We start from the raw sequence: 141538 nt of genomic DNA, 5'->3' as shown, positions 1-141538 counted from the left end.
AGCTGGAATCTGGAATGTTCTGAGAAGGTCTCCCCTGCTCCGTGCAGCTCAGCACAGCTGGAGTCACCTCAGAACAAGGCAGTGATGAGCATGGAGAGAAAAGCAATGTAACCGTTCATAGAAGACGCCCTGGACTCTCCCTTTCTCCAGAAGAGAACTGTTGTTCTTGGTCCCCTTGGCTCTTGAGAACTGGTGGGTCCACCTGAATTGGTCTGAGTTTGGTTTTATGCTTTGTTGGGTGGGGTCTGAAAAACGTCACAGGGGCCTCCCAAGTCTCTGAACCTGAGCGGGTCTCCACGTCCAGCCTCCGTCTTTCCTGTGGCTCCTGCCAGGGCTCGCCTTTAGGCGTGGCCAGGGTCTAGGTAGACCTTACTTGAGGGCGTCCTCCTCACTTCTCAGTTGTGGCCTTTCTAGTTTCTCCACTAGATGCCCAGGGGATCTCAGAGGGACTTGGGGGCTCTTTCCATGCTGGCCCGGCCAGAGCTCCGTGTCCCCAGCACCCTCCACTTCTTGTCTGCTCCCCCCTCAGCCCAAGGCAGCTTTTCTGTCTGTTGCCATGTGCTCCCTTTGGGCAAATACAGCAGCACCCAGCTGAGGCCTTGAGGCCCCATGGATTTTAGGCCCTGCCTCTGTGCACTCCTGCTCCTGTCTCCAGCTCCTAGGCTCAGTGGCCCTGCCAGGCTCTGCCTGGAGTCTAGCCTCTGTGCCTTGGAAGAAATTGCCCTGGGAAGGGAGCTGTGGCACCTGCAGCGTGCCCTTCCGCCCGGATCACAGCCTTCACCCACCCGCGCCTGTCGACAGGTGCCTGTGCGTTCCATCCAGTGTTTGACTGTTTAGGACAGACGTGCTCGTCCAGGACTAGCCCCCATCCTAGTCAGTGGCAGAACCCTGAGGGAATTCACACCTTTATTTTGTATTGATTCCCTTGTTAAGGCCAATATGTGTCACTCTTTAAATTTGAAAATCATGAAGTAGTGATGGGAATGTTGGTAAAATCTGTGGTCTGCCTTTTGCAGGCACAACTCTGCCCGACTGCTCAGGCCGACCGTTCTCGCTTAGCACTCTGGGGGCAGGAGTGGGCGCAGCCAAATCTTCTGCGTTTTCTCCTGAAGTCTGCTGCAGGGAGAGAGTGAGGGCTGCGCACCTCCAGGGAGGGGATGCAGACATAAATTCAGTTTTGTTTGACGCCTGCTCGCCACCCTTTAAAGAGTGTTTAGAGCTTACATGATGTTCATTTTGGCTTTGGCCATCGGGCGTCAGAGCCCATACTTGGCGTTTGGTGGCCGGGTTTGGAGATTCCGACAGACCTTGGCTAAGGCCCATCCAAACAAGCAGGAAAGGCCAGAAGCCCCATCTCGGAGAGGCCGCTGCTCATCAGTGTCGGTGCCCTGGGCTGGCCACTGGGGGATGTCAGTGGGCTCTATGCAAAGACACCATCCGCTACCATGAGGGCAAGTTCCCATGAGGGCAAGTTCCCATGAGGGCAAGTCCCCCTGGGCGGGGCATGGTCATCTGGCAACACCGCTGGCCTGGTGTCCACAGGGGAGAAAAGGGGCCACAGGGCAGCAGGGGCCGCTCAGCTCCAGGCTCTTTCTGGGTTGCGGATCACAGAGTGCCGGCAGGAGGGCATAGCAGGGTTTGCTGTGTGCCCGACCGGAGCCCTCTGTAGGGGTGGATCAGTCCCTCGCTTCCATGGCTGTGGGAGCTGGAGAAGCCTACCAGCCACTGTCAGCCAAAGTGGCCAGCTGATTGGAGGGGGGTGGCCCCGAGGCGGGGCTTCAACCTCAGTGGGCTCAGGGAAGGCCGGAGCCTCAGCAGAGGGAGCCAGGTCAGGGTGGGGAGGGCTCAGGGCAGTAGCTCGTTCTAGAATTAGGGTGGAGCTTTGGAGCTTAGGGAGAGGCAGGGGCTCCTGAGCTGGCCTGGTGGGACTGGGCCTGGGGATGGGATGTGAGGGAGGCGTGGCACGGCTCTGGTGGGCCCTGCAGCCCGGGATCCAGACTGACCTTCGGGAACGTTCACTTGTGCTGTTGTGTGGGAAAGGATGGAGTCCAGGAAGGAGGAGGCTGCAGAGGAAGCCCAGGGGCCAGCTGGTGACAGTGAGGAGGGGCCGCCCCAGGTATCACAATGGGCCCCACATTTATGAGGGACCACAAAGGCACACAGCTCCAGGGGAGGAGGAGGGGCTGCAGGACCTGAGGGCAGACAGGCTCTGCATGCACACACGTGTGCACCACGAATGCCCAGGGCACCAGCGTGCAAGCCCCGGACAGGTGACGCCTGATGTTCCTCCACCTGGGCTCGTCCCACGCCTGGGGCACCTGCCATGGGGCAGATACCTCCAGCCTGTGTTGCCCCGGGTGACTGGCGGCAGGCCCATGAGACAGCGTGCACTTGCCTGCACTCAGTGTGTGTGGACCGCCTCTGGTATTACCATGTACCCTCTAGACAATGATTACAAAGTAATTAACCTACATTTAGCTTGTTTGTCATAAATAAATTAGGCACTTGAATCATCTGATTTGCCCGCCTTGGCTACCAGGTGAGCGTCCCTGCAGGGGGAGCTGGGGTCCCTGCAGCCCCTACATCAGGCTGCTGCTGGTGTATCCACCTGCAGGTGATAGAGGAGGTCGCGGGTGGGTGCCGGCTCACACCCCAGGTGGGCCTTGGTGGCTAAGGGTGTCACTCGTTGTGCCTGGAGCTCCACACTGGCAGAGAGTGCAGCCTGAGGGTTTTGCCTCAGACACTGGCCTCTTCCACCAACCCCTGAGGGCTGAGTGGGTGGCATTGGGGGGAGCCCCTGCAGGCCAGGGAGGTGGTACCTGCTGGCTGCAGGACCATCTGGGCCTCAGGAACTGGCCCTGGGGGTTTGTGGACCACATGGGGCTGCTCTGGCCACTCGTGGCAAATAACCTGTGGCCTGCGTATGGTTTTGTGGGGTCCCGGATGGGGATGTGTTTCTGTTAGTCAGAGTGGGCCTGGCTTATGCTGCAGAAGCAAATGGTCCCCAAACCTTAGGGCTTGAGGTAAGTTTGCTTCTCACACTCATTACCAACCAGTCTAGTGAGTTCTTTTTCACCCAGCCTTGTGCTGGTTTTCAGCGTTCAGGGACTTTGGGGTTCTGCCTCCACACCTCTCGTGACCCGCCATCCCCACCCCCAGCTCTCTACTGTGCAGTCTCCCCCTTGGGAGCCCCTCCTCAGTGGCCTCTTCCACCTGGGCCCTGTGGGATTCCACCTGGGCCTCTGCTTTCCAGCACTCAGCTCCCTCCACAGTCTCCTCATGGTTTCCTCGAAAACGTCAGTGCACGCCCTCTCTACCATCCCTGTCCCAAACCGTCTGAGTGGTCCGGTCATTGTGGCTGGTGCTCCAGTCACCACCCCCAGCTGCCCCTTCAGGTCCCGGGGTCCCCGTGTCTTCCCCGTCAGGCCCTGCCTGAACACATGGCCTCGTGTCCTGGTAATTCTCGAAACTACCCCACCTGCATTCTAGGTTGTTCTCTCTCACCTGGACTGTAGCAGTGGCCTCTCCTTAAATAGACAAAACACTGAAAAAAACCTTTTAATTTTCAATGAAAAATCAATTTATGATCATTTTGGAAAAATCAGAAAAGGAAGGTTAGCAAAAAGCTGGAACTAAAATATATCCATAGTCTGGATCAGCACTGATGATAATTGCTTCTTGGTGCCCTGGTCTTGTGCCCTGTCTTTGGACACATGTTCTATTTTAATACCCGGCACAGTGCTCTGTACCAGGATGCTGGGAGTGGCAGAGGTGGTGGCGGGAGGTGGGGGCCTGGTCAGAAGCAGGTGGGCGCCTTTTCATCCTGCCTGCCTGTGGTGTCCCCGGGGCCGAGATGGGGCCCAGATGGACAATAGTGACCGGCTACAGGGCACAGGCGGCATTCAGCCTTGCACGTCTCCTGAGCCCAGACTCACAGCCTTTCTCAGCCTCTACACACATTCCCTCCCATTGGCATTCAGGTTTCTGAGAGGCCCTCCGCTTCAGAGCCACCTCAGAGGCCCCATCAGTCTTCCCTGTGGCAGTCAGGTCTTTGCTACCATGAAAACCATTGCAGACACTGTCATTGTTCGTATTCTTGGCTGTGTCCTTCAGATGGCTGGACAGCTGTTGAGGGGAGCAGGGAAGCAGAGGCCCCATCGCATGCTAAGGCTAGACAAGTGTTGCAGGCCGAAAGCGCAAGGGTCGTGATCAACTCAGTATACCACTGAGGCTGTGTGAGTAAACAGCAAACTGTTCTCATAAATGCAGAATGTTGGCAAACTGACAACCTGCGTCTGTGGCCCGGAAGGAATGCTGAGGGCAGTCACGCCTCAAGCCCAGTGTTTGTTGTGATGAGGCACATCTGAAGCCTGTGAGCAATAATGTGAACCTGTGATTAATAGAACAGCCGGCCAGTTGTTACCCCCTCCTCCCTGCCCTTTCTACCTAATGCACACGAAGGGCTGTAGAAGCTCAGGGCGGCGGCCCTTGCTCACTAGAAGCAAGGAACCCTCTTCTTCTTCCTCGGAACCCTTCTTTAAAACAGTTTCTTTTAAGTTTTCATTTCTGCGTTTGTCCTCCTTCGTTCAGTCCCGTGGTAACTGTAATAACTGTGGCAAACTGCGGCAGGTGACTCTCAGGAGAAACGTTTGTCCACAGGGTTCGATGTGGGGTCTGGCGGCCCTGCAAAGCAGATCTGGGGCCCTCTGGGTCATGCCTGGTGTCCATACCTCCCTGCTCCTCCAGCATGCTTTGGTGCTGTAGCCATTGGCCTTCTAGAACCTTCCCACATTCCTGAACTTCAGTAGGAGTACCCTCCCTCTTCTCCATCACTCCAGTTCTGTTCATTCTTAAATTGTGTATGTGTGTGTGTGTGTGAGACAAGGTCTCACTGTCTTGTCCAGGCTGGAGTGTGGTGGCATAATCATGACTCACCTCAGCCTCAGTCTCCCAGGCTCAGGCAGTCCTCCCTTCTCAACCTCCCAAATAGGTGGGACTACAGGCATGCACCACCACACCTGGCCAATTTTTCTATTTTTTGTAGAGATGGGGTCTTGCTATGTTGCCCAGGCTGGTCTCAAGCTCTTGGGCTGAAGCGGTCCTCCTGCGTCAGCCTCCCAAAGTGCTGGGATGACAGGCGTGAGCCATTGTGCCCAGCCCTTAAATAAATTTTGCAAATTAACACGTAATTTGAATTTTTACTGGGAGGTGGTCTCAAAGGGTCTCAAAGAAATTATTACAAAGAGGGTCAAGATGGTTTTGTTTTTTTTTTTTTTTTTGAGACAGAGCCTTGCTCTGTCACCCAGAGGACATTTAACCCATTACACAGAACAGTCCCCCTATAAATGTTTGGAGAATGAGTGGTGCCCCCAGGTGGCAGGATACTGAAGTTTCTATTTTACCAACCCAGCTGCCGTACAAAGAATGGAGGAGAATGGAGGTCGCATCTGCATGGTGGGGGATTGTAGGTTGGGAGAGGACCGGAAATGCCACCTCACTGTCTCCCGGCTTCCACGGCCACTGTGCGGCTTCCTGTGGCTCCTCGGAAGGAAATCTGCAGTTTTCTTCGGCTGCTTTAATGCTTTGACTTTAGTTTTCTGTAGTTTCACGATGATGAGACTAGCTGTGTGTTTCTTTGTATCTATCCAGCTTGGATTTCTCTTGGTCTCTCACATCTGCAGATTGATGCATTTTATCAGTTTTGGAAAACTGCCAGCTAGTATCTGTTCAAATGTTCCTTTCTCCCCATTTTCTCTCCCCTTTCCTTCTGGGATTGGAGTTAAAAATATGTTGGAATAGTCCAGGGAGACTCATTTTGATCTTCCGACCTCCAGAACTGTATGAGAATAAATTATGTTATTTTAAGCCTCTAAGTTTGTGGCAGTTTGTCGTGTTTCAAACATGCAGATTCCACTTTTCGTAATTTCTAGTTTCCTGCCAGAATTTCCAAGCTTGCCCAGATGTTTCCATCTGTATCCAGGCTGGAGTCTTTGAGGGTCTATTTTCTGTCGTTTTGGCTTTTGTTCACGTGGTTGTGTATCCTTGTATGTTTGGTCATCTTTATATTCTGGGCATTTTTTCTGAAAACTTACTCATAAAAAATAGTTTGAGGCCTGGGATAGTGTTATTTTCTTCCAGATAGGATTTTAAAAATTGCTTCTGCTAGGTGCCTGGCATCACTATTTGGAGATTGCCTTAACATCATTTCTGGGCTTGATGTTTTCCTGGCCTGAATGCGTAGAAGCCAGGCTGCAGGCTGTGCAAGGGCTGACTTGTATTCCGCTCACCCTGGTCCTAGAGTGCAACCCTTCTGGGTCCTAGCATGAGGCAGAGGTGCTTCCCAGGGCACCCACCTTCTTTTTTTGAGACGGAGTCTCGCTCTGTCGCCCAGGCTGGAGTCCACTGGCGTAATCTCAGCTCACTGCAAGCTCCGCCTCCTGGGTTCACACCATTCTCGGGCCTCAGCCTCCCGAGTAGCTGGGACTACAGGAACCCGCCACCACGCCTGGCTAATTTTTTGTATATTTAGTAGAGACGGGGTTTCACCATGTTAGCCAGGATGGTCTCGATCTCCTGACCTCGTGCTCTGCCCACCTCAGCCTCCCAAAGTGCTGGGATTACAGGCGTGAGCCACTGCGCCCGGCCTGGGGCACCCACTTTTGTTGGGCAGACCCCAGTTCCTGTTCTCCAGGTCATGGGCAACTCAGCTCAGCTGCTTAGCTGCCTCCTGCAGGTGTCAAATGCCTCCAGAGCAAAGCGGTTCCAAACCCTGGGCCCATCTCTTAGCTTTCTGTCCTCTCTTGGGTCTTGGCCCAGGAGTGCTCACTGGCTTGTTACCTCTTTGATGGTATTCACGAGATTTTAGAAATGTTTCTTGAGCTCTGGAAAGGTCTTCAGCATGAGGAGGGCACAGACGGCCTGGGTGCTGCTGCACACTCAGGTGGGTCTCTTCACATCACCTTCTGGTTTATGGGCTGCTGCACTAAGTCCGGAGCTTAGTTTTTCATAGCAGAGCCGTATGTAGACACTCTTTCCATGGTTCCCTCCCGTGTGGAGGATTCTCCAGGAAGCTGTTCTGCTCGTTGTGAACTGACTCCTCTGAGAAGCTGCAATGATGAGAAATCAAGGATTGACTGAAACTGATCCTGAGCCCGTGCATCCTGCAGCCAGAGCCACGGCCCCCTCTTCACTGAGGGCCTTGCACAGTGGCCTGGGGCTGGCAGAGAGCTGGGGCTCTGGCATCAGACCGTCCTGGAGCTGCGGCATGAGCTCTGCCATGTGGGAGCAGCCGCTGTGCTTGTGGACACAGCCTGGCAGGTGGCAGGTGCCCTGCAAACAGCCCTGTGTTGTCCTCTTCATCAGCACCATCTCTCCCATGCTGCTGGACCGAACCGGCCCTCCCCTAGGAGCCCCTGAGGGTAGGTGCTTTGACAGTGGATTCTACTACGAACACACGGCCCAGCCACAGACGCACAGAACAGGTAGCTGGGGCTCTGAGCAGCATGGACGGCGAAGATGTGTGATTTCTCTCAGGGTGCCGCACTTTCATCTTTTACAGGCACAGACGCACGTCGAGACCAGTTGCGGGCTGCCTCATTAGCAGTGGCACCCGACTGACATCTCCTCATGTTTTACACTTGAAAACCTGGAGTCACACTCGGACTGAGTCCAGCTTCCTCCCCTTCAGCCACCTGGAGATGCAATCGTTTCCTTTATCTGGCTAGATTCTATCTGCCTTATTCAAAGCCATGGGCCTTTCCCCAGTTTTAATTACCTGTGGCAGGAGGTGACTCACACAGCCTTGGAATTGAATGAGGCTATTGCTCTTGCTGGTTAGACAGCTACACTCACACACATGCACATACACTCACATGCACGTACACGTGCACACAGTGCACATGCACACGCTCACACGCATTCATGGACATACACACATGCACTCTTGCGTGCACACACAGCTTGTCGGCCTGGGCAGCGAGGCCATGTGCAATGGCAGAGGCTCAGCAGGTGAAGAAGCGCTGAGCATTTCCTGGCTCCTGTTGCCAAAATCACATCTTTATGCAATAAGTTGTCAACAAATTGTTAAATGTTAGAAGTTTAAAAATTCCCGTTTCCTTCCCCGCTCCTTCCCTTCGTCCCTCCCTCCCTTCCTTCCTCTCTCCCTCCCTCTCTTCCTCCTTCCTCTGTTTCTCCCTCCCTCACTTCCTCCTTCCTCTGTCTCTCCCTCTCTCCTTCTCTGTCTCTCTACACTTATTTACTACCCATCAGGTGCCCGGCATTGTGCTTGGTGCTGGGATAACAATGGAGAAAACACTCGGCAACTGTGGGCCTCGTGGATTTGGGGAGACGGACGACACACAAGTGAAAATGGACGAAGGGAACGTCCAGTGCTCGAGGCGGTGAGGAACGGCTCCGGGCGCACACCGTGAACCCAAAAAGCCCTGGGCGGGTGGGAGGGGGCTTCCTATCGGCAGTGGCCGTAAAGGGTCGCTCTGGGAGCTTCACAGGCAAAGGCTGGGCTGAGCAGAGGGCGAAGGGTCCAGGAGCCAGCGGGTCGGGGCGTCCTGCAGAGGCCTCCCGGGCGGAGCTGCTGGGGAGAGGTCTGGTGCCCTGGCCTCCATCGGGCAGCCTGGGGGTTTGGAGCTTATCCCTCCTGCAAGGAGAGGCTGGAGGAGGTTGAGGAGCCACACGCTGGGACCTGGGTCCTCAAAGGGTCCCTCTCGCTGGTGAGTCAGGTTGAGGGGGGAGGTGGCTGGGAGGCCAGAGGCTGAAGTGGGGCAGGGGCACCAGGGGGCGCTATGGAGACGGAGACAGCAGGTGCACTCAAGATGGATTCGGAGTGGAGTCCACAGGATGTGCTGATTAATCTGAGATGGATTCGGAGTGGAACCCACAGGATGGGCCAATGGCTGGGAGGGGACAGAGGGAGAAAGGGAGGACTATGGCTTGCCAGTGGGACACTGGGCAGGGGGTGGCTGGAGCCACGGGGAGGACCGAGGGGCCGGGAACAGGTTTGGAGCAATGGATGTGGGGCCCTGTTCTGGATGTGGGGCCTGTGAGATGCTGCGGGGACACGCTTGTGTATTCAGCCACAGCACCCATTCTCCCTGATTTGGGTGGCGCCCCCTCCCCCATTTCCTTTTGGGAATCACCTCTTCCCATAGCAGTTGCCCGGGACGTGGGGAGCGTGCGGCCGTTGCCACAGTCACTGGGGTCCCACCTCCTGGCCTGTGAGCTGAGGGTCCCAGGGGCAGAGCACGCCCAGAAGCCTGTGCTCCTCCTGGGAGGTACCGTGGGTGTGAAGAGGCTATGCCCCTGAGACACCGTTCTGCAGAGCCCGGCCTGGTGTTTTAGCCACGCTGTGACCCCAGAGCTGGTGGAGGGGATTCATCCGCCAAGGGCGGGTTTCGTTCTCGGCAGCACAGGGAGCCCGGCACCGGGCCTTTGAAGGTTCACCCTGCGGGGTGCAGGAGCAGGCACAGGAGCTCCAGCGGCCGCAGGGAAGAGGTGCAAGCCCCAGCCAGCAGAGCCTCTGGAAGGGGTTAGGTCGCTGCGGGCGAGGGCCTGGGCATAAATGCGGCATTCTCCGTTTTGATGCTCCCCTGTAACTGGCATCTGAAGTTTCCGGTGGATTCCAAGGGAGGCCTCCTGCCAGGCTTTGCTCCCTTGGGGAATGTTCTGTGTAAGAGCCGAGCCCATCACGGTCTCTGCCTGCCTCTGACAATTGTCACTCACTGACCTGTGCCTTGTGAGCTTGGTTCAGTTATCTGACACACACCTGGCATTTAATTCTACCTTTTACAAAACTCCACCCAACCACAGTGGATCAAGGAATTAAATTTGCTTTTAAAAAATACCAGGGTTATTGGAACAAGAAACCAGCTAGTGATGTGTGTGCGGCTCTGTAAGCAACAGTGTCTGGGTGACTCTCATCACCTGGGCAGATGGAGTGCAGCCTGGGGAGGAAGCATGACTTTAGGGCACAGCACATTCACGGGAGGAAGCGGGAATGGAGAGGCAGGGGGCCAGCATGGAGGGGTCAGGTGTTGTTGACCTCTGCCAACACACAGAGGGGCAGGGACACAGCCAGGCTGCTGCGAGGCCTCATGGGGTTGCAGGGAGCCCCACATCCATAGCAAGCAGGCCGTCCGCCCCGGCACTCACACGGCACACACACAGCACACACAGCAGGGACGTTTGTTGGTTGGTTGGCTCAGCGCACGGGCATCCGCTCAGCCTGCCAGGGCAGGGAGTAGCCGGGACTTGTCCAAGGGCTTCCGACCCCTGGGCAGAGACTGGGCTGTGTGCCCCATCCCTAGACACCACTGCCGAGGACACAGCGCCCAGCCTGAGGATGGTTTCATTCCCAGGGCAAGTGGACTCTGGGTGACTGGCGTTGTGGGGTGCTGGCACCAGTACGGGGAGGCCAGCGCATGGGGTGGGTGACTGGCGTTGTGGGGTGCTGGCACCAGTACGAGGAGGCCAGCGCATGGGGTGGGTGACTGGCGTTGTGGGGTGCTGGCACCAGTACGAGGAGGCCAGCGCATGGGGTGGGTGACTGGCGTTGCAGGGTTCTGGCACCAGTTCGGGGAGGCCAGCCGTGTGGGGTGGGTGACTGTAGTTGTGGGGTGCTGGTATCGGTGCAGGGAGGCCAGCCACGTGGGGTGGGTGACTGGCATGGTGGGGTGCTGGCACCGGTACGGGGAGGCCAGCCACATAGGGTGGGTGACTGGCGTTGCAGGGTGCTGGCACCAATACAGGGAGGCCAGCCGCGTAGGGTGGGTGACTGGCGTGGCGGGGTGCTGGCACCAGTACGGGGAGCCAGCATGAGATGGGTGACTGGCGTTGGGGTGCTGGCACGGTGCTGAGAGGAGCCAGCAGCGTAGGGTGGGTGACTGGCGTTGAAGTGCTAGCACCCGGTGCTTGGGAGAGCCAGCTGCGTAGGATGGGTGACTGGCGTTGCGGGGTGCTGGCACCCGGTGCGGAGGAGCCAGCCACATAGGGTGGGTGACTGGCGTTGCGGGGTGCTGGCACCCGGTCTTGGGGAGGCAGCAGCGTGGGAGTGGGTGACTGGCGTTGCGGGGTGCTGGCACGGTCTTGGGGAGGCCAGCAGCGTGGGATGGAGGTGACTGGCGTTGCTGAGGTGCTGGCACCCGGTCGCGGGAGGAGCCAGCCGCATTAGGGTTGGTGACTGTGGCGTTGTGGGGCTGCTGGCATGGTGCAGGAGGCCAGCGCATAGATGGTGACTGGTGCTGCGGGGTGCTGGCATGTCCCGGTGCTTGGGGGAGAAAAGCTGGCGCATGGGGTGGGTGACTGGCACTGCGGAAGTGCTGGCACTGGTGGGGAGGCCAGCCGCGTGGGATGGTGACTGTGGCGTTGCGGGGGTGCTGGCACCCGGTGCTTGGGGAGAGCCAGCAGCAGCGTGAGATGAGTGACTGGTGTTGTGGGGTGCTGGCACCGGTGCAGGGAGGCCAGCCACGTAGGGTGGGTGACTGGCATTGTGGGGTGCTGGCACCGGTGCGGGGAGGCCAGCCGTGTAGGGTGGGTGACTGGCGTTGTGGGGTGCTCGCATCAGTGCAGGGAGGCCAGCGCATGGGGTGGGTGACTGGCGCTGTGGGGTGCTGGCACCGGTGCAGAGGAGCCAGCTGTGTGGGTGCTGCCCTTGGGTGGCTGTGTTTCTCCTGGAAGCTCCTCACCAGTGGTGGATGGGCACAGTACATGCTGCTGGAGGGGCCACAGGTCCTGCCCCAAGCTGAGGTCTCCTGGACCAGCCCAGGAGGAGTGACATTTGAGTAACCGCAAGGAAAGGCCAAGAATTCCGCAGTCAGTTCACAGCCTTGGAAGTGGCCTACAGGAAGGAAGGTGGAGACCTCGCAGGCTTCAGAGGGTGTCAGGGACCAGGACCCTGGAATCGAAGGTTAGCAGGAAGCAAACAGCACCACTCCTCACACCCCACCTGGAGGCCTCGGTCGGCGCGGAGCTGGTGAACAGACATGCTCTCTGGGGCCCCTTCATCAAAGCCCGTGTCCATTGTCTGGAGACCCCCAGTGACGCTCTGCCCGGCGAAGGAATTCAGGGCCACCCCCATGAGGGGATCCGGCCTTCTCCTTGGGCTCCCTTGCCCCAGTTTTCTGGCCTTTCTCTCAACCTGCAGCTCACAGCCAGGTGAGGGCACAGAAATACTGCGAGGTCTGGAAAGAAGCCGAGTCCAGGGCTCCCCCGGCCTGCCTGGGCAACCATAGTGCTTGCAGCAGAAGCTCCCGAAAGCATTTCTGTTCACCCGCTCTGTGCCGGCGCCCTGGGCCCACTGAGGCCTCCAGGTGGGGTGTGAGCGGTCACGCTGCTTCCCTGCTCCCAACCTTTGCTTCCAGGGTCCTGGTCTCTGACCCCATGTGAAGCCTGAGAGGTTCTCCCCCTCACTGCCTGTGGGCCACGTCTAAGGCCGTGAACTGACAGCGGGATTCTTGGCCTTTCCTTGCAGTTGCTCAAATTTCACTCTTTCTCGTCAACCTGGGCTTCATTCCCCTGCCTGCCACTGCCCCTCCTCATCCACTGCCCCCACTTCCCAAATGCCTTACGGTGCTAGTCTCAGCGTGGCTGAGTTTCTCCCTGAAGCCCCAGCACTGGTTCCCAGTCCATAGAGAGAATCAGAGCCACTCCGAGGCTTGTTAAGACAAGGCTGGCCCCAGACCTGCCTGCTGACTCTGAAGGGCTGGGCGGGGCCTGAGAATTTGCATTTCGAATGCATTCCCAGGTGATAGCCCTGGGGCTGGTCTGGGAAAGCCTTTGAGAGGCTCTGCCCTGGAGCAGTGCTTCCCAGCCTTGGCGCCCGCCTGGTGAAGGCAGCTGGTGGCCTCTGAGAGGCTGACTCAGGCCTGGGCTGGGGCCCCCTGAGAGCTGCTGATGTCCTGCGGGGTCTAACAGAGGTGGCGGCACAGGGCTCAGTGGACTCAGACCCTGCTAAGCCAGACTTCCGCAAGGGCCAGGGAGAGTAAAAGGACCAAAGGCCGGAGAATACCGTGGAACGTGATCTGGTTTTCCAAAGACACAGAGGGTCCACTGCCTCGCTTCCTCACCGTCGTAAAAGAGGTGTTTCTATTCCAGAAAGTCTTTTGTTGCTCATCACACTTCCCTGCAACAAAAAATAGATGTGTTAATTGAAATTAGAGTTTAAAAATTCTATGAACATAAGGATCTAAGTGCTAAATTATTATTTTTTATTTTTTTCTCTGGATTTTCCCTTAATACAAAAATGTGTAGAACTGCCCTGTAAACTAAAAAGAATATTGGAAGCCCCCCACCAACCGAATGGACCTCCTCTTGGCCAAGGGGATCCAAGAAAAACCTGAAAAACATATTTCTCTCCTGGCACAAAAAGCCCTTGAGCCCAGGAGTTCCAGGATGCAGCGAGCCATAATCTCAAAACAATCCCCCAAAACTGACAAAAATATAAACAGGACCTAAGCTCATGCCAGACAAGGGTGAAGCCACACACCTCGTAGGTCACACTGACCCAGTGTATTGGTTCAAAGACTTCCTGATGTTAAACATTCTTTTCTGCCTGCTCCAAAGTTTTATACAAAGCTTTATTCCTTTAACCGATTGCAAATGAAATAATCTCTGAATCTACCTACAGCCTCTAAGCCCCCCATTCACAATATTCTGCCTGTGACCCCAAATATCTGAGACAGGTCTCACTCATTTTAGAAAGTTTATTTTGCCAAGGTTAAGGACACCTGCGCGTAATACAGCCTCGGGGTCCTGACATGTGTCCAAGGTGGTTGGAGCACAGCTTGATTTTAAACATTTCAGGGAGACATGAGACATCAAACAATATGTGTAAGATGAACATTGGTTTGGTCCAGAAAGGCAGGACAACTTGAAGCAAAGGTGGGGAGGGGGCTTACAGGTTATAGGTAGACAAATGGTTACATTCTTTTGAGTTTCTGGTGAGCCTTTCCAAAGGAAGCAATCAGATACGCGTCTCTCTCCGTGAGCAGAGGGATGACTTTGAATAGTGTTGGGAATAGGCCCCCAAATTCTGGCCATAAACTCGCCCTAAAACTGGCAATAAACAAAATCTCTGCAACACTGTGACATGTTCGTGATGGCCATGACGCCCACACCAGAAGGTTGTGGGTTTACCAGAATGAGGGTAAGGAACATCTGGCCCACTCAGGGTGGAAAACCGCTTAAAGGCATTCTTAAACCACAAACAATAGCATGAGCGATCTGTGCCTTAAGGACATGCTCCTGCTGCAGATAACTAGCCCAGCCCATCCCTTTATTTCAGCCCATCCCTTTATTTCCCATAAGGAATACTTTTAGTTAATCTATAATCTATAGAAACAATGCCAATCACTGGCTTGCTGTTAATAAATACATGAGTAAATCTCATCTCTGTTCGAGGTTCTTAGCTCTGAAGGCTGTGAGACCCTTGATTTCCCACTTCACACCTCTATATTAATGTGTGTGTGTCTTTAATTCCTCTAGCGCCACTGGGTTAGGGTCTCCCCGACTGAGCTGGTCTCGGCAGAATAGAATGGGAGGCAGCTTTAACCTAAGCAGTTCCCGGCTTGAATTTTCCCTTTAACTTGGGTTTTGGGGCCCCAAGATTTATTTTCCTTTCACATTCATTTTTGGGCTGAACCAATGTATACCTTCCATGTATTGATTTATGTCTTTGCCTATAACGCTTGTCTCCCTGAAACTTATAAAACCGAACCATAGGCTAGGGACGGTGGTTCGGGCCTGTAATCCCAGCAGTTTGGGAGGCCAAGGTGAACAGATCACCTGAGGTCAGGAGTTCGAGACCAGCCTGACCAACATGGTGAAACCCCATCTCTACTAAAAATACAAAAATTAGCTGGGTGTGGTGGTGCATGCCTGTAATCCCAGCTACTCGGGAGGCTGAGGCAGGAGAATTGCTGGAACCTGGGAGGCAGAGGTTGCAGTGAGCTGAGATCATGTGACTGCACTCCAGCCTAGGCGACAGAGAGACTCCGTCTCAAAAACCACACACACAAAAAACCCATAGCCCAACACGTCAGGCACACTTTCTCAGGCCTCATGAGACTGTGTTTCCGTGGGCCATCATCAGCCATGTTGGCTCAGAATATCTCTTTAAAATTTAATTTTAGAGAGTTTGGTTTTTCTGCTAACAGCACACACATAATTACAATATTTAATAAAATACTGAAAAGTGAAGTAGGTAATTGTTTGGAAAGTGCATCTCCTGCTTAGGTGGGATTTTCCCATTGTTCACATGTCTACACTCCATGTAGTATTCACGCAGTCCATGTGTCATTGATACAGTATTTCCCCTCCTCAGCTCAGCGAAAACCTGGGAGTCTTGTCCCACAACCAGGAAAAAGTTAGGCACGTGAACATGTTGAAAGGTGAGGAAAGCAGAATTAACTAAAAAAAACCTCTCAGCAAAAAAAGAGGTCCTGCCAACAGGCTCCCACCACACAGACTGAATTCCAGTTCACCATATGTGAGCTAGAGATGAGGCTCCTCTCCCTGCATAAGGCTCTAACTTCCCATGGCTCAACCACATCCTCCCAGTACGCAGGCGGGCCCCACTCCGTTGTGGGCATGCGCAGACAAAGCCCTGGAGAACTTCCCTCATCTGTCTTCTGCATCTGTCATTCCCCCTCTAAAGAAGTACATCTAATTGGCATTAGAATAAAGATAAGAATAAGGACGAAGTCTTTTTTTTTTTTTTTTTTTTGAGACGGAGTCTCGCTCTGTTGCCCAGGCTGGAGTGCAGTGGCCGGATCTCAGCTCATGCAAGCTCTGCCTCCCGGGTTTACACCATTCTCCTGCCTCAGCCTCCCGAGTAGCTGGGACTACAGGCACCCACTACCTCGCCCGGCTAGTTTTTTTGTACTTTTTAGCAGAGATGGGGTTTCACCGTGTTCGCCAGGATGGTCTCGATCTCCTGACCTCGTGATCCGCCCGTCTCGGCCTCCCAAAGTGCTGGGATTACAGGCTTGAGCCACCGCGCCTGGCCTTGGACAAAGTCTTAATTGCTTCCTATTGACAGGGGCACTGTTTTGGGGAAACGGCAGTCAGAACTCCCTCAGAGGCCTATTTAAGGGTTCCCAGCAGAAGGGGCCATCGTCTGAGGCTCCCGTTGCATGACCAATTGGAGTTTGATGGCCTGAAGGCGAGAGGAGACAAACTAGGTTATTAGAAAACATATATCAAAATGAAATAATGGGCGGGTAAGGACAATTCAAAAATCCTGAGGCCTTTTGCCAGTTTGTAGAAGGAGAGGGAGGCCAAAAACCCAACGGGTAAAAAAAAAAAAAACCTTGACCCTTTTGCCAGCATGTTGCGCTTCTGGGATTCCTTCCCCTGAGTTCAATCCTAAGCCAACCCGTTTAAGGTTTGGGAAATTAACTTTTCCCAGTTTGGAGGATGTATCTGAGGGGAGTGTCCTATTGTTCAGAGACACAATTACTTATCTATGAAGACAGGACAGGAGGAGAGAGGAAAAAAAGAAGGCTTTTTTATTTTTCAAAGGAGTTCCAGGGGGTCAGGATGCATTTGAAAGGGGTACAGTTGAAGATGGATGGCTACCCATCTAGAAACAGGGAGTTGAGGCATCCCAGGTTCCCTTCTCTTCCTAGAAAATACCTGGGGCATGTGAGGGAGAGAAAGTGAGGCAACCTTTCTTCCCTCCTCATATCCCTGGGTCCCAGTGACCACAACAGGGTGCCACCCATGGGTGTCAAATCAACTTTCACCCATGTTACCAGGGGGGCCTAGAGGGGAGAGTATCTGCTGTCACCCATGTACGTCCTATTTCTCCTGCTATCAGTAGCCTCCGAATTGCCTAGAACTCGCTTATGCCATGGATACTAGCATGACCTCTATCCATGAAATGGGAGGCTTGGCTTAACCTGCAGGAATCAGTCACCTGTGCTGTGCCTTTTCACTTCCATTGTCATCTGCCTCTGCGTCCCTCAGATCCAATTTTCTTTCCTAGGGCTTTGACCTGAAGCTTGGAATTTAGTTTGGGACAAGAATGTGTCTTGAGGAGGTTGCATGGACTCCTTGTCATAGGCCAAATGGTAAGATAAAGCTGTGGAATTGAGTCCTCCTCCAACAAGGGAGAGAAAAGGATGTCCTGTGACATGCCCTGATAACTGGTGGATATAGTTAAGATTGCTAAGATTTGGGTGCATGGGGCTTGGCCTTGGTTAGCTCCCTTGGTCTTACTTTCACAAAAAGGAAACCTCCAGGTGATGGGATATTTATTCCCATCACCTGGCAGGATTTGCAGGATAATTGCTCAGAATTAATTATTGATTCAGATTTTTACATTACCCAGCCCCTTTTGTTCCTTCTGAGCCACAGTTGGAGATCGCTGGTTGGTTCACAGGAATAAGCAGGGTTAGTCTAAAATGTAGGCAAAAACTTAAAAACAACAAATGAGTCTAGAATTTAATGACAAATGTATGATAAGTTTTGAAAGATAGTGTCTCTCTCTCCAGTCCTCATTTTTGTTAAATCATGATGGGATTGAGTTGTTTGCAAAATAGACTTTAGTCTTATACTTGGCCTGATTATTATTATTATTATTATTATTATTACTTTTTTGAGACGGAGTCTCACTCTGTCGCCCAGGCTGGAGTGCAGTGGGCGGATCTCAGCTCACTGCAAGCTCCGCCTCCCAGGTTCACGCCATTCTCCTGCCTCAGCCTCCTGAGTAGCTGGGACTACAGGCACCTGCCACCTCGCCTGGCTAGTTTTTTTTATTTTTCAGTAGAGACGGGGTTTCACCGTGTTAGCCAGGATGGTCTCGATCTCCTGGCCTCAAGTGATCCACCGGCCTCGGCCTCCCAAAGTGCTGGGATTACAGGCTTGAGCCACCGTGCCCGGCCATACTTGGCCTGATTATTTGCATAAAGAGCAGCAAGCATAATTATTTTTACATGGGCCTTTTAGATTGGCTTTGATGGAACTCTGTTTCACAAGGAATCTCAGATAGGACTTTCTAAAGCTGAGCCCCGGCATGGGTTTTTACCCTCAAATACCTGTGAGCTGGGTAAACTCCTATCTTCTTGAGGTCCCAATAACATGGGGTTCCTGCACCAGTTAGAAAGTGACATTCTTTACTCACTGCAGGTTAGAAATCCTGTATGGGGACTGTGTAGACTGTGTAGACTGTGTAGACTGTGTAGACGAGGTATGAGGCCAGTTTTCCCAAGGGACTTTTACTGGCTCTGCAAAGCTTGACTCCTTAAAGGGAAGCATACCCTTCTAGTCAAAGCCTTGGTAAAACAACCAGTTTCTCCAATTGTGTATTGTTGCTAAAGAAAATGGATTCTTACTGCACTGCTGCAAACAGCTATATTGCCATAAGTTAAGAATACTTACAACTAGTTTTCAAATCCCAGAGAAGCCAGGCAGAGAGAGAGAGACAAATATGCTCCAAATTTTGTTCACAGGAGTATACCTTACTCAGTTATTAAAGGCCGTAAATAGCCCAAAATGTTTCCTTGATTCTGAAAACAAGGATCAGCAATTTTCCAAGCAAAAGTAAAAAAGATTACTTCAGTTTTCTATTAGTTCCATCCTTTCAGTTAACTCTTGTTTTACTTGATATTTGTGAACAGTTCAGCTCTTCAGGAGTCCTGTATGTTTTTCCTTTATTCTAATGTCACAATCTCCAAAGTTATCAGAAACCTGCATTTGAGAGCACCTGGCAAAGTTCTGCAGCTGATTATAAACCATCCTTTGAAGAGGATCAAGACAAGACAACAATCGTCTGTGAATAACGAAATGTCCAGGGTAGTTACAGTCAGAAACATGATTGACAGATACCCTTGGTTATCTCTGTAGTTTACAATGACTTAACAACCTTAACTGTGATTGATAGCACATACTCAGACATTAGAATTTTAGAAATCCCATACAATTTTGGAGCATATATTAATATTATTCCCTAAAATATAACCTGAAGAAGATTAAAGATCATTTTGGCAATCCCATGTATCTAACCATGTCAGGTAATCCTGTTTACCTCTCTTCTGGGTGCTCCAAGGGCCCTCTGTAGCATCCAAAGGCCAGGGATCAGGAAAGACAATTTTTGAAACAGAAGTTTGATTTTAGGAAGCCTGTCAATAAAAGAGTTGATGTTGTGAAATAGAATTACAGATTTCCATAAGTTATTTATTTCTCCAAAATGATGACTCAGACATTTTTTAAGAAGCAAAACTTTTTTATAATCCTTTACAAATTTTGCTAGATAGCAAAATTTGCTAGATAGATAGGGCTTTTATTTCAATGCTCAATTTATGGAAAAGCCATAAATTAAAGTCACATGAGCTAAAAGATGAGCCACAGCTTTTATCTTCCCTTTAAAAAATATTTGATCCAAGTGCTTATCCTTCCTTAAGTCAATTAATTAGAGCTCTTTTTTAAATAGATGTCACACACACAACACATATATAACTATACAGACAGGCAGAAGAAGATTCAGTAGCTATAATATTTTTCATTTGCCAATCTCCTAATTGGATTATTGGCCTCTGGGTGGAGCCCTTTAAGAGCAAGACTAGGAAAACATGCAGTTTCCAGGGTCTCATAAACAAGCATAGCTGGAAGACAAAAATAGATTTTGAGAGGGATCCATCTGCGTCTAATTCCTGGGGCTCCATAAGGAAATCAGAGGTCTCTCCTCTCTCATGTGTGCATTAAGAGTGGCAAGGCAAAATGGAGAAAAATAATTCAGTCGACTGAGAAAAACCTCTTTCCAGCAAAAACAAGATCCAAGAAGAGAAAAACAAAGGCCTTTTAAATATACCTATAACTTGGATATTCACTTTTAATTAAGCTGAGTGCTCTTAATAAAATCCTTTTTAATCTCATTACCCAACTTTAGCCATGCCAAGTGGCCAATATTTCTGGCTTTCAAACTTTTCTAAAGGCTCAGAGAAAGGAAAATCCAAGGCAGTTTGTGGAGGGGAAAGGAATCAACAAATGACAAAGGTCATGCAGATATCAAACCAGAAAGAACTCATTCCCTAAGCCAGGATTACCCGGGCCACCATTGTAAAATGGTGGAGACTAAACCAAAGCACTGCCATGAGGTTACAGGTCATGCTCCCAAGGAGGTAAAACAAGATGAAGCCTACAGCAAAGTTTGCTACTGACCATACAGAAAGACATGCAGAGCACACCAGATTGGCTGTAGCTTAAGACCAACTCACAAATCTATCTTCCTTCCTTCCTTCCTTCCTTCCTTTTTCCTTCCCTCCTTCCTTTTTCCTTCCTTCCTTCCTTTTCTTTCTTTCTCTCTCTCTTCTTTCTTTCTTTCTTTCTTTCTTTCTTTCTTTCTTTCTTTCTTTCTTTCTTTCTTTTCTTTCTTCTTTCTTTTTCTTTCTTTCTCTCTCTCTCTTTCTTTCTTTCTTTCTTTCTTTCTTTCTTTCTTTCTTTCTTTCTTTCTTTCTTTTCTTTCTTTCTTTCTTTCTTTCTTTCTTTCTTTCTTTCTTTTCTTTCTTTTTCTGTCTCTTTCTTCCCTCCTTTCCTTCCTCCTCCTCCTCTTTCTTTCTCTTTCTTTTTTTCTTTTTTGTTTTTGATGGAGTTTTTCACTCTTGTTGCCCAGGCTGGAGTGCAGTGGTGCAATCTCGGCTCACTGCAACGTCTCCCTTCTGGGTTCAAGTGATTTTCCTGCCTCAGCCTGCTGAGTAGCTGGGATTAGAGGTGCACGCCACCATGCCCAGCTAATTTCTTATATTTTTAGTAGAGGCAGGGTTTCATCGTATTGGCCAGGCTGGTCTTGAACTCCTGACCTCAGGTGATCCATCCACCTCAGCCTCCCAAAGTGCAGGGATTACAAGCATGAGTCACCGTACCTGGCCCACAAATCCTTTTTCATAATTAAAATTTTACAGGGAATATAAACAGTGATAGCTAGGGTCCTGGCTTAGTAAAACACTTTCTAAAGTGGGGGAAAAAACCCTCTCACTTAAAAGTTAACTCTTGACCTGGTGGAGAAAAGAAAAAACACTTAAAGTACAGGGTTAGAAAGATGCCTTGGGAAAGAATCTCTTATTCTTATGCAAATAGTTTCCTCCAACAGGGAGGGAAACTTACTGCTGTTTCTTCCCTCGGGCTTGAACGGAGCTGGACTCCTCAGCCGTGAGAGGGGGAGACACCATGGACTCTGGTGGGGAATGCTGGCCAGGTTGCCACAGGCAGCCTTGGAGCCGTGCACCCCAGCCCCAGCTGGGAGGGGAGACGGGTGGGGAGATGCCGCTCACCCATCTGTCCCAAACAATGAAGGAAAATGCCGTAGAAATTCTGGGTTGGACAAGGCTGACATTCTTGACCCCTGGGAATGGCAAGGGTGGGGGCCTGATTCCTTTACCTTCAGAAGAAGTCTGAGGACAAATAGGCTGAAAAACAAAAGGGAAAAAGATGTTTTGGTCTGCATTTGCTCACCTTTCCTCGTGGCCCTGTATGGGCCACCAAAATTATGCAGGAATTTTACTCCTTAGCTCAGCTAAAACCTGGGTTCTTGTCCCATTACCAGGAAAAAATTAGGCAAGTGGACATGTTGAAAGGTGAGGAGATTTATTAAAAGAAAGCTCTTGGCAAAAATAAAACAAGGTCCTGCCAACAGGGTCGCGCCTCACAGACTGAATTCCAGGTCACCACATGTGAGCTGAAGAGGCCAGGCCCCTCCCCACTGCACAAGGCATGCATTTCCCGTGCCTCCACCCCATTCTCCCAGTGCACGGGGGGCCCCCAACCCATTGAGAGCATGCGCAGATAAGACCCTGGGCAGGTTCTCTCATCTGCACAAAAGCATCTTATATAAACACTTGTAGGGTGGGCTGAAGATTCTCTGGGGACCCTCTCTTATCTGCCTCCTGCATATATCATCATTTTGTGATAGAATGAAACTGAGCCCTGCAGAAATTAAAAGCAAAGAGATAATAATGTCTTGGCCATTCATAAGCCTGGAGCTTAGGATGAGTATTTTGAAGACTGTGCTAAATGTCTTATTTGAGCTAGAATTGGCATTGTGTTGCTGTTCATGTGGGTCTAAGTCAAGTCAGGACTGAGGACTGAACGGACAAGTGCAAACATAGCAGCTGGGCAACAAGAAGAAAGACTTGTGCCCAAATGCAAAGTGACTCTGGATTTATAGTATGTACTGTAGTCTACTGTGTGACAAGCTGTCCCAAAACAGTAGCTTAAAACAGCCAAATGTATTATGGCAGTTTCTAGGGGGTCAGGGACTCAAGAGCAGCTTAGTTGGTGGTTCTTGTTTAGAACATCTTATGAGGTTGCTGTTAGATGTTGGCTGGGGCTGCATCATCTGAAGGATTTAAAAGGAGGGTCACTTTTAAGAAAGTTTCCTCACAGGGCTGGCAGTCAATTTGTGCTTTAGTTCTGTACCACATGGCCTGTCCAGCAGGAGAGCCTGGATTCTTTTACATGGCAGCTGGACTCTGAGGGATGGGGGAGAGGAAGAAAGAGAGGGAGAGGGTGTTCTGATGTGTGTCCTTTTCCTTAAAGATTTATTACTGGTCCATCCGAAGGAAATGTGAAACTTCCCACCTCCTCCTCCTTGAGGTGCTACAAATATACAACTGACCCTGGGGCTGAGGTGCAGGGGCAGAAGTGGAGCCCTCTCTCATGGCCCAGAACAGAGAGGATGCAGAGCGGCGTTTCACAGCATGCTGTTTGAGTAACATGATACCCTAGGTCTAAGAGCAATAGATGCATAAATGGATGGCTGGGCAGGTGGATGGACAGAGGGAGGGACACTGAAGCTTGTCCCAGGTGTCTCCTACATGGACTTGGGATCTACACTGCCATCTTTGCTTTCTTCCTACATTGTCATTGCTTGAACACGACTGTCTCAGGAGAAATGTGTTTTTTGGCAAGTGCAGGGGCTAGAAAAGGAGCAGTTAAGGATAACTGCCACTGTGCCCACTCTACCTTCAGAGCACCCCATTGTGGCCTCAACATCCCTTTTTTAATGCCAACTTTTCACTTTACATTTCAAGAAAATAATATATCTCTTAAAGCTCTTGGGCCTGGATCTTCAGATGACTGCATGCCCTTGAGAGAGTGGGGCTAGCCCCTGGTCGAAGACCTTTTTTTCTAAGGTTGCTATTGATTCACTCCCTTTGCATCTCTTAAGTCTGTGTGTAGTTGTCCCTCCTTTTCTCTTGCTCCTCTCTCACTGGGATTATTGCCACTGCCTCTGTGGGGATGTATACGGCTTTGGCCTGTCTGGCACCCACTCATCTTTCCCTTGCTAATAGCTGCCTGGCTGGCCCTGGGGCCTATGCCATTCAGGGGACTTGGGGCTCCTGGATCCAGGACAGGAGAAAGCTTGGAAACAGGATGTACTCCTCTTGATTTCCTGTGGGCTGAGTTGAAAGGTAAGGCTTCTCAGGGTTTCCCAGGTCAGAGGCTGACCCCTGTGGAGGACACCTGGCAGCTGCTGCTCAGAGGTCTCTGCAGGAAGGACAGAGAGCCCACTTAGCTAGTGCTTGCCAGACCAAGGCCTTGACTTAGATTGAGTATTTTGAGTAGCAATGCAGGAACATGATTTAGAGTTGCATAGAGTGATGATGACTTCTTCTAACCCATTTCTGCCAGCTGCTGGATTCATACCTCCTTGGAGAGATGGTTGTTTACCATCTTTGCTTCTCTTAATGATCTATGTGGGGTCTTGTGTCATGGAAAATGTCCAGATGTACCATCTTCATTTGAGTGGCTGCATAGTGTCCCTTGAATTCACATCCCAACCTTTACTCAGTCCCTTCTGTATTGACAGCCAATTTGTTTCCATCTTCTGTTCTTAAACAGCACTGCCATAATATTTTGGTCCTCATGTTGTTATATGTATGTGGAGGTAAATCTGTGTATATAAAAAACATCCCAAACAGGAATCACTGGGTCAGAGGTATTGCTATTTTATTTTATTTTTTCAGGATGGAGTCTCGCTCTGTCACCCAGGCTGCAGTGCAGTGGTGCGATCTCTGCTCACTGCAAGCTCCGCCTCCTGAGTTCACGTCATTCTCCTGCCTCAGCCTCCTGAGTAGCTGGAACTACAGGCGCCCACCACCACACCCGGCTAATTTTTTGTATTTTAGTAGAGACGGAGTTTCACTGTGTCAGCCAGGATGGTCTCGATCTCCTGACCTCGTGATCCACCCGCCTCGGCCTCCCAAAGTGCTGGGACTACAGGTGTGAGCCACCACACCCGGCCTGGCCATTTTAAATACTGAGAGATTGCCCCCAAATAAACATGACTTGTACATTCCACCAGGTGCATAAGAGCAATGTTGCCTTTCATAAACAAAGAAAACATTTGGTTCTGGTTCTGTCTTCATGATAGTTTGTGGTGAGCTCTTAAGGCCTCTAATGAGCTTTCCGGTGAATGTAGGCTCATTTGTGAGCATATCTTGAGTGAGACTCTCCCGCACTCTCCTTTTTGGATGCTCCGGCATCCACCAGCATGTTCTCTGCCTGAAACTGCTGTCCCCTTGTTTTTCCACCCAAAAACCCCTTCTTCAAAGCCTGTCTTATGCACCCTCTCTTTCAGGAAGCCCTCCTTACCATGCCCAGGCTGAGTCCCTTGTCTTCCATGCTCTGAGGTTCTTCCTCCATCTTTGGGTTCAAACTCCACTGTTCAAGTGGGCTGTTCAGCAGAAGCAGGCTGCCTCTGTTTCATGGATGAGGGCTGGGCTGAGAGGGGACAGTTTGGGGGAAATCATTTATTTCCCTTATCCATTTGGAAGAAACTTCCTTTATTACTCAAAATGCTTTAGAATATGACACCTTTTAAATTCATTTTCCCCCACATCACTCTTCATGCTGCATTTTTGACCAATGGGAGAAAAACCAGAGTCCATGCAGTGGCAGGCTATCCCTATCCTTTATTCTGCCTGCAGTCTGGCCAAGCAGTGGTGTGTGAGGGAAGAGGGCTCCCTGTGCCTGCTTTCCTCCCTTGCATCCACATCTCCTCTTCCTTCAGCTCTGTCTGTCCAGCCTTTAAAATGTGTTAGTTTTATCCAAGCATCATCTCTCCAGGACATCCTAGATCCTCCCAACAGTCTCTTGCTCCCACCTCTGCCCCCAAGTCTCTTCCCTAGTGCTCAGATCATGCACCCCACCCTGCTCAATCCCTTTCTGGCTCCTTGTTACACCAGAGTAAGATACAGACACCCTTCCCTGCCCACAAAACAGATGAAGTCTGCCCCCACTTGCCTGCCCCACCCCTGCTTACCTGCCCCACCCCCACCTGTCCTTCCCCATCCCCCTGCCTTCCACCCCACCCCTCCCCTGGCTGTTCTCTGGAAACCTCAGCCTTGTCCCCTGCAGAGGGCCTCTGCATCAAGTCCCTTCTCAGAGAGGCTTGACTGGTTGCTTGCTGGATCCCAGCTGCCCCGTCTCTCTCTGCTGTCCTCTCTGTGGGACGTTTGTTTCCATGATCCACCATGACATGGCCTCTGTGGCCCCACAGTAGATGGGGGACACCCAGAAGGGCTCTCAGGAGGGAGCTGTGATTTATCTCGGGGCACAGGGCCCTGCATGTCCTCGCTAAGCACTGGTGTCTGCCCCTCCCATGGATACCTGGCCCAGTCAGGGCAGCTGTGTCACTCACTGTGTTGGCCTGGTTCCTACACTCTGCCAGTTCACCTGTACTGTGGTGTCCTGCCGTGTTTGCTAACTTGTTCCCACCAGGCTATTGCCTTGGCCTCTGGACATGCAGCCTACTGTAAATGATCATCTCAGTGAACCTTGTGCTGCCTTGCCACAGGGACCCTGAGGAAGATGCCTGCTCTCCTGTCTACTCTCGTGTGGGTGAACTGGCAGATGATGAGGAGGGGGGGTCACTCAGGGAGGGCTGGTGCCCTGGGAGCATGTGAGCCTGCAGCGGCCCAGCTGCTGCTGGCTAGGACAGAGGTGGGAAGTCAGGTGGACCTGGGGTACCCAGGGATGTGGCAACAGGACAGGGATGTTGCAACAGCCTCAAGGCGAGGCTTCTGGAGAGCCCCAGAGGATCCAGCCAGGAGTGGGCCGAGCTCCTCTCCAGCTTGCCGTGCCTCAAAGAAGCCTCTGGATCTCTGCCTCAGTTTCCCTAGCTCACCACTGACAGGCTGGACTTCAGGCCCTCTGTGGTGGCCTGCAGAAACACCCATGATTCTGCACGGTCACCCCAAAAAAGATACTGAAGTCCTGTTCCTGTGAGTATGCCCTTATTTGGAAAAAGGGTCTTTGCAGGTGTAATCAAGTGCAGGTGAGGTCATTGGGGTGGCCCTAACCCAAGAGGCATATGTCCTTATGTGAAGGTCATGTGGAGACAGAGACTCAGCAGGTGGCCGCATGACAGTGGAGACAGAGGTTGCAGTGATGCAGCCACAGGCCGGGAAACACTGCAGCCACCAGGAGCTGGAGGAGGCAGGAAGGATCCTCCCCGGGAGCCTCCAGAGACAGTGTGGCCCAGCGACACTTTGATCTGGGACCTCTGGCTCCAGGTCTGAGACAAGACTTTTCTGTTGCTTTAAGCTGCCTGGTTTGTGGCTGTCTGTCACAGCAGCCCCAGGACACTAGCACTCCTGACATCTCAGGTCTTGCCCTGCTTCCTTGGCCACCACCATGAGAGGAACAAGGTCTTCTCCCCTGAAGTCTACCTTTCTCCAGCCTAGACCACAAGGAAGGACACAGTCTTGCACCCTGCAGGGAGCACCTGTGACCCCGTCGGGGGATGGAGACCCTGTGTATTGTGGGAGGACGTGACACATCCCTGGAGGGAGGACCATCTGCTTCCTCTCTCCTCACGGTGCATGGGCCTGACCTGGAATTCAGAGCTTTGGATTACCTGTCTGCCTGCATGGAGGCTCCTCAAGTGGGACACCCTCTATGTGTTCTGTGTCGTCTGTCTTAGGTCAGAGCCAAAGCACACAGCACACTTTTTGTGTCTTTCAGAGTTAATTTGTCAGAAGGCAGGGCCTGCTGGGTAAACACTGGGAGCTGGGGACCCCAGCCTGGCTGCGAGGGCTGGAGAGGGTGGTGCCTGGAGCCCCACAGAGCCCGGGAGCTCCACACCAGTGCCACTCTTCTGCCTGCTCTGATTGTCTCTGGGTAGCTGCTGAGCCCCTCGTTGTCACCAGTTTTTCAGGTGGCCTCAGCGGCCTGCCAGTCGGGCCTCAGGGCTCACGCAGCCCATGAAGAATTTCTGGGTCCTCATTTTCCTAAACGTTTATCTTCCATCCTGGAACATTTACGCTTCCTCACTGAGAAGACAGAGAACGCACCCCAGCCCTGGCCCCTGCAGGAGGCGGGGAAGCCATGCAGGGACAGTGAGGCCCTGCTCGTGACTTGCTGCCAGGTAGCCCTGGCCATTCCCAGAGGAGCTCTGGCCTCATTTCCAGGGATGGGGCCTCTCCTGTGCTGCCCCCTCCTATTGGCACCCTCCAGGTAGCCGGGGCCTGGGGTTGGGAGAGGGAGGCTCCGACAGTAGGGAATGACCCAGCATTGGTCACAGTGAGGAGGCAGAGGTCTGTGGGACGGGCACGGAGGGCAGGGCTGGAAATGGGAATTGGGAGAGGACAGGGCCAGGGGCGGGCGGAATGGCAGCAAGAGCCGGCCAGAATCCCCAGGGTACAAAGCTACTGTTCTAGCTCCAGCCCCCTTTCTCCCAAACCTCCAAGTTTTGGGAAGCTCAGGAATTAAACAAATGTGTCCTAAAGACCTGTGTCATGCCCTGAATCCCCTGTGTGGGTGAGAAACCATCCAGGCAGACAGCAGATCCATATGGAGTGTGCCCTGAGCATGTGTAACCCTGGCATGGTGGGGGGGTGGGCCCTGCTGTGTGGAATGACTGAGGGGCTGCTCCCCACTTCGGGGACCCTTTGGATGAAAGGCTGAGTTTCCAGGGGCCGAGTGGCATTTGGGAGTGGCCACTGCTGTAGTTATGCTAACAGCATTATCTCCTGGCCCAGTGGAGGGGGCTGAGCCCAGACCCAGGCCACCTGCTTTGTAGGAACTTGGGGAGGCAGGACGCTGGCCACCAGCAGGGTTCCCATTTTATGGGTCAGGAGATGGAAGCCCAGCGAAGTGAAGAGATTTGCTCTTCCCTCTCACCCAGGGGCGGATTAACCCTGCCTGCACCCCACCCCAGGCTGGGCCCCATCTTGAGCAGTGACATTCGGAGGGGACATACAGCCACAGCACATGTGGGGAAGCGGACTTCAGGGCATGTGTCACTTTCTCATGGATGACATGTCCTGACCCCACAAGGGTTTTGCCTCTCGGGGGTCGTGCTCCAAGGCCGGGCACCCTACAATCCGAGGCCAAGAGCTAAAGCAGCTGAGTCAGTCACGAGACGCAGGCCCAGATGTGTCGTTCAGCTCACATGAGGTGCAGCCCACATCCCCATGGCTTAAAACAGCCAAAATCTATTTTTGCATGTGTGCAAGTCCAAGGAGGTTGAAGTTACTCAGAGCTCAAGGGGAGGAAGTACCCCATGCCCTGAGTCTCTGCTTCTCATGGCCCAAGGCCCAGGAAGTGAGCAGTCATAGGCAAGAACCAACAATCGCCCCCACCCAGAAGACCCACCGGCAGGCCCAGCTCCAGGGGCAGGGAAGGCAGGCACTGCCGTCAGAGACAGCCAAAAACCTGCCCAAGAGTCAGGGCACACTCCATATGGATCTGCTGTTCCACAAACACAGCCGTGCAGTAGCCTGGACGCAGCCTCTGCCCCAGGACTAGAAGGCCCCGTGACATAATCAGAAATACAGATTTGGGGTCCCTGCCCCGGTTCCTGGCACAGAGCTTCTAAAGCGCTTGTAACTTCCTGAGCGATGGGGTGAGAGGAGCTTTGCGTGTTACAATATTTTGTCCTAGCTCCTAAGACCCTTGGATTCTCAGGAGAGATGAATGTTTTCTGTTTGTTGATGAGATGACTGGAGGCGAGGCCCTAGGCAGCTTCAGGTTGGGGTGCTGGTGTCCCCAAAGACTAAGGCAGATGAGTGGAGCCTGGGCCCCAGGCAGCTTCAGGATGGGGTGCTAGTGGCAGAAAGACCAAAGCAGGATTTGAGGCTGGGACTTGCTGGAACCTGTGACCTCTGTGCAGAGGTTGGGGACTGAGTCAGTCACCAGGAGTCACTAACTTCACCAGTTGTGCATCACAGAGGCTCCTTCAAACCCCCACACAGCGGATGCAGAGAGCTACTGGGCTGGGAACACATCCTGAGCTGGGAGGGTGGGGCAGCCCAGGCTCCAGGGACACCAGCTCCTGCACTCAGGGTCCCTCTGGGCCTTGCCCTGTGCACCCCTCACCCGCTGCTCATCTGTGTCCTTCAGTACACCCTTTATTAGGACAGTAACCCAGCAAACGGAAGAGATGTTTCCCTGAGTTTTGTGAGTCATTATAGCAAATTATTGAACCCAAGGAAGGGGTCATGGGAACTCCCAATTTATAGCCGAGGTACTGGGGACAGGTGACACCCCGGACCTGTGATTGGCACTTGGAGTGGGGACAGTCTCCTGGGCCCACCCCTCGGCCTGAGGGGTCTGTGCTGACCCTGGGCAGTTAGTGTCAGAACCGAATTATATTGCAGGATACCCCGTTGGCACTGATGCAGAATTGGAGAATTGGTATAGAAACCCACACGTTTGGTGTCAGAAGTGTGGTAAAAACATACAGTTTATTTTCATTTACCCCCATCTTGCTTCTGTCTTTTAATGTCGTTTTATCCTGTTCCTAAAACTGAGCTGAAGAACAAAACCTGTGCTGAGGGAAGCCGAGCCCTGCAGGACGTGCCTGGTCTGGGCCCCGGCTGTGGCTTCGCTTCTTTGGCTCCAGGCGTCTCCCAAGCCTGTGGCCGCTTCCTGAGCTCCCACGCCCAGGCCGCAGGTGCCTCCTCACTGTTGCAGGGGCAGAAGTCCCTCTACTGCTGTGTATTTGGCTCCGAGTCTCACACCCAGCCGTTCCCAGTGTTCCTTTCCCCTCACCTGCATCTCCTCTGTGGAGCCTGCCTTTCCTGCCCGTCCCTCTCCTTCCCTTGCCATCCTCTTGCCACCAGGCTGTCAGCATCTTGCAGATAGGACTTGTGTTGGGTGGGGCTGTGACTAGCTTTCCATGTGACATAAAACCTGAGCATCTTGATGCGAGGAGTCTTGCCATGCTGTTTGGATTTCATTGAATTAAAATCTGGGTTTTGTGGTCATTGTTGTGGACTGAATGTGTCTCGCCTAAATATATCTGTTGAAACCATAACTGCCAAGGTGAGGGTGTTGGGAGATGGGTCCTTTGGGGGCTGATGAGGTCATAAGAGTGGAGCCCTTGTGAATGGGATTCGTGTGCATACAAAAGAGGCCCCAGAGAGCTGCCTTGTCCCTTCCACTGTGTGAGGACACAGTGCAAAGATGGCCGTCTGCAACCTGGGAGAGCTTTTAACAGAACCCAACTGTGCCAGCACCCTGGTCTCAAATTCCCAGCCCCCAGCACTGTGAGGAAATAAATGCCTGTTGTCTGAACACCACCCAGTCTACAGTGCACTGTTGTGGCACCCAAGCCAGGACAGAAGATCAGTGCGAGGTGTGAGAGCTGCTGCAACCAATGCCTGGGAATGTGGATGTGGCCTTGGAACTGATGAATGGGAGCAGCTGGAATCATTCAGAGCCACGTGCTAGAAAAAGCCTAGATGGCTACGAATAGCTTTTTAAAGGTGATTCTGGTGACAGCTCAGAAGAGGAGCACTGCAGAGAGAGCATCTGTCTTCTCAGAGGACGTCTAGGGGGTTGTGAGCAGAACCCTGGTAGAAGTGGATGGGAAGGCCGTCTGGGGAGGCTCAGATGGGAACCAGGAACATGCTAGTGTTGACTGGAGGAAAGGCCACCTTGTTAAAAAGCGGCAAAGAACTCGGCTGAACTGTGTTCGTGTCCTGGTATTGTGTGGAAAGGAGAACTTGTGAGTGATGAAACAGGATACTTGGCTGAGGAGGTTTATAAGCAAAAGTGTTGAAGGGATGGCTTAGTTCCTCCTGGCTGCTTAGGGTAAAATGTGAGAAGCTAGAAATGATTTCAAGACCGAGCTGTTAAACAAAACTAAACCAGAACTTAAATATTTGGAAAATCCTCAGCCTATGCATAATGTAAAAAAACGAGAACGTGTGTTTGGAAGAAAACATTAAGGGCATGGCCAGGTGACCTTCTGATAAGGGGATTTGCTGGGTGTGAACCACAGTCACAACCAGCTGTCCCCACAGGAACACTCATCTTGAACCAAAAGTGGGAGAGAGGAGAAGGAAGTGAGTTTGGCTGTCCGACTTGGGTTGTACTGAGCAGGACCAGGGAGCTATTTGGCTGTGAACATGCACTATTTTTCAAGACAAGGGAAGAAGGACCCAGAAGGTGATTTAGAGTCCATCAGGGCTGCCACATGGGCATCAACAGGCCAGATGCCCCCTGCCCAAAGCCTTGGGGGCAGGGCTGCCCAGAGCCTTGCAGGCATGACCTCTGTCCCTCACAGAGCTGCAGGGGTAGGACCATTGCTGCAGTGGATCTGGAGGGCAGGGGCTAAAGCCAAAGATGGTTCTTGAGCCTGAAGATTTAACATGGTTTGCCCTGTTGGGGTCCAGGCTCCATGGGACCTGTTGCCCCTTTCTTCCTCCCCATTTCTCCCTTTGGAATGGGAGCGTCTGTCCTATGCCTCTCCCACCATTGTATTTTAGACGCACGTAACTTGTTCCGTTTTATGGGTTCACAGCTAGGAAGGAACTAAACTGTATCTGATTTAGATGATGTTTAGATGATACTTTGGACTTTAGACTTTAGAGTTGATGCTGGAACAAGCCACCACTTTGGGGTTTGAGGGATGAAATGAATGTATTTTGCATGTGAGAAGGACATAAAATTTCGGGGTCAGGAATTGAATGTTATGGACCGATTGCATCTCCCTGGAGTTCCTGTATAGAAATTCTAACCCTGGTGTGGAGGCACCAGGAGGTGGGGCGTTTGGGAGATGGTTAGGTTGTGGCCTTCATGATGGGGTCCTTTTATGAAGGAGACCCCAGAGAGCGTGCTGTCACTTTTGCTGTCTCTGCCACATGAGGGTGCAAGAAGAAGACGGCTGCAAGCAAATCAGGAAGAATGTCCTTGCCAGAGGCCGACCCTGCTGCCGCCTTGGCCTCCAAATTCCAGCCCCTAGACTGTGAGGAACACAGCCTGTTGTTCAAGACACCCAGTCGGTGGTATTTTGTTACAGCGGCCAAAACCCACTAACAGTCATCAAGAAGCTGATGTGTGGTTAGGAACCACCTCTTGCCTAATGTTCAGGGAATTGGTTGGACCCCGACAGGGCTGCCTCGGTCAGGAGTTGCGGCTGCAGGGACATCCACAGAACCCAGAAGTTATGGAGAAGCCACTGGGGCACACGCAGCCTGGCTCCCTAGGACGCAGAAGACACCAGGCTCTCCGCCCCCTCCCCGCCGCAGGCCGCTTTGCTGTGCCTCTTGCTACGGTCAGGGGTGCTGTGCTCCCCTGGCCGCCCTCTGCACTGCCTCGAGTCTTTGGCCTGCTGCCGGCTTGGGCTTACTGCAGTGCTGTTTTGTGAGGGGCACAGATGCACACCATCAGCGCTCAAGAGGCAGGTTCAAGATCAGGTGATCCTGGGCCAGCAGGCCAGTGTGCAGCACCCGCCACTTCCCGGCCCTCACTGATGGTCGGTCACCTGTCCTGAGCCTGTGGTCTAGCGGGGCCCTGTCCCTCTCATCTGTGCATATTCACAGGGGCGGGGTGCTGGTGCAGAACTCAAGGGGGCCCAGGGCTGGAACCAGCCGGTGCTCCTGTTGAGCTCACTCTGACCAGCTGCACAGCTCTGCACAGGCCATGTGGAGGAGGGACCATCTCCAGGTACCCCACGGGCCTTCCTATCCCCCACCTCTTCAGGAGAGGGATGACAGCCACTCCCAGCAGTGACTCAATGCCTGTGCCACCCACATCATCAGCTCTGCTGGCGGCTCACAGATGACGGGACAGTCCACGTCTTATGCCCATGTGTCTTTTATCTACCATGGATATCTACATACATTCTTGCTGCACTGTGCCGAGATGCCCAGTGTCCTATCTCTGACAGTGAAATTGTGATCAATTTTCATTTCCTACTTTTTGTCATCAGTATGTGATGAGGTTTCAACAAGGAACCTATTATTTCTTATGTCATAGGAAAAATAAAGTGATTTTTAAAAGCAAATGTATGTCTAAGTGATGTAATCTATTTGCTGGGTGTAATACACTAGAACCCTCGCAGAAGCCTCTCACCTGACGGCTCCCCTCAAATCTGTCAGCGGGGAATAAAACTGTAAGGGCGCGACGGGCTTTGGGTTGTTAGTTTAGCAAACTGCACGAGTAAGACACAAGCGCATTCTCATCCACCAACCCAGAAGGGGGTCATCATGGTAGGGGCAGGACCAGTGGACCAGTGCTATGTAACGCGCTGTAATTTTGGAATTCTACCCGAGAAAAATGCGGTTATTCAAGGGACACTTTGACCACATATTTCTTGCATTTTACTTGGACCAACATTATCAGTGCTGGGGGTCTATGGTCTCCACTCTCCCACCACAGACACCACTGGTGGTGATGCTTACTGAGTTGCCATTTTGCCAATGTGACTTCTGATGCTGAGAATGGCTCTAATGCTGGGATACGCTTTTTTTTTTTTTTCACTTGTTATTTATTTTTTTTGAAACGGAGTTTTTCTCTTACTGCCCAGGCTGGAGTGCAATGGCATGATCTTGGCTCAATGCAACCTCCGCCTCCCGGATTCAAGCAATTCTCCTGTTTCAGCCTCCTGAGTAGCTGAGATTACAGGCATGCGCCACCACGCCTGGCTAATTTTGTATTTTTAGTAGAGACGGGGTTTCTCCATGTTGGTCAGGCTGGTCTCGTCTTGAACTCCCAACCTTAGGTGATCGGCCCGCCTCAGCCTCCCAAAGGATGTGCTTTTATCTACCTACTTTTGTTCTAAATAATGACCTCATGTGTCTTCTCTGAGGATGGTTTTTCCTGAGCCCTGGCTGCTAGGGCGTCTCCCAGGGCTGCAGGTGGCTCTGGGCCTCCCATCCTCTGGGTCTCTCCCTGCTGCCCGGACTCCATCCCCCTTCCTGTCCCTTCCACGCGGGCTCCACTGTTCCCAGGCCCCTCAGCTCTTCCTGCTGCAGGCTTGTTCACTCTGCTCCCGTGACCTGGAAGCACGTGGGCTGCTTCTTGCTACTTGCCTGAAGGACAATGACCCCTCAGAGAAGCTCAGCAGCCCAGGACTGCCCCCATCTCCTACGCGCACAGTGCCCCTAGGGTCACCGTGCTGCCCTGCTGTGCCACCCGGCTCACGTGCCCCTCCCATACCACTGTCACCAGCACCAGGGTCTGGGAGCCCAGGGGTCTCTGGAGCAAGCACTCCCTCAGGGTTCGTCAGGCGAATGAATGACGTGTGAGCTCTAACACTGTCAGCCATTCTGATGGAAAGTGCTGGCACTGTGGTCCCTGGAAGTCCCTTAGGACGGTGGTGACAGGCTGTCCTTGTGAGGCATCCCTTCCTTTGGGGAAGCCTGGGGTCTTCTGACTAGAGGCCTCAGCTGTCTTCTGAGCTCTGTGGGCTGAGAATTGAAGCTGGGCCCATTTGAACATCACCTGGATGTGGGTGCTGAGCTGGACCTGGGATTGTACAGGGACCAAGGCTTAGGAGCAGCCAAGGAGTTCCCAGGAGGCCAGAGAAGCTGCGGTGAAGGGGAGGCCGCAGTGGAGGGGAGGCCATGGCGGAGGGGAGGCTGTGGTGGAGGGGAGGCTGCGGTGAAGGGGAGGCTGCAGTGGAGGGGAGGCCACGGCGGAGGGGAGAGGGAGTTCAGGGCAGCTGTGCTGGGCACAGCAAGGAGGCCTAGATCCTGAGTGGGAGCAAGTGAAGGGCACATGTCCCTCCAAGATGGAGAAGGACCCTGGAGGGACCAGCACCTCTGCTGGGGATGGAGCTGTGGTGTTTCTCAAAGTGGGGTCAGGGCACTCCCAGCCCATGCTGACCTCACAAGTTGGAACCCCCAGGGGTTCGTGTGCACTGGACTTTGAGAACCCTGTCCAGGAGGGGTCCCTTAGAGGAATAGGCAGCAGGGCTGAGTAGGGAGGGGTGCCCTCAGGAATGAGGACTGTGGAGGGGAGTTGGTGTGGACAACCCAGATGGCTGTGCTGGCCCTTGGTGGAGAAAGGGACAGGCTGGGGTGGGAGAGACTCAGAACTTGGCAGCCTGTGGACCTGGGGAGGAGGAGTGGGCGTGGCAGGCTGCTCAGCTGCAGGAGCAGGATCGGGCACCAGGAGCCTCTCGAGCATCTGTGATCTGTAGGGCTGCCAGGGCGGGCTCACGGTGCCCAGCAGGTGGGTCATGAGGACTGCCCGTGAGTCCCGGAATCAGCCCACCATGGGGATGGTGATTGCAATCCCAATGAGATGCCTGGGCACTTGAGAGCTCCTTATGGGGTAAAGACCCCCCCCATCCCCACAGCCCCCACCACCACTGAGGCGGGCTCCACCTCCCTCCAGCAGGCAAAGGCACTCACCCAAGCCCACACAGGAAAGAAGATCTTGCCAAAGGAAAGCTTGATTCCTGACAAAGTCCACAAACTGCCACAAATTCTATTTCTGGTGAAGCTGAAAAAATGTGCATTCTAAATAGCCTGCCTGTCCTTGAGTACCACAAAACACAAGGTAAACACGTGGGTGCCTCAGTGACAACATTTGCAACATTAACCTCGCGTTTTACATTAATTTTTAAATTGAGGAATAACATACATATAAAATGTACCATCTACACCATTTTAAAGCGTACAGCTCAGTGACAAACACGTTTAGATTTCCCTCCTTTATTCCCCCTCCGCCTCCTTCCTCTAGGAGCCACCACTCCACTCTGCCTCCACGGGAGCCTTTGGTTTAGCTTCCACATGAGTGACAGCTTGAGATGCTTGTCTTTCTGCGCCTGGCTTATTTCACTTAACATAATGACCCCCAGTTCCATCTATGTTGCAGTAAATGACAGGATTTCATTCTTTTTGATAGCTGAATAATATTCCATTGTGTATATTTACCACATTTTCTTTATCCATTCATCCACTGATAAGCACTGAGGTTGATTCCGTATCTTGGCTATTGTGAGCAGTGCTGCAATAAACACAGGAGTGCAGAGATCTCTGACATATTAATTTCCTTTCTTTTGGATAAACACCAGTAGTGGAATTGCTGGATTACATGGTAGTTCTGCTTTTCGTACTGTTTTTCGTAGGGCTGTACTGTGTTACCTTCCTACCCACAGTGCCTGGGGGCTCTCTGTCTCTACATCTTCACCAGCATCTGTTACTGCCTGTCTTTTTGATGTAAGCCATTTTCACTGGGCTGAGATGGTAATGCACTGTGGTTTGATTTGCATTTCTCTGCTGATTAGTGATGTTGAGCATATTTTAAAACACCTGGTGGCCTTTTTCTGAGAAAAGTCTGTTCACATCTTTTCCCATTTTTAATCGGACGATTATTATTTGTTGTTGTTTTGAGATAGGGTCTCACTCTGTTGCCCAGGCTGGAGTGCAGTGGCACAATCAGGGCTCACTGCAGCCTCTGCTCCCCGGGCTCAAGCAATCAGCAAACCTCCCGCCTCAGTCTCCTGAGTAGCGGGGACCACAGGTGTGGGCCACCATGCCTGGCTAATTTTTGTATTTTTGTAGAGAGAGGGTTTTGCCATGTTGCCCAGGCTGGTCTCAAACTCCTGGGCTCAAGTGATCCACCTGCATTGGCCTCCCAAAGGGCTGGGATTACAGGTGTGAGCCACTGCACCTGGCTGCTTTTTTTTGCTATTGAGTTGTCTGAGCTCCTCATATATTTGGGTTACGAATCCCTTGCCAGATGGATAGTTTGCAAATATTTTATTCGATTCTGTGGGTTATCTCTTCACTTTGTCAACCTCACTTTTTTGAACTTGTCATTGCTGTCTTCGGCAGAATGTTAAGCAGGGCACAGGATGGCCCTCGGGGAAGTCCACACAGTGACTGCAGCCTGGCGAGCCCTTTCCAAATGAGCCCATCTCCAAGGCTTGCCCCAGGCCTCAGACCCCAGCAACACGCTCCAAAAGCGCCAGATGAGCCAGTCTCCGAGGCTTACCCCAGGTCTCAGATCCCTGTGACATGCTTCAAAAGCGTGGTCCTAGCTTGACTTTTTTTTTTTTTTGAGACGGAGTTTTGTTCTTGTCGCCCAGGCTAGAGTGCAATGGTGCGATCTCCGCTCACTGCAACCTCTGCCTCCCGAATAGCTGGGATTACAGGCGCCTGCCACCACACCCGGCTAATTTTGTATTTTTAGTAGAGATGGGGTTTCTCCATGTTGGTCAGGCTGGTCTTGAACTCCCGACCTCAGGTGATCTGCCTGCCTTGGCCTCCCAAAGTGCTGGGATTACAGGCGTGAGCCACCGTGCCTGTCCACTTTATCAGATTTTTAAAAATGTACTAGAAAATCATAAGAAGAAAAATAGCTCATAATCCCAAATGAACCCTTTTGGTTCTTCTAGAAAAGAAGTAATCCATGATTGAAACCTGGAATATTTAAATATTACAGAAATGTGCACAGAGCCAGAGCCTGCCGACCTGGCCCCACCACCTTCCACAGAACCAGAGCCTTCCCACCTGGCCCCACCACCTTCCACAGAACCAGAGCCTTCCCACCTGGCCCCACCACCTTGCCCCAAAGAGGCTCCTCTTGGATTCATTCTAGGAAGTCACTCCCACACACATGCCCGTCCACACTCACAGGCACACTCACCCACAGAGACCCTGAGCGCCAGTCAGCACCTTGCTGCTGGAGGGTACCTCCTGCATCCGTGTCCTTAGAAAACCCAGTTTTAAAAACACCTTAAGATAACAAACATAGGACACCAATATGGAGGAGAACCGGGACTTGGAGTCAGTCTGGGATCAACAAGCCAACAGGCAGATGGCTGGTGGTCGGTCACCTTGAATCCCACCCTTCCTTCTCTCTGGGGGGTCCTTCTGGAAGCTTCCCCACAGCACCCTCCCCATGGCTTCTGGTCCCCTTAGGCGCGGCGGTGGGGGGGCTCCTGCTCTCTAGCCCCTCCCTATGCGGACACCCAGGGTGGGCCCCAGCGGGGTCTGCGCTCTGGGAGCAGGGATGTGGCCAGTCCAGGCCCTGTGCCCACAGATCCCAAAGGGTCCAAGGAGCCTGGCGGGGGGCACACCAGGGCGTCTCCATCCTGCTTCGGGGCGCTGGGGGAGCGCTGGCGGGGCGGGGTGGCCGTCCCATGCCATCGCCCCTAAGCCAGGCTTCCTGCGCCCTGACTCTGCAGGGCCTGGGCGGGAGAGGTGCGCCCGCCTCCCTTCCCTAGTTCTGGGTGATTCACATCAAACAGGAGGCGTCTTTGTTCCTCCCTGGCTCTGCGCTCCCACGCGGGCCTTTCCTTGCTCCTCGGAGGCCGCGAGGCGTGAGCAGGCCCGTGGTCGCCCGGCGGGGCCCGCACTAATTACAGCTCTGCCTCCCTCAACTCCTCCCGCGCCTTTGAAGTGGGGGCTGCGGCCCCGCCGGCCTCGCACCCGGTAATTGCAGGTTCCCTCCAGGGCCTGGGGACGGCTGGTTGCTAAGCTCCCTTGGTCTTTTCAACAGGTTGTTGGGGTAAATTACAATGCAGCTCCCAGTGGAAGGGAAAACGTTTGCCTTTACCGGGTTTAGATTAATGTGGGTTAATCTGTAAAGAATTTTAAGAACATGCTTGGCTGGGTAGGGTGGGCTTTGCCTGGGGGTGGGAACTGGTGCCTCGGGCAAGCGGCAAATGACAGGCTTGGTGAACCGGAGGGGAAGGCGCGGCCGGTGGCCTCGCACCGCACAGTGGCTGAGGCAGCCTCGTCGTGTAGGAAACAAACGGCCAACGCTGCCTTGTCTGTGCCTTTAGACCAGAAAGCCTTGTCAACTGAACGCCGGCTTCCTTTTCCTAACGAGCTGAGAAAACGAAGTTGAGTGCTTGCACGAGTGCAGCTTTTGGTATTTGAAATAAGCCAAAAGTCAGTTATTGAGGGAGAAGGAGGGAAATAGTTCCTTCTTACCCCTACTCCTTTGATTCTCTGCAAGAAAACATACTGTTGAGTCAGTCAGTCCTTCGGAGATTTTGTCTCCAGCAGTAAATGATTATAGAAATGATGACCTGGGCTGGGGGCAGGGGAGTTTTGCGTGCGGAGATGTCATACCTAGAGATGCAGGAAGCCTCACCAAGTCCCCGCTGACAGTGGCTGCCTTCTGTCTTCCCGGAGCGCATGGCTCCCTCAGCCACTCCACACCTGCCTTCCACACACGGACATCAGACCGACTGTGGACAAACCTGATAGAGCCCAGAATCGTCAAAGAAAAACTCCAGGGCCGTCCTTAAGTTGTAAGTGTAACGTAATGTACTGAGCCCTTGGAAAGGGTTTGTCTGGGCTGAGTTCATACTAAAGAGTCTCATAGAAATTTATGGGATGTTATATAGCAGAATATTGTGGAAAACAGTAAATAAATGCCTAATTCATGTCTCAACCTACTTAAGGAAGGGGGTTCATTGAAAACAGACCCTGGCCAGGCGCAGTGACTCACACCTGTAATCCCAGCACTCTGGGAGGCAGAGGCAGGCGGATAACGAGGTCAAGAGATCGAGACTATCCTGGCTAACAGGGTGAAACCCCGTCTCTACTAAAAATACAAAAAAAAAAAAAAAAAGTTGCCGGGCTTGGTGGCAGGCACCTGTAGTCCCAGCTACGCGGGAGGCTGAGGCAGAAGAATTGCTTGAACCCAGGAGGTGGAGGTTGCAGTGAGCCAAGATCGCACCACTGCACTCCAGCCTGGGTGACAGAGTGAGACTCTGTCTCAAAAAAAAAAAAAAAAGAAAAAGAAAAAAGAAAACAGATCCTACCATCAAATAGGCCACATTGAAATTCCCTAGAACAGTGGTTTCCAGGCTTTTACACTTTTAGGAGAATCTTTTTCCCCCAAAGTGACATTACATAGAACTCCAATATATGGTAATAATAAAAGCAGAACTCTGTTTGTGAAGAGGTCAAGATCCAGGAGCCTCACTCCCTCAGTTCAATCCCTCCTCTTCCTCCACCTCCTCCACCTCCCCACCCTACCTTAGGGTGTATGTTGGAAAATAATATCAGAAGCACTGCCCTATCTATCTATCTTTTTCTTTCTTTCTTTATTTTTGAGACAGAGTCTCACTCTGTCACCCAGGCTGGAGTGCAGTGGTGCGATCTCGGCTCACTGCAACCTCCGCCTCCCGGGTTCAAGCGATTCTCCTGCCTCAGCCTCACGAGTAACTGGGATTACAGGTGCACGCCACCAGGCCAGGCTAATTTTTGTAATTTTAGTAGAGACAGGGTTTCGCCATGTTGGCCAGGCTGGTCTCAAATTCCTGACCTCAGGTGATCCCCCCACCTCGGCCTCCCAAAGTGCTGGGAATACAGGCGTGAGCCGTTGCACCTGGCCTTGTCTATCTATCTGTCTGTCTCTCTCTCTCTCTATCTATCTATCTATTATCTATCTATCTATCAATCATCTATCTATGACATATTTTTCTGGAAAATCACCCACTTCCTCGTATGTGTGTGTGTGTAGGGGTGTGTGTGTGTGTGTGTGTGTGTATACATACATGAGTGATTTATTTTAAGGAATTGCCTTATGTGATTGTGGGGGCTGGCAAGTCCAAAATCTGCAGGTGAGTTCAGCAAGCCAGAGATCCAGGGAAGAGTTGGTACAGCAGTTCGAATCTGAAGGCCAACTTCTGGCAGAATTCCCTCTTCTTCAATGGGGAGGTCAATCTTTGTCTTAAGGCTTTCTATCGATTGGAAGAGACCCACCCACATTATGAAGAGTAATCTGCTTTACTCAAAGTCTCCTAATTTAAATATTAATCTCATCTAAAAAATGCCTTCACAACAATATCCAGGCATGTTTGACCAAATATCTGGGTCCCAGGGCCTAGCCAAGTTGACACATAAAATTAACCATCACACTAGCAAATGTAAGAGCATCATTAATTTTCCAAATCAAGGCACTTTCTCTGAGGGTACTTCTCTAAGCAGGCAGTCCTGGAACCCTGGAAGAGGCGGTAGCTTTTCTGAGAGTGTGGGACTCAGTTTATGTCCAGCATATTTTTCTTTACTGACTTGGTTGAATATCATGAATGATATTTCATAGTACCACTCCTTTCAGTCTGGTGAAAAGAGGTGATTAAGAGGAAAAGCAGAGGGTGGAGATAAGCTGGGCATTAGGCTCTATTTGACATGAAACTAATTAGTTAATCCTGGGCTCCTTACCATGGAGATTTACAAAGTGTCTCTATTTCAGGACTGGTTTCAATGTCTCCCATTTTGTGACTCTTTCACCAACTCCTCAAAGCCATACCCCTCCTGTAGGCTCTTGTGGTACTTCTGTTGTCAGGTGGAAATCTGTATGGTGGTGTCTGGTGAGTGAAAGCAGAGACAAGTGACATGGACATCAAACACTGTGAATGTTGGTGGAGTGAGTGCCCAGGCAGAGCTAGAGCTGCTCAGGAGAGCTTCACGGATAAAGAGGAATGTTATGTACCAACCAGGGAAAAAGAAATTGAGAGTATTTAATGATCATAAACATATATGCACCTAACAATATAGCATCAGAATTTATAATACAACAACAGACAGAATTACAGAGAGAAATGGAACGAATAGAGAGCTCAGAAACATACACACACACTCACACAAACACACGCAAACTGTAGGAGAATGGATTGTTTTGTAGACAATGTTGGTAAAACTGTCTACTATATGGAGAAAAAGCAGAGTAAGACCTGTACCCAAGTACTTAAAATATGTCTAAATGTTAAAGAGCAAAAACTGAAAGGAAGAATTATAAAGCTAATCAAATATCACGTCCAGGGGAAAAACAGAATGTCTAAGGGCTTGGTAAAACATAATTTTAACATACATTTAGAAACGTCGGTATTCAAAGGACTAATAAATTAGATAAACTCATGGGAAAACTTAAGGACAGAACACAAAAATATGCAACATTAAATATGAGAAAACATAATTGCAGATGCAGAAGAGATACATTTTAAGGACATTTTATGTTAATTATTTGGGAATAAATTTGAAAATTTGGAGGAAGTGGGTGATTTTCCAGAAGACTATGTCATCACCATTATCTCATGAAAGAGTAAAAAAACAGAATGAACCAATAATCGTAAGAGAAATAGGAAAATTTAAAGCATTTACCACCTAAAGAGTCCCCAGCTGGAATTGAAATATAGCGTGTATATTAGCTTTTTTTATGGGATCAGTGATATTTTTCTTAGATGTGATAGTCTTATTGTAGAAATTTGGAGTGTCCTTATTTTGAGGTGACAATACAGAAATATCTAAGAGTGAAAATCATGTTAATAATTTACATCCAAATGATTCAACAGCAAAAAAGAGTTTACATGGGCACATGTAGACAGGAGAGAGAAAGCAAATGTGACAAAGTAGTAACTAGCAGTGCATTGGGGTGAAGGGTGTTTGTCAAATTTTCCGTAGGCTGGAAAAGTGTTTTAAATGTTGCAAGGTGAAGAAGGCTCAAAAGTTTTCACAAACGAGTTCCAGTTTATCTTCAGGAAACAAATTTTATGATAGCCAAAATATTCTAGACCATATAAAAGCATGAAAAGCACTCCAGTGAATTTTATAAAGTTAGCATAATCCTAGTATCAGCCCACAGTCAAGATAATGAGTTCATTCACTGATTGGTTACACATTTATTGAATGGCAGGCACTGAAGACACAAGGCTAAACCTAAACATGCATGGTCTGGGCCACCTGGGGCTTCCAGTGTGGGGAAAAACACATACAATGATCACTTAAACAAGGGATGGAAACCACCACCCTGAAGGAGGGTCAACACATCATGCAGTGAGAGCTCCTAATGGGTGACCTTCCCCAGAGGAGTTAATTGGAACAGGGAAAGTAAAAGGGTGTTCAGGGAGAGGGCTCAGCCTGGAGGCAGCCTTGGTAGGTGGAAACTCATCATGGATGCGTGCCTGGGAGACACCAGTGGCTGGAGCAGAAAAGGGAGGACATGTGCAGGGCTGAAATTGCAGCTGACCACTCCAGGGCCCTATAGGTCACATCCTGGAATATTGTCTTTATTCTGGGAGCAACCAGAAGTCACTGAAGGCAGTTCTGGCCTAACCAGTTCTGGGTTTTGCAGAGATTGCTCTGAATAGATCCAGGAGACCTAAAGGGGATGTGGGAGACTATCAGGCAGTGAAGGCCATGGGCAACGGAAGTGGCTGGACCAGGAAGGTGGCGGGGGGGGTGGAAGGAGAGCAGGAATGCTTGAGGTTAAACTCAGTGGGACTTCCTGAGAGAGATGCCAAGGATGACTTTAGGATTTCTAGCCTGAACCCCTGGATGGGGGGTCAGTTTTGAGATGGGAAACATTTCCCACCTCAGTGGAGAGGGGTGGACTGTGTCACCCATTTCTTAATCTCTGCATTTAGGGAAGACCAAAGCCTGAGGGCACTTCCTGGAAAGAGAACGAAGAAGAGAAGAATGTGTACAAATGCAACATCAGACTGAACTCAGCAGTGTATGAAAAGAAAAATGCATCCTCACTCTGTGTAATCTATTCTAGGAATGTAAGGATGTTCAGCATTAGGAAAGCAATATTTGTAATTAATTCTATTAATAACTAAAATTGGAAATGTGAAACCATATCAACTGATGTGCAACAGCATTTAAGAAAATTCAGCAGCCGGCTGGGCGTGGTGGCTTACGCCTGTAATCCCAATACTTTGTGAGGCCAAGGCGCAAGGATCACGATGTCAGGAGATCGAGACCATCCTGGCTAACGTGGTGAAACTCCATCTTTACTAACAAAATACAAAAGATTAGCTGGGTGTGGTAGCGGGCGCCTGTAGTTCCAGCTACTCAAGAGGCTGACACAGGAGAATGGCGTGAACCTGGGAGGCAGAGCTTGCAGCGAGCCGAGATCGCACCACTGCACTCCAGCCTGGGTGACAGACCGAGACTCCGTCTCAAAAAAAAAAAAATAAAATAAAATAAACTTCGGCAGCCATTCTTACTCTGAGAGGAAAAGAGGAAAAATTCTTTGATATGATAATGACTACCAAACCCCACAGCCATTACCACTGAAATTAGGAATGAAACAAGAAGTCTACTATTGCCACTATTTTCAACATTTGTTTTGAAGGCTCTAGTTCATGCTATAAAATAAGAAAACAAATCTATTAGTACACATAGTAAAACTGAAGAGGAAAATTATTTATCCTAGAAAAACAAGAGATTCTAAAATCACATAGTAAATTTAAGGTTGCTAGATATAAGATAACTGTACAAAATGAAACAATTTTCTTTATACAAGCAATAACCAATTACAAATAGAAATGGGGGAATATGTTTACAATAATGATAAAATCACAAATAAATGTATAGAAAGAACTTTACAGACAAAATACAGGACCTCTACTGTCAAAATTATAATTAAAAAAATGATTAAAGATTGGAATAAACAGGGAGATATCTTCAGTGCAAAGACTTCATATCATAAAAATGTTCATCTGAGATAAAAATGTTCATCATTCTCAAATTAATCTATAGATGTGTTGCCATTCTAATAAGTATTTCTATAGTGTTTTTTCCTTGTTTGATTTTGATTTGGGAGATGGAAACCAATAATTTTTAAAGTCCATGTGGAAGAGTAAGTATGTTAGAATTTCTAACACATTTTTGAAAAGGGAAACTAATGCATATATTATCAGTATGAACCCTTACTATAAATACTGTTATTAAAATAATATAATACTGGCAAAGGAAATTGACAGAGATAAATAGAGCCAAGATTAATGGAATAGATTCAAGTATATATAGAAGCCTAATTAATCATAAATGTGACATTTCAAGGTGGTGGGAAAGAAGTATGCAATAAATGGAATGTGCATAATGACCTTCTGGAAACAGTTAGATTCACTGCATTCCGTATGCAAAATCACATTCCAGATGGAAGGGCGATCTAAATAGACACATACAATAGCAAAAAAGTCTAAAAATTGTAATTCAAAAATTGTCTGCAAGTTTAGTGAGCATTAGAATAAAAATTATATATATATATATATTTTTTTGAGACGGAGTCTCGCTCTGTAGCCCAGGCTGGAGTGCAGTGGCCGGATCTCAGCTCACTGCAAGCTCTGCCTCCTGGGCTTATGCCATTCTCCTGCCTCAGCCTCCCGAGTAGCTGGGACTACAGGTGCCCGCCACCTCACCCGGCTAGGTTTTTTTTGTATTTTGTAGTAGAGACGGGGTTTCACCGTGTTAGCCAGGATAGTCTCGATCTCCTGACCTCGTGATCTGCCCATCTCGGCCTCCCAAAGTGCTGGGATTACAGGCTTGAGCCACCACACCCGGCCAAAAATTGTATTTTAAGACACATAAAGTCTTGCAGAAAATATTGCTGATTAAATGAACATTTAAAATACCTGGCAAAATGACAAGGTAAAACAAAGCATCAAAAACAGGGAAGCAGGCTGGCTGTGGTGGCTCATGCCTGTAATCCCAGCACTTTGGGAGGCCAAGGCAGCTGGATTACTTGAGCTCAGGCATTCAAGACCAGCCTGGGTAACATGGCAAAACCCCACCTTTAAACACACACACACACATACACACACACACACACACACAGAAGCAATCAGGATAAAGCAGACAAAGGGTAACACCCTACTATTTAAGGATCTCTTTGAAAGAAAAAAAAATAGACCCTAATCTAATAGGTCAAGGGTCAGATTCTAGTGTTAGATTTTAAGAACCAAAATTTCCTCTCCTTGGAGGTCAAGATTAATAATTATGTTGTTCTTAGTAATATAAAAGACCTACAGTATTTTTTGTTTGAAAAAAAGAACTCTTTATGTGAGAAAATAATCTGTTATTTTCTTATTAAATAACTAATGAGATCTAAATGACTTTCAAATTGGAATTCTAGCATGTATTTTCTGGAGACAATGGACCTCACATGTGCCTGGCCAGGTGACTCAATGACTGATGGACCCAATTGCTCAGTGACGGGAGCCCAGCCTTGGAGGGCCTGGCCCAAGAGCATATAACCCCAGTGTATTAGTTCATTCTCACACTGCTATAAAGAACTCCCTGAGACTGGGTAATCTATGAAGAGGTTTATTTGACTCACAGTTCTGCAGGCTTAACAGGAAGCATGAATGGGAGGCCTCAGGAAACTTACAATCATGGTGGAAGGTGAAGAGGAAGCAAGCACGTCTTACCATGGTGGAGCAGGAGAGAGAGAGTGAGGGAGGGAAGCACCACACACTTTTAAACCATCAGATCTCCTGAGAACCCTCTATCACGGGAGAAATCCGCCCTCATAATTCAATCACCTCCCACCAGGTCCTTCCTCCAACACTGGGAATTACAATTCAACATGAGATTTAGGAGGAGACTCAGAGGCAGGCCATATCACCCAGACAGTTGGCTAATGTTCATTGTCTAGGCTTGCCAAGTACTCCCCAGTCTATCTAAACTCATTGTCAGACGACATGTGCATGCCTTCTTTTTTTTTTTCCAGATACCTTTTCAAACATCATACAACAGTGGTCATTATATACGAAACGATGGTGTATCCTGGAAGAATTGTTGTGACTTTAAATTATTAAAAACCAGCCTGGGCAGCATAGTGAGACTCTATTTCTACAAAAAAAATTAAAAATTAGCTGGGTATGGTGGTATGTGCCTCTCTGGTCCCAGCGACTTGGGAGGCTAAGGCAAGAGGATCACTTGAGGCCAGGAGTTCCAGGCTGCAGTGAGCCATGATCTTGCCACTACACCCCAGCATGAGTGACAGAGCAAGACACTGTCTCTAAAAAGGAAGCAACAAAAACCAAAATACAAAGTCCTTCTGGGGTTCATAGACCACAGAAGTGATGGTTTAGTTTAATAGAACCCAAAACTGGAAGAGTGAATGCAAGAGTGTTATTTTTGTAACATACGGTTATCATTTCCAGTTTCTCTTTGAGCTCTGTTTCTTGTTTTCTTGGAGAATGCATTGTTCCCTGGTTGGGGTAGGTTGAACATTTAAAGACATGGACACACTTCACAGGCACCTTTGGCCAAACAATGACATGCTCAGGGTTACTTCTGCAGCTTGATGAAGCCCATGATGACCTCCTGGGGTTTGCTTACTGATCTGACTTGATTAACAACCTGTGTCCTTAGAGAATAGATGGAGCCCTCCTCCTCTTCTATTGATTGTCTCTATTTCCCTTGAAGCAGACAAATTGAGTGACAGCCTGCACCAGGAAGTGTTTGGAGGAAGTTCTTGGGACATTTTCTCTTTCATTGTTTGGAGGCAGAGTTAGCAGACCTGGGATGGGCTGCTGTTCCTTCCTATGCTGTGAGGGCCTGGTGGGCCATGAATTCCCTCATTAACAATTGCAGTGCTTACCCAACCTGCTTCCCGGGAATGAAGCTCAGCTCTGATGTCTGATGTTATGGCAGGGACATGCTTTCTTCTTTACACATGCATTTCTCTTAGTGGGTTCTGGGGATTCGTCTCCATGAGACTTTGATACATATGATGTGGGGGGTTTCTGTCTTTTCTTTTCCTCTTTCTTGCTTAGTCTATTTTCACACTGCGATGAAGAACTACCTGAGACTGGGTAATTTATGAAGAAAAGAGGTTTAATTGACTCAGTTCCACAGGCTTAACAGGAAACATGGCTAGGAGACCTCAGGAATCTTACAATCATGGCGGAAGGTGAAAGGGAAGCAAGCACATCTTACCATGGTGGAGCAGGAGACAGAGAGAGCAAAGGGGAATGCCCTATACCTTTAAAGAAAGAGATCACACGAGAATTCCACCATGAGACAGCACGAAGGGGAAAGTGCTAAACCACTAGAAACCACCCCCATGATCCAATCACCTCCCAACAGGCCCCTTCTTCAACATGTGGGAATTACAATTTGACATGAGCTTTGGGTGGGGACTCCTTCCCCTCCCCTCCCTTCCCCTCCCTTCCCCTCCCCTCCCCTCCCTTCCCCTCCCTTCCCATCCCTTCCCTTCCCTTCCCTCCTCTCTCCTCTCCTTCCTTCCTTCCTTCCTTCCTTCCTTCCTTCCTTCCTTCCTTCCTTCCTTCCTTCCTTCTTCTTTCTCCCTTCCTCTCTCCCTCTCTTTCTCTCTCTCTCAACAGAGTCTTCCTCTGTCGCCCAGGCTGGAGTGCAGCGGTATGATCATGGCTCACTGTATGATCATGGCTCACTGTAACCTCCACCTCCTGGGCTCATGTGATCCTTCAATCTCAGCCTCCTGAGTAGCTGGCACTATAGGTGCACACCACCACCTCCAGCTAATTTTTAAAATTTTTTGTAGACATAGGGTCTCACTATATTGCCAATGTTGGTCTTGAACTCAGTTCAAGCAATCCTCCCAGTTCAGCCTCACAAAGTGCTAGGCTTTCAGGTGGGTGCCACCTCGCCCAGCCTAGGCAGGCTTCTGATCACCAGTGTCTCAGAGCTCTGCGTGGGTGAGCCAAGCTTGTGTTCCTGAGGAAGGGGCAGTGGAGTCCACTTACAAATGCACCTGCTTTTTCTCATTGAGCGTTTTTGGAGCTGGTGTGCCCTGGGTCACGGTTCAAGAAATGCTGCTTTAGGTACATTATACCTATCACTTAATTTATAGGACAGTCTACCATGCAGGTCCTCCTAGGCTCATTTTACAGACGTGGAAGTTAAACCTTGGGGAATTTAAGTACTTGTCCAGGGTCACACAGGGAGCTGTAGAGGAGGGAACTCTGAGCTTTCCTCCTGGGCTCAGCACATCTTTGTGAAGTTTTGTATATGAGCAGTATTTCCACTGGCTCACCCTTATTTATCTTTGAGACTATTACTAGTATGACTGCATCAAATGTAACATAAGGAAAATTTCCCAGAAGGGTTCAAGGCAACATAATTGTGATTCTTTAAATGAGCTCTGGAGTGCCACCTGCCCATCCTTTGCGGGGAGTCCCCACCCCCCAGGGGCGTGGTTTCAGAGGCCACTGTGACCCGCAGCTGGCCCAGGATGAAGTTCCCATCGATTGGGAAACAAAAGAGGAAGACTCCATTTATTCCATTTACACAACGATCAGGCCTTTTGCTCCTTTAGGGAACCACGTCCTCCCTCATCAGGTTAGGGTTGTCATGAATGGTGCTGTGCGGAGTGTTTCCAGCTGCTGAGCCCCAGAGGGGTGGGGAGCCCACTCAGGAAGCCTCTGTCCCTGCACCGTGTGCCCGCCGGAGCTGGCAGGGGGTCCTGGGGCGGAAGGAGGCACACCCCACCCCAGGGCTCACTTGGGTGCTGGAAGAGGAGTCACATACAATGGAAGACCTTCAACCTCCTTTCATATGATGCCAGTTAACTCCAGCCTCATAAATAGGATTACGAATTAATATCTGTAAATTAATATTAATTATGAATTAATATCCCTGGGGGTGGGGTCGGGTAACAGAGGAAGAGGGAGGGAGAGAGCATGAGTCTCTCTGATCACAGGTGCTGTTTATGGGAAGAGCCTCCAGTGCCCCAGGAACTCTCTGTGTCTCCCCACTTTCTCTTTCTCCCACTCCCTCTAGGTCTTTCCTCACTCTCTGTCCCTCTCTTCGGCCCCTTTCTCCTCCCCTCCCTCTGTCTCTGTCTCTCTCAACAAGCCCTAATGACAGAGTCTGTGCTCTTGGAAAACTCATTGTATCTGAGGTCCTGGAGCTGGGGCTTCCTTCTGAAACCAGCAGGAGTGTGCATTTTGTGGGCCTGTGAACCAGGGAAAGCCGTCGGCCTCACACCAGTTTGCCAGGGCCTCCGCACCAGACACAGAAACCCGTCACCCAGTTGCGTTGGCAATTTCTGCAAGAACGCTGCGTTCGGTGCTGTTTGGAGAGGGTAGGGGGGCAGGGCACTTTTGTAAAAAGAACACTCCTAGTTAATAGCTGCTCCCCTCGAGTGGCATTTCATGCCCATTGCAGTGTCGAGAGGTCAGACGCGAGGGTCCTCGGCACTGGATGAGTGACCATGGCCGCGCCCCTTCCCCGAGGGACACTCGCCTCTGCTCCTTCTCATTAGCTGTTCCCTTTAAGGACCGACTTCCCTCCAGAGGGAAATTCCTGAAACCCAACAGTTGACAAACCCACACACCCTCGGGAGGGCTGGGCACCAGATAAAAAGCCCTCCGAGGGAGCCCAGCCCCTCCTGGGGACGGCCGCTGCCGCTGGGGGACTCAGCAGAGCCCGGGACCTGCCGCCTAGACCCCCAGCAGAGCCTGGGACCTGCCTCCAGGACCACCCCCCCCCCCCCCCCACCCCCGGCCCCCCCCCCTGCCCCCCCCCCCCCCCCGCAGAGCAGAGGACCTACCTCTGGGACCCCACCCCCAGCAGAGCCCAGACCTGCCTTTAGGACTCCCTGGCAGAGCCTGGACCTGCCTCTAGGACCCTCCAGCAGACTGTGGGGACCTGCTGCCCAAACCCCCAGCCAGTGTGCACCCACCCTGCCCGCTCCCGGCCTGCCATGGTCGCCTGTGCCCCTGGTCCTAAAAGGCGGTGAGCCCAGGGAGCCTGCGCCCAAGGGAAACGGGTCTTCTAAGTTTCTCTGGCTTGTTCTCAGCTCTCCGCAGCACGACTTAGTTCTGTCTTTCCTTTCGGAAAGTGTGCTTTGCCAGCGACTAATCCCAGGCCGTGCCGAGATTGTTATCACCTGTCACCTGCACGCAGGACCCAAGCCCATCAGGGAAATGAGATAAACCAGCGGCTGCAGCCCCACCTGCCAGGGCCACTTGCTTCCCGCAGGCAGCAATCAGAAGCTTCCCCACCGCGACCGCCAGGGCCACCTCTGTCCCCACCGCCCGCCGCTGGCATGTGGCCGTCGCAGTGACCCCCGGGGGCCCCACGGCTGCCCCTGGAAAGGCTGACGCAGACGTCTGAGGAGCAGCCACCTCCCTGCCGGCTGAGCCGAGCCCTGGATGGAGCTTGGCACCCAAGCCCCTCATGTCTGCCCTGCTGAGGCTGTGTTTTGTGCTGCCCCTGGTGGCCCCCAGCCACGGCACCCAGCGTTGGGAGCCCTGCACAGGTAAGGCAGGGGCACAGGGACTTGGGCGGGGGGAACTTGCAGGGGAGCTGGGAGGGGTGTCGAGTTGCAAATGCCACTTTCGAACACTGATTCAGGCCGCGGTGCCCGAGGACGCTTTGGCAGGACTGGCAGGTAGCACCCTGGGGAGACGGGCAGAGGCGGGAGGAGCACAGGTGGGAAAGATGAAAGCGCAGGGCGGGCAGTTGCAATAGAAACGCGGCTCTTTAGAACGCACGCAGGGTGGGGACGAGCTTCAAGAGCTAACCAGCAGCCACTGGGGCCTCCACAAGTGCTTACCTGCTGGGCCTCCCGGGGGTGGGGGGGGGAAGGGAGGGGGGAAAGGCTGACACCTGCTTTGGGAATGAAGAATGAAGTCGCAGCAGCCCAGCAGGCCGCTGTGCATGAGTTGTTTCCTTAGCTGCTGGAGATGCCCCCAGCCTGCACTCAGCAAAGCAAAAGGCCACACCAGCCCTGCTCCTTCCCCATATGAGCGAAAAACTGGAGACACAGGCACAGCCCCAAACGCAACCATCTCCGGAGTGAAGAGCTCGGTTCTTTGGGGCATAACCTGGTCTGAGTGGAGAGCACTGGGCTGGCTTACCCGGGGGTCCTGGCGAAGCCTGGGGGTTTCCTTCCCACTTTTTAGAAAGGCTATTTGGCTTGCTCTTGACCATGGCACACTAATACTTTTCTAGAGTTTCTACTGAGGGATTTTACTTATCAAACCAAAATTTAATAAAGGAACAGGACAACTAGACCTGGTTGCTAGAAACCAGGACAGTAAATTAGTGACTCGAGCACTCAGGCTCGGCAGCGCCTGTCGGGGTAGGTGAGGAGATGGCTTGCGCTTCTGGTTTTGTTTGCAAATCATGCATCCTTGGTTCCCTGGAATAGATGAAGTCTACCCCAGGCACCAGGCCACAGCTCTCTGCTTGGATGGCGCTCAGATCCCAATGACATGACCAGGGGATGAGCACGATCACCCGAGCGTGGACCGTGCTGACTCGCGTGGGTGGTGGAGGTGGGGGTCATAAACGTCTCCACCCACCCAGGGACAGCCGACTGTGCCTCCAGGGCAGCCCTCGGGCTGTGTGGTGGGAGGCAGGCAGGTCTTCCGTGCTGGGACCATTGCTGCCTGCGTGTTGGGGACAGGACTGAAGCCCCTGCTCCCTGGGCTCCAGCACAGCTGCACCTGCCCGCAGGGACTGCCTTGGAACCGGGTGATTCTGCAAACAATACGAGAGCCAAGGCAGCTTGTCGCAGAGCAAAAACCCCTGGCTTCACGCGATCTGGGGCCCAGTGCCAGCCTTTCTCCCTCCCCGGCTTGGGGACCCCGGGGCAGCTGAGCGACTCCTCAGCACACCCTGGAGTTGGGGGGGTGGGGGGCATGAGTCACAGACATGTATTTTCATGTTTCCTTTAGCTTGGGGAACAGAATCAACCTGCATAATAATAATACAGATTATTTATAAAACCCGCCCCCTCTCCCCTGAAGCTACGTTGCAAATAGTTAAAAGATGACCCAGTTATAAATACCACGAACCAGGGAGGAAAGATAAAAGTCAAGCAAGTAATATTGAGCTAAATTTGGAACACTCCCAAGAGAATTGCATCAGGGCCAGCCAGGGTTTCAGATGGTTTTGTAGAAGTCACCTTGGTTCCATTCCGTTTGGGGAAGCACAGGCGCTTGCTGGCGCTGTAGGGTTCTGTGGGATTCCGCCTTCGCGTGGGCCCCGCTGGCTGGAGCTGTGCCGTGTGTGCGTGAAGGCACCGGGCCCTGGCTGCGCCCTCTCAGCTTTCTAATCCTGCTCCCTGAGTCTGTGCCCGCGGCGTGGAGCCGCGGCTGGTGGTTGACCCGCAGGGTACAGGCGGTCGTGAGGCTGGGGGTTTGGGTCTGCCACGGGGCCCATGCCCCTTCTCTGGAGGAGTTGGGAGGGGAACCTGCTTTGATTTCCGGCACTCATTCCCCTCTCCTCTCTCGCTTTGCCTTGTCCGGCAGCTTTCTAGGACTTAGTTTGCTAATCAAGTGACTGGCAGGCTTTGGGGAAGTTGTGGGCTGGGAATTTCAGACGGCTCCAGCCCTGTGGGCAGCAGTGGAGGACAAGCCTGTGTTTTCACGCCCGCCGTAGGAAGCCTCAGCGCAAAGCCTCACTGCCAAGCCTCAGTGGAAGGGCAGGGACCCTTCCGATTCTTCTAAGGAGCCTGTGGTCCGGGCTGCGTGGTGCTGCGGAGCCAGGAGAGTGGGCTGCACCCTAGGCTCAGCACCCCTCACTCAGAGCAACCCACGTCACCTCCACGTGGACAGGAGGTCAAGGCGGGAGATTCCGTGGGAACCCTCTGAGGAGGGCTGGACCCAGTGGCCGGGGTCACTGGTGGGCTCTGGGGGGCTGGGCAGAGGGAGGGCTGAGAGGCTGGGAGTGGAGGAACTGCAGGATGCGAGGGCTGCCAGGTCTCTTTCCGTTGCCTCTCCCTGTCCTGAGTGTTACCGCAGGAACCGTCAGCGGTGGGTACCGGTCGCGCAGGACCCTGCTCAGTGAGGCCTCAGCCCCTGAGCTACCTAGCTCTCCTCATCCACTCCCCTTCCCCCTACATTTGCTCAGCATCTATGCCAGGAAGGGCCGTGCCCCCGCCCGGGATGTGGCAGCCACAGGCCAGGGCCCTGCCCACACGGAGCTGGTAACTTGGCCAAACTGCCGCTCTGCCTGGAGCGAGTGCTGTGAGGTCCCGTGGGCTGTGCCGGCCCTGCAGGTGTCCTGGGGGGCCTCAGGAAGCAGCATTTGGGGAGGTGACTGCAGTTTGGAAGGATGTCAGCAGGTGGAGAGACCCCAGGGCGGGCTGAGGGAGGAATGAGGGTGGTCAGGTCTCTGGCCCTGGGGACGGGCGGGGTGCATCCCAGGAACTGGAGATGGCACTGAGGAAATGATGGTGCAGATTTGCATCTTAAAAGATCACTGGGGCCTGGAGGCTGCTGGCTGGAGCCCCTTTGCAATAGGAGGTTGGGGAGGTTTTCCAGCCCAGCCCTCCTACTTCCACTGGTGCTCCCAGGAGCTCTGCCCTCAGCCTCTGTCCTCTGGACTTCAGTGCCTAAAGGAGTGTGAGTGATGGGAGTCCTGGTCCCTAGCGAGGTCCCCAAGGCCGCTCTGGAAGGCTCTGTGCCAGTGACACCTTCTCTTGGCTGCGTGTGCATGACCAACGCTCTTTGAGTGTCCTGCAGTTAGGAAGCATACCCATTCCTGACCCGCAGGCGGCCCTGTCCTCTGTCCAGTGGGCCCAGCTCCCCACTCAGAGCAGGAGCCTGAAGTCCCCCCTGCTGGGGGCTGGAGGAAGGATCTGAGCTCCAGCCTGTTACCCCCAGTGCATGCATGCACAGGTTACCCCCAGCGCACACTTGCACTCCCTCTCTCTCCCGTCCTTGCTGGCTCTTTCTCTCTCATCTCTCTATTGCCTTGTGCTATGTGTGGTGTGTGTGTGCGGGGGGCGGTGGGAGGGGGGGATCGGGGGCCACAGGCCAGGCAGCCAGGAAGGATGTGTGTGAGCCCCAGGGCTCTGGGACAGGGTGGGGGACCGAGGCTGAGGGACCCACTGGGAACGGACTGTCCAGTCCACTCCAGTGGGCCTAGGGCTTGTGGCATTTTTCTATCATGTTTATTTATCCCTTCATGTTCTGAAATGAATGACACCCACCTATAGAGGCTTAGCTGCCTCACCCATCACCTTTGTCTCTTGGAAAACAAATATCAGCGTTAAGGACCCCCTCATTCCCTGTCCGGAGCCAGTCAGTCACTCTGGGACTCCTGAAGAGCAAACTGTCAGTGGCCAAGCCTTTCCTTTTATAAAATTCTAAACTATAAGGCCAGGGCGTTTCCCCCCATCCCCCACTGCGTCCCCACGGTCATCAGGAAACAAAGAATGTTTAGTTTTAGGGCTGAGCCCCATGCACTCTGTTGGACACTAGGGTTCTGCTCCAGACAAGCCAAGGATCTCCAGCCTCCCTGTTTCCAGGATAAGGAGCCGCACACGCAGGGCCCCGATGGGTCTGGACTCGGTTCACAGCTGAATGCCCCTCCTCTGCCCCTCCCTGTGCCCCGCAGCTGCGGAGCCTCGGCCTCCGCCATTACCCCTCACCCTCCCGACCCCGCGTCCTCTCTCCCCTCACCCTCTCCACCCTGCGTCCTCTCCCCACCCCCATCTTCCTGGTGGAGACCTTGGTGTTGGGGTGGGGGCGGGGGTGGAGCAGCAGGAGTGGGGAGGGCAGGTGCAGTCCTCCTGGATGTCGCCCCCTCCTAATCCCAAATCCGCCTCCAGTGAACTTCGCACCCTGATGGCCTGGGCTGGGGCTAGGGGTGCTCCCTGGTCCCACCCAACTGATAAATGGAGGCAACCCCGCCTTACTGTTCCCAGAACCCCCAACTGATGCGGGCACCAATTCCACTAGGAAAGTCGGGTGGGGACGGACGTGAAAGTGGGTGCTTCCCTGCCCACCTCTGTCCTTGGAGGGGTTGGGGGTGGAGGGACTCCATCTCTCGATGGCTCACTTTTCATCGCCCCCACCAAGGTGGGGCTTGGGGGTGGCTTTGGCCCTGGGTGGGATCTGCATAGGGGACTCTGGCGAATCCAATCCCATGGGCACCTTGGGCACTGTCAGGGGCTTGGGGGCGCCGAAGAGAAACAGAAGAGAAACTCGCCTCGCTTCTAGGGTGACCCAGTCGGGTTCAGCCTGGGGAGCCCCTCCCCGGCCCCTGACCCAGCAGCTGGGGCAGGATAGCGGTGGCGGGGCGACCCCTGAGTCCTGGAGCTGCTCAATACCCCCCACCGGCACTTCCACCTCGGTTGCCTCCTCTGAGAAGTGGGTGAAGCGCAGCGCAGCAAAATGACTGCGTGGGAAGCGTTTAGAGTGTGCTGCATGCGGGTCGGAGCCGGGAACTCCGGGAGGGTCGTACTGCACGGCTGGGGACAGCGGTGTGCGCACGGGTGTGTACATGGGTACATGCGCGTGGGTGTGTGAGCGTGGGTGTGCGCATGGGTGTGCGCGTGGGTGTGTGCTCGTGGGTGTGTGCGCGTGGGTCAGTGCTTGCGGGTACACACACCTGCGCGGAAGAACCCGGGACGCAGCCGCCCTTCCTTGGTTTTGCCGGTGCATGTTTTCTGAGGTTTCTACCAGAGCCTGGTCTTGCAACAGAGGAGGCGCTGCCAACTCTACCCGGCCTAGGCTGCCGGTGGGCACTGGGAAGGGTCTGGGGGAACCCGTGCTCGCACCAGGCCTCGATCTGCAGCTGGGGGTTAGGGGCTGAGCTTGGGGCGCCAGGGAGGGGTCACCAGTCGTTGGGGACAGGCCATCGCCGGCCGTGGAGAACAGGTCAGTGTATCTGGGCGGGGCGGCATCCAGGGCTCCTTTGTAGTTAAACTGCGCCCCCCAGGCAGCTGGGCTCCATCCAGGGTCCATGGATGGCGTGCAGGGGCCGTGACTGGGTGGGAGCTGCTGCATCTTTCTCCTGAAAACATCTCCGCAGTGATGGGTGCGGAGGCAGCGCACGGCTGAGTGGGCAGCACCTGCCACTGTCACCCAACAAGGCTCTGCTTCTGGTCCCCGTGGTAGATTTGTGGAAATTTCGTGTGGGCCCATCCTGGAGAGACCCCTGCTCCTCTTGTTCATCCAAGCCTTGGTGGAAAGATTCTCAAGCCGCTGCCCTTTGGTTTTGAACGATCTGGGTAACCAGCTCCATCCAGGTGTCCCCCTTGGAAGTCTGGTGTGTTCTGTCTCATGTGTTGAGAAACCTGTTCCGAGAAGGCCGTGGGTTTTACCTGCTGCTGGAGGCCAACAGCTCTGGCAGGTCAGGGCCACCCCCCACTGTGTGGGTTCCCTGGGGGTTGGGGGTGGACTTGGCTAGAGGGAGGCTCATGATGTCACAGACGGGGAAAATCTGGACTGACAGGCCACAGAAAATTTCAGGCCCCAACAGCCAGGGAAGTGGGGAACTGGCTTCTCTCAGCCCATGTTCCATGGTAGGGACCCCTGGAGAGTGGTGGTGGTGGTGGTGGGGTACCCCAGGGAAGCAGGGGGCAGGGTCCCAGCTGCCTCCCCACCCCCAGGGGCTAGGAAGATGATGGTAGGACCCAGTCCATCTGAACCTATTTACACCAACCCTGTTCTAATTGCGGGAGGGCCCTCCTCTCACTGAGGGTCTCCTCTCACTGAGGGACCTTGCAGGGAGAGTGGCACTGGAAAAGCTGGCCCAGTCGAGGGCATCTGCCCACACTCTCCAGAGGAGACAGAGGCCAGGTGATCTTAGACCTGCACTGAGGGTCCTGGGAACGTCTTGCTGGATTTCAGGGCCTCCTGGGATTGCAGCCCTGTGCAACCCTCTCAGTCCCACCTGTTCCAGCTCCACTGCAGCTGGGGGGACTCAGGAGCTGGGCGGTGGCATTGGTGTGGTGTGGAGGGGACAGCAGGTGAGGAGGCCACTCTGATGGGGAGTGAGCCTGGGTGTGGGACCCTTGGGGATCCTGGAAACACTGGCCCCAAAGGAAACCCCCAAGGAGTGGCCAGCTTGGGCCCCAGATCCCATAGTGTGGGATCCCTAGGTCATGTACCCTTTGGCCTCTTTCCCTCTGACCTCTGCTGCTCCTGGCTAGACCTGGGGCCATAGAAAAGGTGTTGCATTACCCTTCACAAGCACAAACAGAAGGCGCTGGCCATTTAAATAAAATTCCAGGGCTCCCGGGGAGAGGGAGGCCCCACCCCACCCCACCCGGGAGCTGGTTGACCACAGTGACACTCAGCTTCAGCTGTGCCTGCTGAGGGCCCTGCACAGAGGCCAATCTGGGCCCTGTCCCCAGGGTTCCTCAAACTCACCAGGGACAGGGAGGCATGGGGGCACCAGGCCCCTCCTGCCAAGGAGTCCTCTGGTCAGATGTGCCACCAGAGACATCACCACCTGAATCCTGGATTTGCAGCAGGGTCACCCCGAGACCTTCCTGGAGGTGCAGATCCAGGAGGCCTGGGCTGCAGGGATGGAAGCCTGGAACTCAGCACCACTAGAAATGCTCCCACGACGTGGCTAGGGTTGCCAAAGCCAGGGCTGTGTTTGCACAGAGGGCCAGAGAAAGAATGAAATAGAACACTAGGCCAGGAGAGGAGCACGCAGACGCAGGGAAGGCCAGTTTATTCATTGTGTGAGGCACGTGGTGGGCAAGGGCGGCTGATGGCTTGGAGGAGAAGGGCAGGGGGTCCAGGGACCTCCTGTGGCTGTGGGTGACTATTCTGCCAGGGAACACGTGGGGCCCCTCAATAATAGGAGAGGGCTGTCTCGTGGTTGCCTGGGCCTGGCTTGGAGGTAGTGGATGGGTAAGCCATGGCTGTGGGGTGTGAGGTCAGCCAGCTTGCACACTGCAGTGTGTACCAGTGTAGTGTGTACCAGTGCAGTGCGTACCAGTGTGGTGTGTACTAGTGCGGCGTGTACTAGTGCGTGTGCTGAGAGGTCACCAGTGGGAGAGATTGGGGGGAACCTGAGCCTGGCTCGTCCTAGGGGACTTGCCCATCAGTAGCTGGGCTTCTGGCCTGAGCAGAGGCCTCAGCAGGCCAGGCGGAGCACACAGGGCGGCAGAGGCGGGACATGCAGGAGGCCAGGCAGCAGTGGCTGGGCTGGCAGGAGAAGGTGGGCACACAACAGGAGGGGACGGGCATGCAGCAGCTGGGCCTGCACACAGGGCGGCAGAGGAGGGACACGGAGGAGGAGGGTCTGCAGCATGAGGTGGTGCAGCAAGCTGGCTGGTAGGTAGACTGCTGGCAGCACAGAGAGGAAGCCCCAGAGCATACAGGCACACACCAGACGGGCTTGCAGCAGACAGGCACGCAGCAGCTCTGCTGGCAGGGGGAGGAGGTGCAGCAAGCCGGCTGGCAGCTAGACTGCTGGCAGCATGAAGTGGAAGCCCCAGAGCAGACAGGCACACAGCAGAGGGACTTGCAGCAGACAGGCTTGGAGCAGATGGGCACACAGCAGGCCTGCTGACATGGGGAGGAGGTGCAGCAGGCTGGCTGGCAGCTAGACTGCTGGCAGCATGAAGAGGAATCCTCAGAGCAGGTGGGCACACAGCACACAGACTTGCAGCAGATGGGCATGCAGCAGGCCTGCTGGCAAGGGGAGGAGGTGCAGCAAGCCGACTGGCAGCTAGACTACTGGCAGCACGAGGATGTGCAGGAGCTGGTGCAGCCTGATTGGCAGGGGCTGGGCTCACAGGCCGCCTGGCAGCAGGGGCTGGACACACAGCAGCTCACTGGGGTGCAGACCAGGGTCAGGCAGGAGGCGGGGGCCTTGGCAGCTGAGGGGCACAGCAGGAGGCTCGCGGCAGCTCTGGGCAGTGGAGTCCACCTGCCAGGAGTCGAGACCAGAGTCACAGGAACCCAGGGAAAGCTCGACATTTCGTCGTTCGTCGATCCTCGGGATCGGCGAAATCAAAATCAAAAAATCAAAAATAATCAAAAGACAAAGAGATCAAAATCAAAAAATCAATCAAAATCAAAATCAAAAATCGAAAAAAATCAATCAAAATCAAATCATCAATCAAAAATCAAAATCCCGAAAAAACAAAAGAATCAAAAAAATCAGTAAAATCAAAAAAATCGATCAAAATCAAAAGCGAAATCAAACATCATCAAGAAATCAAAATCAATCGCGAAATCAATCACGTCGAAATAAAATCAAAAATCAAAAGATCAAAATCAAATCAAAAAATAAAACAATCAGAATCAATCAAAGATCAAAATCAGAAATCATCGAGAAATCAAAATCAAAATCAATCAATCAAAATCAAAAATCTCGAAAAGAAAATAAAGAAATCGAAAGAAAAATGATAGATAAAAGGAAATCCGAAAAAGGAAAAATAAAGAAAATAAAATCGAAAATCTAAAAGGAAATAGAAATAAAAGCCAATGTCGAGAAAGAAATCGAAAATCATCCCGAGAAATCTAGAAATCATTAAAAGCCAAAGAAATGCGAGAAGGAAGTAGAGGAAAAGAATCTGAAAAGATCAAGGAGCTAGGAAACTTATATATGTTAGGTATTATCTTAACAAAGAAACTACGTATTCCCTCTTTATTGGTGTTTAAGAGCTAATGCCAGGAACATCAGAGCTGGTTATTTCAGGAGAAATCCTGCAGCTAAGGTCTGGGCTGGCAGGTCCTGACGGGGCCTTCTTAGTGGGTACGGAGGATCATGCTCCGGAGTGTGAACACTTGGGTGCCGGGCTCTCATCTTGGGGGACCCAGTGACAGGGTGACTTGGACTCTGAGCTCACGGAATGGCTCATGCTTGAGCCCCGCTGTGGGGCCTGGAGCCCTTTCCATTTGTGTTTGTCACCAGGTCTCTGCAGGTGAAGGGAGGGTGGTGATTCCAGGCCTGGCTCTGCCCGTGACTGCGGCCCACTGTTACCGCCTCAGGCTGCGCCCTGGATGTCTGTGTGCTGCCTGGGGTGCCAGCAGCCCACGCGATTTTTCTGCCAGTTGAGACACGTGGGCTCCAGGTCGTGGGATTGTGTTTGTGGGCAGGGGACCAGGTGGGCTGGCATCCGGCTCAGCAGCGGCCGCCACACGGAGGTGTGAGTCCCTTCCAGCCATACCTACTCATAGCGCCTGTGGTGCGGGCCCAGCAGGGGCTCAGCCAGGTGTATGGCCGCACTGCACATCGCAGGCTGGGGGCTCTGGAGGCCTCGTGGGCTTGGCTTTAGCCTCTGCTGCCCGCCGAGGAGGTGGTTGGCGCTGCTTCTGCATCTTCTTCTGCCACGTTGTGCGTGAGCACAGACCCTCATGCCCAGTGCACCTTTCCTGGGGGCCAAGCCGAGGCGTCTGTCCATGGGCCCGTGGACAACCCCTGGGCTGCTCACTGGTGGTCAGAAGACAGTGACTGATGCTCTGCCAGAAATGAAAGTTGTGGTGTCCACTCTCAAGGAGGCAGTGGGCAGGCACCACTGCACTCAGGCTGCCCAGGCCCTGGGCTAGCAGGACAGAGACAGCCACCTGTGGGCAGGCAGGGAGCGAGGAGACTGCACTGCAGCAGGCAGCAGGTGCCTGTGGGGCACAAAGGGGCAGCTGGAACACCACAGCCACTGGAGGGTGGGAGCCCGAGGCAGGGAGGCCCTGCAAGGAGACGAGGCAGTCAGGTCCTTGAAGACTGAGAGCACCTTCGTCTGCCAGGGATTGAAGGGGCTAGACCTGACCCATTAGAAGGCTGGGGCTCTATTTCGCGATTGCTATTTCATTATTACTGTCACCTGAAAGACGTTTTAAACCAGAATACCCGGAAATTGTGCAAGTTACGTCGATCATACAATGCTTCACATACATTTGCAGTTTCTTGTGGCTGCTTTAATAAATCATCGCTAACTTGATGGTTTAAAAAACAGAAATGTATTCTGTTATTCTGGAGGCCAGATGCCTGGGAGCAGTGTTACTGAGAGAGAGCGAGGAGTCCGCAGAGCTGTGCTCCCCGCCAGAGGCTCAGGGAGGCCCCTTTGTTCCTCTTCCAGCTTTTGCTCAGTGGGGTGGATGGTGGCCTCTGCCCGCATTGCTTCAGTCTCCGCCCCTGTGCTCACACGGACACCGCATCTCCCGGGTGGTTTCTTTGCCTCCCTCTCATAGGAACATGTGTGACAGCACTAGGGTCTCCTGGCTAAGGCAGGATCATCTCATATCTCAGGGCTCTGAACTTGGCTCAGAGATAGAAGACAGGGAACATGGATCTCACAGAAGGACAACAGGGCAGGAGATGCTGGAGGCTGGAAGGACAAGGCAGGGAGGATAGGGAGAGACTTGTTGAAGGACACGGAATTGCAGCTGGTCAGGAGGGACATGTTCTAGTGTTCTATAGCAGGGGGTCCCAACCCTGGTACCGGAGACCACTACGGCCATGGCCTGTTGGGAATTGGGCTGCACAGCTGGAGGCGAATGGCAGGTGGGTGAGCATTACCGCCTGAGCTCCGCCTCCTGCCAGATCAGTGGCAGCACTGGATTCTCAGAGGAGCATGAACCCTGCTGTGAACTGTGTGTGTGACGGGTCTATGTCGCTCCTTATGAGAATCTAGTGTCTGATGATCTGCCACTGTCTCCCCTCACCCCCTGATGGGACCATCTAGTTGTAGGAAAACAAGCTCAGGCTCCCACTGATTCCACATGATGGTGAGTTGTATAATTATTTCATTATATATTACAATGTGATAATGGAAAAAAGTGCACAATAAATGTAATGCACTTGAATCATCCCCAAACCATCCCCTCCCCGGTCTATGGAAAAGTCGTCTTCCACAAAACTGGTCCCTGGTGCCATAAAGGTTGGGGACCGCTCTTCTAGATAGCACTGTAGGATGACTGTAAATCAGCAAGAATATATGGTTTCACGTCGCTGGAAGGAAGGTATCGAATGTTCCCCACAGAAACAGTCCATGTTTGAGGTGATGGGAGCTCTGGGCCCCCCGACCTGACCACTCCACGCTGTCCCTATGGAAACATCACTGGGAACCGTATGGATATGTACAACGATGATGTGTCCATTTAAAAAATGTTCGAGGATCTTAATCAGCAACCTGTAGTCAATCTGCAAAGTGCTTTTTCTCACTATAAGGGCAGATTCACAGCTTCTAGGGATGAGGCTGGGGACATCGTCTGGGGGAGCATCATTTCGCCACCACACCCTCTTTCCCGGTGTTCTGTTGGTTTCTGCCTCTGTCCACCTCTCACCCCTCACTTGGCTTGTGTGACCTTGGACGATCACCCTGTGGGCTGCGGTTTCCTCTTCTGCAAGATGGGGTCATGGTCCGCCCACCCCACAGGGCCACGTGAGGATTATGTGGTTCAAAACAGGTCACGAAGGCTTCCTGAAGGTCAGCCACTGTTTTTATTGGCCATGAGGCAGTATTGAGCTGAACAGTGACGCCTGAATTTCCTCTCAAGCCTGGAAAGCCTGGGATGCCCTGAGGTGGAAGGTTTCACTGCTGTAGGTGGGTTTGACCAGACACTGCTGCGGGGCTGAGGCTTCAGGGCCCCCGGGAGTTCCTTAACCATGAAGTTCCCACTGCCCAGCCCCAAGGCGGGTTCAAACCACTGACTTCATGGATATCGTGTAGTTCTAACAAAATAGAAAGCCTCATGCGGCACCCCCGGGGCTTCCAGGCCCTGCTCACTGTGTGCTGTTTGGCTGGCAAGGCGGGGCTCTGGGAAGTCCCTGCTCCCTCGGCCCTTCTTGTGTGGACTGGCCTCCTCTCTCTGGTCCTTCAACACTGAGGGACTGCAGGGATGGGCTGAGGGACTGCCCGGGGGGGCGGCAGAGGAGGGGCCCCAGCAAGCACAGTGGAATGGCTCTCCCTGCCAAGCACACATGGCACCCAGCACGGCCCCCAGCCTTTCTGCCGCCGGCCCTTTGCTTCCCACTCTCTAGCCGTCCGTCATGGTGGTGGAACCCTGGACTGAAAGGCACAGTGTCTTCTAAAGTCACCAACTTCTTCCTATCTTTCTCCAAAATCAGCATCTTCTCCTGGACAAAGAACATGCTTTCTTCCAAAAGTAAATTCTGTAGAGGAATCTCTGTTGTCACGGGGCGCTCTCAAAGCATGGGCGTCTCCTAGGATGCTCTCACCTGTGGACATGGCTGTTGACAGCCCTGCTGACCCAGAGCTGTTGAGCAAATCAGGGGCCAAAGTCACCCTAAGCTAAAGAAATGGTGGTGGGGAGAGGCAGGGCAGACCCTGAAGATATCTGGCAGCTCAGTGAAGATGGCAGGGTAGGGGATGGGGTGGAGTCCAGCTGCCCCAGCCGGTCAGGGGAGAGGGCAGTTTGGAGGAAGGTGCTAGCTCAGCTTCACATGTGCCCAGGTGCAGCTTCCCTTCAGTCTTGGGGCACATCTGGAGGCCGCCGTAAGCGTGGCTGGGAGCCCAGGGGAGGCACCTGGATGGAGGCCTGGAGGTTGGGGGAAGGGAGAGAACACACATAGAGGAAAGTCAGAGGAATGGGCGCAGGAGCTGAGACAGACGCAGCCCAGAAGCCCAGGGAGACGGTGTTACAGGGCCAGGTGCAGCAGGGGCCAGCAGGCAGAGTGAGGGACAGAGGGACAGCGACCTCAGCACCGCAGTTCTTGGCCAGATGCGGGAAGAGGGAAGGGAAGAACGGTGTGATGGAGGAGCTGGGAGTGAAATGGGATCGCCAGGAGCCGCTTCCTCTGGCAGGTGCAAGGCAGCACTGCGTCAGAGGCTGCGATCAGGAGGGAGGGGCCTTCGGCTGCATCCTTTTGCTTTCTTCATTTTTTTTTTTTTTTTTTTTTTTTTTTTTAGACAGGGTCTCACTCTCACCCAGGCTAGAGTGCAGTGGCTCAATCATAGCTCACTGCAGCCTTGATATCCCAGGCTCAAGTGATCCTCCCACCTCAGCCTCCTGAGTAGCTGGGACGACAGGTTCATGCCACCATGCCCAGCTATTTATTTTTTATTTTAATTAATTAATTAATTTTTTGAGATAGGGTCTCACTCTGTCGCCCAGGCTGGAGTGCAGTGGTACAATCTCGGCTCACTGCAGCCTCCGCCTCCCGGCTCAAGTGATTCTTCTGCCTCAGCCTCCCGGGTAGCTGGGACCACAGGCGCATGCCATGATGCCCTGCTAATTCTTGTATTTTTAGAGACAAGGTCTCACTATGTTGGCCAGGCTGGTCTCGAACTGCTGGGCTCAAGTGTCTTCCCACCTCGGTCTCCCAAAGTGCTGGGACTACAGGCCTGAGCCACATGCCTGGCCTTTTTATTTTTAATGGACACAAGGTTTCACTCTGTTGCCCAGGCTGGAGCTTTATCTATTTTCTGTTAAAAAAAAAGACTTCAGGATATTCATGATCTGGGCAGCAGGCTTCAGACAGGGGAGTTGTAGGGGCAGTAGAAGGAAGCTGGGCCGCTTCAGACACGGGAGTTGTAGGGGCAGTTGAAGGAAGCTGGGCCGCTTCAGACGCGGGAGTTGTAGGGGCAGTAGAAGGAAACTGGGCCGCTTCAGACGCGGGAGTTGTAGGGGTGTAGAAGGAAGCTGGGCTGCTTCAGACACGGGAGTTGTAGGGGCAGTAGAAGGAAGCTGGGCTGGAGCTGGAGAGGTGGGAGAGGCTTGGGCAGCTGAGCCTGGGCACTTGTCCCCGGGACTCTGAATCTCCCTGTGAGGACTGAGGGGCTGGGCTGCAGGTGGAGCAAACCGTCTTCTCTGTCTGGGGCCTGGACTCTGTATCCAGTAAGCCCCCACTCGGCAGGGAGTGGCAACTCCACGGGGAAATGCAGGACGGTGGGGGCGGCTCTGCCTGCGAGTGACCTCGCTACCACCTCTGACACTCGCCCATCAGGTCCCTGAGAGATGGACTTGCCTGCTGGGCTGGGGTGGGGATGGCTGCTCCGTTGACCCTCCCTGGGACTGGTACATTCCTGTGGGGATGGCACCAGTGCCAGACTAATGCGTGTTGGGGCCTGGAGAAGGGCTGAGGCTGGGCGTGAGGGCCCCAGGAGGCTGCACCTGTGTCCTGGCCTCTTGTTGGGCTGGCCAGCAGTTCAACCAGAAATGACCCAAAGAAGAGAGCAAAGTGCAGCCAGACCACGTGGAGGGCGTTTATTAGGACTTCCAAGCATGGTCCTAGAATGGCAGACGAGGCACAGCAGCTTCCAAGGAAGCGAGATCACAGGGGCCTGGAATGTGGGAAGTGGTCCAGAAGAGCAGGGGCAGTGGGTGGAGGCAAGTTCATCTGGAGCTTAGCAGGAGCCCCCAGGGCTTAGGGGAGGAGAGGCTGTGCATGCATATCCAAGGAAGATACACATCAGAGCAGCTGAGGGACCAGTAGTGGGAGAGGTGGGGACTCACAGTGGTCCCGGGGGACATGCCTCGCAGCAGCTGGACTTCTGGCCTGAGCAGAGGGAGGGAGGGAGTGTCTGGGTGCTGGATGGGAAGGAGGGAGGGAGGGAGTGTCTGGGTACCGGATGGGAAGGAGTGAGTGAATGAGTATCTGGGTGCTGGATGGGAAGGAGGGAGTGAGTGAGTGAGTATCTGGGTGCTGGATGGGAGGGAGGAAGGGAGGGAGTGTCTGGGTGCTGGATGGGAAGGAGTGAGTGAGTGTCTGGGTATGGGATGGGAAGGAGTAAGTGAGGGAGTGAGTGGGTGAGTGAGTGGGTGCTGGATGGGAAGAGGGAGTGAGTATCTGGGTGCTGGATGGGAAGGAAGGAGGGAGTGAGTGGGTGCTGGATGGAAAGGAGGGAGTGTCTGGGTGCTGGATGGGAAGGAGGGAGGGAAATCAACAAGCTGCAGCCTTGTGTGCGTTCTTTTCATTATAGGCACACAATAATTGTTGTATATTATTACTTTATCAATACATGTGTGCCAAAACTGCATATTCTTCTATTTGACTACCTTTAAAAATGTTTTATTGTGATAAAATATATATAACATAAAATAGTCATTTTAACTATTTTTATCTTTTAAACATTGTGGTAAAATATGCATAGCATAAAATTTACCATTTTAACCATTTTTAAGTGAACAATTCTGTGGGTTAAGTACATTCACGGTGCTGTGCAACCACCACCACCGTTCACCTCCAGGACTGTTTCTTCTTCCTGAACTGAAACTCTGTCCCCATTAAACACTCACTCCCCATTTCCTTCTCCCCACTGTCACTGGTCACTTCTATTCTACCTTCTGTTTCTGTGAAGTTGCCTGTTCTAGATATTTCATGTAAGAGAAATCAAACAATATTTGTTTTTTTGTGACTGACTTATTTCAGTTGGCACAATGTTTCCAATGTTTATCTGTGTTGTAATATGTGTCAGGACTTCTTTCATTTTTATGGATAAATAATATTCCTTCATATGGATATACCACATGTTTCTTTTCATGTGGAAATCTAGTTTTCCCAGCACCATTTGGGGAAGAGATGATTCCTTCTCCATTGAATGGTCTTGGCACTCTTGCTGAAAATCGGTTGACCATGAATGAATAGCTTTATTTCTGGACTCTTAGATTCCATTGCTCTTTGTGTCTATCCTTGTGCTACTACCACACTGTTTTGATTAATGTAGCTTTGCAGTAGGTTTTAAAATTGGGAAGTGTGAATCCATTCATCTGTTCGTAGATACTTGGGTTATTCATACCTTTTGGCTATTATGAATAATGCTGCAAAGAATATTGACATGCAAGGATCTATTTGAGCCTCTCTTTTTTTATTTATTTACTCATTTTTAGTTCTTTTGGGTACTCCTTATTTCCTGAGCCACGTGGTAATTCTATGTTTAACTTTTGAGGAACCGCCAAAATGTTTCCATAGTAGTTGCACTATTCTATATTCCCACTGGTAATGTATGAGGGTTCCAGTTTCTCCACATCTTTGTCAACACTTGTTATGTTCCTTTTTTTAAAAAAGAGTTACAGCCATCCTGGTAGGTGTGACGTAGCATCTCATTGTGGTTTTGATTTCCATTTTCCTAATGAGTAATACTGTTGAGCATCTTTTCATGTACTTATTGGCCATTTGCATACCTTCACTGGAGAAGTGTCTACTCAGTCCTTTGCCTATTTTTTAGTTGGGTTGTCTTTTTGTTGTTCAGTCAGTCAGATGTATGATTTGCAAATATTTTCTTTCATTCTGTAGATTGTCTTTTCACTTTCTTGACAGTGTTCTCTGATTCAAAAAAGTTTTAAATTTCGGTGAAGTTCAATTTATTTTTTCTTTTGTTGCTGGTGCTTCTTGTGTAATATCTAAGAACCCAGTGTCAAATCCAAGGTCATAAAGCATTTCTCCCATCTTTTCTTCTAAGATTTTGATGGTTTCAGCTGCTATATTAAGGGCATTGATCCATTTTGAGTTAATTTTTTGTATATGATATTAGGTAAGGGCCCAACTTCATTCTTTCCCATCTGGAAATCTAGTTTTCCTAGCACCATTTGTTGAAGAGATTATTCTTTTCTGATTGAATTATCTTGACACTGTTGTTGAAAATCAATTGACCATAAATGTATGAGTTTATTTCTGAACTTTGAGTTCTATTCTATTGGTCTATATGGCTATTCTTAGGCCAGTACCACACTGTTTTGATTACTGTAGCTTTGTAGTAAGTTTTGAAATTAGGAAGTGTGAATCCTCCAACTTTGTCCCTCTTTTCCAGATTGTTTTGGCTATTCTGAGCTCCTATAATCTGTATATGCTTGAAGATCAGCTTTTTCATTTCTGGAAAAAAAAAAAAAAAAAGACTTGGACTTTTTATAAGGACTGCATTGAATCTGTAGATTTCTTTGGGTAGTAATGCCATTTTAACAACATGAAGTCTTCTAATCCATGAACATGGATATCTTTCCATTTATTTAGGTCTTCTTTAATTCTTTCAGCAATGTTTTATAGTTATTGTACAGGTCTCTTATCTCCTTGGTTATATTTGTTACTAGGTATTTTATTCTTTTGGATGCCATTGAAATGGAATTGTTTTTCTTCATTTCCTTTTCAGATTGTTCATTGCTGGTGTATAGAAACATGTATGATTTTTGTATATTGATCTTGTACCCTGAAACTTTGGTGAATTCTTTAATAAAGCTCTAGTAGCTATCTTGTGGATACTTTGGGATTTTCTATAGACAAAATCATGTCACTTGTGAATAGAAATAATTTTACTTCTTCCTTTCCAATTTCAATGACATTTATTTATTTATTTTTTTTGTTTAATAGCTCTGGCTAGAACTTCCAGTACAATGTTGAATATTGGTGGTGAAAAGGGACATCTTGTCTTGTTCCTAATCTTAGGGGGAAAGCTTTCAGTCTTTCACTGTTGAGTATGTTGCAAGCTGTGGGTTTTTCATAAATGCTGTTTAGTATGTTGAGGAAATTCCCTTCTATTCCTAGTTTTCTGAATGTTTTAAAATCATGAAATGGTGTTGGACTTTGTCAAAGCCTTTTCTTTGTTAATTGAGATCATGTGTTTTTTTTTTTCACTTCATTCTGTTCGTGTGGTATACTACATTGATTATTTTAAATCTGGAACTATCTTTGCATTCCTGGGATAAATCCAACTTGGTCATGGTATATAATCCTTTTAATATGCTGTTGGAATCACTTTGCTAGTATTTTGTTGAGAATTTTTGCATCTGTATTTAAAAGGCATGTTCGTCTGTAATTTTCTTTTCTTTTGATGTCTTATGTGGGTTTGGTATCAGCATAATGTTGACTTCATAGGTGAGTTAGAAAGTGGTCCTTCTATTTTTTCTTTCACAAATTGAGGAGGTTTTTGTTAAATTTTTAAAAAATGTGTGGTGATATTCACCAGTAAAGCTGTTGTTGGGTGGAGTGTCCTATACATGTCTTTTGTGAGTAGCTGGTTTATAGTAGGTTCAGTTCACTATTTCCTGTTGACCTTCTGACTAGATGTTCTGTTCATTATTGAAAATGAAATATTAAAGTCTCCAACTATTGTATAACTGTCTATTTCTCACTTGAATTCTGTCAATGTTTGCTTCATGTATGTTGGGGACTCTGTATGGTGCATATATGTTTCTCATTCTCATACCTTTGATGAGTTGAGTCTTTTATCCATACATAATGTCCTCATGCATTTTTGCAGTTGGCACAATATGGAAAAATAGGTCCTTGATGTTCTGTCTCTCAGTTCTTAGGGTCTTAGTGTATGGATGGGGACATAAGGATTCTTGAAAAAATAAGCTTATTATAGAGAAAGTCAGACGTAAGTAATGGCTGATACATGGTACGGTGTTAACAGTTTTACTTGAGAGACATAGGGGTGAGTGCCATTGTTTGCTGTCAGCTCTGTTCCCTGGCACCTAATGATGCACATGCTAATTCCGTAATCTCTTGAAGCTTGGAGAGAGGGACTCAAAGCAACAACGTTGCAAAATCATGTTCTTAAGAGACATCTCAGATGCTACCTAGGTAAGGGGGTGAGCGAGGGAGAGAGAGAGAAGTGGGGAGAGAGGAGAGAAGGGGAGAGGAGGCGAGGGGAGATGAAGGGAAGGGAGGGGAGGAGGACAAGCTGACAGGTGTCAGGATTCTCCGTCCCACTTTAAATTAGAGAAGCTGTGTTTTAATCTGTTTGACAGACTTCACATCTAGGTCAAATATTGAAAAAATATTTCCACTACTTTAAAATATTTTGAAAAGAGCCTGGCATGATGGTACATACCTGTAGGCCCAGCTCCTTGAGAGGCTGAGGTGAAAGGGTCACTTGAGCCTAGAAGCTTGATGCTAGACTGGCAACATGGCAAGACCACCCCATCTCTATAAACAAACAGACAAACAAAAATGTAGAAAGGCAAATGACCGCACACCCAGAGGATAAAATACATGCTACTGAGTCTTAGAAAAACGCATATGCTTACTTAATAGTTTTATGGTTAATAATTAGATGTCATGTTTATTGCTTATCTTAAGAACTGTTTATCTTCTGCTTAACCTGTTTCTTTAGAGCATGCTCATCTTTGGAAGCGTGGGCTGAATGTTGACCTCCTGGACATTGTGAATGTTGTTCTGTGAGTCCATAGCATTCGGTGTTGCTGATGAGATATCTGATGCTAATCTGATTTTTATTGCTTGTGGGTGACTTTGTTTGTTTGATTTTCTGGAAGCTCATGGGAACCACTTGTTATCTTTGATGTTATATAATTTCAACAGGACATATCTAGGATTTTTCCATTCATTTTATTCATATATATTCACACACACACACACACACACACACACACACACATATATATATTCTATTAGTTCTGTCCCTCTAAGGGAACCCTAATACAATCACCTTTAAGCCTCTCTGTTTAATTTTAGATATGAATGAGATGTTTAATATCTATGACATTTTGGGGATCATTGTTCTAATTGTTCATTTTCTTTTTTTTTTTTTTTTTTTTTTTTTTTTTTTTGAGACGGAGTCTCGCGCTGTGTCACCCAGGCTGGAGTGCAGTGGCGCGATCTCGGCTCACTGCAAGCTCCGCCTCCCAGGTTCAGGCCATTCTCCTGCCTCAGCCTCCGAGTAGCTGGGACTACAGGCGCCCGCCACCACGCCCGGCTAGTTTTTTGTATTTTTAGTAGAGACGGGGTTTCACCATGTTAGCCAGGATGGTCTCGATCTCCTGACCTCGTGATCCGCCCGCCTCGGCCTCCCAAAGTGCTGGGATTACAGGCTTGAGCCACCGCGCCCGGCCTAATTGTTCATTTTCAAAGCATCTTGTTCTTGTTTGGTAGACGTAACATCTTCCTGAATGTCTGAGTGTATTTAGGATTTTTTAAGTTCCTTAAACCATTGGTTTCCCCTGGGTGCCGTGATATGTTAGTTTATCTTGGTCTTGCTTTTTGTGCTGCCGGCTTCTCTCCTGGTTGGGGTGAGGGGTGGTTCCGGCTCCCCTCCTGGCTGGGGCGAGGGTGGTCCCGGGCTGCCTGGGCTCCTCTCCTGCTGTATATGTGGTCTGTTTGCTGCTGGAGGAGCCCCCACTTAAGTGGGGAGGTTGGCCTGGTGCTCTATGCTTGGGGCGCAGGTCCATCCATTGCCGGCATCACTTTGGAGTAAAAGCGATGGAAGCCCAAGGCCAGCATGAGAGAATTGTGCCTGGTGACCCTCAGGGCCTTGGGGGGCCTGGCCAGAGGGTGCCGTGCTCACACCTTCAGTTTCCCTCTCCACTGCAGCCCTCCCCACTCTCCTTCTGCTGTGCTCGCTGGGAAGCAGAGCTGCATGGGGCTCCCGAGCAGGTGGGTCCCACCTCTGCCCTGGCCAGCAGTCCACACACACCCCTCTCTTTCCTTTTCATTGCTGGAGTCCCTCATCCTTGGTAAACTCATTTCCCTTCCCCTGTGGTGGTCTTGAGAAGGTGGAAACGGGAATGGTGGGCTGGGTCTGCCATCCTGCCCTGGGGCAGCCATGCTGTTTGAGTGTTGGCTTCCTCATGACTGTCCTGCTGCTTCTGGGACATCTGGCTGACCCACGGTCCACCGTTATTCTCCTTGAATGCTGGGTACCCCAGTTCTCTGAGTGTACCCCACTTCCCTCTGACCGTACCCCAGTTCTCCAAAGCAGAGATCCCGTGTGTGTCTACTTTTTATGAAAACATGTACTATTTTCATCTTCTTAACTACTTTTTAAAAACGATCTTTATTTTCATTTGGTTATGAAAAACGGAAACATACAGAAAAGTTGTAAAAATTAAACAGTGGGCATCCATGCGCCTGGCCCTGGATCTGCACCTGGCACGGCAGTCACTCTGCTTGATCGGATACTCACCCCCAAGCCGGCCTCTGTCAGTACATTTTATTTCACATGCACTGCAGGAGGTGCAGCAACCGTGCACTTCACTCACACAGTTCAGCAACATGCATTAACTCGAGTTCAGCATTTGTTTTGCGTGTGAAATGAGACAAACCTCAAGGGTATCATTTGATGAAGTTTGCCAATCCATCAACACAGGTCACCCAGGCCCCCTCAAGGCCCAGGGGATGGTGGGCTTCTCAGACCCCATCAGGACCCTGGACTTGACCATCCTCTCCAGAACTCTTTTGCCTTCTCCAGTCAACTTCACCCAATCCCCCAGAGATGGCCGCTGCTGAGAATTTTTAAAAGCATAAACGGGTTCTCCTTGTTTTAGAACTCATTTAGATGGCGTCATACAGCAAGTCCTCCTGTGCCAGCCTCTCCCACCCCACGCGGTGTTTCTACGACGCGTTCCTGTTGCCATTGTGCGTAAGAATGCCGCCCTCAGTGCTGGTGTGGATTGCACTGTACTGCTGCGTCAGGCTGTTTGTCCATCCACCGGCTGACGGACACATGGGCCATTCCGGTTTTGTCTGGCATGACACGGTGGGAGAAGTGTGCCTGCCGTTCAGAGCCCTCAGCACCCAGAAGCTGAGTATGTCACTGGGAGCCCTGGCTTTTAGGGGACTCTTCCTCCTGTTGAGCTGAAATCTGCTTCCCTGTCACACTGGCTCAGTGGCCCCAATCCAGCCTCTGGGGAAATGCGTGCTGGGGAAAAGCCCTTCTGACACCCGAAGTCAGCCACCAGGTTCCCCAGGCTCAGCCTCCTCTTTCCCGCAGTCCTTTGTCCTGAGGCTTGGTTTCCAGGCTCCAAAAGAGCCCTGGGTGAGAGGTCCTCATCTGAAACCACTGGGAAGGAAACACCCATTTTGGACTCAGCAGTTTCAGCCACAGCTTTTCCCAGAGCGGCTTCCTGACATCCCAGGGTCACGCTCCACCTCTGAGCAGTGACCCAGGACAGGACCCTGCGCTGACATCGTCTTGGTCAGGAAGGCAAAGGACAGTGAGAAACAGCTTCGGGGAAATTTTTAAAAAGACCCAGTGTTGAGGAGCAGAGAGACGTATTTTTGATAGGGAACTAAGCCTTCCTGGACAAGAACGTTCAGGGGAAATTCCAGCCACGGCGGGAGATGGATTCGTCACTGGGGACTGAGAAGTGCAGGGGGATTGTGATAACAGGACAAAACGAAAGGCTTTTGGTAAATAATAGCAGAGAGCCGATTATCAGGATAATCCGTCAGCAGCAGGCCGGTGTGGCAGGTCACAGGTCTGCAGGCCAGGGAAGGGGCAGGAGGGCTGGCAGCACCTGGAGGACCGGCAGGAGGCGGCCACTCACAGGCCTGACCTGAGCATGCGGCAGGCCAGCTGGCAGGAAGTGGACGCCTCACACAGGGGCTGGCACAGCACAGCTGCGCGGTGGGGGCGGGGGTGGTGGTGGCCAGGTGGCAGCAGGAGGTCCTACAGCCCTGGATGGGCAGCAGGTGGTGGGGACGCAGCATGGAGCCAGGGCAGGCCACAGTTGTCTGGGCAGCAAGCCCCCTGGTGTCTCCTCCTCTGCCCTCTCCTGTTGATCTTTCTGGGTTTTCTTGTTGAGGTTACTCAGTTCAGGAAACTCTGAGCTGGGGCCTCCCACAACTCAGCAGACCATGTGTTTCCTGGAAACAGAGCCGGGGGTGGCTGGTGAAGGGCTGTCAGTGAGGCCAGGGGCCCGCCTCATGGATGTTCAAGGTCCCCCTGTTGTAAATGCCATCTGGAACTCAACACAAGCACAGTCACAATCACTGCACCAGGGGCCCCGTTTCGACTGAGAAGCTCAGTCATCATCAGGGTCTTCCCGAGTAACGAGAGCCAAGCTACTGGGCTCCATATTGTGGAATAATAATGATGATTATTGGGGGAACAATAATGCACAGAGGTCTAGCGCTGTGCCAGGCTGTGATTGGCATCTTACGGGGTTATCTCATTCATCTTTGCCAGCATTCGGGGTGGCCGATACCCCATTTTACAGATCATGCAAGTCCTAGATCATTTGCATGATGGATGCGTGTCCGCGCCACTGCAGAGACGCAGGGATCTGGACTGCTTAGTTTCACTCTGGAATCCGTGGTCGTTCCCACTGTGCCAAATTATATTGGGCTCAGGGTTCAATACGTGACTCATCCTGAAGTCCTGAACCAGCTGGGACGGAGAAGATGGATGAAAACATCGGCCACGTCGGCCTCTGCAGAGCATGGCTCAGGCGTGTGACCACAGTGGGCTTCCTGACACCACACCTCAGAAGTGCCCACTTCACACGAGAAGCACTAGTGGCCACAGGCCACCTCCTCTGCAGACGGAGCCCAGGAGGACCCATCACGGAGGGGGTCTGAGCTACTCTGGTTCCTCTCCCACACTGGTTCCTCTCCCACGCTGAGGGTCTGATCAGTCTCACTTCTGCAGAGGCAGTGTGGGGGAAAGTGAGGAGCTGGGGTGAAATTCCAGGATGCTCCTGCACTTGGGAAGCAGCGGGCAGGAGTGTGGGTGGCACGTTCCTCCTCACACTCCAGCTCTATTCTCTTGACGGATTGGCCACAGCGCTTTATTCTACGGTGGTAGGGGATGAGCTGTCTCTCAGGGCAGAGCTACTCCCTCCATCCCAGGCAGCTCCCAGGGGCACCCTCTGCTCCTGTGTGGGTCCTCCTGTGCCTGCTGGTGGTGGATACAGGTGATTCCTGCCACAGAGCCTTTGGACAACTCAGACACCACGTTAATGAAATCCCCTCCCAGGCTGAAGACCAAGTGGGGTCTCAGAGCTGTGGACAGAACTTACAAGTCTATGGATCCAGAGCCGATCGGTGGCCATGTGGTGGGAGTGACCTTAAGGCCTAGGGACAAGCCGGGTGAGGCCACAAGTTCAATCCTGTCACAGGCAACTCCTTTCACTGCTATAGTTCATTATCACACTTAAAAACCAAGAGAATTGGTGCAGCCATGGTGACCATATGTTCCTTTTTTTTTTTTAAGTGATTAAAGGCAATTTTATTACAGCAGCATGTACTTACTTTATTCTAAAAGAATAGAATTCATAAGCAGAAACAGCTTTTATATTTGTTTGCAACCTGCAAAATTGAGTTATTTTGCTGATATAAAATGCTAAGAACTCACTAGAGGACCATGCCACCTTCTGAAAAGGCCACACACCTACTTCTTAAATGTGTTAAAGTTACAGCGTGTCCCAGACTCGTCCAGAGCAAAATAAGCAACTGACTGCTCTTGACTGTCCCTTCCCCAGTAATAGCACTGATTGTGATGGGAAAAGCCACAGAGCAAGGCTGCACAGCCAGATGGAGGAGACTTTTCATTTAAAGGCAAAATACCAAAATGGCTCTCTGGTGTAGGTGATTTCTACTTTCACACTCAGCTTGTACAGGATCCCCTAACCTTAATTTCTTTTTCCTTCAGGGGCTGATTTGGAATGACTTGTTGAGAATGGTATCCATTATTACTGAGTCAGGAGAGAAAGGGATTTCTGTGGTTACATGTAAACTTGTGATAGGTCTGCAGAAGTTACAGGTGAAGAGGGTAGTGAGGAAGTCAGCCACGATCCATCTATGTGAAGGTCACACCAGCTTCATTGTACACTTTGAAGACTTTCTCAATGGCATTGACATAGGCAGCTGTTCTCAGGTCCAATCCCAGGTTATACTTCATGGCTGTGCACATAATTTGCCTGGCAGATCGCTCCATTGTGTACACCAAGCCAGAATGCACGCAACGTGCGCGGATGTGCTTTAGGTTGACTAGGATGAGGCCACGTGGGCCCTGACCTGCAGGAAGGAGTAGAGGGCATGGGGGAAGGTAAAGGAGCAGGTAAATATCAAAGACGCGTCCTTGTTCTTCTGTAATCGACTCGTAAGACAACTAACCTTTAAAATGGGTTACTTGGTGACTAGGTCACGTAAGACCATATGTGACCATATGGGCGGGTCTCACTCTAGTCTGGTCCTTACTCATTTGGTGCCAGGCTGTAGGGGGTCTTGGCTGGATGTCAGTGTGGGGGCTGGAGTGGGGGCTCCACTCTTAATCTTCCAGCAGCTTCTCTCTGGTGAGCCTGTGGTGGCCTTGCCCTGGGAATACAGAGCCCTGCCCCATCCCACAGATTCACAGTCAACTCCCACACTGCGGGGGCTGCTCTCCACATGGACCCTTCTTTCTGCTTCTCTCCTCCTCGGACTCCAGGGCTTCAACTGCATAGGCACCGGCCCTTCCTCCTTGGCAGAGTTGGACCATTGCATTTAGCTCAGACTGCAGCTGGTGACACTGCATTTCGGAAGCCTGCCCCAGCAGAGAGCTGGGAAGTGGGAGTTTATCTCCTAAGTTTCTTCTCTCTCAGGAATCACAGTCTGCACTGCTGGTTAACCACTGCCTGAAAACGAGCGTCTCCTAAATCTCAACTGTATGGTTGATAGAGTAGCCAGTTTTGCATCACTCACTCCAGCAGGTTTCCCAGTGTGATTACATTGTCTGTATTCAGTTCTGGTCTCTTCCCCAAAGTTTCTGGTTGATACAACAGAAGTTGTGGTTCGAGGAGGTTTTTTGGGTACCACTCATGTCTGCTTCAGTGTGGAACGAATGAAGGGAGGCAGATATCAGGCAGGTGGAGCTAAAACTGCCTGTGCATCACCAATAAATTTGGGCAGGTTCCAGATGTAACAAGAGCTTGAAGAAGGTGCAATTAGTCATGAAACAAAAGGCCAAATAAAAAACATGAGCATCTACAACAGAAAACTGGGTTCCAGAAAACAGCCTTGAGGAAGAAAAACAAGGAAGACAACAGGTGCGTGCTTCTGTGCTGTGGGGACGCCTGGGTCCAGGTATAAAGGCTGCCCAGGGAAGCTGTCCCCAGACATCACCGCCCTCTGCCTCGACCTTATCCAGCCACACACCACCATGTGCCATACCAGCTGCTCCTCAGGCTGCCAGCCAGCCTGCTGCGTGTCCAGTCCCTGCCAGGCATCCTGCTGCGTGCCTGTGGGCTGCCAGTCCTCCGTGTGTGTGCCCATGAGCTTCAAGCCAGCTGTGTGTGTGCCTGTGAGCTGCCAGTCCTCCGTGTGTGTGCCTGTGAGCTGCCAGTCCTCCGTGTGTGTGCCTGTGAGCTGCAGGCCCATTGTGTATGCGGCCCCCTCCTGCCAGTCCTCCGTGTGTGTGCCTGTGAGCTGCAGGCCCGTCGTGTATGCGGCTCCCTCCTGCCAGTCCTCCGGGTGCTGCCAGCCCTCCTGCGCCAGCGTCCTCTGCAGACCCATCTCCTGCGGCATCCCTTCCTGCTGCTGACCAAGAATCTCCAGACCCGCTGCTCCCAGTGCAGATGAGGCCACACCTGCACACTGCCCGGATGAGTCCTCAGTTGATCTTCTGCACACGGGGCAGGTGAAAAGCATGCTCAGTGAACCCTCTGAATTCTGGATCGAGAATATGACAGAATGATCTGGAGCCCTTGCTGACCTTGCCCATCCCCCCAGGGAAGTCCGGGGATCCCAGAGTCATTCTCTGACCCCACGAGAGCCAAATAAACCAGCTTTCCCTATGCAGCTCTGCGTTTCTAGTCTTTCTTTTTTATTTCCATACTCCCCGCTGTTATTCTGCTGATTACATAGAATTTGCTGCTAAACCCTCTTCAGTGATCCCTTCACACAGTCCTCATCAGAAGGTGGTGTCCTGGGTGGAGGACGCGGCTAAAGATGCCCATGTAGTCTCGCCCAAGACTCCCGGGGCCCAGGTGCAGTGGCCACAGCAGTGACTTACCCGCCTGTGGTGGAGTGAGTGGTCTTCCCCACTGGCTGTCCACTCCTGCTCCAGGCCAGCAAGCCCTGCACTGATGGCCAAAGCCTCAGAGCACCGAGGATCAGGTTTTCCCATGTGGTTGGTAGACGTCCTGTTCCCAGGTTGCGGAGGCTCTCGGGTTTACAGAACTGGATTAGTTCTGCAGCACACACTCCCATCACTGGTCCACATATGGCACTTTTAAAAAATTGATACATAATATCTTTATGTATTTATGGGGTATATGTGATACTTTACACACAGAGGATATGTAATGATGAAATCAGGATATTCATCACCTTGTCTATCACTTCTCCGTGTTGAGATCATTTTACACTCTCTCTTCCAGCTGATGTGAGACATACAATACATGGTTAACTGTAGTCACCCTATGCTGATATCAAATATTAGAACTTATTCTTTCTGTGTAACTGCATGTTTGTACCCATTAACCAAACTCACTTCCCCTCTAACACACACCCTTCTTCACCTCTGGTGATATCATTCTACTCTCTACTTCCACGAGATCAACTTTGTAAACTCCCACATGTGAGTGAGAACATGTAATATTTGTCTTCAGTGACCTTCGGTTCCATCCATGTTGCTGCAAATGGCACGACTTCATTCTTTTTTATGGCCGAATAAGATTCCATTGTGAATATATACCACAGTATCTTGATTCATTTATTTATTGATAGACACTTAGGTTGAATCTGTATCTTTGCTATTGTGAATAGTGCTGCAATAAACATGGGGGTGCAGGTATCTTTTTGATACGCCAATTCCCTATCCTTTGAATAAATAGTAGCAGGATTGCTGGATAGTATGGTAGTTTTATTTTAGTTTTCTGAGAAATCTCTATAGTGTTTTTGATAATGGCTGTACTAATTTACACTTCCACAAGTGATGTATGAGTTCCCTTTTCTCCACATCTTTACTGGCATCTGTTATTTTTTGTCTTTTTGATAATAGCCATTCTAATTCTAGCCATTCTAATAAGATGATGCTATCTCATTCTAGTTTGTTTTTTTAAAATTATTATTATACTTTAAGTTCTAGGGTACATGTGCATAACATGCAGGTTTGTTACATATGTATACTTGTGCCATGTTGGTGTGCTGCACCCATCAACTCGTCAGCACCCATCAACCCGTCATTTACATCAGGTATAACTCCCAATGCAATCCCTCCCCCCTCGCCCCCCCATGATAGGCCCCGGTGTGTGATGTTCCCCTTCCCGAGTCCAAGTGATCTCATTGTTCAGTTCCCACCTATGAGTGAGAACATGCGGTGTTTGGTTTTCTGTTCTTGCGATAGTTTGCTAAGAATGATGGTTTCCAGCTGCATCCATGTCCCTACAAAGGACACAAACTCATCCTTTTTTATGGCTGCGTAGTATTCCATGGTGTATATGTGCCACTCATTCTAGTTTTGACTTCAGTTCCCTGATGATTAGTGATGTTGAGTTTTTTTTGTTTTTTTGCATACCTGTTGGCCATTTGTATGTCTTCTTTTGGGAGATGCCTATTCAGGTGCTTTGCCCATTTATTAATGGAATTATTTGTTTTGTTGTTGTTGTTGTTGTTGTTGAGTTGTTTGAGTTCCTTACCTATTCTGGATATTGGTCACTTTTCAGATGCATAGTTTACAAATATTTTCTCCCATTAAACAGGTTGTCTCTTCACTCTGTTGATTGTTTCCTTTGCTGTGCAGAGCTTTTCAGTTTAATATAATCTCATTTGTCTATTTTGGTTTTTGTCGCCTGTGTTTTTGTAGTCTGAGCTATAAACTGTTCGCCTAGACCGATGTCCTGGAGCATTTCATGTATGTTTTCTTCTGGTAGCTTTATGGTTTTCAGTCTTATGTTTAAGGCTTTGATCCATCTTGAGTTGATTTCTGTATATGATGAGAGGTAGGGATCCAGTTTCATTCTTCTGCATGTGGCTATCCAGTTTTCCCAGCACCATTTATTGAGGGGGTGTCCTTTCTGTATTGTACATTCTTGGCACCTTTGTTGAAAATCAATTGGCTGTAAATATATGGATTTATTTCTGGGTTCTCTATTCTGTTCCATTGATCTATGTGTCTGGTTTTATATCAATATTATGCTGTTTAGCCTTGTAATATATTTTGAAGTCAAGTGGTGTGATGCCTACAGGTTTTTTTTTTGGTTCCATATAAGTTTTAGGACTGTTTTTTCTACTTCTGTGAAACATGTCATTGGCATTTTGATAGAGATTGCGTTGAGTCTGTTGATTGCTTTGGGTAGTATGATCATTCTAACAATGTCATTTCTTCTGATCCATGAACATGGAGTATCTTTCCATTTGTTTGTGTCTTCTTCAATTTATTTTATGAGTGTTTTGTAGTTTTCCTTGCGGAGGTCTTTCACATCCTTAGTTATATTTATTGCCAGGTATTTTATTTTTAAAATAGCTAGTGTGAATGAGATTGTGTTCCATGATGGGCAGGTCTGTGTAAACCTACCCCCAAAGTTCAAGGGAGCTGAGAGGCCACAGAAAGAGGCTGACAGATCCGGTTTCTCAGAAAGAAACATTTAATAAGGACTTAAAACAGAAGCCATGTCTGTGACTTGGGTGGTGGTAAGATAAGTTGGCGGATCCCTGTGCCATTACCCCATCCACACCCAAGGCTTATATACCACAAGGAAAGGGCATACGTGATTTAGAAGGGCTCTGTAATCAATTGAAGTACAATAACATCAAGGTTGTTTTGAAGCAAGATTTATAGTGTGTGCTCTTATACAACGAACAGTAGATTAAACTGGAAGTCTTAGAGGCCTTCCCAGAACAGGTTAACTAGAAGTCCATATGGCAGATTAGCATCCAAGATAGAGCTGTTTTAGCCTTCATGGATTGCCTTTTTGCTTACTTTGTCAACTAGTTTGTTATTGGTGTATCAAAACACTATTGATTTTTATATGTTCATTTTGTATCCTGCAACTTTACTACATTTGTTTATCAGTTCTAAGAGATTTTTGGTGGAGTCTTTAGGTTTTCCTAAATATAAAATCATGTCATGTGCAAAGAGGGACCCTTTGACTTCCTCTGTTCCAATTGGGATGGCTTTTATTTCTATCTCTTACCTGACTGCACTGGCTTGGGCTTCCGGTACTATGTTGAATAGGTGTATTAGTCCGTTCTTACATTGCTATAAAGCTATACCTGAGACTGGGTAATTTATAAAGAAAAGAGGTTTAACTGGCTCATAGTTCTGCAGGCTGTACAGGAACCATAGAGGCTTCTGCTTCTGGGACAGCCTCAGGAAGCTTCCAATCATGGCAGAAGGCAAGAGGGGCACCAATGCTTCACATGTCTGGAGCGGTGTGGGGTGGTACAGGGTGCCACACACTTTTAAACAACCAGATCTCACAAGAACTCACTATTATGACAACACCTCCAACAGGGACAGTGCTAAACCATTCATGAGAAATGGCCCTCATGATCAAATCACCTCCCACCCAGCCCCACCTCCAGCACTGGGGATTACAATTAAATATGAGATTTGGGTGGGGACACAGATCCAAACCATGTCAATAGGAGTGATTAAAATAGGCATCCTTGACATATGCACGCATGCCTCCACTTACTCATGCCGCTATGGCAGCTCCCGCGTCCACCAGCAGCACCGTCTGCTCGACAGAGATGCTGTGGGCCTGTCAGTTATCAGGTGTGACCACCGCTGCCCAGAGTTGTCTCTGTGGGAAGTTTGTCCTCCGTCCATTGCGACCATGCCACAGATACTCTATTTCAGGCAGCTCTGGGTTGACTACTGGCAAAATTGCTGGAGCTGGCCTCTTCTTTGTTGGTGGAGGAATTGATGGCACTATCCTGTATGCCAAATGGGATTCCCATTTCCGGGAAAGTGTGGAGAAAACCATACCTTACTCAGACAAACTCTTCGAGATGGTTCTTGGTTCCGCACCTTATAATGTTCCATTGCCAAAGAAATCGATTCAGTCTGGTCCACCAAAAATCTCTAGTGTATCGGAAGTAACAAAGAAGTCTAAATAGCCTGGCTCACAACTCCAAAAGCAAAAGGGAGATACTCCAGCTTCAGCAACAGCAGATGATACACTGTTGGTCCCTGGGGTTCAGCATGAGAAATCTTTAAAAACTGATCACCCTGAAATTGGTGAAGGAAAACCCACACCCCTCCACTTTCAGAAAAAGCATCCTCATCTTCTGTAAGGGAACGAGCACCTGAAGAAGTTGCAGCTTGCCTTGCACAACAGGAAAAACGAGAACAAGTTAAAATTGAGTCTCTAGCCAAGAGCTTAGAAGATGCTCTGAGGCAAACTCCAAGTGTCACTCTGCAGGCTATTTCAGCTCAGAACGCTGCGGTCCAGGCTGTCAATGCGCACTCCAACATATTGAAAGCTGCCATGGACATTTCTGAGATTGAGGGCAAGAAGAAGTCTGCTAAGTGGCGTACAGTGCAGGGTGCGTTGGAAGAAGGCGGAAAGGCAGTAGAGGAAGCTGCTGATGCCCTTCTCAAAGCAAAGAAGAGTTAGAGAAGATGAAAAGTGTGACTGAAAATTCAAAGAAAGAGGAGGTTGCTGGGGCCAAGCCTCATATAAACTTCACAACACGATAGTTGATCTGGATAATGTGGTCAAAAAGGTCCAAGCAGCTCAATTTGAGGCTAAGGTTGTATCTCAGTATCATGAGCTGGTGGTCCAAGCTTGGGATGATTTCATTACTCCAGAAGTCCTTCCTGGGTGGAAAGGAATGAGTGTTTCTGACCTAGCGGACAAACTCTCTACTGATGACCTGAACTCCCTGATTGCTCATGCACATCATCATATCAACCAGCTGAACAGAGAGCTAGCAGAACAGATGGCCACAGAAAAGCAGCACATCACATTAGCCTTGGAGAAACAAAAGCTGGAAGAAAAGCAGGCATTTGACTCTGCAGCAGCAAAAGCATTAGAACATCACAGAAGTAAAATGCAGTCTGAATAGGACAGAAAGATAGAGGAAGTCAGAGACGCCATGGAGAATGAAATGAGAACCTAACTTCATTGACAGGCCGCTGCCCACACTGATCACCACCTGTGAGATGTCCTTAGGGTACAAGAACAGGAACTGAAGTGTGAATTTGAGTAGAACCTGTCTGAGAAACTCTCAGAACAAGAATTACAGTTTTGTCGTCTCAGTCAAGAGCAAGTTGACAACTTTACTCTGGATATAAACACTGACTATGCCAGACTCAGAGGAATTGAACAGGTTGTTCAGAGTCATGCAGTTGCTGAAGAGGAAGCCAGAAAAGCCTACCAACTCTGGCTTTCAGTGGAGGCTTTAAAGTACAGCATGCAGACCTCATCTGCGGAAACGCCTACTGTCCCACTGGGTAGTGCAGTTGAGGCCATCAAAGCCAACTGTTCTGATAATGAATTTACCCAAGCTTTAACCACAGCCATCCCTCCAGAGTCCCTGACCCGTAGAGTGTACAGTGAAGAGACCCTTAGAGCCTGCTTTTACACTGTTCAAAAACTGGCCCAAAGGGTAGCAATGATTGATGAAACCAGCAATAGCTTGTGTCAGTACTTCCTCTCCTACCTACAGTCCCTGCTTCTATTCCTGCCTCAGCAACTGAATCCGCCCCCAGAGCTCTGACCTGAGGATATAAACACATTTAAATTACTGTCATATGCCTCCTATTGCATTGAGCATGGTGATCTAGAGCTAGCAGCAAAGTCTGTCAATCAGCTGAAGGGGAAATCCAGACGAGTGGCACGGGACTGGCTGAAGGAAGCCCGAATGACCCGTGGAAATCTTGACAGCATATGCCAGCGCCGTAGGCATAGGAACCACTCAAATGCAGCCAGAGTAAGGTCTAGGAAGATTTTCGTAAAGTCGTATTTCATGTCAAGGAAATCAGCAGTGATTGCAACAAGGGTCCCAGCATTGTCTAGAAATGAGCAGGTTTACAAGTACTGTTCTAAATGTGAACACCTGTTGCATTTATATTCTTTCCACTTGCTATCACGCTAGTGAACTCCAGGAGTGCTTTCTTTGCTACTCAGGTAACATTTTCTGTTTTTCAGGTTTTACTGATCAGACTTGTGAGGCCAATCAAAATAATGTTTGTGATCTCTACTACTGTTGATTTTGCCCTCGGAGCAAACTGAATAAACAAGATGAAAACTGAAAAAAAAAAAAATGCATCCTTGTCTCATTCAGTTCATAGAAGAAAGGCTTTCAGCTTTTTTCCTTTTAATATGATGTTAGTTGTGGGTTTGTCATACATGGCCTTTATTATTTTGAGGTATGTTTCTTCTGTGCATAGTTTGTTGAGAATTTTTATCATGAAGGATATTGAATTTTGTCAAATGCTTTTTCTGCATGTATTGAGATGCTCATATACTTTCTGTCCTTCATTCTGTTGCTGTGATGTATCATGTTTATTGATTTGTGTATGTTGAATCACCCTTGCATCTGTGTGATAATTTCCACTTGATCATGGTATATTATCTTTTCGATGGTCTGCTGGATTCAGTTTGCTAGTATTTTGTTGAGGAGTTTTGCATCTATGTTCATTAGGGATATTGGTCTGTACTTTTCTTTTTTTACTGTGCTTTTGTCTGGTTTTGGTATCAAGGTAATGCTGGCCTCATAGAATGAGTTAAGAAGAATTCCCTCCTCTTCAATTTTTTGGAACAATTTGAGGAGAATTAGTGTTGGTTCTTCATGTGTTTGGTATAATTTGGCAGTGAAGCCATTCAGGCCTGGGCTCTTCTTTGCTGGGAGACTTTTTATTACTGATTCAATCTTGTTACTCATTATTGGTCTGTTCAGGTTTTCTATTTCTTTTTGATTCAATCTTGGTAGGTTGTATATGTCCAGGAAAATATTCATTTCCTCTAGATTTTCCAGTTTTTTAGAATATAGTCTCTGATAATCTTTTATATATAATATGTAAGTATATATTATATATATAAATATATTTTATAATTATGTATTTAAAATATATATTTAAAAAATATATATATATATATTTTATTTTTTATTTTTTTTATTTTTTTTTTTTGAGACGGAGTCTGGCTCTGTCACCCGGGCTGGAGTGCAGTGGCCAGATCTCAGCTCACTGCAAGCTCCGCCTCCCGGGTTCCCGCCATTCTCCTGCCCCAGCCTCCCGAGTAGCTGGGACTACAGGCGCCCGCCACCTCGCCCGGCTAGTTTTTTGTATTTTTTAGTAGAGACGGGGTGTCACCGTGTCAGCCAGGATGGTCTCGATCTCCTGACCTCGTGATCCGCCCGTCTCGGCCTCCCAAAGTGCTGGGATTACAGGCTTGAGCCACCGCGCCCGGCCTAAAAAAATATATATATATATTTTAAAGACAGGGTCTGCCTTTGTCACCCAGGCTGGAGTGCAGTGACCCAATCATGGTGTGGTCATGGCTTATCACAGCCTTGACCTCCTGGGCTCAGCTGATCCTCCCACTTCAGCCTTCTGATTATCTGAGACTACAGGCATGTGCCACCATAACTAGCTAATTTTTGTATTTTTTATAGAGCTGGGCATTTGCCATGTTGCCAAGGCTGGTCTCAAACTCCTGGGCTCAAGTGATCTACCTGCCTTGGCCTCCCAAAGTGCTAGGATTACAGGCATGAGTCACTGTGCCCAGCCAGATGATCTTTTGTATTTCCATGGTATCAGTTGTAATGTCTCCTTTTTCATTTCCGATTTTGTGTATTGGGGTCTTCTTTCTTTTTCACTTGGTTAGCCTAGCTAGCTGTTTATTGATTTTGTTTATCTTTTTAAAAGACCAACTTTTTGTTTTGTTAATTCCTTGTATTTTTTTAAAGTCTATTTTGTTTAGCTATATTCTTTGTCTCTTTCCTTCTACTAATTTTAGATTTGGTTTGTTCTTGCTTTTCTACTTCCTTGAGGTGCATCATTAGATCGTTTATTTGAAATCTTTCTACTTTTTTTTTGAGATGGAGTCTTACTGTGTTGTTCAGACTGGCCTTAAATTCCTGGGTTCAAGTGATCCTCTCACCTCAACCTCCCTAGTAGCTGGGACTATAGGCACCACCACATCTACCTTTTTGATGTAGGCATTTATTACTACTAACATCCCTCTTAGCATTGTTTTTGTTGTAGCCTATAGGTTTTGATATGTTGTGTTTCCCTTTTTTTTTTTTTTTTTTTTGAGAAATTTTTTGATTTCCTTATTAATGTCTTCATTAACCCAATAGTCATTTAGGAGCATGTCGTTCAGTTTCCACATATTTGTACAGTTTCCAAAGCTCTTCTTATTACTGATATCCGGTTTTAATTATTGTGGTCTGCGAAGATACTTGATATGATTTTGATTTTTTAAAGTTAGTTGAGACTTGTTTTGTGGTCAAACATAGGGTCTGTCCTGGATAATGTTCCATGTGCTTATGAGAAGAATGTGTATTCTGCAGCTGTTGGATGAAATGTTCTTTAAATGCCTATTAGGTCCATTTGTTTTAAAGTTCAGTTTAAATCCAATTTTTTTGTTGTTGTTGTTGATTTTCTGTTTGGATGATATGTCTACTGGTGAGAGTGGGGTGTTGAAGTCCTCAACTGTTATTGTATTGGAGTCTATCTCCTCCTTTAGATCTAATAATATTTGCTTGTATATCTGGCTCTTTTGGTGTTGGGGGCATATAGATTTAGAATTGTAATATTCTCTTAAGAATTTCCTATGTGGCCAGTCCAGTGGTGATGAATACCCTCAGCTTTTGATTGTCCATGAAAGACTTTATTTCTGTTTATTTATGAAGGATAATTTTGCTAAGTATAGTATCCTTGGCTATCAGTTTCTTTCTTTCAGCACTTTGAATATATCATCCCATTCTCTCCTGACCTGTAAGGTTTCTGCCGAGAAATCCACTGTTAGTCTGATGGGGGTTGCCTTACATACGACTAGTTGCTTTCTTCTTTCGATTTTTAGAATTCTCTCCTTGTCTTTGACTTTTGACAGTTTGACTATAATGTGCCATGGAAAAGAACTTTTTGAATTGTATCTATTTGTTGATCTGTGTTAGTACGTTCTTGCATTGCTATAAAGAACTACCTGAGACTGGGTAATTTATAAAGAAAAGAGGATTAATTGGCTCATGGTTCTGCAGGCTGTACAGGAAGTGTGGTTTGGGAAGCCTCAGGAAACTTATAATTATGGCAAAAGGTAAATGGGAAGCCGAAATGTCCTACATGGCTGGAGCAGGAGGAAGAGAGAAAATGGGGGGGGTGTTACACATTTTTAAACAAACAGGCCTCATGAGGACTTACTGTCATGAGAACTGCAAGGGGGAAATCTGCCCCCATGATCCAATCGCCTCCCCCTCAGCCCCTTCTCCAACACTGAGGATAACAATTCAACATGAGATTTTGGCAGAGATAGAATTCCAAACCATATCAGGATCTCTGAGCTTTCTGCATCTGAATGTTTAAATCTCTTACTAGACTAGGGAAATTTTCACCTATCACTTTGCTAAATAGGTTTTCTATGCCTTTGGGCTGGGCTTCTCTTTGTTTTCTGGAACATCCAATATTAGAATATTTGCTCACTTTATAGTTTTCCATATGTCAGATAGGCTTTGTTTATTCTTCTTTGTTTCTTTTTGACTGAGTTGTTTAAAAAGACCAGTCTTCAACTTCTGAAATTTTTTCTTCTGCTTGATCTGGTGTATTGTTGAAGCTCTCAAATGGACTTTTTATTTCATTTATTGAATTATTCATTTCCAGGATTTCTGTTTGATTCTTCGGTTATGATGTCTGTCTCTTTGGTTATTCTCATTCATATCCTGAATTGTTTTTCAGTTTATTTGTATTGTTTATCTGTGTTCTCTTATATCTCACAGAATGTCTTTAATATCACTATTTTGAATTCTTTTTCTGCTAATTCACACATTTCTTTTTCATTTGAATCTGCTGCACAATTCTTGTGTCCCTTTGGAGGTGTGACATTTCCTTGTTTTTTCACGTTTCTTGAGTCCTCGGATGTTGATATCTGCACATCTGACGTAACAATCGCTTCTTCCAATTTTGGGGACTGGTTTTTTTATGAGAAGACTTTTTCCTGAAGATATGTCTATGGTGGTGGCTGGGTGGGATACTTTAGCTATTATTCTGGGTACATGCAGTAGTTTAGTCTGTGTATGATTTCTTTGGCTATGAACAGCATCAGTAGTGTTTGTGATTTCCTCAGCGGCTTGGCTGTGATTGTCAGTGGAGGCTGTGGTGAGGCTTTTCTGGGGTCAGAAATACCAGGTTAGACAGATCTCAGGCCCTGGTGTTGGCAGCAGTGGGCCAAATGTGCCTGTCCTTAGGCCCATGAGTAGCATATGCTGGCCCTGGTGTTACCATGTCCAGGCAGGCTGATTCTTGGGCCTCCAGACAGCTTGCTTGTGTGCTAGCAGTGGCAGCAGTAGGATGGATGCATGGATGGGTCCTTGGGCCACTGGGCAGTGTGTCTGACATGGATGATGGTAGTAGCAATGGTGGGACAGCCTTTGGGCTCTCAGAAAGCACTTACTATTGTTAGCGGTGGTTGTGACAGGCTGGGCAAGCCAGTCCCCAAGCTCCCAGGTGGCACATGCAAGTGGGCACTGGTGGTAGTGGCAGGCTGGGTGGGCCCATCCCTAGGTCCCTGGGAGGAGTGCATAGATGGCCGGCATTGGTAGACTGGGTGGGGGGGATCACCAGGCCCCCAGATGGTATGCTTGGGCACTGGGGGTGCAGTGCCAGGCCACACAGTATGCATGGACACAGGCTATGGTGAATAGTGTGGGGTAATTTATGATGGTGGGTGTGGAAAGCCTGTACTCAGGGTACATGCAAGTGCATGGTAACCCCTGCCTTATTGATGTGTCCAGCTGGTATTGCACTCCTGCAGCCCTTCTGGGTTGGTGGGGGTTGTGGGATTCAGTAGGGCTGAAGGGATGTGGAGATATAGGATCTGTTGGGACCCAGGGCAGGATGCAGACTTTTAGGGGCTGGGCTCTCAAAATGGCACCATGCTACAGCTGGCTGCTCAGGACTTGGTGGGTGTGTGGGACCCAGCGTGGGCTCTTTCTCTGGAGCAATGCCATTATGTAGCATCCTGGCAAATCCCTATGCAAGTCTCAGGGCCTGTGAAGGACAAGAGGCTCTCCCATGGCTAGGGTTTCAGGTCCATGCTGAGTCCATGGTGGAAATGTAGACAGCTGGGAATCTCTCATTTACCATTTCCCTGCACTGGGGAGTCTCTGTGAGCTCCCGACTGATTCCAACTGGGCCAGCTGCCTCCCTTCCCTCTCCTTCTGTGCCTCACATATTTCCTGTCACTTCTCTGCTGAATTCCAGTGTCTCTCTTAGATGTCCCATTCAAAATGTTGTTACCTACTCACTCTTTTGGGTTCTTCTTTGTGGAAGAGGCAAGTGTCAGGTGCCTCTACTCAGCCATCTTGAGCCTGCCTACTTTTTATTGATCAATTATTAATGATTATAATATAACAACCCCCCCCAACCTATGAACCATGAACCCACTACCTGACAGAAACTAGAACATCATCAATAATTTACCATGGACTTCTTGGGGCAGCCACTGTTGGGATTGTGTGCCCCTTATTCTGTTACTTTCTAGAAAAAATGGAGTTGAGTCATATCTCTGTGTATTCCTGAAATGTGTGTTTTCTAACTTAGTGGTTCTGAGTGATATTAAAAGGGAATTATTCTGAGTAATTTTCTGAGACTTATGTCTCCCACTCTGTGTAGAGTTGCCAAGGGTCCTCTGCATTTCTCATGGGTGTATTCTGTATCCAGCGTGGCTGCTTCCTGGGATTCTGCTGTTTCTACTTCAGGTTAAATGCTCTCCAGTAGACGGGCAGGCCTGTTGTTCCCAAGAGTCTGCTATTACAGATGGCGCTGATAAAAACATTTGCAAACCCATCCCACAATCTGTTTGTTAGTGTTCTGGGGGTAGGACTTCTCGGGGTGGGACTGCTAGGGCAAAGCACACCCAGATTTTCATCCCAACAAGGTGCGCCACCTCCTTCAGGTGATCCGTAAGCCGAGGAGGAGGATGGTGGGAATACTGGGACGGCTGTTTCCAGTAGCAATGGAGTGTGCCAGAACCCGATGTCATGGTCTCAGGTTTTCAACCTGGCAGCCTCAGTCCAGGCTCCAGGCTCCTTAGTCTATACTGCAGGCAAACAGCTAGCCTCTCTTTAACTGAAAGTACAGCCCTCCAAACCCTCACCCTTGTCCCCTTGTTGCTGAGGGGCAGAGGAGGCTCTGTGTTTGTAGCTTTGTGTTTTAGGGGAGAATGCCCAGTGCTTTATTTTTTTTAAAAAAATTTATTTTTATTTATTTATTTATTTTGAGATGGAGTCCCACTCTGTCGCAGGCTGGAGTGTAGTGGTGCAATCTCTCCTTACTGCAAACTCTGCCTCCCAGGTTCAAGTGATTCTCCTGCCTCAGTCTCCCAAGTAACTGGGACTACAGGTGCATGCCACCATACCCAGCTAATTTTTGTATTTTTAGTAGAGACAGGGTTTCACCATGTTAGCCAAGGTCTCAATCTCTTGACCTTGTGATCCACCCGCCTTGGCCTCCCAAAGTGCTGGGATTATAGTTTGATATTACATATATGCAATGCTGTTTAATGATGTCTCAGAAGCTCTTTTCATTTTTCTTAATTCTTTTTCTTCCTCTCCTTCATTTTGGATAATTTCTATTGATGTGCCTTCAAGATCATGGACTATTCTTCAATCTCATTCTACTTTTATGTCTATCATGTGGATTTTAAAATATCAGCTATTGTACTTTTTAGTTCTAGCATTCCCATTTAAAAAATAGTTTTGATTTCTCTACTGAGATTCTCTATCTTTGATCCTGTTTGAGTTAATTTTGTATATGGTGTGAGGTAAGGGTTAAAAATAATCTTTTGTGTGTGGATATCCTGTTTTCCCATTGCCATTTGTTAAAAGTCTGTCCTTCCCTCATTGAAAGGTCTTGACAGCCTTGTCAAAAATTATTTGACTGTAGTTGTGAGTTTATTTCTGGGCTCTCTATGCTATTCCATTAGTCTATATATTGGTCTTTATGCCAGTACCACAGCTTCGATTATTGTAGTGTTGTAGTAAGTTTTGAAATCAGAAAGTGTGACTCCTCCAGCTCTGTTCTTTTTTTATGATTGATTTGGCTATTTAAGGTCCCTTGAGATGCCACATAAATTTTAGGATGGGTTTTTCTATTTCTGCAATAAACATCCTTGGGATTTTGACAGGGATTGCATTGAATCTGTAGATTGCTTTGGTTAGTATGGACATATTAACAATTTCCAATTCATGAACATGGAATATGTTTCCATTTATTTATGTTGCCTTCAATTTCTTTCAACAATGTTTTGTAGTTTTTGTTACACAATTATTTTACTTCTTTGGTTAACTCCTATTTTATTCTTTTTAATGTATTGTAAATGGAATTGTTATTGTACTTTCCTTTTGAGATTATGCTTGTTAGTTTATGGAAATAGAATTGATTTTTGTGTTTTGCTTTTGTATCCTGCTACTTTGCTGAATTCATTTATTACTTCTTATAGTTTTTTTGTGGAATATTTAGAGTTTTCTACATATAAAAATCATATCACAGAGTTAACTTTACTTCTTGCTTTCCAATTTGGATGCTTTTTGTTTCTTTCTTTCTTTCTTTTACAAAAAATTGCCTAGTTGTTCTTAGTAAAATTTCCAGTACTATGCTGGCTTTGTTCCCAATATTAGAGAAGAAGCTTTCAGTCTTTCACCATTGGGTATGAGGCTTGCTGTGGGTCTTTCATGTATGGCTTGTATTGTGTTAAGGTAGTTTTCTTCTATTCTTAGTTTTTTTATTGTTGTCATCATGAAAGCATCTTGAATTTTGTGAAATGTCTTTTCTATATCAATTGAGATGATCATGTGGCTTTTTCCTTCGTTCTGTTATTATGGTGTCAAGTTCCAAGTGATCTGGTGTTGACATCTGTAGGCTCAGAGATTCTACTGTCCCTGTAGTACGGGGTGCACATGGCTTTCTGCTGAACATGCCCAGAAGTCATTCTGGCCCTTGGAACCTTCTATATTCAGCTCACACATATCCTGCTGGGGCTGTCCACGGGGCACTTCACTGGCCTGACATGCTTCCCTGGGAACACACTTGGACCAACTTGATTTCCTTAGAGCTGTGTCTCCATGCATGAGGGCCAGTGGTGTTGTTTCATCTTGGTTCTTAACTAGGAGGATTTCTCAAGACAAAGATCCATGGTCACCACTCACAAGAAGTTCTCTGTGACCCACACCCGTTGTCCCCACTCATCCTATGGACAAGTGATTTCCATGTTCTTTCTCCATCTGCTAGCTCTCTCATCCAGCTCTAAGCTCTCAGGACATCCACAGAACAGCTGGAAACACTCTATTCTATCTCACATTGACTATGGAGCCTTCCTGAGCCATGGGAGGAGTGTAAACTTCTGTCTTTTAAGGACCATCATCACACAGAGAGGAAAATCTGGAGATCTGAGTTTTTGGAATCTCACAAAAGTAACTCAGGTAAAAATTTTAAAGAACAAAGAAGAATCCAGATGCAGACAGTAAAACACTCTGGCGGGTTTCCAAGCATACCAAGAGTTCGAAGAAGGTACAATTAGTCATGAAACTAAGGGCCAAACAAAACCCAGAGACACCTACAACAGAAAATTAAACTCCAGGAGACAGCATTGAGGAAGAAAAACAAGGAAGGCAGGCGTGCTTCTGTGCTGTGGGGATGCCTGGGTCCAGGTATAAAGGCTGCCCAGGGAGGCCATCCCCAGACATCACTGTCTTCTGCCTCGACCTTATCCAGCCACACATCACCATGTGCCATACCAGCTGCTCCTCAGGCTGCCAGCCAACCTGCTGCGTGTCCAGCCCCTGCCAGGCATCCTGCTGCGTGCCTGTGGGCTGCCAGTCCTCCGTGTGTGTGCCCGTGAGCTTCAAGCCAGCTGTGTGCGTGCCTGTGAGCTGCCAGTCTTCCGTGTGCGTGCCTGTGAGCTGCAGGCCCATCGTGTGTGTGGCCCCCTCCTGCCAGTCCTCCCTGTGCGTGCCTGTGAGCTGCAGGCCCGTTGTTTATGCGGCTCTCTCCTGTCAGTCCTCCGGGTGCTGCCAGCCCTCCTGCGCCAGCGTCCTCTGCAGACCCATCTCCTGCGGCATCCCTTCCTGCTGCTGACCAAGAATCTCCAGACCCGCTGCTCCCAGTGCAGATGAGGCCACACCTGCACACTCCCCGGATGAGTCCTCGGTTGATCTTCTGCACATGGGGCAGGTGAAAAGCATGCTCAGTGAACCCTCTGAATTCTGGATCGAGAATATGACAGAATGATCTGGAGCCCTTGCTGACCTTGCCTATCCCCCCAGGGAAGTCCGGGGTCCTAGAGTCATTCTCTGACCCCACGAGAGCCAAATAAACCAGCTTTCCCTATGCAGCTCTGTGTTTCTGGTCTTTGTTTTTTATTTCCATACTCCCTGCTGTCTATTCTGCTGATTACATAGAATTTGCTGCTAAACCCTCTTCAGTGATCCCTTCACACAGTCCTCATCAGAAGGTAGTGTCCCGGGTGGAGGGTGTGGCTAAAGATGCCCATGTGGTCTCGCCCAAGACTCCCAGGGCCCAGGTGCAGTGGCCACAGCAGTGACTTACCCTCCTGTGGTGGAGTGAGTGGTCTTCCCCACTGGCTGTCCACTCCTGCTCCAGGCTAGCAAGCCCTGCACTGATGGCCAAAGCCTCAGAGCACCGAGGATCGGGTTTTCCCATGTGGTTGGTGGACGTCCTGTTCCCAGGTCAGGGAGGATCTCAGGTTTACAGAACTGGATTAGTTCTGCAGCACACACTCCCATCACTGGTCCACAGAGGCTCAGTTCTTATTGATTGACTGATGACCAATTACTGAGAATCCTAATACAATAAACCCCCATGAACCCACTGCCTGACATAGAAATGAGAACATCATCAATAATTTACCATGAACTTCTTGGGGCAGCCACTATTGGGATTGTGTGATCCTTATTCTGTTACTTTCTAGAAAAAATAGAGTTGAGTCATATCTCTGTGTATTCCTGCAATGCGTGTTTCCTAATTTAGTAATTTCTGATGATATGAAAAAGGAATTATTCTGAATGTAATCTGGAACTTGCTTTTCCCAGTCTGTGTTGTGCTGGTGGCGTTCTTCTGCATTTCCCCTGTCTGGGCTGCATTCTCCTTCTGGGGGGCTCTGCTGTGGCTGTCTCAGGTTAAACGTTCCCCAGTAGATGGGCCAGCCCTCTTGCCCCAGGAGTCTGCTATTCCAGATAGTATAGCCCAGAACTGTCCCCGAAGGGTATTCTCACTACTGGCTGTCTTAGATTCCAAGCTTTCTATTTGCCTTGGAGGCAGATGTTGAGTTTAGAGTTGAAAAACTTGTTTCATCATCTTTTAGGCAAGGTGATCAGGGACCTATTGTGTTGTTTAAATTGGGGGATTTTGGATAAAACTGAGCAAGAAATGGAACCAATCAATCTAGACATATAAATGCTTGCAGCTGAACACATTCAAACCCATGAACACATGCAATGTGTGCACTATACAACATGCACACACTTATGCACACACGTAAGCACTCTGGTCCCCCAGGCTGGGAGTTGGAGGTGAAACTGGAAATCAGAGCATGAGAGGAGGGAGGGCTGGTAACCAAAAAATGCTTCTGGAGGGAAGCATGGATGAGGCCTGGCTCAGCCCCCGCCCTCCAGAGCTGTGGGGCCCTCAGGGCCACTTGGAGCCCACGTTCTGTGCTGCTAGTGCTCCACATGGGGCATGTGTTAGTGAGTCCAGGTTTTTGCGTGGACATATTTGTTTCTCTCTCTTGGGTGAACGTCTAGGAGTGGAATAGCTGGGTCATATGCTAAGTGTCTTGTTGCCAACACCGTCCTGTCCTGATAAATGCAGCTTTATAGCAGGTCTTGAAATCAGCTAGTGTGAGTTCTCCAATTTTGTTCTTCTTTTAAGAAGTTGTTTAGGCTACTCTAGTTTCTTTGTCTTTCCATACAGATATTTGAATAAGCTTATCAATATCTGCAGAATTTGTATTGAGATTTTGATTGGGAGTGTATTGAAACTATACATCAGTTTGGGGGAGAGTTGACATATCCAGCCATCCATAACATGGTCCATTTATTTAGGTTTTCTCTGATTTTTCTCATCAATATTTTGTAGTTTTCACTGTATATATTTTATTTCCTCATAATTTACCCCTAAGTATTTTATAATGTTTAATGCTATTATGGTCCTATTTTTAAGTTTCAATTTCTGATTGTTGATTGCTAGTATATTAAAATAAATTGATTTTTGTATATTGGCATTTTTTCTTTGACCTTGTTAAATTCACTTACTAGTTCTTGTAGCTTTATTGTAGAATTTGGGGGATTTTCTAGGTAGACGATAATATAATATGTTAATAGAGACTGTGTTATTTCTTCCTTTCCAGCCTGCATGCTTTTTACTTCACTGTTTGGGAAGTCCAGTATGGTAATAAACAGCAGAGGCAAAAGCGAATGTTCTTGCTTTATTCTTGATTTTAAGGGAAAGCATACAGTCTTTCATCATTAAGTATGATATTAGCTATAGGTTTTCACAGATGTTCTTTAAAAGATGTTGCTTTTAATTTCTAGTTTGCTAACAGTTTTTGTTCTGAATGGATGTTGAATTTTATCCAAAGCCGTTTCTGAATCTATTGAGATAATAATATGGTGCTTCCTCTTTAGTCTGTTGATATGGTGAATTATATAAGTTGATTTTTTAACACTGAACCAACCTTGCATTCTTGGGATAAATCCCACATGATCATGACCTTTTATCTCTTTTATGTATTTCTGGTTTGAATTTGCTAGTATTTCGTTGATAATTTTGGCATCTATATCCGTAAGAGATATTATTAGTAGTATATAGTTTTCTTGTAATACTTCTGTTCAAATTTGATATCAAGATTATGCTGGCCCTATAAATTTAATTGGGAATGATTCCTTTCCTTCTATTTTCTGTAAGAGATCATGTAGAATTGGTTATATTTCTTCTTTAAATGTTTGGTAGAATTTTCCAGGGAAGTCATTTGCCTCTAGTTTTGTTCGTTGAAAGGTTTTAACTGAAAATTCAACTTCTTTAATAGATATGATACTATTCAGGCTACCTACTTCTCTGGAATAAGCTTTCATACTTTAAAAAAAAGTGCCAATTTTATGTACATTATTAAATTTAGTGGTACGAAGTTGTTTACGTCGTTCCTCTATCATGCTTTTAACAACTGTAAGATTTGTAATGATGTCTCTTTTTCACTCCTAATATTGCTATTTTGTGTCTCTTCTTTCTTTTTATTATAATTTTCCTGATCGGTCTGGCTAGATGCTTATTCATTTCATTGTTCTTTTTTTTTTTTTTTTTTTTTGAGACGGAGTCTTGCTCTGTCACCCAGGCTGGAGTGCTGTGGCCGGATCTCAGCTCACTGCAAGCTCCGCCTCCCGGGTTCCCGCCATTCTCCTGCCTCAGCCTCCGGAGTAGCTGGGACTACAGGCGCCCGCCACCTCGCCCGGCTAGTTTTTTTGTATTTTTTAGTAGAGACGGGGTTTCACCATGTTCGCCAGGATGGTCTCGATCTCCTGACCTTGTGATCCGCCCGTCTCGGCCTCCCAAAGTGCTGGGATTACAGGCTTGAGCCACCGCGCCCGGCCCATTTCATTGTTCTTTTCAAAGAAGCAGCTTTTGGCTTCATTGAAATTTTTTCCGTTTTCTACTTCATTATTTTTTTGCAGATTTTTAATTATTTATTTTGCTAATTTTGAGTTTAATTTGCTTTCTTTTCTTTAAAGTGCAGACTTAGATAACTGATTTCAGGACTTTCTTCTTTGTGAATATAAGCACTTACTGATATAATTTTATCCCTCTAAACACCATTTTAGCCATGTTCCATATATTTTGACATGTTTTCTTTTAATTTGTATTTAATTCAAAATATTTTCTAATTTCTCTTGTGATTCTTCTTTGAACCATGGGTTATCTAGAAGTGTGTTGGTTAGTTTACAGTTCTGCAGGGTGTTTCTAGTTATCATTTTGTTGTTAATGTCTAATTTAATTTCTTTGTGGTCAGAGAACATACATTGTGTTAGTTCAACTTTTTTTATATGGGTTGAAGTTTATTTTACGGCCAGAATATAGTCTTTTTGGTGAATGTTTCATGTGTTTGAAAAGAATGTGTATCTGTTATTGTTGGGTGGAGTGTTCTATAAATATCCATTAGATCAAGTTGATTGATGGTGTTGTCCAGGCCTTCTGTATCCTTCCTGATTTTCTGTCTACTTGTTCTCTTGAAGCTGAAGTCCAGTGACCAATCTGATTTATCTGTTTCTCCTTTCCCTTCTCAGTTTTTTTGTTGCGTGTGTTTTGAAAGTTGGCTGTTTGGTGCTTACACATTTAGAGTTGTTATGTTTCCATGGTGAATTGATGCTTTATCATTATGTAATATTCCTTTTTATCCCTGGTGATATTTCTTTTGTGAAGCTGACTTTGTTTGATATTAATATAACCATTCCAATTTTATTTGATTAATGTTTGTGTGGTATATTTTTCCATCTGCTTACTTTTAACCTATCTATGTTTTTATATTTAATGTGAGGTTTCCGGTAGATAGAATATAGTTGGATCCTGAATTATTTAATCTAATTAAAAATCTCTGTTTTTTAGTTTTGGTGTTTAGATGATTTGCATTTAATTTAATTTAAGTTTTGATCTACTTAATGTAAAATATCACTTTGCTATTCGTATTCTATTTGTTCCATCTGTTCCTTTTTATTTTTGCCCTCTTTCTATGCCACTTTTTGGATTAGCTTTCTTAGTTTTTCCCTTTTATATCTACTTTTTGTATACATCTTGATAGAGTTTGGATTTGTGTCCCCGCCCAAATCTCATGTTGAATTGTAATCTCTATCGTTGGAGGTGGGATCTGGTGGGAGGTGATTGGATCATGGGGGTGGATCTCATGAATGGTTTAGCAGCATCCCCTTGGTGCTGTCCTTGAGACAGTGGGTTCGTTCTCGGGAGACCTCGTTGTTTAAACGCGTGTGGCCCCTCCCCTGTCTTTCTCTCTTGCTCCTGCTCTGGCCACTGATGTGCCTGCTCCCCCTTCACCTTCCACCGTGCCTGTAAGTGTGCTCACAATTCTGCCTCCCCAGAAGCTGAGCAGATGCCAGGATTATGCTTCCTGTGCAGCTTGCAGAACTGTGAGCCAATTAAACCTCCTTCCTTTATAAATTACTCAGTCTCAGGTATTTCCTTGTAGCAAGGCGATAATAGCCTAATACATCTTTTCAAACTTATTTGGCCTAAGATTTACAATATAAACCTTTACTGTAACAAAGTATGCCTCCGGGTAATATGATGCCACTTCATCTGTAAGTGGCAGGACTTTACGGCGGTGTACCTCCATGTCCTCTTTTATATTCCTTGTGTGATTGTTGCCATGTTTTACTTTTACTTATGTTAAAAATCCCACAATGCATTGTCACTATTTTTGCTCTGGACAGTCAATTAGTTATAATGCTTTTTATATTTATCTTCTTTTAAAATAATTTCTAGAGCTCTTCTTTTCTTTCTGTCTCTTTTTTTCCCCGCTAAGACAGAGTCTTGCTCTGTCGCCCAGGCTGGAGTGCAGTGGTGCAATCTTGGCTCACTGCAACCTCCGCCTCCTGGGTTCAAGCAATTCTCCTGCCTTAGCCTCCTGAGTAGCTGGGATTACAAGAGCACGCCACCACGCCTGGCTAATTTTTGTATTTTTAGTAGAGATGGGGTTTCACCATGTTGGCCAGGCTGGCCTCAAACTCTTGACCTCAGGTGATCCACCCACCTCGGCCTCCCAAAGTGCTGGGATTACAGACGTGAACCACTGCACCCAGCCAAGAGCTCTTCTTTTCTTTGTATGAATCCAAGTTTCTATCTGCTGTCATATTCCTTGGCTCAAAGAAATTTTTTAAGAATTTCTTGTAGTGCATGTGTGCGGTTAATGAAGTCTTTCAGTTTTTGTTCATCTTTTAGTGTCATGGAGTCGACAGATTTTCTTTCAGTATTTTAAAGATGTACTTTGGGTCGTGTGATTTCTGATTAGAAGTCTGATGTAAACCTTACCTTTGTCCTTATGCTTGTAGTCTGCTTTTAAAATATGGATGCTTTCAAGATTTCCCTTTTTACCTTTGGTTTTTGTCAGTCACAGATTTAATGTGACATGTCTGGTCATTTGTAGTGGGGATATAGTTACCCAATTTGGGGTTCTCTGAACTTTTTGGATATGGGGCTTTATGTATTTCATTATTTTTAGAATATTTCTCAGCTATTACTTCTTTGAATATTTCTTCTGCCCTGCCCTCTCTTTCTTCTCTTTCAGAGACTCCAATTACATCCATAAATGAGGATTTGATATTGTCCCAGAGCTTTTCGATGTTTTTCTCTTGTCTTCCTCCACCCTCCTCTTTCTCTTTGTGTTTTAATTTGGTCAATTTATATTTACATGTCTTCAAATTCTAAGCTTCCACACCTGGTTGTATCAAGTATACTGATGAGCCCACTGAAGGAAGCCATCTTTGATATTGTATTTTGATTTTTACCAGATCCACTTGACCCTTTCTTATAGTTTCCATCTGTCTCATGAAATTACCCATCTCTTCATATATGGTTCTAATGCTTTATCCTTGACCCTTTAATCTATTCATTACAGTTAAAGTTACAGCCTGATAGCTGTAAACCTGTGTCATTTTACTTTTTATTTTTAGAGATAGTGTCTTGCTCTTTTACCCAGGCTGGTGCAATCTCAGCTCACTGCAGCCTTGAACTACGAGGCTTAAACAACTCTCCAGCCTCAGCCTCCCAATGTGCTGGGGTTATAGGTGTGAACTGTGCCCAGTTCTTGGGTCACTTTTGAATCCAGTTTTGTTGATTTCTTTGCCGACAATGGCTTGGTTTTTCCTTGCTTTTTTGCATGTCTTATAATTTTTTATTGAATATCAGACTTCAACATTTCCTTCTGGAAATGCATGTGTCTCTTTTTCTGTCAGGTCATCCGTGTGTAGGGGGAGGTGGATGAATCAATCTGGTCAGACATTGACGGTGGTTTGGGTTTTGTTGTTACCGTGGTTGCCTTCAGTGCACCAGTGGCTTGCGTTTAGGGTATATCAGTGCTTGCGCTTAAGATGAGGGGTGGGGAGGTCAGTGCATTTGCTCCATCCTCAGTTTTCACACGCCCCTGCATGCCTGACATTCAGAGGAGATCTCTACACACTTCTGCCTTTCCCCAGAGGCAGGCTGATGTTGCTTTTTGAGCTGTGCCTGCTAGGCTGGAGCTGGAGACAGGAGGCCTCTCTGTCCTGGTCCAGTGTCAGTCTTAGGCAGGCCCTTTGCCTGTGGGACTTAGAGAATGAGACTTTCTTGGACTTCCTGCTGCCCCTCCCCGGGACAGACGAGCTCTGCGCTGTATTTGTGGTGGTGGTTGTTTGAAAGAGTTTCCTGCCCTCTTTGCCATAGTAATCCTTTGAGGTATTGCATGGGATCTGGGGCCCAGGACTATTTCCCATCCCTCCTTCTGGGTAGAGGATTGTGTTTTCTTCTACCCTCCCCCTAACACTTTCCATCTGAAAGCTTCTCTCTGGTGGTCTTTATACCCGGGTCCCAGGCATCTGGGTAACATAAAAACACAACAGTTGTCTTCCTCATGGTGGTTTCCACCGTGTTTCCCAACATCTTACTATCCCAGTGTGAAGCTTGAGGACTGAGTGTGGGGACAGCACCTTCGGGCCACTCCCCCAACCAAGAACCCTCCACTTCAGCTCAGCCATCAGGAAGGAGGCTCTCTGAAGAGGTGCTGCTGCCGTTAAAGTTGGTATGTACCTTCAAGGAAAGAACTTACAAAATACATGAGGATAAAAGAGAGAGACGAGGTGTATAGGGACGGCTGATTTATTTGGCTCACATGGGTTTTAGTTTCCTGCCGGAGTGAGAGAAGGACTCTGGCAGCCAGGACTTCCTTGAGGAGGTTCCCAGGGTCACAGAAGGTCTGAATCATTTTTCCATGTTCTCACCCCAAAGTTCAGAGGTTTCCTTGAGCATGCTTTTCATCTGCCCCATGTGTACAGTCTGGGGGTCCACCAGATGCTAGTTCATGGAGGGATACAGGTGTGTACCCCTGTGTACCAGGAGCAGCTGGTCAGCAGCAGGAAGGGGCGCTGTAGGAGATGGGTCTGCAGAGGATGGTGGTGCAGGGGGGCTGGCAACACCCAGAAGATTGGCAGGAGGGAGTCACATATATGATGGGCCTGTAGCTCACAGGCACGCACACAGAGGGCTGGCAGGAGGGGGCCACACACACAATGCGCGTGCAGCTCATGGGCACGCACACGGAGGACTGGCAGCTCACGGGCATGTAGCAGGATGCCTGGCAGGGGCTGGGTATGCAGCAGGTTGGCTGGCAGCCTGGGGAGCAGCTGGTTTGGCACATGATGGTGTGTGGCTGGGCTGGTACTGGGGAGGAGGGTGGTGATGTCTGGAAACCGCTACTCTGGTGGTCTTTATACCTGGGTCCCGGGCATCTAGGTAACACAAAAACACAACTGTTGTCTTCCTCGTGGTTGCTGCCACTGTGTTTCCCAACATCTTATTTTCTCGCGTGCGCTTTCCCGCGTTATGCTCTACCATAAATATCTTTGGCCTCGTGGTTAGTTTCTTCTGTAAACAGGATGTTCTGGTTTGACATTATGCAGGTTTCTTGTCGATTTTTTTCAGGCTACTACTGTGCACATAGCACCACTGGCTCGACTCAAAGTACCAAATCCTGTTTTTTCACTTTTGTTTCATGCTATCAAGGAAGATGTTGAGATAGTAATGTGTTTTGAGCTTTTATTTTGTAGAGTAAAACTTTAAAGCACAGGTTGGCAAACTATGGTCTGGGAGCCAAATTTGGCCCACTGCCTGTTTTTCAAATGAACTTTTATTGGATCACAGCATGCCATTAGTTTATGTGTTGTCTGTGGCTTCTTTTGCACTGCATTGGTACAACTGAGTAGTTATGGAAGAGACAGTAACATGCAAAGCCTAAAATATTTGCCATCTGCCCTTTACAGAAAGTTAGCCAACCCTGCCATAGAGTAATCTATACAAGAAGTTATTTGCTCATTCAACAAATATATATTGTGTAGTAGCAGCAAAGAGGTCTTGGCTTCAAGAGCCTTCTAGCGGTGGGCAGTGAATAAATGAGTAAAGGAAGAAATGAATGCATGAAATAATTCCATACAGGGCTGAGTGCCGGGGAAAAATGGGTTCAGGAGATAGTAATGGGGGTGCCAGTGGGTGGTCTGGGGGGGCCTCTGTGAGGAGACAGTGTGGCCATGGAGAGAGGGAGGATGCTGCTGCAGAAACCGGTATGTCCAGGGAAGGCAGGAATCCTGCACTCTGGGTATTGGGCCATGGGTGCAGGAAAACTGGTCAGATCATGAGGACCCAAGAACTAAGCATCAAAATCCCATGATAAGGGGTCTGGGGTTTGGGTTTAGGAGTTGGATGGAAAAAGAATCAGTGAACCTGAAGACACACCAGTAGAAATTATCCTGTCTCGAAGAGGAGAAAGAATGAAGAAAAATGAAAAGACGTATGAGACAGTACTGAACTGTCTAACAAACTAGAAATTTCAACCTCAGAAAGAGAAGAGAGTGATGCTGAACCATAAATAAGTTTTGAAAAAAATAATGGCCCAAGGCACCAAATATAATTTAAAAAATAACAACTTACAGACCCAAGAATCTCAGAAACCTGTAGGAGGACCAGTACAAAGAAAGCCATATCCAAGCATCAAATAGTAAAAGTGATGGAAACCAAAAACCAAAAAACATTGAAGACAGTGGGAAGAAAAGGCACTTTTCATACAAGGTACAAGGTTCTTGAAAGGATGAGAAAATCCTTCACTTCTCAGCAAAAACAGTGGAGGCCAGAAGACAAGGGAGCAACTTCTTTAAAATTCTGAGAGAAAATTTGCCAACCCAGAATTCTATACCTATGAAAAAAATCCTTCAAAACATGTTGAGGTAAAAACCTGTTCAGAAGAGCAAAAGCTGGGAGAAATCCTCTCCTGCAGATGCGCGCTGCAGGCAACGTGCACGGATGTGCTTTAGGTTGACTAGGACGAGGCCAGGTGCACCCTGACCTGCAGGAAGGAGTAGGGGGCAGGCAGCGTGCAGGATGTGCTTTGGGTTGACTAGGACGAGGCCAGGTGCACCCTGACCTGCAGGAGGGAGGTAGAGGGCGAGGCAACGTGCGGATGTGCTTTAAGGTTGACTAGGACGAGGCCAGGTGCACCCTGACCTGCTTGGGAAGGTAGGGGGCAGGCAACGTGCACGGATGTGCTTTAGGTTGACTAGGACGAGGCCAGGTGCACCCTGACCTGCAGGAAGGAGTAGGGGGGCAGGCAACGTGCACGGATGTGCTTTAGGTTGACTAGGACGAGGCCAGGTGCACCCTGACCTGCAGGAAGGAGTAGGGGGGCAGGCAACGTGCACAGATGTGCTTTAGGTTGACTAGGACGAGGCCAGGTGCACCCTGACCTGCAGGAAGGAGGAGTAGGGGGCAGGCAACGTGCACAGATGTGCTTTAGGTTGACTAGGATGAGGCCAGGTGCACCCTGACCTGCAGGAAGGAGTAGAGGGCATGGGGGAAGGTAAAGAAGCAGGTAAATATCAAAGATGCATCTTTGTTCTTCTGTAATCGACTTGTAAGACAGCTAAACTTTAAAATGAGTTACTTGGTGACTAGGTCACATAGGAACATGTGATCACCGTGGCTGCCCCAATTCTCTTGGTTTTTAAGTGTGATAATGAACTATAGCAGTGAAAGGAGTTGCTTGTGACAGGACTGAACTTGTGGCCTCACCCGGCTTTTCCCTAGGCCTTAAGGTCACTCCCACCACATGGCCACCGATCAGCTCTGGATCCGTAGACTTGTAAGTTCTGTCCACAGCTCTGAGACTCCACTTGGTCTTCAGCCTGGGAGGGGATTTCATTAACGTGGTGTCTGAGTTGTCCAAAGGCTCTGTGGCAGGAATCACCTGTATCCACCACCAGCAGGCACAGGAGGACCCACACAGGAGCAGAGGGTGCCCCTGGGAGCTGCCTGGGATGGAGGGAGCAGCTCTGCCCTGAGAGACGGCTCATCCCCTACCATGTGACACCACCGTAGAATAAAGCGCTGTGGCCAATCCGTCAAGAGAACAGAGCTGGAGTGTGAGGAGGAACGTGCCATCCACAGTCCTGCCCGCTGCTTCCCAAGTGCGGGGGCATCCTGGAATTTCACCCCAGCTCCTCACTTTCCCCACGCTGCTTCTGCAGGGGTAAGACTGATCAGACCCTCAGCGTGGGAGAGGAACCAGACATGAGTAGCTCAGGCCCCCTCCGTGATGGGTCCTCCTGGGCTCTGTCTGCAGAGGAGGTGGCCTGTGGCCACTAGTGCTTCTCGTGTGAAGTGGGCACTTCTGAGGTGTGGTGTCAGGAAGCCCACTGCGGTCACACGCCTGAGCCATGCTCTGCAGAAGCCAACGTGGCCGATGTTTTCATCTATCTTCTCCGTCCCAGCTGGTTCAGGACTTCAGGATGAGTCACGTATTGAACCCTGAGCCCAATATAATTTGGCACAGTGGTAACGACCACGGATTCCAGAGTGAAACTAAGCAGTCCAGATCCCTGCGTCTCTGCAGTGGCGCGGACACGCATCCATCATGCAAATGATCTAGGACTTGCATGATCTGTAAAGTGGGGTATCGGCCACCCCAAATGCTGGCAAAGATGAATGAGATAACCCCGTAAGATGCCAATCACAGCCTGGCACAGCGCTAGATCTCTGTGCATTATTGTTCCCCCAATAATCATCGTTATTGTTCCACAATATAAAGCCCAGTAGCTTGGCTCTCGTTACTCGGGAAGACCCTGATGATGACTGAACTTCTCAGTCGAAACGGGGCCCCTGGTGCAGTGAGTGTGACTGTGCTTGTGTGAGTTCCAGATGGCATTTACAATGGGGGGGACCTTGAACATCCATGAAGTGGGCCCCTAGTCTCACTGACAGCCCTTCACCAGCCACCCCCGGCTCTGTTTCCAGGAAACACACAGTCTGCTGAATGATAGGGCACCTCCAGCTGAGCTAAGTAACCTCAACAGGAAAACACAGAAAGATCAACCGGAGAGGGCAGAGGAGGAGAAACCACCGACGAGGAAGATGCCAGGGGGCTTGTTGCCAGGATGCCGGTGGCCTGGGTATAAAGGCCACCCAAGGAAGCAGGCTCCAGACCAGCCCTGTCCTCTGTGCCCCCCACCTGTCCACACCCCATCATGTGCCACACCAGCTGCTCTTCAGGCTTCCCGATGGCCTGCCCTGGCTCCCCATGCTGCGTCCCCAGCACCTGCTACCCACCCCAGGGCTGTGGGACCTCCTGCTGCTGCTCAGCCCCCTGTGTGATTCTGCTGTGCCGGCCCCTGTGTGGGGTGTCCACCTGCTGCCAGCCGGCCTGCTGTGTGCCCAGCCCCTGTCAGGTGGCCTGCTGTGTGTCTGTGAGCTGCAAGCCTGTTTTGTGTGTGGCTTCCTTCTGCCCAACCTCCAGGTGCTGCCAGCCCTCCTGCCCCACCCTGGTCTATAGACTGGTCACCTGCAGCACCCCCACCTGCTGCTGAGTGGCCTCCTATGACCCTTGTAGGTGTGAGGTCAGAAGCCAGCAGGCAGTCCCCACATCCTCTCACAGCAGACTTTCGTCACCTGACCAGACCACCTGCCTCCTTTGCAGCACGGTCACTAGATCCTGACCAGTGAGTCCATGTGCCTTTCTACAGTTTCCCCAGGTTCTCAGCCTGGGTCATCCACAGGGCCCTCTGCACTGTCTGACGCTGGGTCTCTTGCAAATATCTCATCAATACCAGGCGCTGAGTGCTCACCTGAGTCTGTGTGATGCCTTCTCCTCAGCATCTTTGCCACACTCTTTCCTCAGGAGGTTTCTTCCCCAGCATTCTGGAAAGTTCCTTCCCTGCAGAGAAGGCGCAGGTACCAGGTGACTGTTAGGCCTGGTGAGGAACCTCTCAACAGCACCCTCTCGGGCTAGAGGGCCGCGCTCCTGAGCTTGGCCTGATGCGAACCCCCAACCCCAGTCACATCAGGCTTCCTTTTGTCCCACTTTGTTCCTTAAATTTATGAGGTCAGTTCTTACTCTCTTCTGGGTGAGATTGAGGACAAATCACTAATTTTGTAGTTTGATCCATTTTAGGTAAAATAGGCCTTCTGCTTATTAGCTGGTATGTGCAACCTACTCTTGTCAAGAAATTAAAATATTAAACTGAATTTAAATCGATAGCTACTCCTTCATCCAACTGGATGGGAAAGAGGTTTGCGGTGTTGATAAACAAAAAATCAAGCTTTTAAGGAATTAAAGTGAGCTTTACTCAGAAGTTTTACTGAGGACTATAGAAGAGTAAGGTTTCTAGCCCGGGGGCAGCTCTGTCAGAGGCGCCCTGTTTCAGCTCACAGTTCATATGCAGGTGGTGGGAGGTCAGCACGTGCAGATCACATCAAACTGGCTCAGAAGCTGCATCGAAGCAGAATCCCATCCAGGTTTGGGGGTAGGAGCACATCTGGTTATAGACCGCGGAGGCGTCATCACTCGCCCTGTAAGACATTATCTTGTGTGCAGGAAAAGGCAAGGACTAGCATCGTTTATCTTTTAAAGAATGTGGTGACTCAGGCAAGAGACATCAGGGGCCATGTGCTCTGTCTTGTTTTGTCTCAAAACCATCTCTGGAGAGCTGAGATGTGAGACACTGGGGCTTTGTGAAGTTTTGCTGGCAAGAAAAGCCAGTACACAAGGCTTCTTACGTTTGCTACTTGGTCTCACGAATTCCCACTTTTGGTCATAAATCAACTGCCTGGTTGCATTTATAAGACCAGCGTTTATCATCCCATGTGGCTAGGAAGGTTCTTTCCTAGGAAGATCAATAGTCTACAGTTGTAGTTGTAAGGAATGAGCGCTGGGCCAAGCATTTATTTTTGCATATTTATTGGAAAACACGCTTCAAATCGCATCTATTTTTAAATTAGCATGATCAGTGTTTTTTTCCTAATGTGATGTTTTCCTGCACCTAACATGACACCTTCATAGGACAATTACAAGGATACTGCAATCATTCATAACAGCACATATTTAATTATGTCAAAGTGAGTTACAGGTCGGAAAAAAATATGATAACCATTTAACAAAACCAGAACATACGTTTATATGTTTTTTCAGTAACTGTATTCTTTAATTTTATAAATTTTTGTATCCATACTTACTAGAGTCTTCTCCATGAAAAGAGCTGATCACAAATGTTTTTAGAGAAGAATTCGGAACCATAACTGTGGATGACAAAAACTTGGAATAGCCATGGTGAAAAGTTGATGGAAGTTTCCAACTGACAAGGAAATTTAGCATTTTAAGATAATAACCAGAATCATACTGACAGTGTCACATCAGGACTATAAGACTTTTAAATTTCATATAATCTTTAGAATACTCACATTAATAACATTTCCATACAAACATAAACTTTAGAAAATATTTAACATAATCGAAATTATGACACTTTAGATTTTTTATGAATTTATATAATTTTTGAAACATTTATATCAACAACATTCTCATAAATGTAACTGAAAAAAGATCTAGTATAACTTATTATTTTACAATATTTTCCATACAATTTACCAAATAAGTCCTGGAGAAACCTGTCAAAGATGTAAAAAGTTTTAAAACATTTGATCAAAACAGAATTACAGGTCATTTTAAAATCATAGATATTCATTTAACCACAGTGATAATCAAAAGTCCTCAAAAGCAATATAGAAAGTGACATGGAACAATTCAGATATATCAAGAAAAACCAAGTTACAGAATCAAGTGATACTGGAGGAAAAATGCTGCTTTTCTAAACTTTCAGGATAAATATTTCAGTGTCAGGCCACATAGCAGAGTTAGAATTGCAGGAAAAAGTTATAGGAGCTGATAAAAAGTTGAAGGAGAGAATTATCATCCCAGGTCTTCTCAAGAAAAGAAAAAGCTGAAGGTAATGACGTATGACCTGAAAATCACATGCAGCAAGGTACAGCAGAAGCTGGATTTCTGAGGCATACATCTAAGAAGTTTTAAAAAGAAACCGATTTCAGAATTAAAAACCAAAACCTCTTGCAATTTTATTAACAGCAAATCAATACTTTAAGAAAACCTTGTTGCTCTAACATAGGGGATCAAGATTTTTAGTTGTATATTAGTATATGTTTTAATATCAATGCTCAATCTGTAGAAAGACTATTATAAATAATTTCATTTTAACTATAGCCAACCTAATCATATACAAAATTCCTTTCATAAATTCTCTTTTCAAGAGCTTTATCGTGACTTACACAGACCAGTTAGAACATGCCCAGATTTTCTGCTTTGTCCTAGTCTTCCTTATTCTTAAATAACCAGTCATTTTACTTAAGGATAAAAATTCACTATATAAGATTTTCTCATACAAAATTATTCTCTTTTCTTGCTAATCTTCCTTACCAAAAACACATCTTCATATCCATAACTTTCTTCACATTTCTTTCTCCTACTTACTGGTTACTTTCTATCTTGTTTCATGTTTCCTTCCTAAATCCATATTTTGAAACAACTTTTAAATAACCTTTGAATTTGGCAAATTATTCTTTTTCTCAATAAGGAACACCATTTTTATGCCTTTCTTATAATTTTTTCTTATTAAAGCACATCTTATTTTTGGCAGTTTTTATACATATAATTATATATACTAATTAAAATTTTGAGTTCCTAGTAATCTTAAACTTTATTGAAAACCTAGGAAACAAGAAATTTTAAATTTTCTGTCACATAACAGTGTTTAACATATAAGAACAACTTTATCATTTTTAGAAACATGTTTTCTTATGATGTAAATTTTAAAATTGAAAATGACTCAGGCATGTAATGCGTATCTACTATTTAATTTAACATAATTTTTAGATTTCAAATTACACAAAGTTTATAGATGTTTATCTCATTTACATTTGCCTAATTTATTTTTAACAATTGTGAAAACTGACACATTAGACAACCTTAGTCATTGTTTCAAGTTATTTCCTTGTTAATCATTTTTATAGCCTGTGAATATATGGTTTCACCTAAATAAGAAACTTAAATGTATGGGGATTTTGTTGATAACTCAGAAGATACAGTTGTTTTCATTAAACCAACAATATTAAATTAGTCTTACTTATAAAACATGACACAAAAATCATTCTGTTTTTGGCTGGGTTTATAGTCTTCTAAACTTTATGTTAAACTCTGACATCTTAAAATATTTATTAGAGACAAATGTAAAACTGTCTGACGAGTAAATCCAGGCAAAAACGTATGCTGACAATTTTGAAGATATTTTAATTTTTACTTTAGTTACTTTAAAATCATCTTATTTATTAAAGATTTACTTAGGTCATGTGAACTTGGAAAATAGACTTGATAATTTATGAGTGCTCATTTATTGAAAAGTCAATTTGATATCATGTAGACACAACATATAACATAATAATACATGTACATATACATAAACACATCCAAACAAACACACAAATAAAGATCTTATCCCTTTCATTTTAGAATTTTAGTCATGAACTAGTAATATGCATTGGTTTATAAAGAATGGTTGGATCCAAATTATATTTCTGACAAAACTGAGACCTATTTACATGGCTAAACTTTGTTTGCCCAATAGATAATCTAATTAAGTTTGTGGGTCAAAATTTTGGATAAAGCGATTTCCCTGGCAGTTTGATTTTTTAAACTTCTTTTATTCTTTCTTTCAGTTTCAAATGAGTTTAGGGTTAACTTTTCAATATTTATATTTCAGCTAGAACTGGCTGAATTGTATAAGAAAAAGTCTACAGGCAGCCTTGAATTAGTAATACCATAAGAAGTGAATTTTTTCTCAACACCAGTAGAAAAGTCAACAGATTCAAAGTAGGCAGAAAAAAAAAATAGAGAACTCAGAGGAGTCTACCTGGGGGACCATCAGGGAGTGTCACCCTGTTTTCCCCCCAAGCATCTGCACAGATTCTGGCCTCAAACTTGGGTGTGTCAGACCCAAGCCATGGTTGTCCCCTCTTCAGAGAACTCCGTCCACCTCTGGGGATCTCTGTGGCTTGTCCCTTGGCCTGTAGGAGGTCACAGGCCCCGGGCACTTCCCTCAGAACTCCTTTCCCAGCTTCTAGCCCCATTTCCCTGGACTCTCCACCCTTGTTGGGGGCTGGAGCTGGAGGGCACGTTGACATCTGGGGGCTGCTGTGACAGAGCCCCACGCCAGCCACGTGACATGGCAGAAGCTCACGTCTCACGGTTCCGGAGGACTGAAGTCCGAGGTGAAGGCATTAGTGGGGCTGGTTCCTTCTGCAGTGGTGAAGGAGAGTCTGTCCCAGTCTGGGGGATGACTCTGTCCTGTTTTCTGGGCCTGTTGCCTTCTTTGGCGTCCTTGGCTTGCAGGGGCACTGCCCAATTTCTGCCTCCATCATCGCATGGCGTTCTCCCTGTGCCCATTTGTGTGCAATTTTTGCCTTTTTATGAAAACAGAAGTGGTATTGGCTCAGGGTCCCCCCTGATGACTTCACTTCAACTTGACTACATCTGCAAAGATCCTGTTTCCACGTAAGGTCATGTTTACAGTATGAGGGATTAGCATTAGCATCCAACATATACCCATATACCTTTTCTTTCTTTTTTTTTTTTGGAGAGGGTCTTGCTTGGTCACCCAGGCTGGAGTGCAGTGGTGCAATCACAGCTCACTGCAGCCTTGACCTCCCAGGCTCAAGCCGTCTTCCCACCAAAGTAGCTGGGACTGTAAGTGCACACCACCATGTTCAGCTAAATTTTAATATTTTTAAAAATTTTTTGTAGAGATGGGGTCTCCCAGTGTTGCCTGGGCTGCTCTCGAACTCCCGAGCTCAAGTGATCCTCCCTCCTCGGCCTCCCACAGTGCTGGGATGACAGGTATACACCACTGTGTCTGGACCAACATGTCTTTTTTTAAGGGGACAAGGGGACACTATTCAGCCCAGGAAAGGGGTCGGCGCAAAGCCGTGAGAGCAGCACTGGCTCCTCTGTGTGTCCGTGGGCTGTGGTTCCTTAGGAAGGAAGAGTTCACTGAGAATCCGCGTGGCTGGGTCTCTTCAGTACACAGCCCGAGCCCGCTGCACACACAGCAAGGCCCGGCCCTGGGCCTGAGGGTGGCCCAGCTCCCATCCAGGCATTGAGGCTATTGCAGAAGGAGGGAGGCCTGCGTGGGGGATGCCTGGGCTAATTCCAGGAATGGGAAGCCTGGCCCCAAAAACCAAGGGCTGCCCTGATAGAGCCAGCTTGGTCCCTGGGGCATGAGTGTGGGTCACACAGGAGAAAGGGTGTGGGCGTGTCCTGGGTGTGAGTGGGATTTGCCTGGAGGGGGTGCTGTCCTCCGTAGAAGGAGGCTGTTGGCACACGTGGGTACCGGGGGAGCCTTTTGGGAACCAAGAAATCAGCTAAGAGGAGCACTGGCCAGTGTACCCCTCCCGCTGAGAGGCCCATATCTAGAAACTTCTGTTACCAGGATGCCCTGTGTTGACAAGCATGTGAGGTCCAAGAGGACTCCTTAGAGGGCCCCCCTCCACAGACCGCTGCTCGTCACTCCTCCCAGGCCAGCAGCCTCGCACAGGGGCTGTGCTCTCACCCTTACAACTGGGCAAGGGCGCCTGCAGGCTGGAGGGTCCCTGATCACACCCTGACGAGCATGCGCTGGCCATGTCCTCGCCTTACAGACACCCTCCCCCTGTCCCCAGGGGCTGTCCAGCAGGCGGTGGAGGGGCTTTGTGGTTTCCTGTGGTTTCACGGGATGCCTTTGAAGGCAGCAACCGCCCCTGACTCAGTGGGTCCTGCATCTCGCTCACAGCCGGGAGGGGCACTCAGAGCTGTCGCTGCGCTGTGAATACCTTCACGCAGGTTCACAAGGGAGGGGGCCCGGCCGCTGCCGTCCTACTCTGTCCTTTGCATCTGACACGGCAGCTTGACCGTGTGGGCTCAGACAGCTGCATGGACACACGGCCACCAGCAGACCTGCGTGTCAGCTGCCACACAGAGCACAGGGGCCCAGGTGTCACAAGCTGTGCCCCGCTGGGGCTGTCCCTGGCTTTCCCCTCAGGAGCCGTCGGGAGGCTCAGAGGCTCTCGTGCCCTGGAGGCCATGGCCCTGGGTGCGTCTGCCCGCTGGCTGCACAGCGGCTCAGCCTCAGCAATGTTGGTGCCTGCTGTGCCGACTCCCCTGTACCTTAGACTCCCCTGTACCTTTGGTTAATGGTGAGGTGGAAGTGTCTCCCCATCTTTTTTAACTCTTTGTGCTCTGAAGGGTCTATGAAGGCCTTTGTCCACTTATGTATGGGGATGACCATATTTTTCTTAATATTTGAATAGCAAGTAATGGACACGGGTGGAATAAACTTGCAAACTGAGAGATCTGTGAGTCACTGCAGGTTTAAATTCAGCTACTTTCTGGTTAAAGGTTCCATTAGGGTTTTTGTTCTGTCGCCTCTTCCCTGGGCCCTTCCAGCCTCCTGAGGAGGTGCTGACCTGGCTGGTCTCACTGGTGCCCTTTCCAGTCTGGCGCCCTTTCCAGCCTCCTGAGGAGGTGCTGACCTGGCTGGTCTCACTGGCGTCACTTTCCAGTGCTAGGGGTCCACTGAGACTATAGCCTTATCCTCTTCCACTGTCCTAAGGGTTCGTAGATAAGGTGTCTTTTTGCTCTGTGTCTCCTCACCCAGGCCTTAAACCCTGAGTAGGATGAGTGATGTCCAAGTGACCCCAGAACCCCTCTTGGGGCCCACGGAATTGATAGTGCTTCAGAGCACACAGGGTGGCCCTCAGGCTCTCGGGGCAGCCCTCTGTGTGGGCACCTTCTCCACGGCCCACACACCAGGAGGCCAGCATGGTGCCTGGGGCTCTCAGGTCCCAACTGAACGGGGTTTCTTCTGCCCGACTCAGCTTTAGCTTGGACTGGCAGGGGACAGGTGTGGGCAGGTGGCACAAAGCTCACCAGAGGCCGAGCCCGCTCAGCTCTGCTCCCCTCCCTGGCTCAGTTGGAAGCTTGTCCCCTGTGGGCAGGGCGTGGCTTCCCCTGTGGGCAGGGCGTGGCTTCGGCTGCAGGAAGGGTGTGGAGATGATCACATCTGCTTTCAAATCCTGCTGTCTCTCTCGGGTGTTTCATCTCGGAATGAGAGACATTGTCCTGTCTGCCTTCAACAGGACAGTGGTCCCACACCCCAAATTTGGAGTAGGCAAAGGGGCTCAGGGGAAGAGCAGAAAGTGCACACCAGCCCGTATTTCCTGACTCAAGAATTTATTGATTAGAGCAATTCTTTGTCACATTGGGTGCAAACAGCACATTTGGAGAAGGGGGTTCTAGAAGGCCACAGTCCACCTGTTGAGGGATTTGTGGGTTGTCTCTTCCCAGAGAGGGAGGAGGGAAGTGTGATGTGCTCAAAATCCCCTTCAGGCAGCAACTATGTGGCTACTGATGGAGCTGGTGCATTCTGAGGACTCCAGGGGCTCCTGAGACTGGAGAATCCTGCTTGGCGGCAAAGACATAGTCAGTAGATGAGCGAGGACTGAGCACTCAGCAGCTGGACTCCTGGCCTGAGCAGAGGGCTCAGCAGGCCGGGCGGGAGCACACAGGGCGGCAGAGGAGGGACACACAGGAGGCTGGGCGGCAGCAGCTGGGCTGGCAGGAGGAGGCGGGCGCACAGCAGGAGGAGACGGGCACGCAGCAGGCGGACCTGCACACGGGGCGGCAGAGGAGGGACACGGAGGAGGAGGGCCTGCAGCAGGAGGTGGTACAGCAAGTTGGTTGGCAGCTAGACTGCTGGCAGCATGAAGTGGAAGCCCCAGAGCACACAGGCAGACAGCAGACGGACTTGCAGCAGACAGGCATGCAGCAGGCCTGCTGGCATGGGGAGGAGGTGCAGCAAGCTGGCTGGCAGCTAGACTGCTGGCAGCATGAAGAGGAATCCTCAGAGCAGGTGGGCACACAGCAGACAGGCTTGCAGCAGACGGGCACACAGCAGGCCTGCTGGCAGGAAGAAGAGGCACAGCAAGCTGGCTGGCAACTAGATTGCTGGCAGCATGAAGAAGCAGCCCCATAGCAGACGGGCACACAGCAGATGGGTTTGCAGCAGACAGGCTTGCAGCAGATGGACACACAGCAGGATTGCTGGCAGGGGGAGGAGGTGCAGCAAGCCGGCTGGCAGCTAGACTGCTGGCAGCACGAGGGTGTGCAGGAGCTGGTGCAGCCTGATTGGCAGGGGCTGGGCTCACAGGCCGCCTGGCAGCAGGGGCTGGACACACAGCTCACTGGGGTGCAGACCAGGGTCAGGCAGGAGGCCGGGGTGTAGCAGCTGGGGGCACAACAAGGGGGCTCGCAGCAGCTCTCTGGGCAGTCGTCCACCTGCCAGGAGTCGGTGCAGGTGCTGGAGCAGACGGACATGGTGGACGCGGCCATGCTGGGGTGGGAGGAGGTGAGCTGGGGGAGGTGTGAGGGAGTGAGTGTGGGAGTGAGTGAGTGAGTGAGCTGCTCAGGGCTGTGGGGCTTTTAAATCCCTCCCTGGCGTGTGTTGTCCTGACAGGAGGCTCCAGAAGCTTCTCTTCCTTGTTGGTGTTTAGAGCTGGTGGCTGGAGATGCGTCATTCGTGCTGGTTTATCTCTTTGTTTTCCCTCATTAAACTTGTGTGTATGTTGCAGGGCTCTGTTTCTTCATCAGTTTTTATTTTGGCCCCAGAAATGTGGTGGAAAATATTTCCAGAAAGCTTTCGTTCAGTTGAGGTTTTAGAGATGAATGTTTCTCCAAAAGGAGCAATTCTGGTTCCACCCATCCTGTTTCTGGACTGATTAGATATATTTTATTACTTTTAGCATATTCAAACATAAACATGGAGAAAAATGTGCACTTCATATGAAATAAAAATGGCACTGAGGATAAGAGGAAGCTGGCCAAGCATGGTGACTCATGCCTGTAATCCCAGCACTTTGGGAAGCTGAGGTGAGTGGATCGCAAGGTAGGAGTTTGAGACCAGCCTGGCCAGCATGGTGAAACCCCGTCTCTACTGAAAATACAAAAAATTAGCCAAACATAGTGGAATGTGCCTGTAGTCCCAGTTACTCAGGAGGCTGAGGCAGGAGAATTGCTTGAACCCAGCAGGCGGAGGTTGCAGTGTGCTGAGATCGCACCATTGCACTCCAGCCTGGGTGACAGAGCGAGACTCTTTCTCAAAAAAAAAAAAAAAAAAAAAAGGAAGCTAAGTGGCCCTCCCTTCAATCACTCACACCTTGTAAGGAGAATGCTCAGTGATTCAGAGATTCAGTATCTGGTGGATCCACACTTTATCTTTGTCTCTTTAGCTCTTCCATGCCATCCTTAGAGTCCTCTCTTTGTTTTATTTGAAGCTGCACTCTGTATTCTTTCAATTTTCATTTTGCCTTGGTGAAAGATCAAGTGCTTTTTCATATATGGTGATTTTAGGACACACATTTTAAGATTCCTTGCTTGTCTGAAAATATGTCAACTTTATCCTCACATTTGTAATGATAGTTTAGCTGGGTATAAAATTCTGGTTTTAAATTACTTTTCCTCAAAATGGTGAACAAATGTCACCATTTCTTTGTGATGTCCAGTGCTGCTGATGACAGTCTGATGCTGGTCATTTGTCATTTTTTCGTTTGTCTCTCTCTTTCCTTAACTCTCTGGGAGCTTTTGGGTTTCTTTTTATTATTCTAAAATGTCACATTTTTGTTTCTAGGCTTATGCATTATTTTACTTTCTGTGGTTCGACCTTATTGAGCCTTTCAATATAAAGACTCATCTCAGAAGTGTTTTTCCATTTTTAATAATAATTTCATCTTTCCTGGTCTCTCTTTTTATGACTTTTTATTTTCATCTAGTGATGAAAGAAATATGTTACCCATTCACTCTGATGATGTTATTTTGAGTTTTTAAATGTTTTTTCCTTGTTTCATTGGACATCAGATAAAGCCTACCCATTGGTGGCAGTTCTTTCAGCTTTCTGAATAAAAGACTATTTTATTCCAGTGCATTAGTGTCCTGCTCCAATTTACTCTCTAACCTGTTTCTGTTTGTCTTTTCTACAAATATATGAAAGACCCTACTGAGCCTCTCTTTATTGTTAATAATTTTGATTTCTTTTTCTTTAATAACTCATTAAATATCCTTTCAGTGATTATTAGTATGGACGTGTGAGAACTGTGTGCTTAATCCACTTTCTGGGACTGAAGGACTTGGTGCTGCTTTCAGGAGATGATAGGAAAGCCAGGAAGTCTAGGGTGACATCGTATTAGTGGGTGCACTACAGACACACACAGTGCACATGTGGTCTTTTTATGTCAGCCACAACATGAGGTGCAAGTTTGGAGCCCTGCACTCATTGGAGACATGACTTTTTGGATTATGGAACTTTCCACTGGGGGCCAGCAGGGCAGCTTCTGTGGACAGTCAAACGATCAAACCATTTCTTTTTTTTTTTTTTTTTTGAGACAGAGTCTTGCTCTGTCACCCCAGCTGGAGTACAGTGGCGCTATCTCAGCTCACTGCCAGCTCCGCCTCCCGGGTTCAAGCCATTCTCCTGCCTCAGCCTCCCGAGTAGCTGGGACTATAGGCGCCCGCCACCACGCCTGGCTAGTTTTTTGTATTTTTTAGTAGAGACGGGGTTTCACCGTGTTAGCCAGGATGGTCTCGATCTCCTGACCTAGTGATCCGCCCATCTCGGCCTCCCAAAGTGCTGGGATTACAGGCTTGAGCCACCACACCTGGCTTTTTGCATTTTTAGTAGAGACAGGGTTTCGCCATGTTAGCCAGGATGGTCTCCATCTCCTGACCTCGTGATCACGCCTGGGATTACAGGCGTGAGCCACCACGCCTGGCCCAAACCATTTCTTAAATCAAGCAGACACTCTGGGCGATCTGAGTGAGCTGAGTGGCAGGGATTAAATGGCCCTGGTTGGAGGAGGGAGGTGCCAGGAGGGTACGTGAGTCTGCAGGGCAGGGTGGCCCACAGCTGGGTCTTCTGCAAGTGACACACATTTGGATTCTTCTTTTCTAAAATGTAGTCTTTTGTTTTATTTGACTCCCTTTTGTCGTGGCTGGCTGCCCAGCACAATGCTGGAGACGCGATGACAGCAGCCCGCTGGTCTTGTTTCCAAAGTTAACAGAAGTGCCTCCCTCCGCACTAAGCCAATGTTTGCTAGTTTGTAGCACAGCCTTGGTCTCCTGCATGCAGTGTTTTCCTACTTTAGTTTATTTTGAATTTTGCCTCAGGCTTTTAAGGAAGGAATGAGTTTGTTCGTGTGTGTGTGTGTGTGTGTGTGTGTGTGTGTGTGTGTGTATTAATCTACTGAGAGTTCCAGTGGCTTTTCTGCTTCTATTTTATGAGTATAATGATACCCTTTGTAACTTGAGCTATCTAAGATAAACATTGCTTGATAATGGCTTATTATCCCTTTTTCCCCAGCTTTATTGAGATATCATCGACAAACAAGAATTATATAAATTCAAGGTGTACAGCATGACGTCTTGATCACACATTGTGTGATGATTACCAAGGTCAAGCTAATTAATATGTCCATCACCCCACATAGTTACCTTTATTTTGTGATGAGACATTTAAAATGGACTCCTAGAAGATTTCAGTGTTACTATGTTGCATTCTGTGTTACAGTCAACTGTCCTCGTGCTGCACACGAGGTTTCCGGAACTGACTCATCCTGCACAGCTGAAGCTGTATCCTGCCATCAACATGTCCCCACTCCCTGCACCCCCAGCCCCTCGAACCCCCACTCTACTCTCTGCTTTGGTGAACTTGGCTTTTTTAGATTCCACATATAAGTGAGGTCTGCAGTATTTGTCTTTCTGTGGCCTGGGTCACTTCACCTAGCATAGTGTCTGCAGGTTCATCCGTGTTGCCACAGATGACAGGATCTCCCTCCTTTCTGTGGCTGAGTCGTATTCCGTCGTGCATATACACCACATTGTCTTTATCCACTCATCTGTTGATGGGCACTTAGGTTGCTTCCATATCTTGGCTGTTGTGAATAGTGCTGCAGTTAGCATGGCAGTGCAGGTATCTGAGATCTGGCTTTAATTTGTCTTGTATAAATACACAGAAGTGGGATTGCTCATCACATGGTAGTTCCATTTTTAATTTTTTGAGGAACTTCTGTACTACTTCCCATAATGGCTATACATAACGGCTTAGTTTGTTAATGTAGGCTCATAGAATCTCTTATATTATTTTTTTAAACGACATTGGTCTACAGTCCTATCTTTCTCACTGTTGCTCCTGATTTTGGCATCAGGGTGTCACCAGTCATACTAGAGGAATCCAGAGGACCTCTGGCTTCTTCTGATCTCTGGAATATTTCAAGTATCACAGAAAAGTCTTTATATTGAAGACTAATGGTATACACCTTTGAAACATCTGAGTCTGCCTTCTGAAGAATGACCTTTTTCAATACCACTTCCATATTTTCCTGGATATCATTGTATTAAATTTTTTGTTTTGTTACTCAGTGTAGGTAATTTATATTTTTTAGAACACAGTACATTTCATTTATATTTCCAAATTTTAGGATAAATATACCCATACTATTTTCTTATACTGAAAAAGGAAAATCTGAATCTGTGAGCATACTTCTTTTTCCTTCTTTCGGGTTTGCTTATTTTTATTAGACTATTTTATTTAGATTTTCATTGATGGACATCTGTGGATTTTTGTGGAAGTTTGGAAAGAGGGGGTCATGTTTCTTCTTGTTGGGGATTGCTTAGTAAAAGTTTCAGAAAGCATCGTGGGTGGTAAACTATCCAGATCCCTGTTGTTTAAGAACAGCCTTCCCACTGACACCTGCCACAGCAGAGTCTACGTGCAGAATTTCTTCCCTCCACCTTGGTAGAGGCTGGGCTACCAATGGGTGTCATATTTGCATAACTTTGATCTTCTTGTGAAGCCTTTCCTTTGTCTAGAACCTGGCACTATTGTCTCCTTCTTGTACTTCATTCATTTCACCAGACCCCTCCCCCAACACTGTCATCAGCTGTGTTCATCCCCTCGGTCCCATCTTCCTTTAGTTCAAGGAACTTTTATTTCCATATGGGTTTGATGATTTTCTTCCATTCTTGGATTTTCTCCCCACTGTGATCCTGGTGAGGATCACAGACCCTGGGTCTCCTGGGTTCTTCCCACTCAGATCTCAGGCTCTTCTTGGCTTTATCTCTGTCCTTCTGCATTGGGTTTGGGTCAATCTTTGCCTGAAATGGGGTCACTGTATCAGCAATTCTGCTTTCAGGGTCTATTATGCAGACCATCATTGAGTTTCATGTGTGTTTAGAGTGTCACACTTTCAGTCTCCTGGAACTTGGGGTGCTTTCTTTCCTCCTCTTTCTCCTCCTTTTTGGTAGCACCCTGTTCTTGTTTCATGTAGTGACAGCCTCTTTGTTTCCTCGCATCTGCATCATCGTTTGTTCCGACTTTGCTTCTCTGTCATGCTGTGATTTCCTCACATGTCTGAGGACTCTTAGTTGTTGTTCACATTTTTAAGTGAGGGTCGAGATTGTTTGGCATTCATTGCTGAAAGGTTTTCTGCACATAGATACACATATTTTGCACCCAGAGCTGATGCTGGGGCTCTGATGAGGGGGGCCTTGTTCATCGCTGATTGGACATGGGGGCTCCAGTTTATCTTGGCATCCAGAGCTTCCTGGGGTGTGGCCTCTTCCTCTCCAGCTTGGGACCTAGGCTGGGAGTCTCCTGGGCCAGCCCCACCCTTCCTGGTTCTCCTGCTGGTTGCAGGGCAAGGAATGGCTCTTCTTCAGAACTCGACCTCTCAGTTAAAGACGACTGAGTGCCCACAGTCATCCTCATATATGGTTCCTTTGCTAGGGTCTCCGGGAAAACTCATTTGTCTTCAGAGTCCTTCTCCTGCCTTTCTTTCTGTTGGATTTAAAGTCAATAGAACCTGATCTTTTTGTCTTGCCTTTCCCAGAAAATCTTTACTGACCTGGTCTGTGGATGGCATGCCTCCGTTTTCTATCACTGCTCTGGCACCATTCATTTTTATTTGGATGAACGGGAGGTGGAGGCATTGGCCAGTGGCCATCCCAAACGGAGGGCTGAGGCTATTTGTTTTTAACACATTGACCGAGAGAAAATTCACAAGCCATGGAGTTCACCCACTGCAGGTGCACGGTCCATTGGTTTTTAGTAAATTCCCAGGGTTTCTCAGCCATCACCAATACGTAATTTTATAACATTCCCACTCCAAAAACCACACCCATAAGCAGTCTCCTCTCATGAGCCCCTCCCCCAGCCTTGGTCACCCACTTATCTACTTTCTTTCTCTGTAGATTTGCCTGTTCTGAGTCTTTCATACAAATAGAATCCCACTACATGTGGCCTCTCGCTGAGCATCATGCTTTCAAGGCTCATGCATGTTGTAGCCTGTGTCAGTATTTGATCCGTTTTCATGGCTGAATAATATTCCGCATGGGAATGGGCTGCGTTTTGCTTGTGTGGATGGGCTGTGTTTTGCTTGTCCATTCATCCTCTGATGGGCATTTGGGCTCTTTCCACTTCTTGGCTACTGTCAGTGGTGCTGTGTACATGGGTACACAAATCTGTGTGTGAATGTTTGTTTCATTCCTCTGAGGTAGATGCCTAGAACTAGACTGACAGGGTCACAGGGTCACACAGTGAGTGACATTTTGAGGATCTGTTTTCCAAGGTGCTTTCTCTGGGGGTTGAAGCTCTGATGAGGCAGGAGAACACTGAATGGAGACCCAGAGCAGGGGTCAGAGCTGAGACCCCCCACAGCTCTGGTCACCAGGAGGTGTCCTCCCTGGGGATGGCCAGACAGGCTGGGTCCTTTTGGTGCCTCGGACAAGGGCAGGTGGGGGACAATGACAAATGTGGAGGAGGTCAGAGAGCCAGCCCTGGGCCCTCCTCCTGGCTCTCTGTTCTCACCTGAGGCCATCAGTGGGCACAGTGAGGTGGGGCTCAGACACGTATGTGTGGGGAGCTCCTCCCCAGGATGGCCCTGGAGCCCTAGGATGAAGTCTTGGCCCCACCAGCTACCTGGAGAACCAGGGCGGGAAGCAAACATCTCTGTCCCTGGAGGCCTTCATTTGTCCTTTCATGGGGACCTGGCTTTGCTTCCAAGGAGGTGGACAAGGCTGTGTCAGTTTGGCCTCCGGCCCGGGGAATGGCTGCTGCTGGGTGGTCTGTCCTGGGTGGTCTGCCTCGAGGGGAGTGAGGGAGGTGGCTGTGCTGACCACAGTGAGCTTTGTTGGGCAGGACTCCGGGAGGTCCCAGTGCTGGGGCTGGAGGCCTCTGGCATTGACATGCAAGGGTCATTTTCTGGAGCCGGACCTGGTCTCTCGAATGCACACAGCGACCCGGTGGAAAGAGTGTGGCGGCTCGTACCACTTGCCCAATGTGGCATCTGGGACGGAGGGTGGCAGGCAGAGCTAAGGGCTATTTGGGAGAGAGCTGGGAGGTTGGGGATGTGGGGACAGGGTCCTTGGGGTCAGAGTCCAGGACCACAGGATCAGGAGGGAGCCAGGACCCTGAATCTCTAGGCGAGGCCGCATGGGGCAGAGGGGCCGCAGGCTTGGTTAGTGGGTGCCATGGTCCCTGCCCATCTGTGCTCTCGCCAACGATGCCTGAGCAATGGGTATTCAAGAACCCCATGAAGAACCCCAGGCTTCTGGGCTCAAGTCCTGGGGGAGGGGCTGTCCCACGTCTTACTGTGGAGGAGACGAGGGCTGCAGGGACGGGCACTGTGGTCCATAGCTGGTCTCCCCAGGGGTAACAGGACCGGTGAGGCTGCTGGGTGGAGCCAGGCCCTGGGTGGGCTACCCCAGTCCTGGGGGGCAGCCATGGAGCTGGGGAGGGTGAATGTGGCTCAGGGGCCCAGAGCTGCTGCCAGGGTCCACTTTGTCCCAAAACTCCTGGCCTTGGTTCCAGAGGCAGCTTCCCTAAGATGGTCTGGGGCGCCACGTGCTGGGGCTGGGGGCCCACGGGGCTAAGAGGGAGCCTGGCCTTCAGGGTTCACAGAGGCCAGCACCAGGTGCATTGCTTTCTGCCTCATCCCACGCCCCTCGGGGTCCACAGACAGGATCGAAGGTCGACAGAGACAGAGGCAGCTTTACTAGGACTCAGAGGGGTGCTGCCCAGGGTGGAACCAGGCCTGCTGGGGGTCAGGACTGTCCCTGCAGTCAGGGGTGGCATCACTTCCCACCTCACCCTGTGCCTCCCAGGGGTCCACAGACAGGACAGAGGTTGGTGTGAGACAGAGGCGGCTTTATTAGAACTCAGAGGGGCTACTGCCCAGGGTGGAACCAGGCCTACTGGGGTCAGTTCTGCAGAACTTGGTTCTGGGGGAGCAGCTGGGGTCCCCCATACAGCCAGCATCTGGGAAGGACTGGGGGAGCATCCTGGTCCCTAAGACAAAGAGCCTGCCCCATATTCTGAGGGTGTCAATGCCAGAGAGGGAGGAGCTGGCTGGGCCCGCTGGGAGGTCAGCCCCAGCTGGGAAGGGACTCTGGATGACATTCAGCGCCGTCAGCAGCTGGACTTCTGGCCAGAGCAGAGGTTGTAGCAGGCCGGGCGGGAGCACGTGGGGCGGCAGAGGAGGGACACGCAGGAGGCCGGGTGGCAGCAGCTGGTCTGGCAGGAGGAGGCAGGGGCACAGCAGGAGGAGATGGGCACGCAGCAGGCAGACCTGCACACAGGGCGGCAGAGGAGGGACACGGAGGAGGAAGGTCTGCAGCAGGAGGTGGTGCAGCAAGCTGGCTGGCAGCTAGACTGCTGGCAGCATGAAGTGGAAGCCCCAGAGCAGACGGGCACACAGCAGAGGGATTTGCAGCAGACAGGTTTGGAGCAGATGGGCACACAGGAGGACTGCTGACACGGGGAGGAGGTGCAGCAAGCCGGCTGGCAGCTAGACTGCTGGCAGCATGAGGAGGAATCCTCAGAGCAGGTGGGCACGCAGCAGACGGGCTTGCAGCAGACAGGCACACAGCAGGCCTGCTGGCAGGGGGAGGAGGTGCAGCAAGCCGGCTGGCAGCTAGACTGCTGGCAGCATGAAGAGGAAGGCTCAGAGCAGGTAGGCACGAAGCACACAGGCTTGTAGCAGACGGGTACGCAGCAGACCTGCTGGCAGGGGGAGGAGGTGCAGCAAGCCGGCTGGCAGCTGGACTGCTGGCAGCATGAGGATGTGCAGGAGCTGGTGCAGCCTGATTGGCAGGGGCTGGGCTCACAGGCCGCCTGGCAGCAGGGGCTGGACACACAGCTCACTGGGGTGCAGACCAGGGTCAGGCAGGAGGCAGGGGCGCAGCAGCTGGGGGCGCAGCAGGGGGGCTCGCAGCAGCTCTCTGGGCAGTCGTCCACCTGCCAGGAGTCGGTGCAGGTGCTGGAGCAGACGGACATGGTGGACGCGGCCATGCTGGGGTGGGGAGGAGGTGAGCTGGGGGAGGTGTGAGTGAGTGAGTGTGTGTCTGAGCCTGTTGGCTGCTGGGGCTTTTATATGCCCAGGGCCTGTGTTTTCCTAGCAGGAGACTCAGCAACGCCCTCCCCTTCCGTGTTGGTGTTTGAAGCCGGGAGGACCCTCATTATTTCTGCTTCCCTTGCCGTAACTTGTCCTCACTCTGCTCCTAACACTTGGCTGGTCCTGGGCAGGGCCTGCACCCCTGGCTGAGCCTGTCCCCGGGAACACCAGGAGGGAGGGTGCGGCCTCTCTGGGGCTGACCTGGTGACTTCCACCTGGCAGGTCCCATGACTGTGCCCGGCGTGGGGCCCGGGGGATGCCCAGCCTCTGTCTGCAGGGACCTCACGGGGTGGGCTGGTGTGGCTGCGACTGGGAGAGCCAGGACGAGGTGCCTGTATTGGGAAAAGGCGCTTGAGGACAGTGCTTCCTGGTGGGCTCTGGGATTTTCTGAGATCCTGATGTCTGCCAAGAGTAGGAGGAGAGGGAGGACCTCTCCTCCCCTGAGAAGGAAACAGAACATTCCAGCAAGGCCTCTGGACAGTCAAGTCAGTAGGAGGACAAGGCTTGGGGACTGGCCTTTGGGTCTGGACTGCTGTCCCCTGGAGCCCTGGTCAGGTGTCCTGAGAGGGGCGGGTACAGGTCAGGGCCTGAGGGTGGGGAGGCGCCTCCACCTTGGAGAGGCAGGTGTGGAGTGAGGGTTGTGTGGTGAGTGGAGGACACTCGGGGTGGGCAAAGCTGTCCTATGCTCAGGAGGTCATCGGGCAGGGCTGGCCCTGACCCTGGGGCAGAGACCATCACAGGCAAGCTCCTCTGTCCCAGGCCCTGAGCCCAGCACAGCCTGAGGCTGGTTCTGACCAGGAACTACCAACATCTCCCAATGTCCTTCCAGCCTCTTCTGGATGAGAAAAGAGTCTGATGGGGACACAGTCAGCCGCACTGCCCAGACGCCTGGGAGCTTTACTGAAGACAAGAGCCTTACTCTGTGTTTGCACCTTGGCCGAAGCCACATGCCAAGAAATTGAAACGTGGTGCGAATTTGTGGTATCTGTAGGTGACATGATTGTACACCTAGGATCAGAGTGACTGTCCCAGGCCACGCTCACCGAAGGGCTAGATGAGAGACAAAGTCACTGCACCCAGCAGCCCCTACCTGTACCCCTGCCATGACAGTGTGAAAATACAATGGGAAAGGAAGCCCATCAGCCTGGCAGACCCAAGTATAAAATGCCCAGTGGGAATGTTAGAGGGTCAGATGTGAACGAAAGCATAAACTTTGACCAGAGCACCTACAACGTATGTCCCCTGGAAACCCGGCATGGTTGGGCACTGGAGACTGGTCCACGTGCCTCAGCTTAGCTCAGCATCCATGACATTCCTATCACAGCCCCGAAGGAATCGTTGGGTATACAAATGAAGATATGAACGGCCAGAAAGTACTTGCAATCTCCATGACAGATGGAAGATTAATGTGAAAATTTTAAAGTCCTTACCACTAAAACAGGATAAGATACAAAAGAACTGAATACAAGATTAAAAATTTTAAATTTCCAATAAGCCTTAATGAGATGAACAGCTAGTTGATCTCATTAATAACTAAAGTTTCTCAGATTTAAACACACACCTCCCACCTGTAAGAGCAAACAAGATTTAAAATGCTGATAGTATCCAGTACTGCGGCGCTCAGGGCTTCATTCTTAGAAACCCTTGGCAGGTGTAATTTTATTTAAACTGTGATCAACCATAACATAAAATTTACCATTTTACTCATTTTAAAGTGTGCAATTCAGTGACATTTAGTGCAGCCACAATGTTGTGCAACCATCCCCACTACCTAGTTCCAGAACTATCTTCGCTCCAGAAGGAAACCCGTAGTATTAAGCAGTCACGCCCAGCCCCTGGCAACCACTGCTATTCTACTTGTCTCTATATGGATTTGCCTGTTTTGCACATTTCATATAGATGGAGTCATAGAATATGTGGTCTCTGTGTCTAGCTTCGTTCACTGAGCATGTTTTCAAGGTACACCTGTGTTGGGGTATGTTTCAGAATGCCATTCCTTTTTATGGCTGAATCGTATTCCATCATAATGACACCACATTTCATTTATCCGTTCATCTGCTGATGGACTTTTGGGTTCTTTTCAACTTTTGGCTACTGTGAATAGTGCTTCTATAAACTTTTTTTTTTTTTTTTTTTTTTGAGACAGAGTCTCCCTCTGTCACCCAGGCTGGAGTGCAGTGGCACCATCTCAGCTCACTGCCACCTCCACCTCCTGGGTTCAAGCGATTCTCCTGCCTCAGCCTCCCAAGTAGCTGGGATTACAGGTGTGTACCACCATACCTGGCTAATTTTTTATATTTTTGGTAGAGGTGGGGTTTCACCATGTTGGCCAGGCTGGTCTTGAACTCCTGACCTCAAGTGATCCTCCCACCTCGGCCTCCCGAAGTGCTGGGATTACAGGCGTGAGCCACTGTGCCTGGCCCTATAAACATTCTTGTACACGTTTTTGTTTGAACACCTCTTTTGGAGTGGGAACTGATGAGTTGTATGGAATTCCATGTTTACATTTTGAGGACCTGTCAGACTGTTTTTCACAGCATTTGTACCATTTTATATTCTCACTAGCAATATATAAGCATTCCAGTTTCTCTTTGTCCTTGTCAACATCTGCTACCTTCTATTTGTTGGTGCATGTGTGTGTTAAATTATAACCACCTTAGTGGGTGTGAAGTATCAGTAGCATGTCATTGTGCTGTGGATTTACTTTTCCCTAATGACCAATAATATTGGGCTTATTTTCCTGCGTGTATTGGCCATTTGCATATCTTCCTTGGAGAAATGTCTATTACAGGACTTTGCCTATTTTTAAATTGGGTTGACTTTTTGTTGTTGATTTGTAAGAGTTCTTTATATATTCTGGATGTTGGCTCCTTATCAGAATTATGATTTACAAGCATGGTTCTCCCCTTGTATGGGTTGTTTTGCTCTCTTCGTAGTGTCCTTTGATGCACAAAACTTTTTAATTTTGATGACATCCAATTTATCTATTTTTCCTTTTGTTGCTTGAGCTTCTGGTGTCGTATCTAAAAAACCGTTGCCCAATATAAGGTCATGCATATTTACTCTTATGTTTCCTTCTAGGAGTTTTATGGCTTTATCTCATATATGTGGGGCTTTGATCCATTTTTAGTTAATTTGTTGGTGTGAGATATAGTGCAACTTTATGATTTCGTGTGTAGATATCCAGTTGTCCCAGCACCATTAAAACAATTAGAGACGGGGTTGCTCTTTTGCCCAGGCTGGAGTGCAGTGGCACAGTCATAACTCACTGCAGCCTCAAACTCCTGGACTGAAGTGATCCTCCCACCTCAGTTTCCCAGGTAGCTGGGACTACAGGTGCACACCACCATACTTTGCTAATTTAAAATAATTTTTTTTAGGGACCAGGGTCTTGCTATGTTACCCAGGCTGGTCTCGAACTCTTGGCCTCAAACAATCCTCTCATCTCAACCTCCCGAGTAGTTGGGATTACAGGCATAAGCCATCATTTTATAACATTTATGTACCTAACATCAGTTATAAACATTTATGTACCTAACAATTATAAACATTTATGTACCTAACATCAGACCCCCAAAATATACCAAGCATAAATGGACAGAATTGAAGACAGAAATAGGCAATTGCAGCTCAACAATAATATTTGAAGACTTCAATAAGTCACTTCCACTGATTAAAAAAAATTTTTTTAAATAGAACTAGATCAAAGATCAATAACAAAATAGAGAACTTGAAGAACACTATAAACAAGCTAGATCTAATATGGCCATATATAAAACACTCAACCCAACAACAGCAGAATACACATTCTTCCCGAATACACATTCTTCCCGAATACACATTCTTCTCGAATACACATTCTTCCCGAATACACATTCTTCTCGAATACACATCCTTCCCGAATACACATTCTTCTCGAATACACATTCTTCTCGAATACACATTCTTTCCGAATACACATCCTTCCCGAATACACATCCTTCCCGATTAGACCATACGTTAGTCCAAAAAAAAGTCTCCAGATTAGACCATACGTTAGTCCAAAATTAGACCAGATTAGACCATACGTTAGTCCATACGTTAGTCCAAAAAACAAGTCTCCAGATTAGACCATACGTTAGTCCAAAAAACAAGTCTCAATAAATTTAAAACTATTGAAATCATATAATGTATCTTCTCTGACCACAATGGAAATTAGAAATCAATAACAAAAGGAAAACTGGAAAATTCACAAATGTGTGGCAATTAAATAACACACACTTAAACAACCAGTTGATCAAAGAAGAAATCAAAAGAGAAGTTAGAAAATACTATGGGATAAATGACAGTGATTATATAACAAACCAAAACTTATGGGATACAGCAAAACAGTTTATGGAGGGAAATTTATAGCTATAAATGCTTATGTTAAAAAACAAGAAAGATCTCAATTCAGTAATCTCACTTCACACCTTAAGGAACCAGGAAAAGGAAGAGCAAACTAAACCCAAACCTAGAAGAAGGAAGAAAATAAAGATTATATGTAGAATAAAGGGAGCAAATAAAGAAATTGAGAATAGAAAAACAATAGAACCAATGAAGCCTAAAATTAGTTTTTTGAAAGCAACAATAAAATTTACAAACCTTTAACTAGACTAAGAAAAAAGAGAAGGCTCTAATTATTAAAATCAGAAATGAAAACGGGAACATCACTACTGACCTATATAAATAAAGAAGACTATAAGAGAATATGTGAACAATTGTACACTAACACATAATATCAATAAAATTTATTCCATTTAAGCATGCTTAGTGATATTACATACATTCGTAATGTAGATAACCTAGATGTAATGGATAAATTCCTATTAACATACAAATTACCAAAACTGATACCTTTATTAGTGTTTTTTATTTCTTTTCTTCTTTTTCTTTTTGAGATGGAGTCTCACACTGTTGCCCGGGCTGGAGTGCAGTGGCACCATCTCGGCTCACTGCGACCTCTGCCTCCCAGGTTCAACTGATTCTCCTGCCTCAGCCTCCAAAGTAGCTGGGATTACAGGTGCCCACCACCACACTCGGCTACTTTTTTTTTGTATTTTTAGTAGAGATGGAGTTTCACTATGTTGGCCAGGCTGGTCTCGAACCCCTGACCTTGCAACCTGCCACCTCCAGCCTCCCAAGTGCTGGGATTACAGGTGTGATCCACTGCACCCAGCCAGTTCTTTTCTTTCTTTCTTTCTTTCTTTCTTTCTTTTCTTTCTTTCTTTCTTTCTTTCTTTCTTTCTTTCTTTCTTTCTTTCTTTCTTTTCTTTCTTTTTGAGATGGAGTCTCCCTCTGTAGCCCAGGCTGCAGGTGCAGTGGTGGATCTCAGCCCTGCAAGCTCCGCCTCCCGGGTTCAGCATTCTCCTACCTCAGCCTCCTGAGTAAGCTGGGACTACAGGCGCCCGCCACCAAGCTCAGCTAATTTTTTGTATTTTTAGTAGAGACGAGGTTTCACCATGTTAGCCAGGATGGTGTCAATCTCCTGACCTCGTGATCCACCCATCTTGGCCTCCCAAAGTGCTGGGATTACAGGCTTGAGCCACCATGCCCGGCCGACTCTTTATTTCTTAATATGGCTTCAAGTTACTGTCTAGTACCCTTTGATTTCATCCCGAGCTGTCATTTTTTGTAGGGCAGGCCTACTGGCAATGAACTCTCTCAATATTTATTCAGAAGTGTCCTAATTTCTCCTTTAGTTTCGAAGAATCATTTCACTTGACATAGACTTCTTGGTGGACAGTGTTTTCTCTTTCAGTACTTTAAGTACAACATCCCATTGCCTTCTGTTCTTTATGGTTTTTGATGAGAAATTGGCTGTTAATCTTCTGTCTTCCTGCTCTCAAGATTCTCTTTTTGTCTTTGGCTTTCAGTAATTTAATTTTGTCTTTCTGTGTGGATCTTTTTGAATTTATTCTACTTGAAGCTCATGGAGCTTCTTGAATGTGTGGATTCATAAGTTTCATCATATTTGGAAAGTTTTTGGCCATTATTACTTCAAATATTTAAAAAAGTATTGTAGTAAAATACACACGAAATTTATCCCATTTTAAGTGTACTGTTCAGTGATATTAAACACATTCATAATGCAGTGCAGTCAGCACCACCATCTGGCCTCGTAACTTTCATCTTGGAAAACTGAAACTCTGTCCCCATCAAACACTAACTCCACATTCCTCCTCCCCACAAGCCCCTGGCAACCACCATTTTACTTTCTGTCTCTACCATTTTTCTTCAAATATTTTTGAGCGCTCCATTCTGTCTCTGCTCTTCTTCTGACCCTGCTGTTAAGTGTGTGCTGTTGGCATGTTTGATGTTGTCCTACAGGCCAGTTAAATTCTGTTCATTTTTAAAATTCTTTTGTTTCTGTTTGTTTTGAGATGGAGTCTCACTTTGTCATTCAGGCTGGAGTGCAGTGGCATGATCTTGGCTCACTGTAACCTCCGCTTCCCTAATTCAAGTGATTCTCCTGCCTCAGGCTCCCGAGTAGCTGAGATTACAGGCACCACGCCCAGCTATTAATTAATTTATTTTATTTTTCTGTTTGCTGTTCTCAAACTCCCAACCTCAAACAATCTGCCTTCCTCAGCCTCCCAAAGTGCTGGGATTACAGGTGTGAACCATCATGCTCGGCCTCTTTTGGCTTTTATGCCCTTCAGACTGGAATATTTCACATGACCTGTCCACCTGGTCTCTAATTTTTCCTTCTGTCTGCTCAAATCTGCTGTGGGGCTTCTCTAGCAAAATTTTCGTATCAGTTATACTTTTCAACTCCAGAAGTTCTATTTGATTCCTCTTTATAATCTCTCTCTTTATTGATATTCTCTCTTGGTTGAGATGTTGTTTTCTTCTCTTTGTTCTTTTGCCATGGTTTCCTTTAGCTCTTTGAGTATATTTAAGAGAGTTAATGGAAAGACTTTGTCTAGTAAATTCAATCCTGGGCTGCTTCAAGGACATTTTTTACTAATTGGCCTTTTTTTTTTTTTCTGTGAATGAACGGTACATTCTTGCTTCTTTGCATGCCTCATAATTTTTGCTGAAAACTTGACATTTAGAATATTATAATTTGATAATTCTGGATGGCAGATTCTCTCTCTTTCCTGTGGTTTGTTATTGCTGGTTGCATGGCTAGTAGTTTTTTGTTTTAAGTGACTTTCCTAAACTATTTTAGTAATGACTATACTCTTTGTCATGAAGGGGGTCACTATTCCATTTGCTTAGTGCGCAGATAGTAATTTGACAGAGTTTCTTAAGCACCTGGAGTCAAAAGATGTTTTTTTCCCAGTCTTTGTAGCTGGGCTCTATGTGTTGGTCCACACTCTGAGCGCTCACCTGGGCGGTTTGTGACTCTGCCTTCCCCTTCACTTCCTGCCTTCCCCTTCACTTCCTGCCTTCCCCTTCACTTCCTGCTTACTCAGAGCCTGCAGTTCAGCCAGAGGTGAGCACTGAGAGCTTCTCAGGTCTTTTCTGTGCCCCATCATGGGCATGTGTGGGGGTCTTGTAGACTCCCAAGAATATATGGAATCTTCCAACACCCTTATTCCCCAAAGTGTCTAATTTCTCAGCTCTTCCTCCCAGGTTTTTTGGGGTGTCCATTGTTTTCCCAACAGATATCCTTTGCCCAGGTGGCAGTGACTGGTTCATTTACTTTTACATGTTCTGACCAAGCCTCTGGTAGCTGCTTCTCTGGCTGGAGGGAATCTGAGTTGGTAAAAGAAGGCAAGCCCTGTGTGTTAGTCCTTCTGGAAGCCATCACTACTGTGCTCCTCCCCTGCCTTGTTCTGTTAGATCTTTGGAGAAAAAATTATTTACCTTCACATTTAACTTCCCCAGGGCTTGTTCCCCCTCCGCCTACCACAGGATGCCCCTGCCCTCAGAACATGACTGGAAAGCCCCTCATCAAGGTCTCCAAGAACTCCCATTCCTAAATCCTGAGTTGGTTTCTATCACTGTGAGTGTGTGTACTCCAGACCCTGAAGCCCTAGGTCACTCTCCATACCACTCAGGAAGCCTGTGCAAGACGCTCCTGACCCCCTTGACAGCCCTGTGGCCCCCACTTTCCCTGCAGCCATCCCTGTGTGGCCTGTCTCTTCCAGCACAGTTGCCTGGCCTGCGCTCCATCCCTGCCTTCCCCGTCTGGACGTAAGCCATGCTTCCTGCGGAGGGACCAGTGAGAATTCCCATTAGGAGCCAGGCACTGGGGACAACAGGACGCCTAAACAGGAACCATTTGGTGGGTGTCTGAGGTCTCTGGACAGCGTTGTTCAGTGGGTGAAGGGGCCCACGTGAGCAGAATTTCCCCGAGGGCCGTGTCCCTGTCCAAATGTCCATCCTTGCAGTTTATGGACAGGGAGTGCCTGCCCCAGCCAGGCGCCACTGGGGTCTTCAAGGCACAGGTGGCCTCACTGCCACCCTCACTCCTGCCTCAAGGGCCAAAGCCAGAGCCCCCTATTATGGGCTGACCTGTGATTCCCCCGAATTCACATGTTGAAGTCCTAAGTTAAAATTAGGTCCTATGGATGGGCCCTAATCCAATGACTGGTGTCCTCGTGAGAAGAGGAGATGAGGGCAGAGACACACACAGAGGGACAGCCCCATGAGGACACAGGGAGGAGACTGTGTCTTCAAGCCCAGGAGAGAGGCTTCGGGAACCAGCCCTGCCACACCTGGGCCTCGATTTCCAGCCCCAGGACTGTGAGGGACCCCATGTGTGTGGCTCGAGCCCCCAGACCGTGGACTTTGTCACAGCAGCCTGAGCTGACACATGCAGCCCCTCAGGTGTGGGGGTCCTTTGTGTCCACAGAGTATGGCCGAGGCCTCAAAACCCGACTGTGTTCTCCTAAGGCAAGAAGAGTGGGCAGTATTGCAGCCCCAGGTCACGGGGCAGGGGGCGTGGGTGAGGACTGGAGGGGACAGTGTGGCTCTGGCCGTCTGCCTGTCCCGTGGGAGGAGCTAAGAACCTGCCCAGGAGGCCTCCTTCTTGCTCTCTGATCTGGACACATTCCCACACTGTCGTGGGACTCCTCTGTCATCGGCACCCTGAGACCTTTCTGTTCCCATGGGCCCTCCGCCCATCCAGCCCAGCACAGGGAGCTCTGGAGGCCACGTCTCTGTTCTCTGCTCTGCATCCCAGCGGCAAGCCCAGGGTTGGAGCAGGGGGCGTCCTGAGTGTCTGTGAGTGTGTGCAGGAGGCCAGGATGGCCGAGCTGTCTCCGAGTGGAACTCCTGAGCACCAGGGCAGCTGGAGCCCAAGCCGCCATACCCGCCCCCACTGCCCGTCTCCCACCTCCCAGCACAACTGGAGCCTGCCAGCCCCTGGGATAGCCCCAACCCTTGCCATGGGAAGGAGCTGCTTCTACCCACGGTGAGTGGGACATTGGCCTGAGCCATGTAGTGTCTGTGGGATTCAGTCAGTGAGCAAAGCTTTTGGGCTCCACAGGACCTGGGAGGGGAGCCAGACAGCAGAACGTGCCACAAGGTGGACAGGAGCTTCCAGGTGTCACCCAAGAGCCCCCCACATCCCCCCAGCTGGAGATGTAAAGAGATCCACAGGGCCCAGCCCCCCAGAGCCAGGCCAGGCCCCACTCTGCCCCATCCCGCCCTGAGTGCGGACAGTCAGCACTGAGTCAGCTGGGGCTGCAGAGGCTTTATTGGTGCCCAGAGGCAGAGGGTGACACTCCTGGGTGCGAGACCTGGGTCAGGAGGGCCCATACCCGACCAGCAGAGGGTCGTGATCTGCAGCCAGGAAGCGCCATGAGGAGTAGTCAGGGCTCGCCCACCCTGGGGGAGGTCAGGGAGGAGCCAGTGAGCACCTCAGACCCCACCCCTGGGCTGGGCAGCTGTGGGTGGGGCTGCTCCTTCTCTGTGTTGAGCTGTGCTGAGGCTGGGTGGGGTGGAAGGTCAGGGGCTTCCAAGGACTGGAAGAGAGGTGGGGCCTGAGCCTGGCTGGCCCTAGGGGACATGGCCATCAGCAGCTGGACTTCTGGCCCGAGGAGAGGCTTCAGCAGGCGGGGCGGGAGCACACGGGGCGGCAGAGGAGGGACACACAGGAGGCTCGACAGCAACAGCTGGGCTGGCAGGAGGAGGTGGGGGCACAGCAGGAGGGCACAGGCACACAGCAGATGGGCCTGCACACAGGGCGGCAGAGGAGGGACACGGAGGAGGAGGGTCTGCAGCAGGAGGTGGTACAGCAAGCCGGCTGGCAGCTAGACTGCTGGCAGCATGGAGAGGAAGTGCCAGAGCAGACAGGCACACAGCAGATGGGTTTGCAGCAGACAGACTTGCAGCAGACGGGCACACAGCAGGACTGCTGGCAGGGGGAGGAGGTGCAGCAGATCGGCTGGCAGCTAGACTGCTGGCAGCATGAAGAAGCCCCACAGCAGATGGGCACACAACACACAGGCTTGCAGCACACGGGCTTGCAGCAGACGGGTACACAGCAGGCCTGCTGACACGGGGAGGAGGTGCAGCAAGCCGGCTGGCAGCTAGACTGCTGGCAGCACGAGGGTGTGCAGGAGCTGGTGCAGCCTGATTGGCAGGGATTGGGCTCACAGGCCGCCTGGCAGCAGGGGCTGGACACACAGCTCACTGGGGTACAGACCAGGGTCAGGCAGGAGGCTGGGGCGCAGCAGCTGGGGGCACAGCAGGGGGGCTCGCAGCAGCTCTCTGGGCAGTCATCCACCTGCCAGGAGTCAGTGCAGGCGCTGGAGCAGAGGGGCATGGTGGACGTGGCCATGCTGGGGTGGGGAGGAGGTGAGCTGGGGGAGGTGTGACTGTGGGAGTGTGTGAGGTTCTTGGGGCTCTCCGGCTTTTATATCCCTCCTGGCCTTGTTGTTCCAGGGCCCACAGCCTCCCCTTCCTTGTAGCTGAGAGGCGGCGTCTGTTATGATTAGGGGTGTTTGTTTGCTGGTGATATTGCCCAGCTCCCAAATCTCCTTTCACACCTGGGCTATAGCCTGTCACATGTGGAACCTCAGGGGTGGGAGTAGGGGTGGGCCTGATCCCAGCTGGCTTCTGGAGGCAAGGAGGGCTATGGGCATCCGGCGGGTGGGATGTGGGTGGGATGTGCCTGGGGCCATCCTTGGTTGCTGGGGCATCGTCCAGCACCTGCTGGGAGGTGCTGGGGCACCACCCGGCAACCTCAAGACATGGGCTCCCTCTGCAGGAAGCCAGCCCTTAGGAATTATTTCGCGTGGTGCAAACTCTTCCTGTAGCATGGTCCTTCCCCTGCTGCACGACACAGGACTCGCCAATTTCTAATCCCCATGGCCTCTGTGCCTCCTGCCCTCTGTTCACTGCCCACCTTGTCCTTTGCTTGGGAGGCAGCAGGACTGTTCCAGGGCCAGGATCGTGGGCTCAGCCTGCTCCTTGTTCAGACACAATGACAGCATCCTGGGCTGTGGTTTTGGGTTCTGAACCTGTGAAGTGGCTGTGCTAGGCAGCAGGCGACCACCAGCCCTCACCACTGCTGGAGCCATCTCCTCTGTGTGCCCGGCACTGCAAGCATCTTTTTCTCACCAGCCCTGCCCACAGGTCCCATCACACACCCCCAGGTCAGCCACAGGCAACTCTCACAGCAGCACAATATTTGATGATGAATTGTTGTCACCACAGGGCATAATGAAGTCCCGAGCTTCTCGCCTTCTTAAATGGCCCTGATCACCTTCCAGGAACATTGCTACCCACCAGCTAATTATAATATTGATTGTGATTTCACATTTTTATTGAAAAATTCAAGTACACATATGCATATTTCATTGTAAAATAAGACATATTACACGATGTTGAGTAGAATGTCTTTGTTGCTCTGAATCTGGCAAAGCCGGAAACGACTTCTCATTCTAAAAATAATGCTAACCTTCTGGGTCAGACCTGTCCCTACAGGGCTTTCTAAAATAAGACAGAAGCTGACCAGCTATGGCCGGCTGCCACACCCCACCAGTGCTGCCCAGGTTGTAAGAAGCAGGCTGTGGAGGCAGGGGTGGCCCTTCAGCCTTACGCAAAGTGTGGTGTCCCAGGGAGAGAGTCCTCCAACTCTTGTCCCTGGGGGCATCTCCTCTTTGAAGTGGGTCCTCACTGAAGAGGCAGAAGCAGCCGGTAGAAGCACAGGATCACTGGAGCAGCCGGAGAGAAGGTGCAGCAGGGGCCAGTGAGCCCCACAGTGGTGGCCCTGCACATTCCTTCCCCCGTACCCATCCCTGGAGGAGATAGAGCCCAAAACAGGGATAAGAGGAGCAAGGAAGGAAAGGCCACGTCCCTCCCCACGGCCTTCCCCGAGGCCCCCACAGACGTGCATGTGGGAACGCTGGGGATAGGACTGGGTTTCAGATGGGAAAGAAAAGTTTGAACTGGTCCATTTGGGGTTGTGGATTTGGTTCTGCTCTTAAAGGCTATAATAGCTTTATGATGCGCTTCAATCATCGATAGTTCAAGTCCCATTATCAACATTTCTTTTTGTAAAAAAAAATTTGTAGAGACCAGAGTCTTGCTATGTTGCCCAGCTGGTCTTGAACTCCTGGGCTTAAGTGATCCTCCTGCCTCGGCCTCCCAAATTGCTGGGACTACAGGTGCGAGCCACCATGCCTGGCCCATCATCAGTATTTCTGTGCCAAGTCTCCTAACTTTTCTTGATCATTTTCTTTGCTGTCCTCAGCTCCCATTATTCAAAGATAAGTTCATATGGGCAGGAAGTGTGTTTATCATGTTCACCACTCAATCTCTGAGGGCCTAAAATAATGCCTGGAATAGGGAAGATCCTTCATAAAAATGGGCTGAAATAATAAATGTTTTTGGAGAAATTATTGAAGAGGAATTCTGAGCTCTGAGAACGATTCCACTGTGCCACCTTTTTCTTATGCTGTATAAAACTCTTTGTCAAGTTCTGTTTTCGTGTGTGGGGAATTGGCTTACATCAGACTGGCCATCTAGCTGAGAAAAATTAGGAAACCTAGTTTAACAAACAAAATCTGTATTTGAGGGCACCAGGAGGCACCAAGACAGCTGAGACTTGAGTGAGTGAATCACCATTAGAGGGAAAGTGCACTGAAGTGAGTCCAATATTTCTTGTGGATTTTCTTATTGAGGTATTTACTGATTCACAGACCACAGCCATGAGCCTGAGGCTGAGCACAGCTTTGAGTGGGTCTCATGCAACTGGAAGACAAAAACAGAGAGTTCAGGACCTGACAAGGGGGAGGGATTCTGGTAAAACAACAACAACAACAACAACAAAAACAGACTTTCAGTTGGAAACAGTGAATATAAGTGAAAGATTACTCCCTAGGATGAAGGAAAAACCAGAAAGAAGAATGAAGCCCACCTTTAAATCAGCTCGTATTCAACTCATGTAATTTGTCCATAGCCTAACTGCCTCCCAGAAACTAAAGTGATCTCTTCTGGAGATAGCAGCATCAACAGAGGCTCAAATCATCTTGGAAATTTTCATGAAGTCCTGGATTCAGTCAAAAATTACTAGGGATACTAGAAGACAAACCAACTGACCAAAGGACCAAGAGGAAAAAACGAACAAGAGAAACAGATACACAGGGCCTTTAGATAGTAGAAGTGTCAAACGGGAATTTAAAGTAGTGCTGATTAGCTTGCTCGGGAAAACAGAGGACAAATGGAGAATTTCGGTGTCAAACTAGATTTATGAAATGGAATCAAACAGAAATTCTGGAAATGAACATAATGGCTGAAATTAAGAACTAAGTAGATTAGCTAGACAACATATTAGACAAACCCAAAGAGAAGATTAGTGAAGAAAGGGAGATGAGGAAATGTCAAGCCTGAGTACAGAGATGGGAAAGAAAAGAGGGAAATAAGGAAAATGGAGTAATAAGCATGCCCTTAGGTTGTAAATAATTATGAATATAAATGGTTGAAGTCATAGAAGGAGATGAGTAAAATAAGGGTAGTAAAATATTTGAAGGTATAATAGACAAGAAGTTTAAAGTGATGAAAAACATTAACCCATAGATGCAAAAAGCATTTAAGAATCTTTAGCAAGGTGAATACAAAGGAAACTACACCTGTGCATATTGGGGCAGAAATCCAAAGACAGAGAAAAATTTAAAAACAGTCAGAGGGAAAAAAAAATACTACCTTTAAAGAAGCAACAATAACATTTACAGATGACTTCTCAGTAGAAATGATGGAAGCCAGAGGATGATGGAATGATATATTTACTGTCTGAGAGAAAAGAAGCACCCAACTAGAATTCTACACCTGGGAAGAAGATCCTCAAAAATGAGGACAGGAAAATGACATTCTCTGGATGCTGACAGGATGTGTCACCAGCAGGATCTGCACTAAGGAAAATAAAAAGATAATTAGGCAGAATGAAAATGATCGCAGATGGAAGCAAGAAGTCAAAAAGGAAATGAAGTGTAACAAAAGGAGGACACACATGGGGAGATCTAAATGAATATTTACTGTATAAGATGTCTTAGAAGTTGTAAAATATTTATAGAAATAAAATACATGGCAAGAAGATCACAAAATTCAGGAGGGGGCTACATGAAGTTAAAGTGATCTTAGTACACTATACTCTCTGGGAAATAATGTAAGATCTAATTTACATTAGACTTTAAAAAGTCATAGAGTCATGTTGTAATCTCCACTAGAGTAATCAAAGAATATACAACTTAGGAGGAAGGAGATGAGTGTAGTGGGTTGAATCTTGCCTCCCCAAAAGTCATATCCACCCAGAACCTTGCTGTGTTAGGCTGGTCTTGCATTGCTATAAAGAAATATTTGAGACTGGGTCATTTATAAAGAGAAAAGTTTAGTTGGCTCATGGTTCTGCAGGTTGCACAGGAAGCTCGGTGCTGGCATCTGCTCCGCTTCTATGGAGGCCTCAGGGAGCTTTACTCACGGTGGAAGGTGAAGGGGGAGTGGGCATGTCACATGGCAAAAGCAGCAGCAAGAGAAAGAGAGTGGAGGATGGGAGGTGCTACACACTTAAACAACCAGATCTTGCCAGAGCTCCTTCACTATCGCAAGGACAGCAGTAAGTCATGAGGGATCCACTCCCGTGACCCAGATGGCTCCCCCCAGGCCCCACCTCCAACAGTGGAGATCACATTTCACAATGAGATTTGGCAGGGCCATAGAACCAAACCGTATCACTCACAATGTGACCTTACATAGAAATAGGGTCTTTGCAGATGTAGTTAAAATGACGTCATACCAGGTTATAGTGAATCTTAAATCCAATGACTAGTGTCTTTATAAGAGAAAGGAGAAGGAAGTTCAAACACACACACAAAGGGAAGAAGGCATATGACAACCAAGGCAAAGATTGGCATGAGGCAGCTATAAGCCAAGGGACGCCAAGGTTTGCTGGGAGCACCAGAAACTAGAAGGGGCAAGGACAGATTCTCCCTTGGGGCTCAGAGAAAGCATGGCTCTGTGGATACCTTCATTTCAGGGTGCCTGGCCCTCAGAACCGTGAGATAATACATTTCCACTCTTATAAGTCACTTTTTTGGTGTCATTTGCTGTGGCAACCCTAGGAACTAATATGGTGAACGGAACATGGTGGAATAACAATCTCAAAACACTAGATCCACAAACAGTAAAGCAAGGAGATAAAAGGGAGTAGATTCCTTGCATAAGCAAAAACCAAAGTGAGATGGGAGGTTTAAGCTCAAACGTATCAGCAAAGCCCCACATTCTTGCCAGTCTGCACAGCAGGTATGTTGTTACTTTAGTCAACACAGCTGTATAGAGAGAGTCACTGGGGTTTAAGTTTGCATTGTCCTGATGACTCATGATGTGGAGCATGTTTTCATGTATTTATTTGCCATCTGTATCTGCTCTTTAGTGAAGGGTCTATTTAAGTCAATTATTATATGGCAAAATACGAAGCACCATGGGGTTCCATGCGTATAACATTTTGGAAAAGGTAATAGTAAAGGGACCAAAAAAATATCTGTGGCTGCCAGGGGCTAGGATGGGGATATGGAATGACTACAAAGGGCCATGAGGGAAATTTATGGGATGATGAGAGGAGTCTATGTATTGATTGCGTTGGTGGAGACACAACTATTTGTCAAGACACCAAATCCACACAACAGGAAAAAAAAATACAAATATCCTATATTGATTAAATAACTTGAATCTAAAATTAAAAGCTTTCCTACAGAGCCAACTACAGACCCAAGTACTTTCACTGCTGAATGTTCTCAAACACCTGGGAGAGAAATAATACCAGTCTTAAATTTGTCAGCTTATTTTATTAGGCCACCATAATTTTCCAGACCTTAGGAAGTGAGGCCTGAAGTATTGGCCTCTAGTGAGAGCAACTGAGGAATGTTATGTGCTGCCCTGGGGGCCACATGGTGACCTGGGGACATGATGGCCCTACTGGGGAGGGGCAAGTCACAGGCCAGGAAAGGAGCCTGATGAGGAAGCCACTGTCATACAGACTGATCAGCAGGGGCTGGGCCCACAGGACATTATGTAGTGATTAAAGTCCATCCATCAATAAGATATACCAATTATAAATATATACACATTTAACATCAGATCACCAATGTATATGAAACAAAAATGGACAGACTTGAAGAAAGAAATAGACAGTTCCAGTTCTACAATAAGAGTTTGAGACTTCAATAAGCCATTCCTCTAATTAAAAAAGTATAAAATAACAGAACTAAATTTTTATTCAATAAGGAAATACAGAACTTGAAAAATGACATAAATCTACTAGGTCTAACAGATGTATGCAAAAGCACACAACCCAACTACAGCAGAAAACTCACTCTCCTCAAGTTCACATGGGACATTCTTCAGATTAGACTATACCTTAGGCCACAAAATTAGCCTCAATAATCTAAATTGACTTAAATCATACAGAGTATCTTCTCTGATTACAATGGAAAGAAACTAGAAATCAGTAACGAAAGAAAAGCTGGAATTCGCAAATATGTGTAAACTAAATAGCACACTTTCAAACAACAAATTAGTCAAAGGAGAATTCAAAGAGAAGATAGAAAACTCTTGGAAAGGAAAGAAAAAGAAATCACAGTAAACCATAACTTATGAGATGCAATGAAGGCAGTACATAGAGGGAAATTGATAGCTATGAATGCTTACATTAAAAAAATAGAAACATCTCAAATCATTAATCTAACTTTACACCTTAAGGAACCAGAAAAAGAACAAACTGAATCCAAATTTAGCAGAAGGTAGAAAATAAAGTCTAGAGCACAGATAAATGGAATAGATATTTTAAAAATCAATAGAGAGAATCAATAAACCAAAAAGTTGGTTCTTTGAGAAGAGCAGCAGATTTAACAAACCTTTATCTAGACTGATTAAAGGAAGACAGATTCAAATAACTAAAATCGTAAATGAAAATGGGAACATCACTACTGACCTTACATTAATAAAAATAATTATAAAGGAATACTATGAATATTTGTATCCAACAAATTAGATAACCAAGATGTAATGGAGAAACTCCTATAAA

The 141538-nt window shown here is 48.9% G+C and overlaps 7 protein-coding genes and 1 pseudogene across 7 annotated transcripts; 4 read left to right on the top strand and 4 right to left on the bottom strand.

Moving 5' to 3' along the window:
- Positions 1-58453: 58453 nt before the first annotated feature.
- LOC103882552 (keratin-associated protein 10-1) lies at positions 58454-63822 on the bottom strand. Its single transcript, XM_021935422.2, is given in 4 exon segments — positions 58454-59503; positions 59505-59625; positions 60864-61371; positions 63813-63822. Coding segments are annotated over 4 exon segments (1431 nt in total). The 3' UTR covers positions 58454-58711.
- A 10135-nt stretch (positions 63823-73957) lies between these two features.
- On the top strand, positions 73958-79337 carry LOC108584862 (keratin-associated protein 12-2). The gene has a single exon (XM_017956397.3). It carries the CDS (start codon positions 77407-77409, stop codon positions 77785-77787), a length of 381 nt encoding a protein of 126 aa, XP_017811886.1. The 5' UTR covers positions 73958-77406; the 3' UTR covers positions 77788-79337.
- Positions 79338-81515: 2178 nt separating this feature from the next.
- LOC103882551 lies at positions 81516-84506 on the top strand (annotated as a pseudogene).
- Positions 84507-91945: 7439 nt separating this feature from the next.
- On the top strand, positions 91946-96711 carry LOC108584863 (keratin-associated protein 12-2-like). Its single transcript, XM_021935427.2, has one exon. The coding sequence runs from the start codon at positions 93052-93054 to the stop codon at positions 93490-93492; it is 441 nt and encodes a 146-aa protein (XP_021791119.2). The 5' UTR covers positions 91946-93051; the 3' UTR covers positions 93493-96711.
- A 4757-nt stretch (positions 96712-101468) lies between these two features.
- Positions 101469-101952, bottom strand: LOC101024936 (keratin-associated protein 12-3). Its single transcript, XM_003918748.5, has one exon. The coding sequence runs from the start codon at positions 101822-101824 to the stop codon at positions 101534-101536; it is 291 nt and encodes a 96-aa protein (XP_003918797.1). The 5' UTR covers positions 101825-101952; the 3' UTR covers positions 101469-101533.
- A 2019-nt stretch (positions 101953-103971) lies between these two features.
- LOC101023464 (keratin-associated protein 12-4) lies at positions 103972-109271 on the top strand. The gene has a single exon (XM_021935428.2). It carries the CDS (start codon positions 105696-105698, stop codon positions 106032-106034), a length of 339 nt encoding a protein of 112 aa, XP_021791120.1. The 5' UTR covers positions 103972-105695; the 3' UTR covers positions 106035-109271.
- Positions 109272-113759: 4488 nt separating this feature from the next.
- LOC101022048 (keratin-associated protein 10-1) lies at positions 113760-114957 on the bottom strand. The gene has a single exon (XM_017956391.3). It carries the CDS (start codon positions 114932-114934, stop codon positions 114086-114088), a length of 849 nt encoding a protein of 282 aa, XP_017811880.1. The 5' UTR covers positions 114935-114957; the 3' UTR covers positions 113760-114085.
- An 8099-nt stretch (positions 114958-123056) lies between these two features.
- LOC101018414 (keratin-associated protein 10-4-like) lies at positions 123057-134797 on the bottom strand. Its single transcript, XM_017956396.3, has 2 exons — positions 134251-134797; positions 123057-123790 (listed from the first exon to the last, which is right to left on the bottom strand). The coding sequence occupies exons 1-2, from the start codon at positions 134795-134797 to the stop codon at positions 123057-123059; spliced, it is 1281 nt and encodes a 426-aa protein (XP_017811885.2).
- Between the last annotated feature and the right edge of the window lie 6741 nt (positions 134798-141538).

This window comes from Papio anubis, chromosome 4 (genome assembly GCF_008728515.1).
Source record: "Papio anubis isolate 15944 chromosome 4, Panubis1.0, whole genome shotgun sequence".
Lineage (NCBI taxonomy): Eukaryota > Metazoa > Chordata > Mammalia > Primates > Cercopithecidae > Papio > Papio anubis.
This window is presented reverse-complemented; position numbering and strand designations above follow the sequence as displayed.

Excerpts from the sequence above, each read along its gene's own strand:
- LOC108584862 (XM_017956397.3), top strand. The coding sequence starts at position 77,407 with ATGTGCCATACCAGCTGCTCCTCAGGCTGCCAGCCAGCCTGCTGCGTG.
- LOC108584863 (XM_021935427.2), top strand. The coding sequence starts at position 93,052 with ATGCCTGGGTCCAGGTATAAAGGCTGCCCAGGGAGGCCATCCCCAGAC.
- LOC101024936 (XM_003918748.5), bottom strand. The coding sequence starts at position 101,824 with ATGTGCCAAACCAGCTGCTCCCCAGGCTGCCAGCCAACCTGCTGCATA.
- LOC101023464 (XM_021935428.2), top strand. The coding sequence starts at position 105,696 with ATGTGCCACACCAGCTGCTCTTCAGGCTTCCCGATGGCCTGCCCTGGC.
- LOC101022048 (XM_017956391.3), bottom strand. The coding sequence starts at position 114,934 with ATGGCCGCGTCCACCATGTCCGTCTGCTCCAGCACCTGCACCGACTCC.
- LOC101018414 (XM_017956396.3), bottom strand. The coding sequence starts at position 134,797 with ATGGCCACGTCCACCATGCCCCTCTGCTCCAGCGCCTGCACTGACTCC. Across the intron at positions 123,791-134,250 it reads TAGCTGCCAGCCGGCTTGCT|TGAGCTGTGTGTCCAGCCCC; the intron begins GTACCACCTCCT and ends TCTGCACCCCAG.